General features: G+C 40.4%; 1 protein-coding gene across 10 annotated transcripts; it reads right to left on the bottom strand.

The window, feature by feature from the left end:
* Nucleotides 1–22,408: 22,408 nt before the first annotated feature.
* CSNK1G3 (casein kinase 1 gamma 3) lies at nucleotides 22,409–114,858 on the bottom strand. Of its 10 annotated transcripts, none has more exons than XM_075179026.1 (15): nucleotides 114,363–114,858; nucleotides 113,695–113,725; nucleotides 84,824–85,252; nucleotides 74,427–74,467; nucleotides 72,248–72,317; nucleotides 54,819–54,967; nucleotides 53,527–53,761; nucleotides 44,399–44,484; nucleotides 43,322–43,406; nucleotides 42,752–42,900; nucleotides 41,218–41,313; nucleotides 35,834–35,929; nucleotides 29,425–29,531; nucleotides 28,371–28,394; nucleotides 22,409–24,849 (listed from the first exon to the last, which is right to left on the bottom strand). In XM_075179026.1, the coding sequence occupies exons 3-15, from the start codon at nucleotides 84,996–84,998 to the stop codon at nucleotides 24,795–24,797; spliced, it is 1,368 nt and encodes a 455-aa protein (XP_075035127.1). In that variant the 5' UTR covers nucleotides 84,999–85,252; nucleotides 113,695–113,725; nucleotides 114,363–114,858; the 3' UTR covers nucleotides 22,409–24,794. The 10 variants fall into 10 exon arrangements, with proteins under 10 accessions (XP_075035127.1, XP_075035138.1, XP_075035154.1 ...); XM_075179037.1 differs by lacking the exon at nucleotides 114,363–114,858 and adding an exon at nucleotides 113,807–113,946; XM_075179053.1 differs by lacking the exon at nucleotides 113,695–113,725 and having other exon boundaries at nucleotides 114,417–114,858.
* Between the last annotated feature and the right edge of the window lie 29,321 nt (nucleotides 114,859–144,179).

Below are 144,179 nucleotides of genomic sequence, written 5' to 3' on the forward strand. Positions count from 1 at the left end.
TTTAATGAGTCTGTCCGCATGAAGACGGTTTCTTGGAATCCAGACACATTCTTCCAAACCACGGCCCTTCCACTGGACTACACAGTGAATTTGCCCCTGGGCTTTCTTGGAATTCAGTATTTTTTGTATCACAAATTCTCTGTGTCCTTCCACATTCACCGAATGAGGCCTCCAAGGGTTGACACGTCTGAAGTGACTAGAAAAAATTGAGTAAGGAGCAGTGGAACGTATTTGGAATCTTCAAGGAGCAAGAGAGTTTCAATCTAAAAGCCACCGGATTCACTTGCTTGATAATGGAAAAAGGACCGATAAACCTAGGACCCAGTTTATTACATGGTTGTCTGAGCCTGATATTCCGGGTAGAGAGCCACACCTTCTGCCCCACTTTGAAAGAGCAGCTCCTACGGTGTTGGTCCGCAAATTTTTTAGATCGAAATGAGGCTCATTTTAACGCAGCATGGACCTTCTTCCAGATGCTCTTCAGTACAGTAGCCGTAGAGTGTATGCCAGGGAGCCCAGAAGAATTAAGACTAGTCAAAGAATTAGATCTAGGATGGAAACCAAGATTGCAATAAAACGGTGACATACAAGTGGAGGAATGGCAGGAATTGTTGTATGCGAATTCCACCCAGGGTAAAAATACTGACCAGTTGTTGTGAAACTCGGAGGTATATAGACATAAAAATTGTTCCAGGGACTGACTGACCCTCCCAGTTTGTCCATTTGATTGTGGATGGTATGCTGAGGAGAGGCTGATATTTGCTCTAAGGAGAGAACAAAAGGATCTCCAGAATTGAATCACACACGGAGAACCACGGTCAGAAACATTATCTACCGGTAAATCATGGAGTCAGAAAATGTGTTAGACAAAAAGTGAGGCCAAGGTCTGAGCACTAGGGAGTCTGGTTAGAGGTATGAAATGGGCCATTTTACTAAAGCGGTCGACCACTACCCAATTAGTATTGTAGCCCACTGAGGCAGGGAGCTCCACAACGAAATCCATTGACAAGTGTGTCCATGGTCTAGAAGGAACAGACAAGGGCATAAGCTGACTGTAAGGACGGCTTCTAGGAGTCTTGTTCTTGGCACAGACTTCACAGGACATAACATAATCTTGATCATCAGAAGACATGGTTGGCCACCACACTTAACGTGAAAGGTTTTCAGTATTTTTAGAGATACCTGGGTGTCCACAAGATTTTTGATCATGGGCCTCGGTGAGGAGAGCCTTTCGGAGGTGAACCTAAATGAATAAGCGGTTCGCAGGTGCTCCGGTAGGGGCCAATTTTTGGAATCTGTGAAGGGTTGAAGTCAAATCCTGGGCTAAACCGGCGTGAATAATTGTATATGGTATAATTGGCAGTGGTTTCAGAGCTGGTGCATGATGAGAGGTAAAACTTCTAGACAAAGCATCCGCCGCAGCGTTCTTAGAACCTGGTCTGTAAGTGATCGTAAGACGGAAGCGAGTAAAGAACAATGACCTACAGGCTTGCCTTGGGTTCAGCTGTTTTGCCGATTCGATATATTGAAGGTTTTTATGTTCAGTAATGACTAAAATAACATGGATCGCTCCTTTAAGCCAATGACGCCATTCTTCAAAAGCCCATTTGATGGCTAAGAGTTCTTAATTACCAACATCATAGTTGGCCTCTGCAGAAGACAATTTCCGGGAGAAGAATGCGCAAAGGAAGAATCGCTGGTTAACAAGATCCTTTTGAAAGAGTACAGCGCCTGCACCAACGTCAGAGGCATCAACTTCTAGAACAAAAGGTAGGTCAGGATTAGGATGCCTTAAGAGAGAGGAGCGGAGATGAATGCCTGTTTTAAAGCCTCAAAGGAACTGATAGCTTCCGGAGACCAGTTGCCTGGATCTGCCCCTTTTCTATTGAGGGCAACAATGGGGGCTATCAAATCAGAGAAACTTTGAATACATCTTCGGTAATAATTAGCGAAGCCCAGGAACCACTGTACGGCTTTCAGATGAACAGGTCGCACCCAATCGAGGATAGCTTGTACTTTCTTGGGGTCCATAGAAAAACCAGTCAAGGATATGATATACCCAAGGAACGATACACTTTGGACTTCAAACTCGCATTTCTCCAGCTTGGCGAACAAGTGATGATCCCGTAATTTACGGAGTACTTGTTGAACATGTAGCTAATGTTGTGAGACGGACTGCGAGTATATCAGAATGTCATCCAACTATACCACCACAAACTGATCAAGGAACTCCCGAAGAACATCATTAATAAGATCCTGTAAGACTGCTGATGCGTTACAGAGATCAAATGGCATAACTAGGTACTCATAGTGGTCAGACTGAGTATTGAAGGTCGTTTTCCACTTATCCCCTTTTCTGATGCGGATGAGATTGTATGCCCCGCGAAGGTCGATTTTGGTAAAGACGGTAGCACCTCTGAGTTGGTCAAACAGGACCAAGATGAGGGGAAGTAGGTACATGTTTTTAACAGTGATCTTGTTAAGGCCTCTAAAAGTCTATGCAGGGACGGAGTCCACCATCCTTTTTGGAAACAAAAAAGCAACCAGCTCCCACTGAGGATTTTGAAGGCCTAATGAAGCCTTTCTGAAAGTTTTCTTTCACATAATCCTGCATGGCTTGCGTTTCAGGACTGGAGAGGAAATATAACCTTCCCTTGGGTAGCTTAGCGCCCGGAATTAATTTGATGGCACAATCGTATTCCCTATGAGGAGGCAAGGGGTCAACTGCTTTCTTAGAGAATACATCCCAGAATTCTTGGTATTGCGGCGGTAGAAATGGTGAAGCAGGCTGCAAGATCCGGAGAAGCAATTTCAAACAAGTCTGCGATCAAGGAGACCTCCACTGGGTAATCTCCCCTTGTGTCCAATCAATTACAGGGTTATGAAGTTGCAGCCAAGGATGTCCTAATATCACTGGTACAGATGGACAGTTAATCGCGTAGGAATTCTGAATGGAGGGTTCCCACTGTTAGATGTAATGGTGGGCAGCATGGTGGCTCAGTGGTTAGCACTTCTGCCTCACAGTACTGGGGTCATGAGTTCAATTCCCGACCATGTCCTTATCTGTGTGGAGTTTCTATCTTCTCCCTGTGTTTGCGTGGGTTTCCTCCCACACTCCAAAAAAACATACTGCCAGGTTAATTGGCTGCTATTAAAATTGACCCTAGTCTCTCCCTCTCTGTCTGTCTGTCTGTGTGAATGTGTGTCTATGTTTGGGAATTTAGACTGTAAGCTCCAATGGGGCAGGGACTGATGTGAATGAGTTCTCTGTACAGCGCTGCGGAATTAGTGGCGCTATATAAATAAATGATGATGATTCATACAGAACCTTGCCATCTGGAAGAAATTCCCCATCTAGACCACATACAGTGATAACTGTCTTAATACTGCGGAGAGGAATTCCAAAAGATTTAGCGAATCCCATGTCCAGAAAGTTCCCGGCTGCACCGCTATCGACAAAAGCTTAAATGTTAACAGAATGAGCCCCACAGGTGATGTGGGCGGGAATCAAAAAAAGCATTTTTAGAAGGAGATGGACCCCCTCTCTATCTCCTAGGCCAAATATTTTCCCAACTTAGCAGGGCAGGAACGAGAAAAATGTCCTTTAGTACCACAGTAGAGACACAAGCCATGAGTCCACCTTCTGGCTCTTTCCTTTGCCGAGAGGCGGTACGCTCCAAATTGCATAGGTTCCTCTGGATCCAATGGTGCAGAAATAAGTACCAACGGCGTCTCTCTCCGCCTTCCTCTCCCTGATTCACCTATCGATTTTAATGGCGAGTTGCACGAGGTCTTCCAATGACGTTGGCGAAGGATACTGTACCAATGCATCCTTGATCTGTTCTGACAGAACTAAGCGGAGTTGGCTACGTAATGCAGGATCATTCCATTCGCTGTTGGTGGACCAACACCTGAATTCGGCACAGAATTCCTCAGCAGAGTGCCTGCCCTGTTTTAGAGCCCGGAGGTGAGCCTCGGCTGAATCCACCCTATCTGGATCATCATACAGTAGGCCTAAAGCGTTAAAGAACGCATCAACGGAGAGTAGCGAAGGACTTGTAGGAGGAAGACTAAATGCCCAGGACTGAGGATCACCTTGGAGGAGGGATATAATACCGACCCGTTGCTGTTCTGACCCAGAAGAGCGAGGTCTTAGACAAAAATAAAGCTTGCAGCTTTCCTTGAAATTTCAGAACAGTGACCTTTCCCCAGAGAAACGGTCTTACAGATTCAATATAGGTTCCAGAACGGATGCCGAGGAACCCTGTTGGGCTTGCGAAGACCTTGTGGCTTCCTCTTGAGCAGATAGCCAGTGCGAAAGTCCTTGGACCATCTGGGACAGAGTTTGGATCTGTCCTGCAAGGACTTGAGCTGGAGAAGGGTTCGTCCCGTTACTTTCCATAAAGAGTCCTCCCCGAATTCACTGGCCGGTTATGTTAGGCTGCTAGTGGTCTGATAACTAACCTGCAGAACGGACTGGTGGAGGTCTTTGCCTATAGCAGCCGCCTTTCCTGTAGAGCTAGACGCGCTCACAGGTACTCGGATGCTCCCAGTACTTAACTCCAATGTAGTGTAGGTTCATTATACTAACTGCAGCGCAGGCCTGGAAAAAGTACAGATGGAAATGGATGGTCAGACGAAAGTCATGGTCAGGGGTCACTTGCCGAGAAGAATAGTCAGGAAACACGCCAAAGGGTCAGGGTCACGAGCAAATCAGCAGAATCCAAGGTACAGGCCAAAAGGTCAGGGTCACAGGCAAAAAGACAAGATCCAGTAAACATGCAAGAAAGTCACAACAGAAATCCAGCAGTATATGAGAGCAGGTCAGCACAAGTACACAACTAGGACGCTATAACCGGCAGGGAGGCTAAGCCCTCCCTGCCTTAAATATAAGAGACAGCCAATCAGAGCCTGCTCTGGAGCACTCACAGCCCCTGTTAATTACCCTACAGAATGTAATTAATTAGCCCGCAGGCTAGTGTATATGTTGCGCGCGTGCCCGGCTTCCTGCCTTGCCGGGACACGGCGCTGAAGTGATTCTAGCATTCGATTGTTGCCTTGGCAACGGTCGGGTCTTAACCGGAAATGACGTCCCGTCATCAAGGTGATGCCGGGACGCTGGAGGAGTTTGGAAGCGAGTCGCAGCGGTTGTGAGTACCGCCGCAGCTCGTAACATATTTGTACTAACGACACTGAAATCACAGCATCTGAAATTATGTGTGAATATTTGGTGACAGGAGATTCTGTTGAGAAAATGTTGAGTGATATGTAGACACAATGTGAGGTAGCTAATGAGAGTACTCTGATTTATGAGAGGAGCAGTGTTGCTTTTAAAATGGCTGAATGCTTAGAAAGTTTTCCGGGGACTGTTGGTGAATGAATGATTGTTTCTTCCTGGATTTCAATGGAGTCATTCAGGGGGCTGTACTAGGTTATGATGAGAATGGAGTGGCTTTGAACACTATCCCAGGTCACGTCACTTTGACATTCCCTGTTTGTGAGATTAGGGCCTGGCCCATTGAGGAAATCATATTTTTATGGCATAGCGTCACAGTTAAGTTACACAGAGAAACACATAAATAAGTGTCTTATTAGCAGCTGTCTGTTGAACAAAAATATTCACTGGTTACCTGATATTGACAAGCATGTTACATGCAACACACACTGATTGGGAAATGTGAATTAATGAGTTACTAATGAATAAATGTTAATCAGTATGCAAAAGTTTTTTTTTCTTCACAGAACGTCTCCAACTACAGAGAAAGACTTTTGAGGCAATCCAGATTGAATTTATCCAACTTACAATGAATAGAAGTTTGCAATATGTTTTGGTCCACAGCTAGAACCAACATAAGTAGAAACTAATGAACGATTTAAACAACGTAGACTCTGCTGAGTAAAGATTACTGTGTTTTGGAAAGAAATTAGACTTTATGGGCATAGCAAATGCATGAACGAGATGGTTTTTCTGTATGTCGTAGAAAGTCAGAAGGTATGACGAGAGAGAAAAGGATAAATGGACTAACATAGCGGAATATGAAATAATGTTTGAGTTTGTCTTTGTTTTTAACCAAATTTTACATTAGATGGTTTGAAAGAAAGTAATGAAATGTAATATCAATTTATGGTAGATAACAAAAGGTTTCTGTTTTTATCCTCATAATAGCTTTGAGTCAATCAGTGTTGTAAACACATTCACTGCCCTTATTTAGTGTGCTATAATCATCATATACTGCAAGTACTTCTTTGTATCGTGGGTATGGTAATGCATTGTTGGGAATTCAAAGTTTGTACATAAATGAAAAAAGAATTAAGATTTTATGAGCTATTATCCGTGCTCCTGCATTAGCACTTCTGGATGATAGTAAGCCATTTACACTCTCCGCTGAGCAGAACCAAATGTTTAACCAATTTTAAGCTAAAGTAACTTCAGCACCAGCACTGGCTTTGCCAAATTATGACAGAGCTACTCAAGCACATGAAGATGAAGGTTTCACTCGAGATAATGCCCAACATCACAGACTGTTTAAGACCAGATTCCTTAATGGCTTTTTTTGAAACATATCATCAACAATTGTTCCTTATAAGACCATAAGCAGCGACAATGGAAATGCAAACTATGCTCCAAGTCCTGGAAGGTATAGAAGACCAGGAAAAGGAGAAGCAGAGGAAAGTCAAAGAAAAGTCCCAAAAAGAAAATCAAGACTGGAAGGTTCAAACAGACACAAGAGGTGCACCTAACCAACAAATAAAGGAAAAAGGAATCATGAAAAGAGATTGCATTAGGCATAAGAAATGGCTTGAAGGAAGATATCAACAAGCTACAGACCAACAACCCGCATAGGAAATTGGCACTCCAACGTACCTCTGGCTCACAAATAACCAATCTCTGAAAGATAACTTGACTAAAGGCCTAGTGAATGTCATATTACCTAATGGTCAAGAATGTGAGTGTAATTGATACTGGAGCAAAAAGCACTGTATTAAGAAAACAGGAGGTACCTCAACAACTATTAACAGAAATTGATTTGCCTGCTACATGCCTAGCAGGAAAAGAAGCAAAATTAACAGAAAGCAAACCAGTCACACTTTTAGTAGGTGAAGAGAAAATTGAAGTACCAATACAATTTCTCACTTCCTCATCTTGTCCCTATAATCTGTGGGGAGCAGATGTACTTTCATTGATACAAGCCAGTATCAAATACACCCCAAATGGAGTAAAACTCACGAGTGAACGCTTATCTCCAGTCCATGAAGAGCTTACAGCAGCAATCTACATGCTAGAGCAGATTAGCTCATGTCAAAAGGATAAGATTGTTAATTTACCAGGCTATTGGCTGAACATAGTACCAGACAAGCTATGGTCCAAAGGAAAACAGGATGTGGGCACACTTAAAGTAAGTCCTGTAAAACTGACACTAAAACCAGGAACACATCTTGTCACAATTAAACAGTACCCACTTGCTGCAGCTCAAACCAAACCAATCTCAGAACAAATACAAAGATACCTACAAATAGGGGTGTTAAGAAATTGTCGCTCTCCTTATAGCACACCCCTATTCCCAGTAAAGAAACGAGATGTCGGACAAGGGGTGAAATACCGGATGGTTCATGACGTAAGAGAGGTAAACAAAAGATTACTGATCAACACTCCCATTGTGCCCAACTCCCACACTTTGCTTAATCAGATACCTCCAAATGCAAAATTGTTTCCAGTAAATGACTTGGCGAATGCTTTCTTCTCAGTCCCCATTACAGAAGATAGTCAACTTCTTCTAACCTTCACCCATGATGGAAACCAATACTGTTGTACAAGACTCCCCTCAAGGAGGAGCCACCAGCCCATTAGAATTTTCAGAGGCAATGGTACTAATTCTCCAAGGATAGAGGCCCATTTGGAAGAGTAGAGATTTCCAAGGATCAAATGGAAAACCCATCAAACACGCCAACTTAATTTATGAGCTATTTAAAGCATTGGGACTCCCTAAACAAATAGGAATTATAAAGGTTCAAGCTCACACTAAAGAACAAACTCCAGAAGCAAGAGGAAATAATTTTGTAGATCAGGCAGAAAAAAGGCAGCCCTCCAATAAAAGAATACTACATTTCTAGTAGACTCAACGGAAGGGGACGCAGACAAATTTCAATTTCCAAACCTACAAAGCCTTAAAGATTTTCAGAAACAAGCAAAGGAAGAAAACAAAAAGTGGGGGGGGAAAAAAAAGGTGCACAGCTTCATGAACAAGGAATATGGTCAAAGGAAAATAAATGGTGACGTTAAATTGAAACTACAGAAAATGATGCAATAAACCAAAAAGACTTCTAATGTTAAACAGCTCTATTGGTATACATTCTAAGTACACCTATATAGAGACACAGGTTTAACGCCATATGAGATTCTGTTTGGCACAGCACACAGAACAGGCTGTTACTTTCCACAGCAACTAAGGCATGTACATGGTGATTTGTTGAACTATGTTGCCTTATTACAGAAACAACTAACTGAAATACATGGTAAAGTGTTCTCTTCCATCCCAGACCTAACTTTGATACAGGTACCGACATACTGCAACCTGGGGACTGGATGGTCGTGAGAAAGCTTGTCAGAAGTCTTGACCCCAGATACAAGTGTCCTTATTAAATCCTGTTGACAACTCTCATGGCAGTGAATGTACAGGGAAAAAGACACCTGGATTCACGCATCACACTGCAAAGTCTTCAAATCAGGGAAGTCTTGTTCTGATAAATAGAAATGTACTGTCTTATGGTATTGATATGTCTTGCCAGAATAGTTGTGTCTGAAGTAGGGATCAAAGCCTCCATTACCCAGTGTGAAACAGACAGATAAGTGACACATTTTCTATGCCACTGTGAGAAGCAGAAAGGGAAGGAGTGCTCAACAATGTACACTCATAGGAGAGTAAACTCTGCAAATGCCTTTGCGTGGATGCATAACCTAATTGGCAAAGTTGTCAGTAATGATTCATTTTTGATACTGGGAATATTGGCATTAGTAGCAAAGGGTTTGGCAATCCTGTTGATCGTATATGTGGTAGTGAAAATTGTTATATGGCTGATTTAGAAATTACTGACACTTGATTGTTGTTCCTGCAGGAAAAATAATGAGCTTCCTGAACCAGTAATGATCACAGAAATTTCTAATGCCTGAATCAATGAACATTATATTATGAACAATGGTCAGCAATCAAACAAAAAAGTCTGCAATAAGAGATTGGCAGTGACCATCAAGAAACCAGAATGAAAATTTATATCCTTTTTGTGGTAGGATTGATGAGAACCCTAGGGCAGACGTGGACCCTGGGTCAGATACTAAGTCGGTTAAAAAAAGACCTATGAGCAGACAATTGTGGGATGGAATTGAAAAATGGATTGTCACATCATTAGTGGGACATATTTGTTAATGGATCTTATTCCATGAAGAAAGCAATGAATATCTTAATGCAAGAAGGATTAGTAACAATGTATGAATCAACTATAATGATTTAATGGAACTATTACCTAACATGTAATACAAGGAAAATTCTAAATAGATATCAGCAAAGTATTCCCAACAATATTGGTGGCAGAATGCCTGAGAAGATAAAAACATAAAGAAAGATGCAGAGCACGCATAATTAGCTTGTTTTTAATAATTTACTGTCTTCTGATTGGTTGTTAAGCTTCTATACCCTTAATATTCTACTGTATAAATAGTCTGAAGTAAGCTCTGGTTGAAACAAAATTCTTTTGTCCATATTCAATTCTTTTGTCCATATATATACTATATGGACCAAAGAATTTGGCCACACTTGAATTGAGGTGTTTCAATTAGACCCGTTGCCAGAGGTGTACACATTTAAGCACCTTGTCATGCAGTCTCCATTTGGAATACAAAATTCTGAAGAGCTCAGTGACTTTAAGCGTGGTACTGTGATAGGATGCTATTTTTGCAATAAAGACGGTTCGTGAAATTTCAACCCTGCTGGATATTCCACGACCAGCTGTAAGTGATATTATTATAAAGTGGAAGTGTTTAGGAACAACAGGAACTCAGCCACGAAGCGGAAGACCACGTAAAATCACAGAGCGGGGTCAACTACTGCTAAGGTGCATGGTGTGTAAAAGTCGCCAACGCTCTGCTAATTCCATAGCTGAAGAATTTCCAAATTCCATTGGCATTATTGTAAGCACAAAAACTTAGCTTAATGGAATGGGTTTCAATGGCTGAGCAGCTGCATGCAAGCCTCATATCACCAAGACCAATGCAAGCGTAGGATGGATTGGTGTAAAGCACAGACACTGGCCTGTAGAGCAGTGGAAACTTGTTCTTGGAGTGATGAATCACACTTCTCTATTTGGCAGTCAGATGGGCGAGTCTGGGTTTGGCATATGCTGGGAGGACGTTACCTGCCTGACTGCATTATGCCAACTGTGAAGTTTAGTGATTGTATGGGGCAGTTTTTCAGGATTTTGGGCTGGGCACCTTATCTCCAGTGAAGAGCAATCTTAACGACTTAGCATACAAAGTCATTTTGGACAATGCTATGCTTCCAACTTTATGACAACAGTTTGGGGAAGGCTCTTTACTATTCCAACATGACTGTGGCCCAATGCACAAAGCAAGGACAACAACTACAAGGTTTGATGAGCTTGGTGTGGAAGAACTTGACTGGCCAACACAGAGCCTTGACCTCAACCCCATCAAACATCTTTGGGATGAGCTGGAATGGAGATTGCAAGCCATGTGATCAGATGGAGGAAGAAGTTATTGTGGGACAAACTAAAACACCTACTGTGGCGTCCCAAAAGCTTAAGAATAAGGGCCTGATTCATTAAGGGACGTAAATGTCGATAAGTGCCATATTTCACTCTGCGCATGCCCTCTAACATACTATGTCAGAATGCAAGTGTATAAAATTCAGCTTCTAAAGCAAAGTACACTTACAACAGGCTATGATTTCATAGGCGGAACGGGAAAGGTAATGGACATATGCACATAGTCAATTTACATGCAACGTTACAGCACACACAGAAGTGCCCCATTCAAGAATGTATCATCTCTAAGGTACAAGTTTTTTTGTCATATCAGTTGCACCAGCAATAAGTCATGTGATAGTGCCGATTGATTGTGATGTCACTCACATATGCATGCAAGAACAAGTGGATGCAATCAAAAGTAACTGTAAACATGTATTTTATGTACAGTAGATATTAATAACATCCTGAGACATTTAGATTATGGAGAAAATTTTTTTTTTTTTATTGACTATTAACAGATGACAATGCTGAACTTTTTTCTTCTGTCAGGTTAGATGAGAACTTACATTGAACATATGCATTGTACGTATCCAGCAGTGTGTCGTGTCTGTCTCAATACGGAATTTGCCGTATATGCAGAGTGTACCTACACCCTTATTCAACAAGAGACATTTCTTCAGATCCACTTGCAGTTGTATATGGACGCGAGTATGCCTGAAGCATGTGCGTCTTTAAAATAATATACATTACGTTCATTTTTTTGTGTCATAATCAAGCCCTAAATGTTCGCCCACCTCTTACCAAAGCTTCCAGTATGCTATTAAAACTTGGGGCCATTGCATAGTGACTCATTCTGTTCTGAATTTTGAACTACCTTGATACCAAATTTGGATGTAAAAAGTGGATCATAGCTGGTATGTCGGCTGTGTGTGACATCTTTCTTTACTATTTGCTTCTTTTCAGATCTTGAAAAATGATATTTAACAAGAAACAATGTTTAAATCAATGTATCAATGTATAATTAGATACATTTATTAAAACCAATCCACCAAGAGACTATGGTTCTGTTTGTTGTTGGAGCTCTACAAATATTATAAAATTGTGTTTTAGATTAACAATTTTCATGGATTTCAGAAAGTTGCCAGACCAAAGAAATGGCATTGTACCAAACAACTGAAAATTAACAGCATAAAAAAAAATCCTTAACAGTGTAAACAGATTTATAAATGCGCAATGCAAAACCAAAATTTATACAATTTTTTTTTCTATTATTTACTTTACTTGTCAGTTGCACATTATTTGTATCTAGTCCAATTTGCAAACTATAAAGCGTGAAGGTATATAGCACATAATACTGTAGTATATTTCATTATAACATGTTTAATGCTAGTAACTCGCAAAAACTGGTCTGAAAATAAAACCTTTTGCTTCCAATGATTCCATAACCACTTGTGACGTTTAATGGAGTGATGTCAATGACCTCCACTCTTCTGAAAGGTAATAAAAAAAAACGTGTGAAATGCGTTTGCTGCTTTCAAAAGACTTTTGAACTTTATTTTTTAAACTTTAATTCAATGCAATCGTACATGGCCTAAGCTGGAGATTTGATTTTTGGATCAATGACATGTAATGAGGTCATGGATTTTCTCCTATATTTTACTGCAGAATGTTTTCTGGTAACAAATTTTATATTATTACTTCTAAACTTTATTGAATTGCATAGCAAGGGAAATTTGCATTTACAATATACAGTATATTATCAAAATTACGCACATTACAAGGCACGGTATATAACTTCAAAGTTTATACTTTATGTACTGTCCAGGCTCACTCACACCTGTACTTTTTTTTGCTCTTTTCCCATAATAAACATGAAAAGCACATAAAAATGGAATATGAGTCAATGATGCTGTCCCTGCCATAGCATTGGAAAATGTTAACGTTACTTTGAAGTTAAGGCACACTACCAGTAGAATATATAGTATTGGTAAAGCGCATTAACAACACAAGAGCAAGTTTTTTTGCAATTTGTTTTTTAAAAAAATTATTTCAATATTTTATATTGATATTTTGAGGGGAGAATACAGAAAGAAAGCAGGGACAGGACATACATAAATGAAAACAAAAATGTGGAGAGGCATAATCTATAACAGCATTTTATTCATAAAATATATAGGGTAGTATATTGATAAAGTGCTTGATAGATGCCCATTAAAATACATTAGATTTTTGTAAGGAGTGTGTACAGCCCATCTCACATATGTGAGTGTAAACTTTGAAGAAAATCCGTAACTAGTTACGGATTTCTTACCTGGAACAACAATATCCAAAATTTCTGAAAATAAGAAAATAACTAACTATAAATACCTTCTCCTACAGTCACTGTGACGAACACTGCCCAACAATTTCAAGAGGAATACAATTCATGGGGCTTGTGTGGAGAAAGACCAGGATAACTGGGGCCATTATGTTGAAAATTAGGGTTATTATAATAGGTAATTTAAATATAGTATTTAGTAACAAATACTGTATGTTATATGGATAGTAAAAAGAGCAAATAAAGTTCAATTTTTTCAAAACAGGAATATGTATAGCTATATAGCCACAATGTCTTAAAGGATGATTGTTAATAATTGGAAAAACCTTCAGTTTGAAATTGGAAGCCCACAGGGTGTGGGTGTGTGGAATAGTTTCAGGTGGAAATTATTGGAATTCGCGGTTCATGGCTGGAATTGTTTTACGACACTGCAGAATCAAATAATAAACACGTTTTCCTATACATGGTCGAATTCTAGCTCTACATAGCATAAGCAACGCAAAACAAAAGCAAACATCAACCAGATTTTAATGTTGAAATAAGGCAATTAATATAGTGACACTAATACAGGGTGTTTCCATTTACACTGCCCGCCACCTGTATATTTTCGATCCATACCAATAATCTATGAATAATGTTTTGATGTTATTAAGTAACAGAGACTTGGATATCTGTTTCTCAGTCTTGGACTATACCAGTGGTTCCCAAACTTTTGCAGTTCATGGCACCCTTAGAGTGTCCATAATTTTTCCAAGGGACCCCTCCAAAATAATTACTGAGCAGTCCTGTTTTAAAAGTAGTTGGGTCAAAAAAATGTAATAAGTATTTAGGTCAGGACAGAAATACTTATTTAGTTGTATGCAAAAATGCCCCTTCTGCCACGCTGGCCCCCCTCCTCTGCCCTCTCTCACGATGTCCCCCTCCTCTGCCCCGCGCCAGCCATAGAAAAAACAAACACAAACTTACCAATCCGCGCAGCGCCGGGACACAGCATCCTCCTCCTGCTGCGTGAGAGAGGATGATTGGTAAATTTGTGTTTGTTTTTTCTATGGCTGGCCCTGTGACAGCGCCGCGGCACCCCTGGGAGCCGCGGGACTATACAATGGTTTATTCAATTGTTTACAACATATCATACATGCAGTATAACTACCAACAATGCCATATTATGTGTTTAATGCTAATGAATTATTCTGCAAAATAATATGTTGGCTTTCCAACTCAGTCATCAAATAAAAAGATATGGGGAAACTTCATAAGAGTTTGTCGAACAGATTCTCCATTTACACAGTGGAACATAAAAATAAATAAAAAGTTTGTATGGAATAAAGAGTTGATCTTCAATTAATTGTTATACCCATGAAGCAATCTATAAAATCTGTGCATTTGTGGGTTGAGAACATCTGAAACTTGTCACCAAAATGTGCAAAAATGAAGAGAGTATTATGTTCTTAATGAATAGTTTACCATGTCCTTTTAGTTGGGAGAATGTCTATAGATTATCATTTGATTTATAAAATCACCACAGAATCCGAAACGTACAATCCACAAAATATAAACAAAACAATGTACTAATAAGGGGCAAGAGAAACAAAAGAATCAGTAAAATTAGTACAAGAAGTGAAAATAGAGAACACAACTATTTAAGACACAACAAGAACAAAGAAAACTTGACAAAGAGATAGATGAGTTAAGTTGATACTTCAGCCACAGTCAGACACTGTATGAGGAGATTGGGACAACAGCCAATTGTTAACTCTATTAAAGTCCTTTACATTTGGAACTTTAATACTTATATATCAATAAAAATAGTTTTAAATGGTAATATTCTGATACTTTCCTGTTATATGTGAGCTCTACAGCAAAATAACTTTTGTTTTGGAAAACTTGTCTTTATAGAATAGCATTTCAAATATGAGATCACTGTGATCTCTCTGATTTCTCCATTGCCCCCTTTCCACTCTCTGACCACCATCTCATCTCCTTCACTCTGTCCTCCTCCCCTGCTCCCCCACCACCGAAATCTACCCTCACCAGACGCGACCTTGAAGTGATCGACCCTATCTCTTTCTCCGCCTCTCTTGATTCTCTCCTTTCCCTCCTTCCCTCCCTGGCCTGTCCTAACCTAGCGGCCCCTCTCTATAACCACTCCCTCACTACTGCCTTGGACGCTGTCGCCCCTGCCTCTCCTATCCGCCAACGTCACCTCATCCCCCAACCTTGGCACTCCAAACTGACCCGCTTCCTCCAAAAGTGCTCTCGCACAGCGGAACGCCTCTGGAGAAAATCTCGCTCCCTGGCTGACTTCCTTCACTTTAAATGTATCCTCTCCTCATTTTGCTCTGCTCTAGCCCTTGCTAAACAAACCTTCTTCATTATTTCTTCTCAGTCCTCTAATCCCCGTTGCCTTTTTGCCACCTTCAACCCCCTCCTTTGTCCCTCCCGCTCCTGTCCCACTTTCCCTCTCCGCTGCAGACTTCGCCACTTTTTTCTCTTCCAAAATTGGGGCCATCAGACTCAACATCTCCTCCTCCAACCTCTCTCCAACTGCCCCCATCCCTCCAACAAACAACTCTGGTGCTCCTTCTGGCGAAAAAGTTCGCTGCCTCATTCTTTCCTCCTCACCCTCTACCTGTCCTCTCGATCCCATCCCCTCTAACCTCCTTCGCTCTCTCTCTCCCACTGCGTGCGCCTACCTTTTCAACCTATCACTCTCCTCTGGTGTAGTACCCTCCTCTTTTAAACACGCTCTTATTTCTCCTATCCTCAAAAAACCCAATCTTGACCCCACCTCCCTTGCCAATTATCGCCACATCTCACTTCTCCCCTACGCCTCCAAATAACTTGAGCGCATAGTCTGTTGTCGCCTCACCAGTTACCTCTCTGACCATTCCCTCCTCGACCCTCTCCAATCTGGTTACCGCCCCCTCCACTCCACTGAAACTGCCCTGGCCAATGTTACCAATGACCTCCTATTAGCCAAATCCAAGGGTCACTTCTCCATACTCATCCTCCTTGACCTCTCCGCAGCCTTTGATACCGTGGATCACCCCCTCCTTCTGCATACTCTTCTCTCTCTCGGCCTCTCTGGTTCAGTCCATGCCTGGTTCTGCTCTTACCTCGTTAACCGCACCTTCTCTGTCTCCATGTCTGGCTCCTCTTCTACCCCGTCCCCTCTCCCGGTTGGCGTACCCCAGGGCTCTGTTCTCGGCCCCCTTCTATTTTCGCTCTACACTTCCTCCCTCGGTGCTCCTATCACCTCCTTTGGTTTTCAGTACCACCTTTATACTGACGACATTCAACTGTACATCTCTTCTCCTGATCTCTCTTCCACTCTCCTCTCGTGTATCTGACTGCCTCTCCGCCATCTCCTCCTGGATGTCCTCAAGCTTTCTCAATATCAATATCTCTAAAACTGAACTTATTTTCTTCCCTCCCGCCAGACTCCCCTCCCATCACAACCTCTCTATCGTTGTCAATAACACTACCATCTCCTCTGTCAGCCAACTCCGATGCCTAGGTGTCACTCTTGACTCCTCTCTCTCCTTCGCCCATATCCAATCCCTTGCCCAAGCCTGTCGCTTCCAATTGTGTAACACCACCCGCATCCGACCCTTCCTCTCTCAAGATGCCACACCAAAACAATCATCCACTCTCTCATCATCTCTAGCCTCTATTACTGCAACCTTCTCCTCACTGGCCTCCCCCTCTCCCATCTTGCCCCCCTCCGCTCCGTTCTCAATGCGGCTGCTCAACCTCCCCTCTCTACCACGCCCTACACTGGCTCCCCTTCTCCTACAGGATCCTTTTCAAACTCCTCACCACCACTTATAAAGCTCTCTCCCAGGCTACAGCCCCTTATATCTCTAACCTCACCACTTACACTCCGGTACGCTCCCTGCGCTCAGCCAATGACCGTCGCCTCTCCTCCACTCTAGAATCCAGGACTTCTCCCGAGCTGCCCCCCTACACTGGAATGACCTCCCTCGCTCCATCAGTCTCTCTCCCAACCTGTGCTCCTTCAAACGGGCACTTAAAACCCACCTGTTCCTTACAGCCTATAAACCAGCCACCATTATCCACTCTTTTCTTTCTCCCTCACTCCCCTCTCTTCTCTCCCCCTGCTCCACTGGCTCCCTTTCGTGCCTGTTTGTGTTCCACCCTCCCTTAGGATGTAAGCTCTTATGAGCAGGGCCCCCCTCCCCTCCTGTCTCCATACCGGTTCTTCTGCTCTGTCTTTACTCCATATGTCTTCCTGGAGTTCCTGAAACATTGGTACTTTGTGTTTATTGTTCTATACTTTGTCACCCTGTTTTGTACTACTGTTTGTACTGTGTACGGCGCTGCGGAAACCTTGTGGCGCCCAACAAATAAAGGATAAGAATAATAATAATAAAAATAATAATAATGAAGCACATTCTTTTAAATAATCAGTTAATTTTCATCTCAGGCGATGTCAGTCACATTCATAGTTTAGGCCACATTTTTTTTTCCTAGCTCCCCTGCACATATTTCTACTTTGTACATTACAAAACACAATCTCTTTATGTAGGCACAGAAAATATACAGGGTAAGATATTCCATACTGTAACATTAAAATACGTCATGACCATACAATAGGTCATGGAAAGCCAAAGCACATTCTAACTGTAGTAATTTATCGTACTAGTATTAGAGTTATTAGTCAGACAATCATAATTTTAGAGCATCTTAAAATACACTCTTATTTGCATTTAGATTAAAATATTCATGACATTGCACAATTGGTTTAAACAATAGCTTTATTTGATTACAATACCTTAGTGGCAGAAAACCAGTTACAGATAGATATGACCAACTTGACTATTTTTATTACTCTAGATGCCATAGATCCTGAAATCTTTTATTCCTCGCTTGAACTACTCCTCTCCCCACCTTGACCTGCCCCAATTAATCCATCTCCCTCTACAACCACATCTTTGCCCTCCACTCTGCTGCCCCTGCCACCACTGTGAACCTTCAGCACCTCAAACTTGGCACTCCAAACAGACCCAGTCTCAAAATACAAATAAATTATATGTACAAAAAGCGCTCATGTATGTACAGATAAGTGTGTTGAGTGATCTCATAAATTTCATATACATACGATGACATGTAATGTAAAAACAAACAATAGAGTGTAATATGTAGAAACTATATATATTCTTGCGTAACTTGCAAATTTGTCTTCAGACCACAATGTAGATTGAAGGGATATCAGGATAAGACCACCATTCAGATATATGTGAAAAAAACCCATAAAAGCTCTATGGTGCATTACCATTTTATAATAGTAAAAAAATATAAAAACATTTAAATATGTGAAGTAGAAACAGAATACACATATGCATAAATGGATATAGAGAACACTCTAGTGAGGGAAAGTACCCCTACCAAAAACAGGACAATGACAGGCTCTCAGAGGAGATATGGATCGCATAGATGTTCCAACTGTCCCTTCTCCAATGGGTGCATCCGAGCTGATAGGGGTCCAACTAGATGTAAGCCGCAACGCGTTTCAACTCCTATCTGGAGTCTTTCTCAAGGCTGAAATCAATTCCTCTATGTCCGTACAGATAGCTTTTATATGGTCCTGATTGACACCTGTGAACCTGACTTGGCAACTGAGAAAGTAGTATATCACATCGAGGCTTGTATAAACGGAAGCAAGGCTTGGATTTTTGATATAGTAGTCCAACATATTGACGCTTGAATAGATCATTCTCCTATCGTACCACTGAAATCATAATGAGGCTTGATAGACAACCTGTCAAAGCCCAATAAACCCATCCTCAATTACAAATTTGTTTTTAAACATATAAACAGGTTAATCAGTGCACCTAATATTAGGTCCAACTAACATTTACAACCAAAATAACATGTATATTATAAATACAATTCATAATACAGACTGATTGAAATAAAAACAAACAACATCCAGGAGAGATATATTGAAATCCTAACAAAGAATCTACAGAACTGTCCTTATCATAAAAGACATATTCCAGTGGTTTCAGCGATGTTCCTTCTCTCCATTTCATGAAATGGAGCATTCAGCTCCAACATAAAAAGAACAGACACAATCAAAACTTCTTAAGTTCACTTTAGACATTACATTTCACAGAAATACATATTAACGAAACCATTTGAGTTCAATGTCCAAATTCGGGCCCCACGGACTCAAGGTGTTCAGTATAGATCCAGTGCATTTCTGCCTTGGGTAATCTAATATCCATATCTCTATTTCTCCAATGGGCGTCTATACGCTGGATGGCCTGATATGGTTCCTTTACAAGCGTGTACATTTTTAAAATTAAGGGACAGAGTGTGTATTAAGACCTTCCTTAATATTAGTGATATGCTCTCGAATACAGACCTTTAATGCACATGAAGTACATGCACCCTACATCACACCACAATCACATTCAATAATTTAAACTACGTGATTAGTGTGACAAGTAATGAATTAATCTGTTTTATAGATGCAATTCTTGACTTTAAACGCACTGATTTTACTTTTGACTGAAGCATAGGTCTTACATGCTGTACACATGCCACACAGATTAAAGCCTTTAGTTCTAATTGGTCTACTTACACTCTCTGGCATCATACTTCTAACTAGTTTATCTTTTCCATCCGGTGCCTTTCTGTAGATAAATAGAGGTTTATATGGTAGAGTCTGTCCAATTACTTCATCCCTTTTCAATAATCTCCAATGTTTGTGAACAATATTCTCCATCCTTTTATGGTCTTTACTGAACTGTGCAATGAAATGACATTTGAATTTATTCTTACCCTCCTCTTCTCTTTTCTCTTTCTGTGACAAGAGTATCTTTTAAGATACTGATCGGCATTATCAATGTGTGATTGAAACATGTTTTCAAGATAAGGGATATAAACAATTTCCTTAATCTGACAGTCCAACACCTTCTTTTCTGTACAATTTCTTTTAATCCTTTTTATCTGGCCTAATGGAATTCCCTTCAGCGATTTCTGGTGATGATGGCTGTCAAACTGTGTATAACTGTTAATGTTTGTGGGGTTTTTTGTGTTTTTTTACAGCGATATCCAAAAACATTAACATGGTCCTGGCTGTAATCAAACAAAAAGTAGAATGTTAAATTTGTTTGTATTTAGGTAGGAACAGAAGTGATCCAGATCCTCCCTACTTCCCTTTCATATGAAAAATATATAGTCAATGTAGCGATACCAAGAGACCAGGTTCGCCCGAAAGTCATGCCATTCTCAGACGTGGGACCCTTCCCACCCCGCCATGAACAGGTAGCCATAGCTCGGAGTGAACCTGGTCCCCATTGCAGTTACAACTTGTTGAATGAAATAAGATTATTTAAATCTAAAATAGTTGTGGGTCAAGATAAGTTTAATACCCTCAACTAAAAATTATTTAAAATTTTCTGAATAGTCAGTAGTAAGATATGTCTCACTGCCTCAATGCCCAGGTCATGTCTGATAATAGTATATAAAGACCCGACATCAGCCGTTACCAGAATATAGTCTGGTTGCCATGTAACCAATGATATTTTCCTTAAGAAATTCCCTGCATCTTTCAAATGGGATCTGGTGTCCTTAGGTATCGGTTGTAGGTGATATCAATAGATTCAGATCGATTATAGCTGGTAAACAAAGTGTTGCTACCAATCTGTCCTCCTGGAGGATTGATCAGATCCTTCTCCGTTCCTCTCTCCATGCTTTCTTACACCATGCACAATTCTTCAATTTTCCCCTCTTTCAAAAACGCTTCCGCCACGCCCACTCTCAAAAACTCCTCTTGACCTTGCCTCTCTACTGCACATTTTCTTCCCTCCAAAATACTCTAGCGGCCTTGTCTCTAGTTGCCTTACTACCTTCCTCTTCAACAGCTCCTTCCTTGACCATCTACAGTCTGGCTTCTGCCCTCTCCAGAGTAACTGGTTTGACCAAAGTCCCCAATGATCACCTTTCTGCCAAATCCAGGTTTCAATTCTCTGTGCTCATCCTTCTGGTACTCCATGGCCTTTGACACTGTGGATCACCCTCCCCCTACGGCACTCCCTTCATACCACTGTCTTCTACTAGTTAACCTCTCTCTCCATCCGCTCCTTCTCAGTTTCCACTAATGTGTTACGTTTAACCACATTATATCACGTTATGCTACTTATGTTATGCTAAACAACGTGGTTAGTTAATTTGTCATTCCTTTTAATTTTGTTAGTGGGAACATGGAAAGTTTATATTTTTAGTTCATCATATAAATGAGTGGTTGATAAGCTTTTTTTTTCATCTTTGTCAGTTTGTAAACTTATATTAAGTTCTCTTATATCCATGTGACGATTACGTAATACGCCTAATTATTGATCTTTATTTTTAGGTTGAATTTTCATGCAAGACCATGTGTATATTGTATGTAACATTGTAATGTAAAGTGTGCTTTGCTGACTGACACCAGTGACCTATGCAAGTGTCAAGAGTTTTTTTTTGACAGTAACAAGGCTAGACAGATAACATCTCTGAAAGCTCCAGAGTTGTGTACATAGTCCGGCCAGTCAAGCAGAGCAGAGGTGAGAATCCTGCCCTCTGAGATGCCAGACATATATTTCAGGGGTAGATAACTCACTTGGAAAGCCCTGTGTCATTCTGGAAAGCAACCTGCCCTGACATTGAAAGGGCTAAATTCCAAAGGGGGGGGTGTAAAGGGGGGGGGGGGGGTGAGAGCAGTGTAAGAAGTCAAATCCATTGCCTGACCTGGTAATATTGCAAATTTCTAAAGGGGAGACCTACAGTATCTAGGTTGAAGTGCACCATCCTTCTCAAAGTGTACTCCTCTCACGCTAAATTAGTGACACTGGTTTAATTTCCTATTTTATTTCTGAAGCTTATTTGTGCAATTTATTTGTATGTTGTTATTAATGTTTTGTAATTAAGCCTTGGAAACACTTTTCAGATTAAATACATTTAATCTAGCATATTCTCTGATTCTTTGGGAACTTACGAAGCCAAGTTAGGCTCATGCTACAGGTGTATGTGATTTAAATGTGTAATATTAATAAGTGGTTTTGGTGAACGTAAGGACTCCATAGTAAATCCTTAGTGGTGGCAGAAAAAGGTGTATTCATTGGTAAGTGACCAAGGTAACTCCAGTCACAGAGAGCTGTTTCAGATTGCTTTATCTAAGACAGGCTGAGCGTTCGTGACAATCCATGATTACATTTATTTAGAACTAGTATGTTTAGGAACTTAAAAAGCTATGTTTTTAATAAAGATATAACTAAAAAAAACATCAGTTTAGCTGGCGCAAGCATTGAAGTACAAAAAGAAAAGCAAGTTAAAAAAACTACCTTTATTTTTTATTTCTTCAGTTACATACTTTTAAACAGGGATGTATTTCATTATTTTAACATTCAGGCAATGTTGACTTCATTAGTATAGACAGAGAAAAAGCATATAAATGCAAAACATTGTTGGCTTAACCTGAACATACCTGCATTACCCATTATAGACCAGTTTGTGCTGCCAAAGAGAAATTCCCCTTTTCATGGCAGTAAATGGAGCACTTAAATATTGCTAAAAAGCAAAATGTCTACGTACTGGTCATTGCAGCAAATAAAGGGTTTTGTATTTTAAATATCTGACGTCCGCAATTGGATTAATATACACATTTCCTTGTTATGTGTGATGAGTTCAGATCATATAAACACTGTACAGGCCAAATAGCTTCTTCTCTCCACACAAAAGAAAGATCTACCAAGAAACAAAATAAACAGATGTATTATAAGAAACGAGTTGCTGCATGTATTTACAATATGGTGCAACAAAATTTGGTCAAATACTGTAGAGACAGAAGTGATTTCACATTAGAATGGCCACAACACTCATCTTTCATAACGAAAAAAAAAATATATATGTATATATATCATTCTTGAGATTAAGACAATAACAAACAAACAAGGCAGACTGAGACCTGCAGTATGAATATTGTAATTGATAGAGGGTTGAATTGATGTATTTGACCAATGTAATAAAAAAAGAAAAAAAAATGTACAGCAACAGTGAAAATAAACAACCATCAGCTCAGCAATTTTCAGCGTTTTATGTCAGCACATAAACCATCAAAAATAAGCACTGCACTCTTGGTTGTTAACCAAAATAAATTACAAATTACAATTAAAATCCCTGTAAATGCAATAATGAACTCAAAGATGTGAATTTATCTATTTGCAATACACATTGTTTTATGTTACCACAAACCAGACTTAAAAAATAAATAAGTTAGCCATAGGGCGTGCACTGAAAGACAAGAAAAAAAAAATACAAGTTCAATCTAGGAGACTTTTGGATTTTTTTCTTTGTACATAAATTAACCATAGTTTGGTCAAAATATTTGTTCTAGCCATTTCCCTTCAAAAATCTTGTGACAATGCAGGCCACATTACCAATGTAACAAAAACAATTAAAATGGCTTTGTTGCTCAGAAGCTTCAAGGTTTACTAATACACCTTGTAGCAATTGAGGTTAAATGAGGACATCCAAAAAATAAACAAAAAAAAACAAAACTCCCCCCTCCCACCCCCCAATATGCAGACATTTCATCCATAACGGAGGAAAATGAATGAATTATCTAGCTAATGCTTTCTACCATGCTCTACAACACGTGCAAAGTTGGGTAAGTGGAGAGAGCAATTCTGAAAGCACCAGCTAATTTTAGGCATACAGAAGGCAGAGAAGCACCCATCAGCGTTGCTGCTTCTTGCCAAAGAGCAGAAAGGTTTACAACACCAACTACATGATGTATTCAAAGATTTCTATTAACGGAGTAATATGCTTTTCTGCAAGCAGTATGCAAAGTGCTTTCCAGCTACCATATGCATATTTAATTAATTCCTAACCCCCACTCCTCCATGTAGTGTTTATTTGTGTATTTTCTAATATGTAATTCGTTTTTTTTTTGTTTTTTGAGGAAAAGTATAAATTTTGTTTAAACATTACCAAGATGCACAAGTTTACATCATGTACATTTAGGACTAATGTCCTTGCAGCTTCTACTTCTCTCCATCACTGTTAGAAGGTACAATGTAAAAACAATTTTTCTTTTCTTAGGAGTCTGCGGCTGACTGCTTTGTATATTGTTATCCCCAGTCACGTCCAGACAGGTTTGTCCTACGTACCTCTGGGCAGTGGTTGTACCATTAGACCAATGGAGAGAAAAGGTAATGCCAACTGTTGATTAATGCAGTACCATTTCAATAATACTGTAAATCTTTACCAATATCAAACTGCAAATCTCCAAAAGGTAAGACGTTTAGTGTGTTATTTTAAAGCTTTAGCAAATAATCCTCTTCCACTATTTGCATGTAAGAGAGCTTTTTGCAGAGTCATCCAACTATAAACAGCTTGCAGTTTCCAAGGGTGGTGCAACTGCATTTGGCTGAAGACAGTAATTTATGTCTGTACCACGTCATTGGTCCATTTAAATAATCCTATTTTGGACAAAAAACTTTAAAGCTTCTAAAGTTTGGACAAGAAAAATGTAAGACAAATCAAGCAGAAGCATGGGAACATGATAGTCTGTAGAAGGGGGGTGGAGGGGGGGGGGGGGGCAAAAGAAAAAAGTAACATGGTCGTTGTGGAGATGATTATTGGTTTGTTGTTATTACAGGACAGCAGATGAACAAGTGAGTAATTCCCCATGGTCTGCCCTTTTCCAGAGTCATTTGTGACGTTGAATGGTTTTCCTTTTCCTCCTCTTGAAAAAGCAACAGCACCTACAAAGACATTGAAAAGAAAAATTAGGAAAAGTCCCAAAGCAGAAGCATCACTTAAGGTATTCAACAGTGCTGTCTGGATCAAGTGGACTTGGCATGCACCACACGCATTTTGCACAGATGTGTATACACTGCAGTTCATGTAAGAAACATGTGCAATATTCATAGATGTGATTGGAGTAATAGTAGAACAGTAATGTTTACAAAAAATATGATGTGGTATATTCAATTCATTGACGTATCAAGCAAAACCCATGAGGTCGAAAAACCTTTACAGAAGTTCTGGCAAACTTTTTTTTTTATAAATATAAAAAATTAAAGTGTTTCATTGACACATTCTCAGTGAGCTTGTCCAGGCTGTCAGGCTCTGGACGAGTGCCCACTGCTAGCAGAGACAGGTGTTGCTCTAGAACTGCTGGGGTCATGGACACAGGATCTATGACTGTCACATGTTGGGGGAAGGGAGGGGATCAATAAAAAAATAAAATGGCAAGGACAGCAGTGGGCAAAGTTTTGCATGTGAAAAATGGGTAGAGAGGATGGGGGTTGGTTTAATGGACAGATCTCGAAGATGTACTGAGTTGAATAACTAAGAACAGTTTTAGATAGACACCCCTGCAACTTCAACTGGATCATAGTACAGATGTAACAAAAGGTTCAGGAGATCCAATGTAGTACAGTAACTACATGTTTCAAAGATAAAGATTTAAATTAGAAAATGGTTTTAGACTTAATTATGTCTCTCAATATCCAAGAGATTCTCACCCTACAGGAAGTGCTGCAGAGATAAAGATTAGTTTTGGGAATTGCTTCTGTTTTAAGTACAAAAATGATAACCCCACAGCTGCATCAACCATAGCAAACAATCTCCATTGTTGGATATTAAAGGCCATAACCAGCTACAGAATTAGTGATCCAACATTCTGACATTGGCCAAAATACATGGATAATCTAGGGTTAGTGGCGTGGATAATGTTATCATCTGGGTTCTGTACATTATCCAATGCACATGCAGTCTGGCTAAAACAGTGTATTATAACCTAGATTTTTTTTACCCACACACACAAAAAAGTATTGTTGCTTAAACGCTTGCAACATTGACTCAAAAACAGCATTGACATGGCTTACAATTAAGTAGGATCTGTAATAATTTCAGATTTAGACACAAATGTGCAGCATTAAAGTGGCAGTGGGCACTGAATGCTATGATGAAGTGAGTATCACTTAGCAAGTCTTAACTTAAGGGACACATCAATATTGTGTAGTTCTAGCACACAAGCTCCACCTCAAAATCAACAGATCATGTGTAAGTGAACACAATTCTGTCTTCATGCAGCAACAGATGCCAGAGGCTTAACAGACGTACCTAGCAACCAGTCTCAGCCTGTTTCTTTATGACCTAAATATGGCAACTGAAAGACCAGCCTTCAGTCCAGGTCACAAGAAAAAGTAGTGCCGACACTAATCAAACCCCTTTATTATTTCAGTTTTCATATATATACAGTTTACAGGTGGCTGCGTAATTGCCTTAAAGTATATTAATAAAATATATGCTTGCTGTTTAATCGCAGCTGTCTGGCGTGCAGAGATTTAAAAGTCATTACCATATTACTTTAAAAAAAAAAAAAAAAAAAAAGTTGAGAGCAATGCTATTGATTAGGACAAGAGGGAGTGAGAAGAAGCAGCCAAGCTAATGACAATTTGATCTGCTACACAAGTTAATAGTAGTTTAGTAATATGAAAAAGATAACTGGAATGGTCAGCACGTCAGGTTCTTACAGTCTGAACACAGATTTGGTCCCAAATATTCCATTACCCTCACAAGAATTAGCAGTACAAGTTTGTTAGGATTGGGTATTGAAGCTTGTACAAGTAAAAAGGGGAATTTAGTTTAGGACTGTTCCAAAAGATATTGTTAGCCAAGCAACATTATTCCAGCATAAGGCAGTACAGATCTGTGTTGGCATCACTATTCACACAGAACATTTTACATGCTGCTCCAAGTGATTGTTCATGTGCTTTTAAAATAAAATTAAACAATGTCTATTTTATGTGACAGGATATGTTACACAAATCAGAAGAGAACCTCCAAAATATCACCGATACAACTAAGACTGTAGCACGGCATTTGATAAAGCCATTTATTAACTATTACTTTCATTTGGTAATTATTACAAACAAGAATATATTTTATGACAAACTACAGGAGCAAAGTTCTCCAAATAAAAGAACCACTGGCATGCAACTCCTTCAAATAATTATATAAAGTATTAAAATGACCATTTAACTTTTTGTTTAATTCTATGTTTATTTTAAAATCAAAATACATAATGTAGGTGTCTTGACTAGAACATGTCTAATATCTGACACTGTTGCAGTAGCAACAGATTAAAAGAAAACAATAGGATTACTTGTGTTTACATACACAACATAAGGGTTAAAATACTGTAATTAAATCCATTGTGATTCTAATAAGGCATTTTAAAGGGGCTTTCTACTTTAAATAGGATTTACTAAATAGTAATACTTTGAAGCTCCCTCACCGTTCTCTGTATGTAGCAGTGTCCCGAAACTTCTGGATATGAAATTCTCCCTACACAGCATGGGGATACCGAAAGAGCAAAACATAGGCTTTCAAATACATCTCTCTACTGCTAGAGAGAGAACCGAGCACCAGCTACGTCCAAGTGCCCCAAAAAAGTAATATTGTTGGGAGTGGAAAATAATTCTTATTTTCACATTATGGAAAAGTTAAAAACTAGTGGAATGTGTTTATACTTTGAGTAAATTAACCAAGATAAAAAAAATAGGTGTGTTCAGAAATTAAGAAACAGACACTGAGCAGGTAAAAAAAAATTCTGCCCATTTATTTTTAGGTAATTAAATTGTATCAGACGCACACACACAGTGGAAGCAGCAGCAATTTTGTAAGTGGAACCAATAATCATGAGAATACAACCGCCAATCAAATTACTAGTAAGAGATACAAGCAGATATGAGGCATTCAAGCTGCCTCCACTGGTTGCGTGTTTGTTGCAGACAGGTTTACTTTAAAAAATGTATTACCAGTATAGAATGGCCACAGTATAGCTATAGATAAAAATTAGGTATATGGTTTGTTTAATACTATAAAGAATTAAGTGCATCAAAAAGCACCATTCAATTCTTCTAAATCATGTCAGGAATGGTTGGTCCAATAATTGACCAATAACATTTTGAACTAGATATTAACCTGAGCAGCAGATCGAGGGAGCAGAGAGAAATGGAGTTATAAAAGTACATTCTATGTAACAGGCATTTGTGCACAGAAGCTACTCCACTGAGACAAACTCTGGCAGGCAAAACTGCTCCTTATAGGCAAACAAAAGTGTCTTATTATACAATTAAATCCCAAAAATAATAATAAAAATAGATCTTATTATAATATAAATATAGCTAGATATGTTTTGAGAAGTATCAGATACACTAATGTTTTGTTTAATAGAGCTGGTTCTGCCTGCCTCTGCATATATACAACTCACCACATGTTCAACACTTTCTGGCAGCTATGCAGGGGGAGAACACAAGGGAAAAAGGAGAAAAATCAGACAGAGCCACAAAGCACCTTAACATTAAATTATCATGCGCTTCTATTTAGCACTAAAAAATTCTGTCACATCAATTCAAAGCTGAAAACAATTATTTTTTGTACTTTTTAAAGGCTCACGCAACAGAGCTGGATCGATCTGTACTTCTCCATGAACTCACAGCAGATTCCCCACCCACATGCACAATGACCTCACACTTCCCTTGACAATGTAATGCTCAGTGCAAGCAAAAAAACACACCTGGATATTAAGAGCACCACATACAATAAATACAATATTGTTGGAAACAATAAATAGCGAAACAATATACTGTGTGTTAAATGGACAGTTTGTTTCCTCTTTTTTTTTTTTTTAAACTTTATCAGTCTGTGCGTGAAAAAGTTTCTCATGATCACCAATGTATTGATATATCCAGTTCTGAAAAGCATCGGACGTGCGAGAATGTAGTTTGTTTATTTAGGTCTCTTACAACAGGGCACGTATATACACTTCCATCCCCAGGGATGTGGAACTTCAGAGTATTTATTCTTTATAAATACTCATGCTCTACTCGTGCCTAGAGTATTTGAAAAGGGCTGTGTCAGCAGAATGGTAATACATGACTTGATAATCACAGCACCCAATCAGTGTTGAGCACCTGTACTGCCTCCTTTCAAAATTATCAGAATAGAGAATACAATTTTGCAGCCAGAGATGATGATAGGTGCCCAATACCGCTAGTTGGATGGTGAAAGATTTTACAAAAACTCTTCACCCCTCAAACTTGGAAATATCACACATTTTGTTCAAAAGATGCCGCTAGGAATAACAAGGAAGATTTTGTTGCGACAGTGCTCTGTGTAATATATACCATAGCAAAAAAAGTTTACTTTAGCAAGTTTCTTCTACTCGTGCAACAAAATAAATAAAATCTAAATATATAAAACGAAGAGCAAAAAAATGTGTGTCGCTTTCACAGTCTGACCAACTACTGCAATGTTCAACCTACTTTGTTTCATCTAGGACTTCAACCTCTGCTGGGGCGGTGATTGGTGCATTTGAATGTCCAGCTGTTGGATCGTCTGTGTTCAGCTCCCCGTTTGTCGAACTTACAACCTGTGAAAAGAGATCACATATGTAGTGTTGTGTGGAAAGGATGGACATCCTTCACAATCACAAAAAGGTGTGAGCAGTGAGGCTCCAAAGATTCTGAGAGAGAATGATTATTTCACTGCACTAAAACATGTCATATTTTATTCCATTAAATGTATTTCTTAGATTGATGGGATTCACACACAAACAGAATTCCAAAGCCAAATGTTGCTTTTTGTAGCCTTAAAGCTTTCAAAGTTAATTACCAAGAACACAAAGCAGCAGAACAGATTGTAAGATAGTTTCAGACCAAATCTGTTTCAGCTCAGTCAGTGCATTATCCGTGGTTATGTCAGACAAATACATGTTGTATAATGATTTTTCACTTTTTGTAGATTGCCTACTTCACATGATCATAAAATGAATCAAGATCTATCAGGCACTACAAGCTATCTAAGACACAGTTGTAACATAAAACATAGGTACCGTATATACGAGTATAAGTCGACCCGAATATAAGCCGAGGCACCTAATTTTACCACAAAAAAACTGGGAAAACTTATTGACTCGAGTATAAGCCTAGGGTGGGAAATGCAGCAGCTACTGGTAATTTTTTTAGATTTATTCATTATTATGTTTTTTATTTACATCTGTATATGCATTTTTATTTTACAGATTTTTATATCATGTGCGTTTTTAATTGATTAGCTACTGAATGATTCATGTATTTTTAATCTGACTGGTTCTTTGGACATATGCACCTTTCTTTATTAAAAATTAATCCGTGGTATATTGCTATTTGTACAGATATACTGTTTGGCTTAAGTCGGAGGATAGGTGAACACTTTGAAATAAATACACTGGGCTGATGCAAAACCCAGGCCTTTTGTGGCGCACACTGAATGTGCTTCGAAAGTGACCTCAGCTGACTTTTAATGGATGGTAAAAATATGAATTGTGCTCTGGTTTTGTGCTCCTTCTACAGTGCAGCTGTAATATTGAAATTTCTCCAGGCTGTTATGGAGGTAGAAGCACCAGGTTTAGGCCCCAGTGGCAGGTTAGGTGAAGATTCATTCACATAAAACATTGTTTCCGCAAGTTCTCCTTTAAACAATACTAAAACTAAAGAAAAAAGATGTTCAATGTTGCTATATTAACATATTATACATAGAGAATATTTCTTGGTACACAGTATCAACTCTGTGTTTAAGGAATAATAGTTCTAGAATTTCTTCTAAGCTAAATCTTTTTGGCATGCTATCTGTCCCCTATCTTGCAGAAAGCAGGCATGGAAACAACCAGATTCGGGTGCATATCTAGTAAAAGCAGGACTGATTTTGAACGTGGTCTTGTAGGTGTGACACCCAGCATCAATTTAAAAAAAAAAAAAATACACAGACCATTCAAAGTAAGATATCCTGAATAATAATGTATTAGGAGAACCAGCTAATGCCATATCTGAAATTCACCCCCAAAGAATAGGGAAATGATCACGTTATGTTAATATTGGAGAGGGAGGGAGGGAGAGAGAACGAACTTACCTGGTCTCTGTTCCCTCAGCTCTTAAGTTCCGCAGTGGAACGCATGTGTGTTCCACTGACAGGAAGTTCGGGCATGTGTGCCGAACTTCCTGTCGGTGGAACGCACATGCGTTCCACTGCGGAACTTAAGAGCTGAGGGAACAGAGACCAGGTAAGTTCACCCGTGTACAAGCCGAGGGGGGCTTTTTCAGCATAAAAAAAATATGCTGAAAAACTTGGCTTATACACGAGTATATACGGTATATGTAAATTATCCAGATACTTGGTAATAAAATACAGAGTACAATTATTAAAGCCAAGCTAATGTGTCTCTTTCGTATCCATCCACTACAAATATTAAGCCATTGATGTATAAATTACATTTTTATAGCATTACTAGATTCTACAAAGGCATTGTGAGCTCTAGGAAAGCTTATTGTTTTTGTATGTATACCATAATCCCTGTACCTAATCCCAAAGCACTGCTGGCAATCATAATAAAGTGTGATAAACCTAATGTAACATTTTGGGGTTGTGGTTTACTGGCAGCACATAGGACTGATGTATGTGTGGGCTTAATCGTACCACAAAGGGTCCAGATGTGGCAGAGACAGACAAAATGGGGGTAGACAAAAGCATACCGTAAACTAGATATAATACATGCATCTTTTTTTATCTCAGTATATTACCCAGAAATATAGATACTACCAATGTGCATGCATTTTATGCATTAGAAAAGGGTCTTGCATGCCATTTGGTGCCTGGTATCCTGAAGTTATATTAGGCAGTTTATGGGATAAAACACTCCCTAATGTAAATGGTGTGCTATTTACAAGAATGTATAGGTTTATCGTGAATCACTTATAACTGTTATAAAGCTCCTTTTGTACAAAGATTCAATATTTTAAATTTAGTTGTACTGGATTACTCCTACAGTTTAGTCAATAAAATTATTTTCCAGTGATCCTCAGTTATAAGCCGCTTTCACCTTCAATAAGTTAGAATGATCGACTACAATGAGTTACAGCCCATTATCATAAGTGTACCAATTTTTATAAATGCCACCCATAAAAAAAAAAAAATGATTGTTACTTCTGTAATAAAAAGTCTGCGCAAGGTGTCTCGCGGCAATTCCGTAGGCACCTTGTGCAGATTTTTTCCTTTACAGAAGTAAGGCTCATTTTTGCTCACGCCCCATAGAGGTGCGAGTAAAAATTAGTTACTTAGAAACGGACTCTTTACAATTGAATTCCCTCCGTGGAGTCGAGAGAAGGGCACTTCGTAGCTTAACGCTGCCCAATATGTGTGTGTTGGTTGCAAAAAGAAGTCCATATTGCATTGGCACCCTATCACAGCATGATTTGTCCAGGTACAGATCTGTCCCCATTAGCTGTATGTGCTCCTAACACTAAGGTAAATAAGTTCCCTATTTGTTCATTACGAACACACATTCAGGTGAATAGAGCAATACATCATAACCAAAACTATGACGTGTAGGTGATAAATTAGGTCAATATACTGGTCATGTAAGAGGGAGGAAATAAAAAAACATTATGAAAGGTATATACGCGTGTGTGTGTGTGTGTGTAATATATTATATATATATAAATATATATTTACTTTAAGTAAAACAATGTATTTTACTTTTTGCAACATTTCTATTTACAGTTAATAGTAAAGGTGTTAATTTCCAAGTTATCACTAAACATTTATTTAATCCCAACACAATTGGATAGTTGTTTTAGCAGCATAGTCTGAATTTTATATCCTAGATTGGTAGAAATACAGACTATGAATGGTCACGTCAAAAACAAATATAAATCATCTGGTACTAAATAAAATATATGATTGATGGCAGTAATGAGAAAAGCAAAATCGGAAGTTACTTCAGTCTTTTTTTTTTTTTTAAAAACAAACAGCTACTGACCGTCATTAATGGAAGTTGCTGAAAGCGTAAAAAAGGAAAATTTCTGCACCACTGTTATAGTAAAACCAGATTAACCAAGAAATCTTGTTTGAATGAGAAAACGTATACATTTTGTTATATGTATAATTTTTGTACAAGTTATAGAGCGCAACCAGTATACTTCTCCACTGGCTCCTATATTCTACATCATCTAGCTAACCTATGTAAGATGATGTACACACCAGCGTTTACAAAGCTTTTTTTTGTGTAAAAATGCATATAAACCACATCTATGTACGCATTTACTCCACATTTGATATGCAATTAGGTGCACTCTGTTTTTCATCTCGCTGCATTTGTGACGTGTTCCAAGTAAGACAAATCTAAAATTTCAACTGTGGTTGATGCACATCAGGCATACGGTAATAGAACAAGTTAAACGCACATAATACCTAGTATGAACGGTATAAACTGTCTTATTGCATACAATGATTTTTATTTGAGTTTTCATGTGCTTAACTTGTGTTAGAAATGCATCTTAATTGCAGAATGTTATCACCAGTATGTTCATTGACTAAGATTAAATGAATGTCATAAATAGGCAAAGAAGAGAGTTTGATGTTCTACTTGCATAATAAATTGACAAGATACAAATAGTAAATGTCAAAATATAATACATATGCATACAACAGAACGTTGGAAATATAGTTTTTCATTTAATGTGCTTTAGGGTCTTCTCTTAGTACTGTGCACACAAATGTTAATGCAATCTTTGAGCTTCTTCTTAATCCCACCTCTTTTTACTTTCTGAAAGCTTCCATTTAAATTGTTGTGTTACTGCTCACATGACAGTCATCTAAAGTCTTCCAGTCTAACATTTTCTAATGGTAGCTATTGTCTGAATTAGTCTATTTTTCCTATGTCAAATGCAATGCCTCCCCCACACAAAGAAATATGTTGATGTCTGCTGAAGTAATGACGTTTGTATGGACAGGAAAGGACCAAGAGTATGAATTGCTAGTACAGTCAGCAGAGTTTTTCTACTTTAAAAATATGCTTAATCCTTAAATCCAGAAGGACATAAAAATACACTCTAATCACAAAAATGTGCTAGTAAATAAAGAAATTGTAGTTGTTTACTACACTGCAATTAAACAAAAAAAAAAAAAAAAAAGAATGTTGAGTAACAGGCCGCCCTAGGGCAGCATGCGGCCCTCCAAGCCTTCACCTGCGGCCCCCAGCTCCTTCCTGCTTTGTCAGATTTGTTTGGAATGACTTGTAACACTCGTTTAAAATGCCTGCTGATGTTATTACATAGCCGCCTCTTTCTTTGATTAAATGAATTAGGTTGCCCATCACGAAGATAAGCAGTGAACAGCCACAAAATGTAATGTTTGGACCAATAGAAACAAAACTTGGCTTCTCTGCTTGTAATACAACTACACTCAAAAGGAAGGTCCCAGGCTTCATACATTGCTCACATTTTTTATAAATTTCTCATTTTTTATAACGTTTTATGGCATCAGTTGCTTTTTGGTGATTGTGCCAGGAATAAAAAGAATTTTCATAGACATAAAATACAATATATTTATATTAAAAGTGAAAGGCATCAATTCTACCAATTGTCATTGGCTGCACCATCTCAACAATCTTAAGCTATGTACACTTTGGCAGTAAAATCCTGCATTTAAGATGCATTTTTAAAACACAGGTTAAGGTCGTGTAAACTGATTTGTAAAGGAAAACCATTGTAGTAAGCGAGTCTGTACAGATTTGCTTGTTGCAAGAGTGTAACGTGCATTGCACTTTAATTTATATCTTCTACACATTGTGTTCTATTTCTGTGCGTCGATGTAGTTGCTTCATTTGTAAACACATATGACACACCAAAACGCATATCAAACGCAATTCAATTTAGGACTTTTTTTTTTTTTTTACTTAAAAGTAAAAAATGCATTGCACATGCCAGTATGTACATAGTCTTTTACTGGGAACAGACAAGGAAAGAACGCAATCAATGTGGAGCCAACTGTAGAAGCAGCAGAAAATTTACCGTACTACATGCTTATTAGGCATTATATTTGCCCCAATTACTGTTTCAGAGTAAGCTTACATACCGCTATGTTGATGCATTCTGACATGCAGTGAGTGCACAAATCCTGCATAATCATGAAGTGAATCAAGGATCACGGACCCCTAGTACCACTGCACCACCCAGTTTAAATGGCAAAAGCATGCAAGTCCAATGCACCAAGAACATTATATGTAGTATTTTCAGATGTGTTGCCATGTTATCACAAATGGCACAGGGGCCATAGGGATCCCTATTCTACCCAATGGCAAGCATGTGGATTAGGTGCATCGTAATATGCAAGTTTTCAGTTCCCAAATTAAGAAAAGAACTTCCTGAGAAAACACAGCAAAGTAAGTTACAACAGAACAGTCATTTCTGTGTTAGAATGTCCCAGAAAGTATTTTTAATATAAGCTCAACTAAAAGCCAAGCTGGAAACATGTTTAAAATACTAGTTACACAAATGCAATGGACACTGATATTTCACACAGGTATGGACAGAAAGTATATTCCCTATGGCTTACACACGGTATGATATTAGAACATCACGTGTTCTTTTAAAACTCCATTCTAGATACCAAACTGATACTGTTCAATTTAGTGTAGAAAAAATAAAATAAAAAAAGGTGCAGAAGTGAATTGAAAGCGAACATTTATTCCAAGTGTAGCACCATTTACCTTAACCACAAAATGAACAGCAATGCAATCAGAACACAATAAAAAGCATCACATCAGCTAGAAACAGAAAGCATGCTACGGGAATCTGAGGGGCACGCGGGGGTCACGGGACGCGCAAGTAGTCAGTCATGCAAAGAAGCAGAAAATACCTGTACCGAGCCACCATGTCTGTCAGCTGCTAGGTGAGCTCTTAGGTGATGGGGGTTGGCCTGCTGGGAGTCCCAAGCTGCCCTGTGGTCTGCCGACTGCTCATTATATAATGCATAAAGCATGCATGGAAGAGGAGGGAGAAAAACCCAAAACATATTAAACACCTCATGCGTAATAACATGTGGAATTAAATAAAGACAGCAAGCAAATTATACAAATGTACAGATACAACTACAGCGCACACTACAATTTAAAAGCAAAAAAAAAAAAAGCATGCAAACTAGGCTCTAGGTAAGCAGAAAAGAAACAAATACTTAGTAGATTCTAGTGATGTTAGGCTTTACTTACGGCTATTAGATTGTGGCACAAACGTATTGAAAATATGTACGACTACATTCCAAACGTTTGTGTAATATAGTATGACTATATTAAGAAGCATAGATGCACATTCACATGTTTGACACACCCTCATATATATGTGCATATGAGAACTTCTATAAATATATGGCAATACATGCATATATTTATACTGACAGAAATGTGGTGCTAAATAGAAAACAGGGGAGAATATAGGAAAAAAACATTGCAGTTGCCCCTTTAAAGGATACAATTAAAGGCATATATTATGAAAAAAATGTGATTTAATGGTAAAAGTAATGAATTTCTAAAACATTAGTTTTCAGGAAGAAGCATGACAATTCCTGCCACAAAATGGTGTCTGACTTCAACCCAATCTGTACAATACATATTTCCCGTTTTCAGCTCTGCTGTATTATACGTGTATGTCCTACTACAGATTGCATATACAGCAGGTGAAATAAGTATTGAACACATCAACATTTTTCTCAGTAAATATATATTTAATGTGGCTATAGTAATGAAATTTACACCAAATGTCAGCAACAACCCTTGCAAGTCACACATAAAGAAAGCAAACCATAGATGTCAATAATTAGTTTTGTCAATAACAAGTTTTGTGTAACAATGTGAAATGACAAAGTATTCAACACATGAAGAAAGGGAGATGCAAAAAGGCATGGAAAGCCAAGACACCAGCTGAAATCCATCAGTAATTAGAAAGCAATCCTGCCAGCTGGTTCAGCCACAACTGAAGACCTATAAAAAGGTGCCACGCAAGAAATATCTTATGATGGGTAAAAGCAAAGAGCTCGCTCAAGATCTTCACTACCTTATTGTTGCAAAACATACTGATGGCATTGGTTACAGAAGGATCTCTAAACTGCTGAATGTAACAGTGAGCACTGTTGGGGCCATAATACCGGAAATGGAAAGAATATAATTTCACCATAAAACGGAGGAGTGAAAAAAAAACTATCAGAAGAGTTGTCCAAGAACCAAGGACCACTTGTGGAGAGCTACAGAAAGACCTGGAATTAGCAGGTACAATTGTTGCAAAGAAAACAATACGTAATGCACTCAACAGTCACGGCCTGTATGCACGCTCACCACGCAAGACTCCTTTACTGAAGAAAAACATGTTGAAGCTCGTTTAAAGTTTGCTGCACAACATTTGGACAAGGCTGTGAAATACTGGGAGAATATAGTGTGGTCAGATGAGAGCAAAGTTGAACTCTTTGGATGCCATAATACACACCATGTTTGAAGATAGGAACATTATGGTGTGGGGCTGTTTTTCTGCACACGGTACTGGTATACTGCATATAACTGAAGGAAGGAAAAAATGTACCAAGACATTCTTGATAAAAATCTGCTGCCATCTACCAGGAGGCTGAAGATGAAACGAGGGTGGACATTTCAGCAAGACAATGATCACAAACATACATCCAAGGACATGCTCAATTGGTTTCATAGAAAAAAAATAAAGCTGCTAGAATGGCCCCAGCCAATCACCTGACTTGAATCCAATTGAAAATCTACGGAAAGAAATAAAGATCAGATTTCATAGAAGAAGCTCACAGAACCTTCAAGATTTGAAGACCATTTGCGTTGAAGAATGGGGCAAAAATCACACCTGAGCATTGCATGCGGCTAGTTTCTCCATACAGAATGCGTCTTGAAGCCGTCATTACCAACAAAGGCTTTTGTACAAAGTATGAAATAAATTTCAGGAAGCGTATTTGTGAAGATACGTGGTTCCCAAGTCACTCAGACACGGTATTAGAGGAAAAATAGTAGGATGATTTATTCTGCAGAACAGGATTAAATACAGCACAGCCCCCTTAACGATAGCAGGTCTAACAAGTGAGGAATGCAGTCCCAATAAATCCAGTGAGATATGTACAGCACAACCCCACTAACAAGTTAGGAACTTAGTCCAAATAAATCCAGTGGGATATATTCTATAGCGAATCTCTGGCAGAGCATCACCTCTTGGCCAAAATCAGTCACACACATCCAGCTCCCAGGGTAGCCTCTTTTATCACCTCCTAATCCCACCTTTCGATCTGCCTGTCCAGGGGAGCTGCAAAAGGTCTCGATTGGTGGGCTGCTCACACTATCCAGCCCACTCCCCTACCTCCCCAGATGTCTTCCCTCAGGTGACCCCTGCTGGGACAGGCTCCTGGCAGCCTGTAGAGCTCACTAGTGGACAATAGGGAGCAAACAGAAACAACAATGGTAGCTTAATTCACTTAACTCCTGAGTGTTCCCTGTGGAGGTGGAATTTAACCCCTGAAGTACTTTACCATGGAGATGTTACATTTCTATACAATAACCTTTATATTGAGATAGTGTTCTGATTACAAACCAAATTTAAGTCACACCTTATAACAATGCACATTTGAGACAAATGGTAATTAATTACCTTAGCTAACACAAGCAAAATTACTTATGCTGTCCTGTTATTTTACACAATATGGCAATATTCTTTCTATTTCTAATACATACAATATTGCAGATAATAGCAAGGGCAAAATGTACCTAATAACACCAATGCTTTGTGTATATACTTAGACTTGGCCAAGGATTAAAAAGTACATTAAACTGTGAGAAACGGGTGAAGAATAAAAAGTTCTTAGTCCAGTAGCGCCCCATTCCCTCACAGTGTTCAATACGTTTTCCCTGTGTCATTTCACATTATTACACAAAACTTAAATTATAGACATCTATGGCTTGATTTCTTTGCATGTGTGGACTGCAAGGGTTGTTGCTGACATTTGGTGTAAATTTAATTACAATAGCCACATTAAATATGTATTTACTGAGAAAAAGGTTGATGGGTTTGATACTTATTTCACCCATTGTATGTATCTACTATCTTTCCTGTATCGTGTAACTCCTTTCTTCTGAACCCAATATGCAGAGTTGCCTTCTCCCCCAACCATATTACCACACTGAGTAATTAGATGTCAGTCCCAGCACTGATTGAGATGCCTAGGTGAAGCCAGACTGTGGCGCACATCAGATCCTGCTTTGTGGATGACGGAATTACTCACTGGTAAACAAACCACATGAGAAAAGGGAACAAGATGGAAGACTAATTATATAGCTTGGGGAATATATTTTGAAAAGAACATAAAAGAACATAAAATCGGGATAGACATGTCCTTTAACTTAATTTTTAGAGGGTCACACTAAATTTGTACTCTTAATATAAAGCAACAAATCACACTTAAATCACTTTTCCCTGTGGCTCTATAAGCATTCCTCATCATCTTACTGCATTGTTTGATACATAACCAATTCAATGCATATTTAGCTCAAATAATAAATACCAAAGTAGAATTTAGGGTGTACAATTTTCAAGGGAACCCACCCCTCTTGACTTGGTGCTATGGCTTCTTTAAATTGGAATTTAAATGAAATATATATTTGATTTGATGGTGAAAAGCCTCACTTCTATAATAAAACAGATTTCATAAGTAGATAAAGGTCATATCTGACAAGTCAGAAAACCATTAGCAAAAACGTATCAAAATAAAGCATTCTATCACAGAAACAACCTGTCCGAAAAGACTCAATGAAACAGCTACACCCCCATGAGGCAGCATGAAACATTTATAAATGAATAAAAGAAATACAAAACTCCTCTCAACACAAGTTTGACGCATAATGTTAAACACTTTTTTCTGAAAGTAATCTTGGGGGCGAATTGTTTTGTTAAGCATGTTTGGCATAAATTTGTTCCACATAGTATAAATGCTGGAAAAAGCCTTAAAACCACTCCGTAATGACACATTTTCAAGCTAAAGGTTTTGAACCAATTCATTTGGAAGTCACTATGGCATATAGGTCATATAAATTGGTCCATATTCTTCAGTCTTCAAATAAATACCTGCAGACCAGTAGAGAACAACAACAACTTTTACAGCTCTACTATAGAATAATTATCTCCCATTACATTGCATATTTGAAACAATTATCTTATACTATTTTTAAAAATTCACAATACATTTTTAGAGCGGTCTGAGCATGTGCTGCTCAGCGCCATTATTTTACTTCCTAATTTCTCTGGAAACTTATCTAAAGCTTTCTACATTCAAATCTTTCTAGTGTGGTGGGGCAAAAACCATGAAGGAGAACGAGAGTCAATGACTAGACACAGATTATAAACTATAGCAAAGAGATGGGGGAGAAACACCTAGACTGAGCAAGCACAACACAAAGGTTCTGGAGCATATTGAAAATAAATGTGCTAAAAAAATAAAATAAAAAAGGGCCTATATAGCCCAAAGCTACACTTCTTACTATGGTGATTAATTTGTTTTAATAAGGGTAAATATGACTGGACACACTATACAGGCATCAATCCCATTTACACAAGAACCCGTTACAATGTTCATATATTTAGATTGTATATGAGAAAGGTCTGAACAAGCCATCTAGAAGCCTGTAGGTCGGTGTCACTCGTGTTTCAGAGCATGTTTTTCCAGCCAATGGAATATGTAACCTCATGTAAAAGCCATCGAGCATTTCCCATTGTTGACCAAGCCGCTTTTGAAGAACGCAGCAGAAACATGCATTGCTCAGAATGGTAAGTGTCAGCCTAATTTATCATGTGTAACCACTTGGCATGAGTGGTATTACTAGCATGTGAGAAAGATGGGCAGTTGGGTAGAGCAATACAATCACAGGCTTCTGCCTTATCTCTCCCAATGCACCACTCATCTAAGTACCAACAGTCACAATCCATTTACAAGTACAAATGTTAGAATGCATAGAAGTAAATTACAAAACTAAATTACAAAACTAAACACAAAAGTGTAAACTTTGATAAAAATAAAACTCAAAGCTCAATGTAAAATATTAGAAAGTGGTGTAAAATGCATCTAAATACATATATGTCAGCAGGTCTAGAGTGTTATTTGTATTACCATACAACTTAGAATTGTTATTAAGTTATGGTGTCTAATGACATTAAGATTACCATAGGAACAGTGAGGCAATGGCTTTCAACATTTACCTGATTTTTGGCTTGTTGCATCTTATCTCTATGTTGATGTGCTTCTCTGTTTGATGAAAGAGCTGGATCGGCATGAATAGAGCCAACTGGTGTGGGCTAATGTTAAAGAAACAAAAGTTTACAGAAGCAAAGACCATGAGAACAATCTAACAAACCTACTGAACCACCAGGAGAAAAAAAATGGTTTGCATACAGTTATGGGAACTAATAACTGGAATGAATTGGGGTTTTCCAGGGTTTTTTTTCTGTCATTTGTAATGTCTAAACTAAAATTACAGTTCATTTACTATGCATGTAATTTCACCACACTGACCCTGCCATTCCCCATCTCATTACATTGCCTAATATTGCTTCTCAAATGTTTCATGTCTAAGATTATCTGTGGAAAAAACAAAAACAAATAAATGCTGCTTCTCTTTCTGGATTTTAGAACTTTCTTGATAATGGGTTCACAAAATAACAGATCCCACACCTGTATATTAAACTAGCACTGCAAAACTCCATTTACATTTGTGGCATCTTATAGAAGGAAACTTGGTAACTAATTCAAAGTAAAAAAAATACAGGTTGCCCAGTGACTCAGTCCAAGGTAGCCCACTATGGGACTGGCCCGGGCGCAGATGACCCCAGCCGAGCCTGCCCCTGCTAGCAGTTCAGTCTGTGCTGATGATTTCAAAAGGTATTCTAAGAGGACACGTAAGGACCCTCTACATAATGCACACTAATATTGACATAATCACATAAGTGACCTTACTACTTAACCCCCCACAGCAAAAGCAATATACCTCAGATATAGACATGAAAAGAGGAGACACATGAGCATCATTGAGGCCTTATACTTTTATAGCACAAATTAATCCAAATTGCAAATATATTTCCAAGTGGTATCTTTGGTCTCTCTTTTTATGACCAGCACTGTAATGTAGGAGAATGTAAAGTGCATAATAAGCAGCTGTAGTAACCACCCTAACACGCGTTAACACACCACCACATTATATGCGTCTGCAGGCTTCAGTATTAGTTTGAATCGGTCTTGGTGTTGGGAGTCAGCATTGAAACAAAAGGTTTCAGTTCTGAATTGATGATTAATTTTAAGCTTTGCGCACCCGAATGTCTATCGGTCTTCATTCCATATTCATTACTTTGACAGGTGAATGGACGGGAGACAGATTCCCAGCATTGTGCTCTATGGAGAGATCCAGATATCGCACACAAGGCCAATTTACCTAAGTGGATAACTTATTTAAGAACAGGTATGGGGAATAGTGAAAAATCCTCGACCCTGTTCTGTTGCCTTCTTTGGGGAATTATGTGCATTGTATGTTTCTCCAAAGATCAGTGCTGTATGAATGAGCATCTTTCCCCCTCTGCTCACCTGTCACAACAGAGGTAAAACAGAGTAAATGATGCTTGTCGGGAGGACGAGACCGTAGTTGGAAAAAAATACTAAAACACTTTTACGCCAATTATTTAAACCTTACTTAGCTAAGGGCAATAAATACAGAAAATATAAATTTTGAATTATAGCGCTTACCAGCTGCTTTCCAATCCAATCATATTCATAGTCAAACATATATCCCTTTCGATCAAACAAGTCTGTAAATAGTTTTCGTAAGTAGTCATAATCTGGTTTTTCAAAAAAATCTAGCCTTCTCACATAGCGCAAGTATGTGGCCATCTCTTCTACAATACAAACAAAATAAAAAAAGAGGGCAGAAGTGAAACAATTTAAATAAAGACATGTTATTTTAACTCTTTAAAAAGTTCATAATTTGTGTCTGTCTATAGCATCCCTGTTTGTGATCTAGGTTCCAGGTGTTAGAAAAGGGATACATTATTAGCAAATTCACTCTTATTTTGTTGGCAAGTTAGAAAGCATGAAAATGTTATCAGTTACTGCAAAACTGCCATTTAGAGCCAAAACAGATAGAACAGATTGCATGCTCCCCAGGTAGCCTCCATTTACATGCTTAATGAAAACAAAAAAGTGAATGTAAATGAGCCTGTAATGATTATTAAACAAACAGTGTTCATTCATCTGCAGCTGCTCTTCATATAAAGATGCACTTTCTAAAGAACTGGACAATAAAAAAGCAGTTTTTACCTGGGAAGTTCTCACAAAGTACTTCAATTGGGGTCGCTCGTTTTGTATCTCCAATTTTCTGATACCTCTCTTTTAATGTGTCAGCCTACACACATACAAAAAAAAACAAAAACAGAATATTACATTTGACAGTAATCTTGCATCTGTGTTATCAAAGTATTTTTTTAAAATATCTGAAAACGCCTTTCTGACAGTGACAAGATACCAGTAAGGGATTAAGTCTCTGCTGACTTTAGTTATCAACATCAAATGCCATAGATGAAATATTTTAAGATGGGACCTTTAAAAGCTGGCAATTCGATTTTTGATTAAAAGAAATTGTAAAAAAAAAAAAAAAGTCTAATACATGCGGGTGAAAAATGGTCAAAAGCACTTCAAATTTACCAAACAAATCATTCCATAGAGATTCATCATGTTGGATAACGGTCATAGGCAAACATTGGATTGGCATGTTTTAAATTCAAACGGAACAAAAAGAAATTGCATTTACATGGTAATTCTTTAGATGTCATTTCTATATCCACATGCGTTTTAGGCATATAAAGGCTAGAGCAGAGATAATTCCCACTTTAAGACCCAACTTTCACTGTTGCCAGGGCTCATCACTGGAAGACACAAATTTCTGCTCAGCACTAGTTGTGCTTCACACACAGCCTCACTTAAACAAAAGAATTTCTAAGCCACTTCCTATGCGTCATAAAGCAATAAGTCACTTCCATTCAGAACTGACTTTGCTCTTACTGGTCTTCACAGGAGCAGTCTGTCTGAAGGTACAAGTTCTGCCTCAGCAACAGCAAGTGTCATGCTCTAATTAAATGTGACTGAAATGGCTGCCATGTAAATGGCCTTTCCCAGATCTCCTGAATATCACGGCCTTAGCTGTATGTTGCCCATAGAGAGTAGCTTAGAAAGCAGACAAAAAAGAATTATACAAGAGATAAATATTTTAGCGTTTGAGCCATTAGCCAATTACTAAAATACAAATTAGAGATAAGAATCTAGAATGAAAGTGCCAAGAAGATTTCTATTTAGAGGTTTCTTTGCAAAAAAAAAAAAAAAGCCAAAAACACACTTTACCTTTAGTCCTTGCCAGGGTAGGCTTCCTCGTAGAAAATACATAAACATATGCCCTAATGCTTCTAAGTCATCTCTTCTACTTTGCTCTAAAAAATAAATAAAAAAGTTATTTTGGTCAGAAAAAGTTCTTTCCCAGTAGAGCTCATCAAATCATAGCAAATACGTTAATGAAAATTAAGTTACCTAATGGACACAAACATCAAAAGTATTGTGTGGCTTAATGGTTAGCACTTCTACATCACAGCACTGGGGTCATGAGTTCAATTCCCAACCATTGCCTTATCTGTGTGTATGTTCTCCCAGTGTTTGCGTGGGTTTCCTCCCAGTTCTAATGGACATAGTAAAATTTATGTTTTTAACATGGCAATGGCCGAACCCGCCGCCTGGATTACATTATACATGCGGCGTGTCCGACCATTGCCACTTAAAAACCGGCAATTTCACTCTTCCCGTTAGAGCGCACGTCATTTCTTTCAGGAGGCATTTCAGATAGTCGCGTTTTACATGCGACTGTAATTAAGCGTGGGGGAAACACTGCATGTCTGTTATATGGCAAGTCTATATTTGGTGCTTGCCGGCCTTATAGTCATCACTATTTTTACGTCATCACTATTTTTACGTCGCTCTAAGGTGTGTCGGCATTCTGGCAGGCGGAAAAAAAAACTACAACACCCGGTACTAAATACCCACTGATTTATATCATTCGGGACTGAGTCAGCAACACAAAAGTCTTATCTAGTGCTTGTTAGTAATGACACCTTTTATTTCTGAAAGATAGTGCTGGGACAATAGCAGAAATAACAATGAATAATGTCTCTGCAATCACAGCTGAAGGTTATTACCTAGTTTCGATAAAAATCTGGGAAACTTAATTAATTTTATTAAATAGTATATCACACTTGGAAACACTATCAAAGTGTTTTTAGGTGCCTCCTGTTTTTATGAATGACTGAACAGGTGAACATAAAAGTGTATAGTATTTATAGCTGGACAAACCATAGTGCCACGGTGGCTACAGGATAATTGTCTGGCATCAGTCGTTTTGGGGCCAACACGCTGTCATAATGAGGACAATCAACCAATATCACTTGCAATATCATGGTGTAATGCAGCCAGCTTTAGAAATCCTGGTGGTGGCTGGAGCTTGTTCTCCCTTTGTATGCTCTACTCTCCAACCAGAATCTCTCCACCTGCACTTGTAGCACTACCATGGTTGATCTGTGGTCTACTATATTTCACACATTCGGAGTGCTGGCATTCCATGCATGGTTGGGGTGGAAAGTAAATTTATAGGCACATGGCTCAGTTTATACTGGTAAAATTTGCCCATATAATATATAATTGACCAAAGATATATTGGTCATTGGTATGATCTACTTTTGCATGCTGTGCAAAGGGTGGATTTTGCTCACCGGACAACATTTCACATTGCAAAACTTTTGACTAACATTTGGCCCTAACTCAACTTTTAAGAGTAGAGTAATTTGCCCAGGCTTGATGAAGATCTATGTTATATCTAGTAGTGAAGAAGTAGATTTGTGTGGAAAAAATACTGCTGGTGCCCAAAATTAGTGCTAGACACAGTGTTTTTTGTTCTTTTTACCCATCATGTCAAAAATTGCAAAGGACAGAACATTGCAGACAGAATATGTTGTCAATTCAATTAAAGAAATTACGGATTAGGCAGACATACAGCCAAATGTTTTTCCCACACAACAAAAATATTTTCAAGCACTCTATTTAGAGTTTCTGAATCTTCCTATAATGTAATCCACATGAATGCTTTGCATTCTTTAGTGGGTGACAATACAATAGCATTTCTGTGCAAAGGGTACATAAATTTCAAGCAGTAATGCTCATACACAGGCGGAAGAAATACTTTAAGTCGTTTTTATGACACTACTGTTTGCTTCCTTGACTTCAAGTGTGAGATGGTGACACAGTAACTTTACTCAAATCACCTGAGTTTTTATATTGTAGAAACACTTCAAAAGGATTTTATCTTAGAACAATATATCAGGAACTTTTATTTCTCAGACAGCAGGTGGCAGCAACAAGCTACTTTGCGGATATTTTCAGTGAAAGGGGAAAAAAACAAGCCGATTCAGCAATGTGTGGTTAGCCTTTACAAGTTTACATACATTACTGCAAGGTGAACGTAAGAGGGCGGATGCTTGCAGCTTACATTTTCCAAACACGCCAAGCTATCTGTTAATGAATTTGGAAAACCTAAAAAGAGATCATCATTGAAACAGAAAAATGGATGCAAGAGACAGATCAATTTTTATCTGCTTTCAAAATCTAGATCTACTTAAGTGGTCAGGGATCCTTTAATTGAATTTCAAAGTAGTGACAAACAAGAAACGCTGCCAGCTATACAGGATGCAAAGGGGCGTTACAGTCCAGAAATGCATCTTAAGCATATCATAAAGAGAATCTCCTTCGTCAACCTTTGTTGTACTTGTTCTCTTTTTGTATGAGATTGTATTTTGCACGACTTTTAAACTGACTGTCTGGTGCTGCAGAGTTTTGTGGCGCCTTAAAAAATAAACGATAACAAAGAAGACCATAGCACATTTACCACCTGACACCCTAATGCACTGTACAAGATGCTTCACCATGAGACGCATTGTGCTTTAAGGCACTTCCGTTTCTGTGCAGTATATTATAGCAACAGAAGAGTGGTCTTGTATTTGCATCTGAAATAGAACGTTGTGTAGTACTGTACACGTACTGTAACGGATTAGACTTATTTTTTAGCGCCCTTGGGGTCAGGATGTAACAGTATAACTTGTTAACCCTGTGAAAAACATACATGTCGTAACAAGACGTTCAAATAAATAAAGTAGAACAGCTACAATTCAATTCAAACTCATATTTTATTACACAACGGACATTAACAGCTTATATGCATGTGTGGAAAATATATTGGTAGACAGTCGTCTCATACAACTCCACGGACACTTTCTACAATATAATGAACACTACAGGCATCATTGAAAAGGATGCAATGCAAACTGTGTGTATGGGTCCACTCATATTTGGTGGAGACGTTAAATGGGCTACAAGCACTTGCTTTTAACACTTGTGTGAATGAGGTGCTGGACAAATCCCAGAAGCCAGGTAGTAAATAAGCTTACTCTAACTTTTCAGATTCAATAATTGTGAGGTCAGTAGATGCACATTTCCCCTTGCTCCTAAATAGAACCTGCTGGCTCCTAGACTGACTGGCCATCTCCTGGTTATGCCTTGCAACAGGTAATGCAAATAAAGACTGGATAAACTCCAGTATCCAGATTGTAAAGGCATATAAATATGTATTGGTAGCTTTATTTTTAAGGCGATTGCAAAGGTGAGCGTAACTTGGGTCTGAGCACCTTACTATATTCATTTTTATCTTCGTCGTCTAAACCAGGATATCCATCCTTGGATCAGGATAAGTATTGAACTTTATGGTAGCCGAACAGCTTAGACCAGTGTTGGCTAACCTGCGACACTCCAGGTGTTGTGAAACTACAAGTCCCAGCATACCCTTCTAGCAATAAGCTGCTATATATTGGTGAAGCATGCCGGGACTTGTAGTTTCACAACACCTGGAGTGTCACAGGGTAGCCAACACTGGCTTAGACTGATCATCAAGATGTTCACAGCAGCACATGTTATTTCAGGAATGGAGTGTGTTGATCTTGTGGCAGGCAATGACCCATTATATCAGTAAGGACATGGCTTCATGTGTCAGGGGCAGGGACATAAGAGGAGGAGAATGGAGGCAATTAAGAAACCAGAGAGTCGGATAGATACCTCCATATGAAAAATGCATACATCCAATTATCTCACCTTAAAATAACAAAAGATATAATAAAAAAAAAAAAAAGAAAAATCTCTCACTAGCTACTAGCTTGCACTGAATTTAGTCTACCCCGTTTGTATATTCTAAGAAACAACATAGTCCTTACTATAGATTTGTTTGTATGTTTATGTTCACCACAGGTGGATATTTATGTTGTCACTAAGTCTTCAATCTTCTAATTTAGGGCATAGCAAACATTTTCCTGCAGCATGAGGCATTGCATGAATAGGATATGGTGCCAACTTCAGATGATGTGTCTATTCCTCCAAGTCAAGTTTCACAACTAGAAGTTCCGTCTCCTTCCAATAATTGTTTTCTTACACCAGAATTTCTTGGAAAAGATTCCACGTGGATGGTATTTGCCAGACTTAATGCGCTGGGATAAGCCTTCTCCTACTCTAATTATGTAGGCATTAACTTTAAGAAAGAAAGGTAGAGTGATATCTGAGTGTCTTAATATAAAAAAAAGAAGAAGCTTTTTCAGAGAAAAGAAGCATTACGCCAGGAACAGTCTTGAATAAACTTTAAAAATAGTAGCTAAAAAATTGCATAGCTTTCAGGCCAATGGATTGTGGCCAATAACACCAACATTTCTCATTCATTCCTTTTAAAGACCAGTTCAAAAGGAATCTATCCCTGGAATGTAACCTGCCACGGTTCAAAATACAGTTTAAAAGTTTATTGCACGGTACATTTTCTTGAATTGTTATTGAAAAGATTTAACATGTACGATGTAAGACAAGCTTGATTACTAAATCAATATATCATTAAGTAGACACACCTGTCCTGCAAAATGTTATAAACAAAAACAACTGCCAGAGCATTACATTGTCCAAAAAGCATTAACATATAGTCACAGGGCCTATCTTGTGTACCGGAAGCACTATATTGTCTCTTAATAGGCATGACATTGTATGAGCAGCGAACAATCTTTTTAAAAAAACAAAACACATTTTTACATCCAGCAACATAATTATTTTATTTTCATAATTGAAACCCCTGCAAAATAGTGTGACCGACCTTCACGGGTTTCTTTACAAGATGAAAGCAGTGGTTTTTGAAAACGTGGAGCCGAAACAGTGAGTCTGCATCTTCAAGGTTTATTCACTATCCTGATAATGTTCTCTAAAGCAGACATCATTTTCTTACAGAGTGTAATGAGCTCATCAAGAAATGCTGGAAAATTCCAGCTTGCCAACTCCGTCTCAATTTTATTTTAAAAGCCCTACCAGAAGGTGGCTACCAGAGATTATTTCACCATAGACGTGAATTCTGATCGCATACTCGCCTATGGTCACAGTACCTGGATGTAGATTTGCGGAGGAGACCTGACCAGGCTTATTGCAAATGTTCTGAAATATGGAAACAAAGGCAGAAGCACTGTTTAGCTTAGGATCAATGCTTTGAAAAAGGTTGAAACACAGACTACTTCCCGAAAGAAGAGAAATTACATAAGCACATCTAGAGATGAAGTTACCAGTCTGCAGCTCTAATTGTATCGCACGGTGAGTAAGTAAGCCCAAGAGACCTGAGGAAAGATACTAACAGGGTGGCGAGGGAATGGAAGCGACAGCAGCTGGCTGCACAGGTACAGGCATTGCAGAATAGAATTCACACTTAAAACCACAATGCTAATAGCAAAAGACACCTGAAGCCACTCAAGGCTGGTAGACAGATCTCAACGAAACTAGATAATGTAGTCTTGTGCTTGGCCTTCTATTTCTCAATTCACTCAGATATTTTGAATAGCTGAAATAGACAACAGAACCTGAGCGGTATTCATAGCCTATGCAAACTAATGGTTGCCAATGTCACAGGCTGCGGGAGTGACCCACTGTTTTAAAAGTAGTTGGTGGTGGTACACTTGATATGAAGTATAAATCAGTGTCTGGTTTCACCAGGAATCTCCACAATGATTTTATGGTGGGACAACCACAGGTTGTGATCCCTAGGTTGTCCCCAGCTTGTATCTGACACAAGGACCACGTACGACAAGAGACAAACAAAAATCAGAAAGATTTCCTGAAATGAACAGTAGGTCAGGATCACAAGCAGACAGGTATGGTCAGAAGACAAGGTAGTTCAGAAACAGGTAATCAAAGTAATTATACAGACTAGATCATAAAAACCAAAATAACTCCTTGCTTAGGGAGAGTGCTGTGCACTTCCTGAACTTTTGAACCTGGCGTCTGCTTAAGTAGCAAGCGTGAACATGTTGATTACTGAAGATAAAAGAAAGGGGAAGCGAATCTAACAAAGGTACTTGTTTATAGTGTGTAGAAAGTGGGTTTTCATATACAAGGTGTATAAATCGAGCATACAGCTTGGGTATGTGTGCATGTTGATTTCTTGCAGTGTGTTCAGTTCCTATTGTTTTATTCAGTTTTGTAGTAAACTCTACTTTCTACTGCCTGCTACAGGTCTGTAAATATTTTTTTTCTCTTAAAATTTTCTCCTGGAAAAAGTCAATCTGGAAGCTTTTTAAGTATTCATACATTTGACTTAAAACATAAATTTGGTTAGCTGAAGCCATAAGATTTTGAAATCTCTAAATTTTGAGAAAACTGGTTTTAGACTAAAAATCAAAAAATGTAAATAACGGAGACAACAGTCACTGATATAACATAGCACTGTAAGGATAAGACATAACAGTTCATCTCATCATACAGCACCAACAAAGGAAGAGCAATCTTCATCTTCACTCCAAGCCTGTTTACTCTGAAAGTAGGGGAGTATTCCAGACCGACACTGTGCCCACCCCATCCACAGCACGTGTGGTCACCCAATCATGTGATGAACACGACACTGATGTTATACTTCTGTTGTGTCATCTATGGGTCATTCTGGAATGGCGTTTGAGAGTTTTCATTGCCAACAACCAAGCTTCAGTTCAGTGATTGTCGTGCAGAATCCTCCAGCAAATTTACATATATCTCGGCAAACACACATGCTGGACTACACATGAACTCTTAAAATACTTGTCCCTTAGTGCCATACATATGTAACAAAAAGAGGAGGGGAAAAAAAAAAAAAAAAAAACACATTAGCAATGGGTTCCAGAGTTGTCCCTGCAATCGGCTTCTCTGTTGCTAGGGGCTGGAGCCAAAAACCAGAGAATTACTAAGGCTCCCAGACGGATATAAAAGCAACACCTTACATTGCATTATCCAATGGGCCAGGCTACAGGCCGCCACACGGGACGCAACAATTGTCCTATTCAGCGCCTCTGATGTCACCTGCAGAGCCAGGATAAGAGCCAGGCAAATAATTGCTGTGGGGCAAAATCTGATCATGCTGTATTCCCAGTACTGTAACACTGCCATCATTACGCTGACAGAATAGTGTCAAATTCACACAACCTTACATTTAGCCTCAGCAAACACTACGGTGCGTTTTGGCTGCAGAGTGCTACATAATTTGTGACGCACATGTGTCTGCAAAAAAGGACCAGTGTGTTCCAACAGCGAGATAGCAGTAGTCAAACATTTTACACACAGCAAAAGAAGAAAAATTCAATTAAAATTTAAACCAATGACGTCATTGGGAAATTATCCGCTTAAGGAAAAGCGCATTCACCTTCATCATCAAACACTTTCTGAGACGGAATCAGTGCCATCAGAAACACTTGTCACTGACAATACAGTTAAGAAAAAAACCAATGTATTTTTGAACTGATGGAGATCGATTTTGCAGATCACCATAAAATGATCATTTATATCAGAGCAATTATTAATGGAAATGCACAACTAAAATACACGTTTCTGGATTGATTTAGATATAACCAATGAGGGTTCAGCTAAAGATATTGCTGGAGTTGTGATCGCAATTTTGGAGAAAGAGGGGCATTTCTGTCATCATGGGGCAACTGTACCGATGTGAAGACACAATGATGTATATCTCTATACCTGTACCTTATTGTCCTCTTATATCTCTATATTTATGCCTGACTTTTCCATTATGTTCCTGTTTTATTTATATCCCTGAGCCTTACATGTCAATAATTTTTCTCTAGCTCTATCCCGTTATCTTACTTCACTGTTAATAGCACCACCATCTCTTCTGTCCCCCAACTCCGCTGCCTGGGGGTTACCCTTGACTCTTCCCTCTCTTTTGCCCCCCCCCCCCCCCCATTCAATCCCTTGCCCAATCCGATTGCTTCCAACTACGCATCACCACCTGCCTCTGGCCCTTCCCCCCTTCCCCTATGTTCTATACTCAATGCAGCGGCGAGACTTCACACTGCTCTCCTTCTGCCTCTCCTCTCCCCTTTCCTTACATTGGCTCCCTTTCCCCTACAGAATCCTTTTTAGATTCCTTACCCTCTCCTACAAGGCCCTCTTACACCTCACACCCTACTACTCCTTATATCTCCAATCTTCTCTCCATTTACACTCCCACTCAGTCCCTGCGATTGACAATGACCATCGCCTCTCCTCCACTCTGATCACCTCATCCCATTCCAGAATCAAAAACTTCTTCTGAGATACCCCCCCTACACTGGAATGACCTCCTGTGCTCCATCTGACTGTCTATTTGCCCTCTCTTTAGGATGTAAGCTCTTACAACCATAGAACAAAACAGAAAAAGGCACAAAGACATGAAAATATGGACTTCCGCCAATATAATGAGGTTGCCGTTTATCCTATTTTTTGGCTTCAATGGTCCTTAATATTCCCTTCTCTAATGCAACCATGGATTTTTACCGCAAAACAAAATAGAATAAAGTGGAAAAGATCAGCAGGTAAACATCTTGAAGATCTTTAAAAACAAATGAAGTTCCTTCCATAAAGTTTTTGTAACGTCGAAACCATACAATGCAGTTTGATCTCCCAGCAGCAGTTGCACTCTGAAAGAACTGAACAAGTAATTTCCTTTAGTGAGCAAATAAATCACTAATGTCTGATTTACTGTTCAAAGTCCTGCGATAATCTAATTAATATGATCTTAAGTCCATTTGCACTTCATTTGTCTCTATAGTTATAGACGGCTAAGGATCATTACTGCCCAGGGTCCTAACAGATTTCTTCTTTGAGTTTAGGCAATCTTTTATTGTATGTTCTTAAACATGTATTTGATATTACAATGCTGCCCTGCTTGAATGTTGAGTTTTGAACATCATGAACCCAATCTACCACTATGCAGAATTTTCGATACAATGTTACACCCCAGGAAAACACAAGTATCACAACCGCTGTGCAAGAAAGGTTTACAGCTTGTCAACAGTAGAATGACATTTACCAACAGATGAATCCTATGCATTAGTTCGTTGTTAACATACCTTTTCCTAAATGCGTGTTTATACTCATGTATCTAGCTGTTCCTGTAAGGCTCTTGTGTTCTCTGTAGGGTATGTGCTTTTTTGTTTCTGGGTCTATGTATTCTTTTGCCAATCCAAAATCTATAATGTGAATTATTTGCTGGTTCTTGTTTCCTGGACGACCTATCAAAAAATTTTCAGGCTTTACATCTCTATATATCAAGTTCTTTGAGTGAACATATTCCATGCGGGAAATCTGTTGGTGGAAAAAAACGTGATGTTAAAATTGAAATAAAAGCTCTTTAGCATGCACAATGTAAATGATGCGCACATGACATGATTCATCTGCACAACTTGTTTTCAGCTAGCATCTGTTTTCTGTAACACTGAAGCCTCCAATACATACATTTCAATCTGTGTTTGCACTGCATTTTGAAACAGTTTTTAACAACTTCCTGCATTGCTTCTTTTCCATCTTCACATACAGTAGCAGCAATAAATGCAGTTACAAAGCATGAAAAATATGTTGGGGGGGGGGGAAGAAGGGGTTGGGATACATATTTGAACCGTTTTGCATTCCATTTTGCTTTAACACTTTTGAAATGGCTGTGTGCACACCGAGTCCAAAGGTCAGAGTGTATTCAATGGTCTTTCTCTCCTGGCTGTTTACAATGGTTTCCATACAGAAAGCATTCCTGCCGCGTAACAACTTCCCTGTTCTGCCTCACATGCCCACGATGAAAGCCTATTACAAACAGCGAGGCGTTAGGAGTAGATTATTCTTTAATAGGAATTATTTAATGGTGATGTTCGCCTTTTATTATGTGCAATAAAAGGTGGACTAGTCTATGGAAGGTCATAGTATGTGTAAACTACAATAAATCTTTATCAAAGCAAAATGTAGCAGGATTTTACAGCCAATGGGAAAAGTCTCTATTTCATAGAGCAATCTTCTAATCACCACGTTAAATACCAATGATTAAAGCCATTACATGTCATCATAAGGGTTAAACTATCCCTAACATTGTCTTTACGCTTACTGAAAAAAAATATCACACCACAATCCTATAGAAGTGGAGTACTGCCACTTTCAACAGTTGTGAACTCATGTTCTTTAATGTATGTTAATTATATAAAGCAGCTAAACCACCATTGTGAAACACTCTTTAATTAGATGAAGGGTGCATTTTCCATTCACATGGATGAATCGCACAGTCTGAGTCCTGGTGTAGAATTCAACAGGAGTACAATATACATACAATGTGCAGTAATAGAACCAAGACAAACACGTGAGAACAGACACCCTTACTTACCAGCTGTATGGCTATCATAAGAACTGTTTTTAGGGAAAATGTTCTGTCACACAAGTCGAATAAGTCTTCCAAACTTGGGCCCAGTAGTTCTAGCACCATAGCATTGTATTTACCGCAAGGGCCAAAATAATAAACCTGAGGTACACCATCTAGTGGGGAAATAAAAAAAAATATATTTTAAATGGTTGTCCAATGAACATTCAGGTATTTTAAAGCACGTCTGTAAATTTATAGTAAGTTGTCAGTCTCTTTAATATTCTCAAAGTGCCAAAATCTTCTGTATTACTGCATAAAGTAAGCAGCTATCACGTATATAACGTTATATAGTTATAACGTTATATAGTTATAACGTTATATAGTTATAACATACAGGGTTATAACCACAACAGAAACAAAGAGCCAGTACAAAAGACAGATGTACCAATAAAACAGATGTACCAATAAAACAGTTGTAAAAACAAAAAAAAAAACTCTGCTGGTGTATAACAATCAGTGAGTTACTTTGTTCTAAGCAGGGACCAGCAAAACTAAACTAAGAATGTGCATTTTCACTAACTTTCTTTGGTTAACTCAGTGAAAAAGCATACATATAAAAGATAAAGTTGGCATATCACAAGAGGGAACTGTTCCATACAAAAACGTAGTTTTCATTGGTTAAAAAACAAACAAAAAAAAAAAAAAAAACCAGAAGAAAAGGCAATTTCCAAGTAATAGCACATAAATAGTAGTGCTGGTACAATGACTAAACTTTGTATCCGTTAGAAATACAAAGTGGAATGTTTGCTACATTTCAGATCTGTACACACAAACCAGGCTTAGCCAAGTATTCAGGCATACAGTTAAATATACTAGATTAACCAAGATTAAGAATATGGAGTATGAAAGAAAGGAATTATCTCCAACATACACCATAATAAAAGGTCACAATCCAGAGGAAGCATAACTACATGACAAGAGATGAATTTAAACTACTTAATTTAGGTTTTACACATTGACAATATGATTTATCAGCAAGTGCCAAGGGTGAATATTACTGCACATCCTATCATTTCTAGGACAATGAACACATGCATGATTTAATGGTACCCACACATTGATTGAATTTAAGCCGGGTGGTAAATCCTATCAGTAAATGATTGCATGAGCCTGGTGCAATCTACTGCCAACAGAAAATATTGTGTCCCTAATGATCCATTCACTTGGCCTGCCCACAGGCAATGAACTAGACAATAAATCTCTCCAATTTGGCCACTCGTTTCACTGACGTGCTGAATGACCTGACTACACAAATCGCTCCCTTGAATATTCCAATTATGGATAAATGTATATGGTGTACACATTTTGTAAGGTTTTTGGGTTAAATAAAATGTAAAATTTATTTGAACACTGCAAAAATTATATCTGCAATTTTCACATAATTAAAAAAAAAAAAAAAACAACAACTTCTAAATATAAGCAGTATCCCACATAGTATAAGGCTATATCTAAAATAAAAAACACGTACACTAGCATGGTCACCATTTCTCAAGATAAATGGGCTTTTGATATATACTGTTGTATGCCGTAGTTCTAATTTATGGGCAATAGTAAATATGCTCATTAAAAACAAACTAAGTATTTCAGGTTATGTATCTGGTCATAAAAAACACTTTAAGAACATAGAATTAACACCCAGTCTGTAATCTGTTGCATGGAAAAAGAACTTCTGAATAACTTGGTTTATTTTTTCTTCCAATAATTGAATGTACAAATCCCAAACATTTATTTTTATTTTCACACTGTCCTGTGAAACTACCATACAAATAACTGGAGAGGGGTTAGATCATGCAAAATGTACCAAATGATAACAAATAATCACACACTGCTTCTAACCATCTTATTTCATATTTTACTGCAGTCAAAAAATCTACCGTCACCCTTCGATTTTCAGTCACATTACTGGATTATGTATAGATTGTTGTAACACAACTACATTATGGGGCATATTCAATTGAGGGCGGGATCGCCGAAAATCCTGTGCTCAAAAAATATTACCGTTATTACGGTTATCCTGCGCGGGAAACCCGTTAATAAGGTAATTTACTCGCTGGTTTTCAGCTCGCAGCTCAGGGAGCTGTCGAGCTGAAATCCAGCGAGATATTACCGTATGAACAGTAATATTTTTTGAGCGCATGATTTTCGGCGATCCCGCCGTCAATTAAATATGCCCCTATATCTCCAATCAGGAACAGACAACTTCACAAAGGAACCAATAAAGTACAGACGGTAGTGTGACTGGATCACTGATAAATAACTTCTGGTATGAATTTATTTAAAGGAAATAGCGCAGGGTGCATATTTATATAATTGCATATGAACTTATTTTTTGTATTGTATATATTCTGAGATAGGAAATAGGATAGGATATGCCTTATTTCTGATGCATATATCTGATACAATAGGCCTTTGTGGATGGAGGTCTTGTGTGTATCGGGATGTATTTTGTATGGAAATGTCATTGTTTGGGATTTGTAAGGTTACTAGTGGAAACCTCCAATTAGGCATATGTGGAAGGGAGTCTGATAGCAGGAATTGCTAACAAAGTTTTGTGATGAAGTGTCATGCCTGCTCTGGCCAAAGGCCCAGAAGGGGGTCGTTACTGTTTGGCCTTTTGTCCAGAGTGAATTTCATAGATAAGCGCAAATTTTGTTAGCTTTGCAATACATGTAAATCCATGTTTGTGTAAATATGGTACATCCGGATGCTAAAAATAGCCTGTTTCTGAAATGTATAAAAGGCACTAGCTTGTATTTGAAACTTGTTCTTCCGATTTCAACATTTGGCCTGATCACTGGTACCACTAACCAGTGTGAGCAAATAAACATCTTGCTTCAAAGACCTGCTTGGAAACATCTTCAATATTGTGGTATTTATGTGACCTGCAGATTAGACCCTAAAACTAATCTGTTCTCCGGCTGTCTGAGGTTTGGACCAAAGCTTTTCCAGTACCACCACTCTGCCTGGTACCCAGCAGCCCAGGTCAGTGTGATAGGCCAGGGGGGATCCATCCACAGCAACCCTGATCTATCGCGAGAGGTCAGGAGTACCAGCCCAGGTACACCAGCAAAGATGTATGCTAGCAGCGTCCGCTACCCACAAGAAACCCAGTTCTGGATGCCGGTATAGGAGTCCAGTAGTGGCAGCCTCCGTAAGCCCTTCCTACTGCGGCAAGAGGGCGCATTTGGGATAACGAAAGGGAACGGTGGCAAAGTAAGCCCAGCCGGTTCCCAGCAACAACAAACAGGGTGGCATAGGCGGTCCATCCTGACACAGGTAGCAAATCTTAAAACTTGGTCAATTATCTGAATTTTCTTACCTACTAAAAATGTGCTTGCAGTAAGCTACAGTAGTACAGCATCACCGAATTGTTGGACCATGGGAAAGTTCTGTTTTACTATAAGAATGAAAAACCCCCGCTGTGTATGTAAACATGTTCGTTGGGTAGTGTTGTACAGAAACTTTGTTGCTGCAGATTTTTTTTCTCCCGAAATGTCTCTACAAATATTCTTATTGTAAGACTGTTATAAAGCTGCATACAGTGTTAAAAACGCTGCAGAACAGCTCAGGAAAAGAGGGGGGAAAAACGCTTCATTAGAAGTTTGATCGCTTCTGAGACAGGTGGAGAAAAACAAACAGCTGCTGGAAAACTGCTTGGATGCTATGTAGAGATTTTCAGGCAGCAGGATAACTGCACTGAAACCGCTTTCTGCAGCTGGTTTTTTTCTGTGTGAAAAACTTGTGTGACCCCACTCTTGGCCACATGGGTGATGATGTAACTATTCCACCGCATATTAAGTCACTGTTTATCGTTGATAGACGGAAAAAAAACAAAAACATAAGCAAATGGACCTTTACATACATATCTCCTTCCCATATTTCATGAATACTCTATTACAGGGGTAAGCCAGCCCCAGCATGCATGTCAGTCATGGCACGCAGACCACTTTTGTCTGGCAGGCCTACGCGTCGCAGCTGCTTCATTAAAGCAGCCGATGATGGCCGAAACAGAGTCGCTGCTCATGCGCAGCAGCTCAGCTTCGGCCATCATTGGCTGCTTTAGTGCAGCAGCTCTCAGCTGAGGAACAGAAGACTTCAAGTGAGTGAAGTGGTATTCAGTGAATCGGGGGCACTATTTGGGGGCACAATTATGAGCCATGGTATGAATTGGGGGCAGAACTATGTGACAATGTATTAATTGGGGCACTACTGTGTGACAATGTTTATTTCTTGGTCTCATTACGGTCAATATTATGATATTTGCATATTATATATGTCTTTTTTTATGATGCTCACAACTGGCACACCTGGGCTTGACTAGATTTTAGCCGGCACTCAGAGAAAAAGGTTGCCAACCCCTGCTCTATTATATAATGAGCGTGCTCATTAAGTAAATAGTATAGTATGCTGAAGGGAAGCCTTGAGACCGCTGCATATGTTCTGATAAAGGCAACAACAAAATGATTTTTTGTATGCTTTTAAACAGCCGTTGTTTTCAACGTGTGTATGAACCCGAACACTTCCAGCACACAACAAACCCACACTACCTCAGTCTAATTTAGACTCTACAGGTGAATGAGTTTGTTAACAAATATAATACCCATTGAATTGCGCAGTCATATGCCAAGATCCCCCCACTCCAGCCTTGCGCGCTGAAGACCCAACAAAGCAGCAGATAAATGGCCATCAGTACAGCTGGTGTAAGCAGCTGTCAATAAATCGGCTTAGATTTGTTTATCCTCAGATGTTTTTACTGTTGGAATAACAATTCTATTTTGTGTAATTTACACCCACTGAATGTGTCTTATTTCCTGTGTTAACAGTGTACAGAGAAGTATATACAGGTATGGATCCATTACATGTGAAGATTGGTATTTAATGTTTTGCAGAAAAGGGGTTTACATTTTAAAATTGCCCTAATGTTTGCCACAAATGCTGACTTTTCTAACCTTGATAATGTGTTAAGCAGAGCTCCTGACAGTGACTGCAAGAGGAGGCATTTGGTAAGTGTGTGTGTGTGTGTGTGTGTACCAAATTACATGGTGTAATTTGATGTCGTTCACACAACTTACCAGAAGCCTCCCCTACCAAATTCAATAATACAAAAAATGTACCTTAATATATTTTATGTTTTGTATGATGGATCTCAATGTAACACTACTATTGTCAAATCATATTGTGACATCACCGGATATACCCCTAACAAGGAAGGACACAACATCAGTTCTTCCTGCTCTTCTGCACCGATTGTTGGCTAACAAGCTCATTTTGGCACAAGTTCATGGGCTGCTGTTATTCTGTAGATGTGACCATGGGAATCCCCAACGAAATTTTATGTATTGCAGGTATATTCAACTAGCAAAACATATGACACATAGCATTATATTATCCTTTCCTAGCAACTAGGGTGAAAGAACACCCCCATCTTCATGTTACCTCAGACTGAAGATGTAATGACACTATCCATTACAATTTACCCTTACCTGAGGAATGCAATAGTTTCCTGCTGTAGGCGAATGTTGGAAACCTTACAGATACATAATCAATAAGGCAAATCAGAAGTTTTTGGAGGTGAATGTGGGCTGAGGTGAAAACCGTCACTGTTACAAAAAAGTACCACTGAAAGCTTCTAATAATTTACCCAATGAATTACTCCTTCTCCTATAGCATTATTATTAGAATTTTGTTTTTCTTGCAGACAAGCTATCCGCAGTCATGTTCTGTACCTGTCTAAAAGGAAGCATGGAGCCACCAACTGAGCCAAAAACTGGTAACTGATATAAGAGCATATAATACTCTGCTGCTGCCTGGTACTGTCTGAACTCAATGAAGTTACATGCTTCCTGGCAGCTATTTAATGCAGCTAGGAGCTGCCTGAAGGCTGTGATGCTATTTTGAGTTTCAGCTATGTTAGGCAGTTAGAGCTGTAATAAAAGCCAAAATGGTAAGCTAACTGTACGATACCAAGTATATATCGTATCGTCACAGCAAGTTGCAAAAAGGGAGGTTTCAAATACAAGCAGCTTATTAGCACCAGAGATGTATTTGGAACCATTTTATTATAGTCAGTTTGAATATTATACAGTCTTGACACAAACCAGTTGGCTGTCCAATGAATATCCGTGAGAAATCCAGAATTTTCACCATAGAACTCACAAATAATTACACTCTTTAATGCATTTCCACTGATGCAAACCAATCAAATCATCAATTTATATAGCTTCACCAATTCCGCAGCGCTGTACAGAGAATATTTTTGTCACTCGCATTAGTCCCTGCCCCATTGGAGCTTACAGTCTAAATATCCTAACACACAGACTAGGGCTAATTTTGTCAGCAGACAATTAACCTACAAGTATGTTTTTGGAGTGTGGGAATAAACCAGGGCACCCGGAGGAAACCCACGCAAACATGGGAAGAACATACAAACATTAATGACACACGCCACATCTTTTGTGTCTGTAAACATGTAAAGACATATGGTGTATGCTGATCACACAATGATAAGTAGGACACAACGGATACAATGCATAACATGCATGCTGGTGCACCACAGAAAAACGATGGGACATAACAGCTACTGCACTGGGAATGCAGCAATATGTACGTTTTGTTCTGTTAAACCAAGTACAAAATATACTCATAAGAATTCCGAAAAAAAGGTGGTTTGATAGAAAAGGGGCTACATGCCAAATTGTTCAAATACTTAAGCTGTGACACATGTAAGTCATGTAACTTAAGTAGCTCCGTATGGAGAATACACTGCCTTAATATTTGATCATGCCTGAAGTTCCCAGCAGTGGTACAATGTGCAGTATATGCAACACATTTAGTTACATCATTCCACAAATGTTGAATAAAAAGTTGATGACCTGTTTGTCACCATGCTAAATTAGTAATGTGATCTACCTCATATGTAGGCAACCCATAGCTCTTCAGCTATTGTGATACTACAAGTGCCAGAATGCCTGTCAGTTTTTGACCTATGGCTGGCAAGGCCTGCTGGGAATTTCAGTTTAATGAGCCTTTTCTGCTTTAATCCTGTTTCAATCAGGGCATAAAATAATATTAGTTGCTAATGCATAAATAAATTAAATGGTGATGATGATTAGTATGTATAATATAATGAATAGCCTTAAGATTTAAGAAGTGATCTACAGTCCAATGTTTCAGCATAATGCTAGTAGCACAGGCAGGAGCCATATTAGGATAGCTCACTTTTTAAAGAATACTCCAGGCATAACAGATTTATGGACATACTTCTGCATTCCTCTGGTAACAATGCTTATAAACATTTATTCAGTTGTAGTCTCATAAAAGACATTTACAATTATTCTGCAACTGAAGAGAATGAGAATTATTGCCAAGCATTTTAAACTCTGGAGTGGGACTGTTTATATCGCCTACATTATTTTTGATCAATCAGGAAATTCAGACTGTGGTACAGGAACGCCATAAATGTGGATAGGTCAAAGACGAAAACCTACAACCAGTTAAGCAACATCACCATATGACAAAGATACAAAATGGGGAGGCCTTTAACACAACTATATTTTCAGTACAGTCCTTGCAGTGAGGTGAATTTGTGTTTGCTCTGTAGGGTTTCTATTACTGCACTAAAGAATGCACGCTTTCAGCAGACAAGCTGGCTTTGGAACTTTACACAGCGTTCCAGTACTTAAGTATTGGGAAATTGTAGCACAATATACTTTGATTTACAAAATAAGTGAAACGCTGCTTAATGTGCGTTTTTTTGTTTTCAATAATGATTTTTATTAAAGCTTTTAATTGCAGGGTAAAAAAACAAAAAAAAAACAAATCCACCATAAAAATATAAAAAGGGATATGGTGGAAAGGAGAGGGAAGAGAAGGAAAAGAGGAGCTGTACATATCAATACAATCAAAACATACAAATCTGAAAATCTTAACAATCATTCAAGTTATAGCATGGGGAGCAATCTCAAGAAATTACTGCAACACATTTACAGGGGGACTCAAAGGATCTGGCCCGGCCAGAGTTTTGGAGACATATTGATTCCAGTCAAACCATTTGATGTGGGGAGAGGGAACAGAAGAGGTGTATGGCACTCCCATAGTTTCCATATCACAGCTTAAATGAACCTTAGAAATTATCTTGGCTATTGAAGGTAGTGTGGTAGATTTCCACACTTGGACCATCACCGCACGGGTAGCTATGAAAATGTGACCTATGACATACCGGTCTCCTAGTAGGACTTGTGGAGGAGAAAAGTGTAAAAGTGCCACTTCCGGAGTATTCGGGATCAGAGTTTCAGTGAACTTTGGAATTAAAGTATACATCTCAGCCCAGAGAACACGGACCACCAGACAGCTCCAGAAGACATGAAAGATGTCTATCTCCCCACACTCTCACCAGCAGGTCCTGGTCTGGGCCGGCCATATCTTATGCAGTCTGTCCGGGGTCATATAAAGTCTATGGAGTAGTTTATAGCGCATCTCGATGTGGTTCAGACACTTAGACATCCGATGAGCATTTTGGTAAATGTCCCATTGACTCGGGTCAAATACCCGGCCAAGATAACTATCCCAAGATAGTTGGGAGGCCTTCACCGGCTGATTACTTGCATTAAGGAGATGGCCGCCTTGTTAATTCCAGATGACAGTCTGGTAAAGAGGAAGGCTGGGGGGGAGTTGCAAGGAAAGGGGTTGTGTATGCAGGGAATTTAACAAATGTCGAACTTGGAGGTACTTATAGAAATCTTTGTTAGGGATTTGGATTTTTTCTCTTAGATATAAGGATAATAAAGAGGAGTCAGAATGAAGCGTTTTAATATTGGTAATACCCCTAGAGTACCAGAAGAAGAGGCTTAGATTAGGTATAAATTTAGCTAAAGCGAGGATGGATAGATTAGAAGTAGGGAGAGTGACCACATGTCTTTAGAAACTTATCCCAAATTATAAGAGCATCACATGTGAGATGTAGCAAGGCACCCTGAGGGGGGCCTCCAGGATTTGGGGATCCAGAGAATGTCAGCCAATGTGAATGTATAGTTAAGGCCTCTCTCCAGGTCAACCCAAGGTTTATGGGAACCTGGAAGAGACCAGTCTCGTAGCTGTGCTAAAATGGCCGCTTCCTGGTATTTAACTAGATCTAGTAAGGCAAGACCTCCTATCTTTTTTTGAATGGGACATAGTCGAGTGGGGGAGTTTAGGAGGCTTGCCCTTCCATACACAAGAGTATAAAACGTAACTTACCTATGCAGAACTTGGGCAGCGCAAAATGCAACGTCCTAAACAAGTACATTATTTTGGGTAGGAGACATTTTAAACGCAGCTATCCTGTCTAGCCAGGAGACCTTGTGATACTGCCACGGTTTTGCTAAAGTATTTAATTGAATCAATAAAGGGGTATAATTAGCCTCAAGCAAGGAGTCTTGATGGGGAGTAATCATAGTTCCTAGATAAAGCATGGAGAGGGATCTCCAAGAGTATGGAAAGGCGCACCAGGAGAGAAACCACTATATTAATAGGGAGAGCATCTGTTTTGGATGTGTTTAAATTTGTAGTAAGAAGCCCCTCCGAATTTCTGTAGACAACCATGTAAGGATGGTAGTGAGGTCTCCGGACTAGTCACATATAACAAAATGTCATCGGCAAAGAGACATCGTTTGTGGGTGGTTGCTGCTAAGGTAATGCCTGGGAGTTGAGGATGTTGCCTAATTCGTTCGGCTAGAGGTTCAATGGCTAAAGCAAAATGAGGGGCAAAAGGGGACATCCTTGTCGGTACTGTTGGAAAGTGTAAATTTATCTGAAGTCAAGCCATTGCTATAAACTGATGCTGAAGGGCCCCTATACGGAGCTAAAATGAAATTAAGTATTTCACCACTAAAACAAAACAAAGCAAGGACGCCAACTCATATAGCCCCAATGAAGTCTGTCAAAGGCCTTTTCCGCATCTAATGACATAATTAACAATTTGTGCTGGAATTTGTTAGCTTGCTCAATGAAATTGATCGTTCTACGTGCGTTATCGAATGCTTGTCGTTTGAGAACAAAGCCAACCTGATCCGGATGAATCAAGGCCGGAATGAGGGGGCTAGGTCTATTAGTGATCAGTTTGGCATAAATTTTTATGTCTGAATTAAGGAGAGCAATTGGTCTCTAATTCTGGCATTGGGTCAGGTCCTTACCCGGCTTAGAGATTGTGACAATACGGAGCTCTAGCATTTCAGAAGGAAAACTCCCCTGATGAGTACTAGTAGTAAATAACTGCTCTAAGAGTGGGGTAAGTTCAGTCCGAAACGTAGCATAAAAATTATTAATGAATCCATCAGGTCCCAGGGCTTTATCTTTGTGTATGGATTTAACAACATGCATAATTTCAGACTGTGTCCAAGGGGCATTTAAGGAGATTTTGGAGTCAGAGCCCAGGGATAGTAGATTTAGCTCACTTAAAAACTCGTCAATCAGGGCTGGGGTCTGTTAGGGAGAGGAATCACATCGCAGAGATTATACAATTTGGAATAATAAGCCGTAAATTAGCTATGTCCTGCGGATTAGATGTTCTAGCACCTGATTCATCAACCAAATACTTGATACGATTTTGGGCCCTCGGATCTCGCAACTTTCTAGAAAGCAGTCTCCCCGCTCCATTTCCCGATACATAATATTTCTGGCGAAGTCTACTTAACGCTTGTTGAGTACAGATAATATTTTTTTTATTTGACTTCTAGTTTGGGCTATACAGAACTTGAGATCTTCTGAGGGATGAGTCTTGTTTAGGGACTCAAAGGGGCGTATTCAATTGTTAGCGTTAACGCTGAAAAACGAGCGCTCAAAAATTATTACCGTTTATACAGTAATATTGCGCGTGAAAAGCGTTAATACGGTAGTTTACTCGCGAAATTTCAGCTCGCAGCTCAGGGAGCAGCGAGCTGAAATTCCGCGAGTAATTACCGTATTAACGCTAAGATTTTTTGAGCGCTCGTTTGTTAGCGTTAACGCTAACAATTGAATATGCCCCAAAAAAGGACAACTACGCCTCCAACCTCATTTGGTTGCTAAGATACGCCAGCTTGAGTCTGGCTCCAGTCTGAATGGCTGTGCCACGCATTACAGCTTTAAGCATACACCAGAAGTTAAACACAGACGTGTCCCCCGGTGAGTTGGTGGCAATAAACAAAATCAAGCGTTTCTTTAAGAGCGACCTTTGCTTCTAGTAGCTTTAGGAGATAAAGGGCCATTCGCCATGTACCAGGGGGAATTACCTGCTGAGGAAATTGCCAAATCCAGACTACGGGGCATGGTCAGACCACGATATCGGGAGGATCTTGATTGACCTGGTATTCTGTGAAGACCATTTATCTGACAGAATCAGGTCAATTCTAGAATAAGAGTTATGCACCAAGGAGTAGTACGTATAGTCTCGTTCCAGCAGGCCATGAGTCCTCCAGACATCGTAAAGTCCAAACTCTGCCAATAACCTGGCAAAGGCAGGTGAGGGACCAGTTATATTGTCTATTGTACGGAGAGAGGTCTGAAGATCTTTCTAATCTGGGATCAACTACATTTTTGAAATCTCCTATAAGATTTGGAGCTAAACAAAAGAGCCACCCCATTACTTTTAAAAATGGGATTTGCGGTGAAGCACAGCAGAAACCTATGATCTTTAAAGGCCTTTAGCCAAGAAATGCATTGCTTGCACTGCGACATCAACAGCTTTTTGCTTATGAAAAAATGATAACGCTAAACGTCTTTTAGCAAGGGACTCCAGCCCCATTACATTCAATGATAAGAACTTAACCATTTTAGCTTAAGAACTTTAATTTTAAGCATGAGAAACAGCTCCCACAGCACTTATAAATAGAATTTGCATAATTACTTGTATGAACATAAGCACCATGCTACAAACTTGTTACAGCTGTATTATGTTCAAAGGAAAGTAGGAATACTCTGTACTCCCAGAGTACTGCAGCAACAACAGACGTCCTTGTGAAGTCCTGGTTGACACAATAAAAATACAAGCACTGACTATCCTTGTGCACATATCTGATTTGCATATATCATTTTTCTACTTCTATTTCCTTAAAGCATACACAAAAGAAAAATGTCTTGTAGTGTTTCCAACACAGTACAATAAAACAAATTAAAAAAAACGCCAAATGCACTTTCAAGAGTTAGCTGTCTAGTGCAATTTCCTTTCTTAAAGTATGGTTTATCCTGCCAGCCCACATTTGTTGTATTATTCATGCAGATGCATCCCATGTAATGTAATTCTAATACAGCATTCAAAAGAAATGGAAATACAATTCCAGATAAGCAAGTCACTGGTAATCTGCTACACTGCAGGAGCCGCATGGGCGGATCTCTACCCTTCACAAGGGACACACATTACCCTAAATCTCCATAATAAAGTAATACAGCATATAAAACAGCGCACATACGGTTCACTGTATCCACTCATTCGCAAATCATTTCATGTACCAATCAACAGAAATTCTACAAATATTTAGAAATATTTTTTTCTTTCATTCTGAAACAACTATGATTTTCATAGATAATACACAATCTTTCAGAAATGCATTAAACAAGGAGTACATCCAAGATCACATGATTGGCAGATGTTGTCAAACTTTCTTTATGGAGCTATGAACCAGGCAAATAAATAAATCTAATAAAAGCATACAGAGAACAAGACAGCAGAGGTATGCAAACTGTGCATAAATCATTAATAGCAACTTGAAGAAACAAACCAAGGACAACTGGACATTAACAAGCGGCTTCTTCTATTCTGCCAGTGATTTAAGAAAACCTCTTGTTTTCATGGAGTTAGTGCTTTAAAGTATACTTTGCTTTAGCCCTCAGGTTTGATTTCATTTTTTAAATTATTCTTTAACTTTTTTTCTGTTCCAACATCTGTATAAAATGACAACCGGGTATGTGTATTATCTATACATATTTAAAGCCTTACAACTTTAAATTATTAATTTTAAATTAAAAACAAAACATATTGCAACATCAGAGACAGCAATTTCACTTTGCCCTGGCTACTGTAAGATGTATACAAAGTAAATACATGAAAGAATTGTCAGATTAGAAAACCAAATGCTCAATATTTAACGCAAGACAAAATGTACAAAAGAAACCATTTCAACAGACCTGTATGCCAATCAACCACCTCTATTTATATAGCCCTAGATAAGCAAACTCCCACTGAAATGTTCTACAACATATGTTTCTATTAAAATCAAGGCATTCAGTTGCAGAATGTATTAAATCTATGAAAAGTATAAGTGGAGTGTGCAGCCTGTGTCAAACATTTTATTCTATAAAATAGGTCTTTAAATCATACGGTCATTGGCCTTGCTAAAACATTCTATGGAATTTACAAAATGTTTATATCATTAAACAAAAACAAAGATAAGACAGTAAACAGGAAAATGCTTGATAAAAGCCAGATATTTGGTGACCCTCATGAAGAGATCAATATGAAAAGCAGCCACCACAAGTATTAAACCTATGCACTAGAAATGTCAGGAGATGTTTATACCGAGTGCTTATTGGTAGGATGCATCAATCATCATCATCAATTTATATAGCGCCACTAATTCCGCAGCGCTGTACAGAGAACTCATTCACATTAATCCCTGCCCCATTGGAGCTTACAGTCTAAATTCCCTACTATAGACACACACTCACACACAGACAGACAGAGAGGGAGAGACTAGGGTCAATTTTTGATTGCAGCCAATTAACCTTCCAGTATGTTTTTGGAGTGTGGGAGGAAACCGGAGCACCCGGAGGAAACCCACGCAAGCACAGGGAGAACATACAAACTCCACACAGATAAGGCCATGGTTGGGAATCGAACTCATGACCCCAGTGCTGTGAGGCAGATGTGCTAACCACTAGGCCACTGTGCTGCCACTATCAACACAACAGTTATTCATGCTCCAAACTGCTCCATAGCTCCATGCTCCATAGCTTTTGAAAAAGGACTGCCATTTTTATAGGAAGTTGCTGTTCAAGTTTCTGGACACTTTTGAGGAACTTTTGCAGCCGTGGCATTTATATATAATTAAAATGTTCATTTTTTTGCACAATGCATAATCTTTAGATCCAAATTCATCAGACATCTCTTCAAGCTAGTGGACGGCACTTCTTGTTCAATCAAATTCTATTAAAACCTCTTGAGTTGAAACAATTAAAAGACCAAGAAACATCAAAATGTAAGTTTTCACATAAGACATGAAAATCCTGATGAGTCTCATCTGACTTTCCACTGCAACTGGATCACATGTACAATAGTATACAGCAATCAGTCACTGTTAAGAGCTTTCAATTTTATTGAGCGACAATACTGGTCATATATCAAATGAAATGGACAATAATAAAATGAAGCAAATTTTAGCCGAGATTTGCTAAGACTATAAAACTGAAAGCTCAAAGTATGGTCATATTTTTGAACATAAGATAACAAGGATTCATTTTTTTTTATAACATGTGCTTTTTTCCTTCTTCCAATACTAAAGGAAGATTGATTCAATCAGTGACAGTTTAGTGTAGGAATGGAAATGTTATCAGCGGCCAATATAAAACAGGCAGATAGTAACCTGGAGACGATGGTGAGAATGGATGGAGGCAAGTAAATAATTACAAGCCAAAGTAGTAGCTCTGCATGCCACACCAGGGCCCCGCCCACATAGTGGGCTCTGCATGCCACACCAGGGCCCCGCCCACATAGTGGGCTCTGCATGCCACACCAGGGCCCCGCCCACATAGTGGGCTCTGCATGCCACACTGAAACACCCACACACACAGTGCTAGCTCTGCATTGTACACTAACCACCAAATAATGGACTCTTGAGATTCTTGTGAAAATATTTTAGCACTATTGGTTTCGTGTTCTCAGATAGATACACTATCACAAAATTGGAAGGCTAACAAAATTTTCTGAAGAGATTACTTATAAATAGAATATGAGAAGTAATGGAACAACTTTTAATGCTAGTAAGCTAGCCAATGACCACAGAACATTACAGTGCACTTCTTTTCTCTATACGGAACCAAGTATATGCGGGACTGAAGGAGATTTCAATAAGAACTTAAATTGATGTTATGCAAGCTCCTGGGATCTTAATATACAGTACACATTCCTATTAAAATGATCTTCTAAGAATTAAAATGGACATAGAAGGTATAAAATATTCATGTACACAATCTATAAATAATTTTAAAGACATTAAAAAAAAACCCACATTAAAAATAAGCTGGATGTATGATTTCGATCTCATATATAGTGCAGACGACAAGAATTTTCAGCACCGGCTTGACAGGATCCTCACAGCACTACTCAGTGTTGTAGCTGAAGTGTTTGTACACATTAAGTACACCACCTAGGGGGGGAAGCGGAGCATTATAGCTCTGGCCCATCCTTGGGTACCATGCTACATGCAGCCTTTTTCTCAATGGCTAGTCTCAGCTGCAGTTGAAAAGGGGTTGTGTGACATTATAGGGGTAATGATGATCTGACACACTCAACCCCATTGTGTAACCATTTTAAAGCGATGAACAAAAAACAGTCACCATTTTAAGCTGTAGTGCAACCTCAATATAACCTGCTCAACTAGTAGCAAACAGGGTCCTCGTCAGGAACTCGCCTATTATAAATATGTATGCTATGATCTTAAAATAAAAATATGTTCATGCTTTCCATTCTGTTTTCTTTATTTAAAATCTGTGTATGCTGAGCCACAAAGCCCACCAATCAGCCTAACTTGGCGATATCTCTTGCAGCATTTAAACGAAAGGTCTACCACCATCTCTGAGCTATAAACATGATCAGCTAAATAGCTATAATGTAGCTTACCTGCTGTTTTGCAGCACTGTAAACTGACTTATAAATGCCCTTATATGGTAGTTGCATGCTGTCATGTCTCATTCCCATCAAACTGTAGACTTTGTGTGGGGAAAAGCATCTGCATGGCTGCTTTTATTAATTGGCTCCTCTACTTGAAAATGTAATCATTTTGCAAATTCCACTCCCTTTCTAGACAGGTCTATTTTGATAGGTGACACTAGCTGTAATTACCATATAATCTTGGTGCAGACGCTGACCACTACCAGTGCAGGCTTTGTATTACTTCAGAGTCTGAAATCTAAGCTGTAATACTTATAGTCTATGATGGAATTCTCAGGCTCCAGCCTACTCCACCACCATTAACAAATTCTTATGTTCTATAAAATACCAGCACACTATAAAGTGCAATAAATGGTAGTTATTAACTCATTAGTGTACAATATCAAGATCTTCTAAACACTAAAATCTTCATCCTGCTAAATAAGGCATGTAGGGGTTTACTTCTTTTCAGGAAGATAATTAATAATTGTACATGGACCACAAAAGTCTTGGACATGCCACGTATCATTACACACAGAACATGTGGCAGTAGTTCAGTGTAAATTGATGGCTAGCCTACACATTCCAAGGCATTAAACCAGTCTGTCTCTTCTACGGAGAACATCTTAAGCTTAGTAGAAACACTACCATTTAGAAGATGGCATGTTAGACAACATCTGGTCTGATACTGAACGTCAAAAGTTAACATATAATCTGACTAAACAAATTAGAACTCAAAAATACAAATGTTATCCAAAAAAATCCCACTTAAATATTACATATGGCAAACTACAAGCCAACTTATGATTATGAGGACTTGGGAAAGGATTAGGTAATGAGTGCACATAAAAACTCTAGAATCCCGGAGCCATACATTTAATATAGGATATAACAAGAACTGCGAAAAAGTCAAGAGAGATATACAACTAATAAAAATGAAATAAATTACTGCATACATATGGTGGGGGGGGGGGAAGAACATCATCCGATGAGCAGTATAAAAGGTGCTTACTGTGCAACAACGATCATTACCCAATGAAAACCATGCGGTCATTGAATGCATCTCACCCCTGCACAATTCACTTAAAAAAAAACAAAAAAAACTCAGTTACGTTTTTACTTCCCTAAATCTTTTACTGCTGACAAACATACGGATGTAGCGTTAAGAAGGTGAACATGACAAGGCTTCCTGTGTACATGGTAAAGGTCTATACTTCATACACTTTTCACAAAGCCTTATGTAGTCCATCACTGGACTATTATCACGTGCCCTCTACATTTCACTGGACAGATACATTTCTGCCCATAATCCTGGAAGACCAACTGGGACCAAGTTGTGTTGAATTTTACAGGATTGTGTTCATTCTTCCACAATACACATGTATACACTACAAGTCTGACAACAGAATACATAATTCAGGTACATATTTTCCTAGGACAACATTAAATCATTAAGAGAAGTGTGTTTGTAGAGCTATAAACAGGATTTCTGTAGAATAGAAACTGGAAAACCTACCAACAGACCCTAACTGCTTGTAGAATCTGTATTCCAAATGCAGCTGCGGTGCTCTGGATTTCATAGGTTCCTGTTAAAGAATACAGTAACATGTTATTTAAGAGGAAATCCTACCACATGTGTATAAAAACAGACTGGGTGAGTACTTCAATTATATGACCGGACAAGAAACTCATTTATATTTGGCCCGTATCTACACTTCACTATTAATTTAAATGCTATAATATTTCAAAGACAAAAGTTGGTGAACTTATTTGTAGGCTACAGGTCAATTAAATGTAATTATAGCATAACATAAGTAATCAATTAGTTACAAGACCATATAATGCCCAAGGCAGCAGGCAGGAATCTGGTGTACAGGATATGAATGTTTAAGTGCTCGTTCACACTTTGGGTGTTTCATCCATGATGCATTCATATGAGTTTAATGGATGTACTACACAACCGTACTGTAACCTGCTTAAGAAAATGTGTGTGGTCCACTTGCCTATGATGCAACCACTAAACATGATAAACTGCATTTTTGGTGTAGATCACATGAGCCCAGAATGGTCAACACAGAGATCAATGAACCCTATTGACCACTAAAACTCCCAGGAGGCATTTCACACGTTCACCATGCATGGATGTAAAAGTACTATGCATAGGTCTTAGGTGACTCAATAGTCTTCACCCCTATAGTAGGGGGTTTGTTTTCATGAAAGCCTCGTACACTCTGGAGACATCATATGCATATGTATGTATAAAACATATAACTTAACTATATGCATTTAAAAGCACTGAAATGCAATGAAATGTGTCTTATAATCAGTTCTATAAAGATCCAAGCATCCAGTTTCACTGTCTGACCTGAATCAAAGACATTGGAAAAACAGTTTAAAAAATGTTCTCCTACGATTCAATTGGACAAAAAATGTTGTGCTGCATTCTTTTAGTGCATTTAGTTTTACAACTAAAAACCAAAAAACACATTTGGTGTGTGTAGTGTTAACAGCCACAAAAATAAATGAACATTTTTGCCTTAGTGTTTACATGCACTTAGACTGTTTTGACTGCACTTAAGCTTAAACAATGTCTCCAGGATGTATGAGGCCATAAGCACCATAATATACAGCAATCAGTCAAAATGTTGAAAGGTTTTATTTTAGGATTTTTTATTTTATTAAAGACTTTTTTTTTGATCACATTACTAAAAAAGGAAATTCATCTCAGATGCCCCTGAATATCAAAAAGTTATTATTCTGGGTAGCACTGCATGAACATTGTGAACAGAATGCAAGCCATCAATACAGGGTGCTTTACTTCAATAATACATCTCTAAAGGATAAATAAGTCCTTCCATCCAGGTAAAAGTCTTATACACTACTCAAAATTCCTTAGGAGTCAATGCTTGGGAACTACAATATTTAGGTAGTGCTAATCCCACCGGTACAGCACCTGTTTCTTTCCAGCCTCTCACAAGTGAGATGTGATGTCCACTCATACATTCTAATTATCCCAATTACATACAATATAATCTGCACTGGTGAGGTGGATGCCCATTCACACCTCTACTTCTAACTGCCTCCCCAATTCCATCTAGCGTCCAGCAACAGTGAGTGCTTAGTGCTTTTCTTTCTTGGTAAAACTTAATTTTCCACTTATCAATGACAAGGGCTGCAGCAGCAAGGTATCCATGACCCACCTCCATTGCTATGTGACTCATTGGTCTGCTGGATATCATTTATCTCACCACTTTGCTAAACCCTTGGTTTCTTTCTGTTAATACCTTAAGTGTGCTGCTAAACCTACAATCCAGAGTTCCCACTTTTACTCCACTATAGCAAAATAACCAACAGGTATACTCAGTCTGAAATCTCTCACAGGAGATGTTCTCAAGACAGTGTATTAGAAGGGAGAGAAAAAAAAAAAAGGATATTGTATTATGAGGCGCTAGTTAGGTATAGGATGACAGGATTATTCTGAGAAATACTTAAGTCTTGCTCTATTTTTAACATAATGCAACATGTCTTGAGCCTCACATATACATACACAAATACAACATGGAATACTCCATGCTTAAAACGTTGCACTCATGAGCGCACACACATGCAATGTCACAGAGAGCAGAACAATGAAAGACTAACTGTATGCAAAAAGACACTTTGTAGAACAGGTCCAAACGGGGGTCGGGACTTACCAGTTTAATTGCCACATATTCATTTGTGTACAGATTTTTTCCTTGAAGAGAAGAACAAAAAGAAAAAAATGTTAAACGTTGCCAGGGCTGGGTTTACAGCACAGCATTAAGAAACAAGTGAGCAATATGCCACAATACAGTGTCCACATAAAACATTAATGAAGCCACAACTAATGACTTTCACTTAAGACCATTGTCAAAAAGTGACCATGAAAAAAGTACCTGATCGCTTTCTGCTTTTTTCACGCATTAGTCTTGCTCAGGGATTTAAACTGATATTTTATTACTTGTCAAAGCCCTCTCAGAAACAAAAAAGAAACATTAACTGCATCCAAAACGGTAAGGGATGGTTAGGGTTTTCTTCTTTACATTTCCTTACAGGTATTCTGATACCTATCAAATTATCTAAATCCTTGAAGAAGGAATCCACCCAAAAGTGAAACTAGATATAGTTTATTATGTGAAGGTGACATCTTGCATATTACTTGTGATCCGTCATTAGCGCAATCCTCTGGGATCTACGCTTCTCTCCTGTAGACTATCGCTCACCTGATTCAGGAAAGATAAGTTATCAATGTCTCTCCCCCAACGACTGAACCTCCTGGGACCAAGCGCATAGGGCGAATGGTGGAACACAGGTAATACCAATATGTAATTTTCACTTACATGGGGAATTCTTTCTTCAGCGACATTTTTGTGACATGCAATTGAACCAAAGGGGTAGCTTCTTTAGTAGAATACTTCAGTAAAACAAGGTTTTTATTTAAAAAGGAAAATTTACACACAAACACAAAACCCTACATTCACCAGTATGAACCATTACCGGTTTAAATTTAATGAAAAGATTAAAGTTTTGGAGGTTTTTCAATGTTATTTTATTTGACCACAACAGGCAGAAGCACCCTGGAGCTGGTGGTCCATCTGCCAAGTATGGCTAATGTTTAGGAGCTCAGGTGTGCGGACAGTGGTTTCAGGACTCTGCACGCAGGGATCGATACAGTGGGTACAGATTTCCAGACAGACTTTTTAATATAATATGTAGGGATGTGCACCGGCGACTTTTGAGGTCTCGTGTTTTGGATCCGGATTTTCGCGATGTTTTGGGTTCAGATTTGTTTCGCAAAACACCAGCCGAAAGGTTTTGGTTCGGATTTAAGGTTTTGGATTTTTTTTGAAAAAAAACCTAAGTGTAAAAATCAAGTTTTTTGGGCTTATTTTCACTCCTACGCTATTATTAACCTCAATAACATTCAATAACAATCATTTCCACTAATTTAAAGGCTATTCTGAAAACCTCACAATATTTTTTTTTTTTTTTTTTAAAGTACAAAACGTTGCAACGAGGTATCTTTCTGGACTGCGTAGAGGAGTGTTCCCCACAATATAATTAAAAACCCATCAACTGGTCTGAATTACACCCAAAAATAGTATCTGGACTGCGTAGAGGACTGGCCAATGGCCACCACAATATAATTTATAGAAAACCTTCAACAGGTCTGCATTACACCCAAAAGTAGTATCTGGACTGCGTAAAGTAGTGGGCACTGGCCACCACAATAAAATATATAAAAAACCTTCAACAGGTCTGCAGTACACTGCACATACGGCTGCTCCTCCATCCTCTCCATCATATACATGTTGGAGTTTCAGCGTGTGAAAACCTCTTGTTTTTGATCATGTCAGTGCATTTTGAATATTTTTCAATTTGCCCCACAACACTGATACGCATCTATCTTTCTTGACTGCGTAGTGTGGTGGCCCCGGTACACAATTTGGTACCGAGGCCACAATATAATTAAAAAACCCTCCACGGGTCAGAATTCCACCAAAAAAAGGGTATGGACTGCGTAGTGTGGTGTGCCCGGAATACAATTTTTTACAGCGCCAACAATATAATTAAAAAATTGGGCATCAACTGTCACGGTTGTTTAATATCTGATACACCTAAATATGGACTGCACAGTGGAGTGGCCCCGGTAGTAAATTTGGTGCCGGGGCCACAATACCTCCTCCAACTTCCAAGTGTAGTGTTTATAAAATATAAACAATACAGTAGTTTTAGAGCACGTCAATACCTCTTGTTTCAAATTATGACACGGCATTTTACTTTTGGTTTAATTTCTTGAATTTTTTTAAATTTGGTTTTACTTTTTGAACATGGCAAACGACTGTTGATTGGTCATATAATGCAAAAAAAAAAGTTCCAGGATGGAATTGTCCTTGGGCCCTCACACCCACCCTTATGTTGTTGAAATAGGACATGCACACTTTAACAAACCAATCATTTCAGCGACAGGGCCTACCGAACAACTTTGGCTGAAATGATTGGTTTGTTTGGGCCCCCACACCAAAAAAGCTATTCATCTCTCCCTGTACAGACTAAACAGGCTCTACTGAGGCAAGATGTCGTCCTCATCCTCAACCTCTGATTCCTCTCCCCCTACAGTGTGTACTTCCTCCTCATCACACATTATCAATTCGTCCCTGCTGGACTCCACAACCACAGGTCCCTCTGTACTATCTGGAGGGCAGTGCTGTACTTCATTGAGGAATTGATTATTCATTTTTATAAACATCATTTTTTCAACGTTGTGAGGAAGCAACCTCCTTCGCCGCTCACTGACCAGGTTCCCCGCAGCACTAAAAACTCTTTCCGAGTACACACTGGAGGGGGGACAACTCAGGTAAAATAGAGCCAGTTTGTACAGGGGCTTCCAAACTGCCTTTTTTTCCTGCCAGTAACAATATGGACTGTCTGACATGTCTACTTGGATGGTGTCAGCAAAGTTATCCTCCACAATTTTTTCTATTGTGACAGCATCCAATGCAGCGAGAGTAGACATGTCTGCAATGGTTGGCAGGTCCTTCAGTCCGGACCAGATGTTATCAGCATCCCCGCCAGCGCCTCTTTTAGGAAAACTGAGCTTTTTCCTCGCAGCCATAGATGTGGAAGAAAATGAGGGTGGAGCTGTTGGCATGTCACGGTCCTCTTCAGAGGACAATCTCCTGACCAGCAGGTCTTTGCACCGCTGTAGACTTGTGTCCGCCGGAAACAGAGACACAACATACGCTTTAAACAGAGGATCGAGCACAGTGGCCAGAATGCATTCCTCTGACTTTAAAAGAATGACCACCCTCGGATCCTGGCAAAGCGTACGAAGGGCTACATCCACAAGAACTACATGCTTGGTGTAATTGCAATGGCTTACCAGCTCCTCCCTCACTTTCTCCAGCTGCTTCTGCAACAGCCTGATCAGGGGAATGACCCGACTCAAGCTGGCAGTGTCGGAACTGACTTCTCGTGTGGCAAGTTCAAATGGCTGCAGAACCTTGCACAACACTGAAATCAGTCTCCACTGCGCTTGACTCAGGCGCATCCCCACTCCTTTGCCTATGTCGTAGGTGGCTGTGTAGGCCTGAATGGCCTTTTGCTGCTCCTCCATCCTCTGCAGAATATAGAGGGTGGAGTTCCAGCGCGTCACAACCTCTTGTTTGAGGTGATGGCAGGGCAGGTTCATGCTTTTTTGATGTGCCTCTAGTCTGCGGTAGGCACTGGCTGAATGCCGAAAGTGTCCAGCAATTTTGCGCGCCACCGCAAGCATCTCCTGCACACCCCTGTCACTCTTGAGGTAATGCTGCACCACCAAATTAATGGTGTGGGCAAAACATGGGACATGCTGGAAATTGCCCATATTTAATGCCCGCACAATGTTACTGGTATTGTCTGACACCACAAATACCCATGAGAGTCTAAGTGGGGTAAGCCATTGGGAGATAATTTCCCTCAGTTTCTCTAATATGTTGTCAGCGTTGTGCCTCTTATTAAAGCCTGTAATACACAATGTTGCCTGCCTTTGCACAAGCAGCCATTTTGTAGATGCTGCTACTGATGCAGCTGTTGCTGCGAAGGGGATGCATCTACCCAGTGGGCTGTCACAGTCATATAGTCCTTCGTTTGCCCAGAACCACTTGTCCACATGTCAGTGGTAAAGTGGACAGTGGGTACAACCGCATTTTTTAGAGCACTGAGGACACTTGATCGTACTTCTCTGGTATCGCCTGCCTAGTGAAGTGGAATCTCGACGGGATTTGGTACCGGGGACACAATACCTCCATCAACCCTCTAAATCCCACTCCACTGATGGCGGACACCGGGCGCATGTCTAACACCAACATTGCAGTTACAGCCGCAGTTATACGCTTTGCAATAGGGTGACTACTATCGTATTTTGTGGTCATGGCAAACGACTGTTGGACGGTCAATTGTTTGGTGAAAGACTTAGCGGTCTTACGACTTCCCCTCTGGGAAGATGACCGACTAACAGCAGCAACAGCAGCAGTGGCAGTAGTAGGCGTACCGCTGCAGGATTCCTCGGATGAATCCCGTATGGAGGACTCAGTCTGGCTGCTGACTTGGGCTGCAGGACTGAATCTGATGGAGATCGTGGAGGAAGTTGACGAGGAGGGTGTTGCTGGTGTGTATCCAACTGGACCACGGGATTTGGGTGTCCCTGTACCGATGAGGGTCCTAGCCCCAGTTCCTGAACTAACCACTGAACTATGAAGGTTATTCAGGTGACGTATAAGGGAGGATGTCCCTAGGTGGGCAAGATCCTTACCCCTGCTTATTTGAGCTTTACATAAGCTACATATGGCCATACATTGGTTGTCTGGATTTGGATAAAAATAACTCCAGACCGAAGAGGTGCATTTTTTGGTCTTCTGACCAGGCATGACGATGGGCTTTTTCATCCCATGGACATCAGCTGTTTCCCCCCCTGGTGCCTCATTTACAATAACCACATCACCATCCTCATCATCAAGTTCCTCCACAGCGCCAGCTACATCATCAATAGGCTCCTCCCGAGCCACCTCTTCCCGTACAGTGATGGGAAGGTCAGGCTTGACAACCACCAACACCCTTGGACTCGCCTTGGGGATTTGTGATAATTTCTCTTTAGAAGGCAGAGTTGTTTGCTGTTTTGTTGCTGACAGCCTAACTCTCTTCAATTTTTTGTAGGGGGGGGGGGGGGGGGGGGGAGGAGGAGGAGGAGGGCTAAGATCCGTGGGTGAAGCTGAACCACTAGTCATGAACACGGGCCAGGGCCTAAGCCGTTCTTTGCCACTCCATGTCGTAAATGGCATATTGGCAACTTTACGTTTCTCCGCAGATGATTTTAAGTTTCTCTTTTTGCTACTTTTTCTTAACTTGGGCTTTTTGGATTTTACATGCCCGGTACTACGAGATTGGGCATCGGGCTTGGAAGACAACATTGATGGCATTTCATCGTCTATGTCATGACTAGTGGCAGCAGCTTCAGCATTAGGAGGAAGTGAGTCTTGATCTTTCCCTACTTTATCCTCCAAATTTTTGGTCTCCATTATATGTAGCACAAGATACTGCAGAATGTGTGAACTTGGTAATATTGCAGTACCAATGGACTTATACTGCAGGATTGGTTTTTGCAAATTTGGTTATAATTACTTTTTTAAAAAAAACATTTTTTTTTTTATTTTTTTTATTACTTTATTATTTTTTAAAAACTTGGGAATAATGGGGAAATAACTATGCCCTCAGAAGGACAGAGCACAGGACCCAGCAGCACCACTGACCTCAGAAGGACAGAGCACAGGACCCAGCAGCACCACTGACCTCAGAAGGACAGAGCACAGGACCCAGCAGCACCACTGACCTCAGAAGGACAGAGCACAGGACCCAGCAGCACCACTGACCTCAGAAGGACAGAGCACAGGACCCAGCAGCACCACTGACCTCAGAAGGACAGAGCACAGGACCCAGCAGCACCACTGACCTCAGAAGGACAGAGCACAGGACCCAGCAGCACCACTGGACTGAGCACAGCACAGCACTGAACTGAACGAGATATAGCAGGACAGAGGACCAGCTAACACACCCTCCCTCTACCCTGATCAATGCCCGAGTGAAGATGGCGGCGACTAGCGGGGAATTTATAGGATCAGAGTATCGCGAGATCCGACAACGGGATTATGAGTCAGAGCCTCAGTTTCAGATTTGAATTTGGCGCCAATACCCGGATCTGTCTCGGATCCGACTCGGATCGGCAACGTTCGGGTGGGCTCGGATTTCAGAAATCCGAGTGCGCTCATGTCTAATAATATGCCTATTTCATACTGTGCCTAAAAACAGTCCAGGCAGAGAATATAGAATGCCTGGATTGTACACTTTTACCTGTAAAACACACACACATACATATATATATATACATATATATACATATATATATATATATATATATATATATATATATATATATATATATATATATATATATATATATATATATACATACATATATATATATATATACATACACACACACACACACACACATATATATACACATATATACATACACACATATACATAGCAATACAAGAACAGCCAAGTCTCACAAACATATAATAAATATATCTGAAGCATAATTATCCAAGCAGCAGCTAAGTTAAGTCACCAGGCAACAGAAAGCTCCAGAGCCGGACAATTACTTCTATGAGCCCTAGCAGTCAGAAATACCAGTACTGTCTTGGGAAATGCTGGAAAATTTTGGATCAATTCCACAAAGCTGTTTACATATGCAAACTAACTAGGGGGGAAGGAACTGGCAGCTGAACACCAAGCAAACATGTCTGTTACCTAAATGATAATAAAAAAAAAGCGCCGTATAAGGATAATATAAATTAAAAACAATAACACTAAACACAGCTGACATAAGCATTACTGCCCACATAAACATAGCATTTTGCAAAGGTCATGAATTTGCAACATAAATGCATAAATATAATAAGATCACCTACACATAAAAGGTAATCACTAAATTCGAACTGATCGGATAAATGGGCCACTAAATCACAAATTCACAGGCGTTACTGCCGAAAGCAACGTGCCCTGCACACTATTACCGCAATATCGGTATCTGTAACTATAGTTTTTGCTCGCAGCTCAGGGAGCCACAAACAGAAATCAGGGTTAAAATTACTGAAATAAAAAGGTAATAAATATAGCGCCGCGTTACTCGCGGCAGAGTTGATTTCCCCCCATAGTGTATTAGCGGCTACATAGTGTTCCAAAAGTAATTTAGCTACCTAAATGACAAAATGTGTTTAAGAATCTTAAAAAAAAAAAAAACTGAATTTCACAGCACCACGCTAATATGTACTTTTGGATTATTTTTAAAGAAATCTTAACAGACTGAAGGGTACATGTTCAATTTTGAAGAGCTCTGTCAATCAATAGAGAATGACAATATATGTCTACCCTTGATTATAGCATTTTTATTCGGTAAAGTCTATTGAGATTTCAGCCTGAATTTGTAAAGTAATTACCAGCCAAATAGAAATTGCAATCAGTAAATTCGAAGACTAGAGATGTCACCATTTAGACTGTACTGTTATTAAGCAAGGGTCTGGGATATCATTGCTGGGCAAAAAACCTCAGCAGACTTTAGCGATTAGTCCCCACTCCACATAAGTGTGGTCCACAGAGTGCTTACCACACTGCGGCTGCTTACATCTGATAACATCTACGAGGACAACTAGTAAAAGATTCTGCGCAAGATCCTATATAAAAAGAGCTCTCTTATAAATGAATGGCCTTGTCATCAATATGAACGTCCAGTATATATTTATTTTTGGCCATGATCTATTTGATACCACTGAAAAGATATATGGATGCATATGACACTCCAGGCATGTTTCGATATAACTGACCTCAAAACACAGCAGATGCCTATCGGGAAGGAAACTAAATCCATTTGGACAAAGACTAGATCTGACCACGAATGCGAATTATGACCTGTCAGATCCAGACTGTGGCTGGATCACTTATAAATAACTCATTGTACACATTTATTTAAATGAAACAGCGCAGGGCGCTTATTTATATCATTGCAACTGTACTGATTTCATTATGACGGCACTTTGTATAGGAAACGTATTAATTTCCAAGGTATTGATTTGTAACTTCTGAGTTAGGATGTCATTAGTGGATTTGTATAACTTTTCGAAAGAAAGTCCATCGTGTTAATCAGACCTTTTAATCTCAGTGGCCAACATGTCTGTTCGGCCTGTATACACAGCAGGGCAGGGGGGGAGCGCTGCCTGTGTGGCTTGTATCTGGCATCTCAGACCCTGCCAAAATAATGCATACAGAAGGTTTAGTGTAAATTTTGTTAACTTTGCATTGCATTTAAATCCATGTTTTGGGAAACAAATTGCATCCGGATAATAAAAATATGTCAGACTTCTTGGGGCCAGCAAAGAGTTCAGGGGGCTGGCTTACCCCTGCTAGGCTGTGTCCAAAATTATATAAAACAGAACTGGTTTGTACTGAAATGTATCATTTTCCATCTGACTTTCTGCTCACTGGTACCTTAAACCAGTGTGAACTGTCCTTATCAAGACACTTGAGCAAATAAACATCACTTGCTTGAAGACCCTACTTTGACTTCTTCCCTGCTGTATTTCCTGTGACCTACAGATTAGGCCCAAATCTAACCAATTTCCAGCTGTTCTAAAGTTTGGACCCAGCTTTCCGGTACCACCGCTTTGCTGTTACCTGCAGCTCTGGTCAGTGCGATAGTCCAGGGGGGATCCATCCACAGCAACCCTGATCTATAGGAAGAGGTCAGGGGTAGCAACCCAGGTACACCAGCAAAGTGGTACACACTAGCAGCAACAGTTACCCAGAAGGAACGCAGTTCTGGCTGCCGTTAAGGAGTCCAGGGGGTGGCAGCATTGTAAGCCCCTTCCACTAGGGCGAGGGCGCAATTGGGATAAAGAAAGAACGGTGGCAAAGTAAGCCCAGCAACAACAGACAGGGTGGCATAGGCGGTCTACCCTGTCACACAGACATTCAGATCTTTCAGGCTTTTAGATTGTCAAATCTGACATTGTTCCAGCCAAATATCACAGCATGGGGTGGGCCTGCTCTGTTTTATATCGTGCACACACACGACATTTCACAAGTAAAAACAGTACAAAATGTATACTTCCTAAAAGGCACTTACATGTTTAGCACATTTGTTTACTGATTCTTAACAGATTTGATTACAATAGGCACATTTAAAAGCAAACTCTAAATTCACTTGCAGAGAGGTTCTTTCACAAATTTGAAACACATTTTTTCAATGCCAGATGACCCAAACCTGCTGAACAGGCACCACTTCCCCCGATAGCCACCACTACCAGCGCTCCAGACAGTAAAGAGGGCGGAGAGTAGTAACAGAGATGGGTGACAGTGGTTCTGGTTGCTGCCAACTTACACTCATCTAGATGAGGTTATAAATAAAAAAATAATCTAACATTAGCAATGTAATCAATCACGTATTAATGATAGAGACAGTTATCTACATTACCTAAATGAAAAAAGGTGCCTTTATTTACACTATACATAATCTAAATATTCTATTGCAAATAATTATGCATTTAAAACACACACAAATACACCATGCAAAGCAATATTTAATATACCACAATATGACAAGAAAATGCATGTAATAGGGAACTTGTAATACAATTCAACTGCTGAATGACAGTACGGCTCTAATACATGACAATAGCTCTATACAATTATGTATTTTTCAAAACAGTGATAAGACCCTTTAAAAACAGCTCATCTAAAGCAAACTACATTTCAATCTTAATTCTATGCATTTAAGAAAGGTTGTTGCCTATTCAACCATCTAAATCAGATTTTATTAATTTGTAAGGCAGAAATAGTGGATTATCAGGCCATTTAAGACGGGTCACGGCTCCCCTCCAAGTTCCTGTATCTAAAGCACCAATGGAGCAAAGAGAACTCCCGCAACAGTATTTCTCCCCAGCGCCTATTACCCGGGTGCTCCACCCCGCTGTTTTTACTTGCCACCCAGCTCTTGGACCCCAACATAGTCTTATTATAATAGAAGAAACCATTGTTTCTCCTATTAGAACAGGCACTATGTGAGCGCTACAGCCAGCAAGGGGTGTTAGACCACTGACCACCAGTCCTGGAAGGTGTGGGCAATAGCCTTATTGTTTTTTTTTATATTATTGCAAAGTATTACAACTACCCCCACCCGGATGGCAACATTTTCTGGGGAGAACACTACACCACATCAACCTAATACTGCCTATCCACCACTTTCACTATCAGTGGCTCTACTACCTGTATGTATATAGCAACAATAAGAAGGTACCCTCTTCTGAGATAATAATACTATAAAATTATATGTTCAGCATTAAGACATCAATAAGCACACAAGAACATTGTCCAGCATCTTCAATTTGAATTTTGGAGTTTTTTATATAATCTAGTGGATGATTGAGTTCTCCACTCCCTCATACCAACTTATCTTGGTAGAAGAAAAAAGTCTTACCTAATCGGAGCTCTCCAAAGTTGCCACATCCAATCTTTTTCCCCACTCTAAAATTAGGCCCAACCATCAACACTCCAGAGTTCGAAGAACCAGTACGTGCGTTGTGACCCGACCGGCCACTAGGTCGGGCCATTCTCTCATCAGGTTTGTCCTTGTCTTTCTTTTTGCCATCCATATCAAGTTTACGGTACTCCACTTTGAATTCTTTTTTAAAGACAAGCAAACTCAAATGGGGTGTTGTAAAAATGGAAACATAACTAGTGAAGCTCCCCTGCTGGATAATCTTATTCTCTGAGCTGAAGATGATGAGGGCTCAGAAAAGGCGGATTCATCCCATTCGCAAATTGTTTCCACTGAGGTCTTCAGTGCAGCAACGTTAATCCTCCACAATAATCCCTCCCCCCAAATGTCCTGGGTTTAACGAAGAACCTAAAGAATGAAAAAAAAAAATTGTAGACATTAAAAAGTACATCAGTTAAAAGTTAAAATAACTATTGGTATGAAAAGATTAGACACGTTATAAAAGTACAGAAAAAGTAAAGAAAAACTTGAAATGAGAATACTATTAAAACAAACAATTATCCATATTACTTTTCAATACAGCTACAGCTCTACAAGCACCAGCATGCCAAACACTTAATGGCTGCAGGGACTTGCCGAGTCCAGTGATGCCACATCCTAACATACTAGATTTTTACTATTTTGACATTAAATTACCCCAACCTCCGATTTCCCTAGTGAATGTAGTCCTGTGCTGAGCAGGCTGCACAGGATTACCACTTATAATGGGATAGGCATAGTCTGGCAGATTGCTGCTGGCGGTGGGTTTTGAGGGAGAAGCCCATGCAATTCATCACCCAATAAAACAGACCAAGCAATGAGTGCTGGAGCTGGGTGGGAGGTCAGTGTGTGCACAGAGTTTTGTTTTCTAAAAAAAAATATGAACAGTGAACAATTCAATTAGATTTTAAAAGATAAATAAAATACATGTTTCTAAAGGGAAAAGGATTCATACGTCCATTATGAGGTCTAAATGGCAACGTCCTTTTCCCTGTTTTCACAAGTGCTCCTTTTCTCCTTTCTGCTGAGAAACTAACATTCCTGTTTAGCTCTGGGAAATGGGTGGCACACTCCCAATTCTCTCTCCCTTCAAATAAGAGCTAAATAAGTACTTGCACTTTCCTCTCCTGAAAGCTTACAAGCTATTCCTCCACATGTGGCAAATCGCATCTAAAGCTTTTAACTTCAGTTAGGCTTCACCAAGACAGTCAAAGGCCCTTTGTTACAGACTAATTATACCTTTTATACCTGTATTAGAGCTTAGCTTTGACTATTCCACAACCAAAGCCCAATGTGCAAAAGGTGTGCCTGATGGACAGAATAACTAACTCTCCAACCTCCACTCACTAGTATCTCTTCACACTTGTAAAGTTCAGATTATTTCAGACCATGCTAAAGCTCACATGAACACCTTTCTTCATCACCCACAATAGCCAGAACTTGCCAGTTCGTGCGCAGAATTTGGACTCAAGAATTGTGGAAGATGAAGACTCATTCCCATTGACTCAGTGCCCCTATGCTTTAATTACTCGCACACCACTCCACAAGGACCTCCTCAAGAACAAACAGGAACAGGTTAAAGACATTCTGCAAACAGTACCGAATTTTTTTGAGCACATTCAATTTGGTTCTTCAAGCTTCAATATCACAGACTAATAGTTCAGCCATATCCTTTATTTTCCTTAAAGTTAGCCTCTCTAGATAATTAACCCAATTACTACTGTAATAAACACATCAAGACCAAATTAGATGATCATAAACTATAAACCTTATACAAGGAACATATTTACATATAACAGATTCAATGCAAACTGGATCTATTCAAAATTATAACAACTATTAGATGATGTCAGAATGGATCTCACAGTAATGCCTTGCATGGAGGTGGGGCACGACAGTTGAACATACTGGCACACAGAATATTTTTTAGGAAGGCATGTACTTTGTACAGCCGGCGGCTCCTTGCATTGCTCACTTAACAGCAGAAAAGTGTCGCCCGTCAAAGTGCCGTACCTCTGTGTGCAGATATGTTGATTGATCGCAATTGTAACCTGCCAGTTTTTGAAGGATTCTGTATTTACAGTATGTCGGCAATGACAGTATTCACCATTAGCATGTCGGTGTAAGTGTTGGGAATTTGTTATTCACTATAGTGACTAAGACTGTTGTATGGGACAGCTGACTCAGCAATCACAAGAAAGGATTGAGACCTACCAACCTGGAAGAAAATCCCAGTAATCAAACCAAAGGTCCCTGGCCCTATTAACGCACCCAAAAGCCATCACTGACAGCCACTGTCAGGATATGGGAAAAGTCATCTCATTTCCATTGTAAAAAAAATAAATAAAAAATAATTCAAAAAATAAAGCCAGTATGGCACCAGTAAATTTGACAATTCTATATTTAAATTTGAGCTTTCCCCACTCTAAAATTAGGCCCTTGATACAAGGAATTACTCAATGGCAGATATGCAAGTATGGTGCCACATACTGTCATGTCTGCCTCTTACCGCTTTAGCACACTACATCAGACCAGCAACAGTAAAAATTCCAGCAACAATAGTTACCACACTGCTGTGAGAACGTGACAAACAGCAGGCCTTACAACCCTATGCTGCTGTCTACTTACACATCAGGACCTCTGCTCATTATTACCAGGGACCCCAAAAGCACAAATAAATTCATCAGAGGAGGATAAGGGATAGAGTAGGAAAAAGAGTGTAATCACCCTTTCATTTTTAAGTCCCTATTGTTATGTGCAAAATACCCATATGTATAGAAAATTATCCACAAATCATCCAACCACATAAGGTTATTTACCAGGAGTTATACTTTCTATTGCTCCCCAGTTCTGTTTTTCCCAAGTTAAAAGATTGTCTATAAGACTACACAGATAAGAAGATGCATATTACTTCTCACGGATAAAAAATATGAATGAGGGAAAAAAAATAAACCAATTTCACAAGTATTCTATTAACAATAGTCATCTAATAATGCAGGTGAAAGTTGGTGATTAAGCAACAGAAGTGTTGCAGTATCTTCATAACCACAATACTCACCGTGAAAGACTTTATAGCCGATTGGCCACATGCTACCACGCACACAATACAATGTCCCGAAAACACAGTGTCAGCACAAGTTAGAACATTAATGGCAAGATGGGACTGCCTAAATCAACAGTCTCCAAATATTATTCATAGTCTGCTGCCTAGCACGAATTTCTTCAGAGATCTCTCAGCCAATTGTCTTTTAAATTTATGGCAGCTGCATGTGTTCGTTCTTAGGTTATACAGAAACATTACACTAATATTATAAAACCAAAAGAATAAATTGATAAACAGCTCAAAAACTGAGATTACTAGACAAAATAGTTTAAATGTTTATATTTCTAACATACAACCAACCACTGTTTCAGGTTGTGAACACCAAATTGATTTTCAAACTTACAACATAAAAAAAAAGGATTTGTTTTCTTTAGCTATATAAATTTAGAGGGCATTTTCAGTGGAAGCATATTGTAATACAAAAAAAATAAAAATTAAGTACGTTTGTTGTAGTATACACAACACATGCAAATAAGAAAGAAAGAAAAAAGTTTGATTAATGCAATTAGTGTGATCTCTTATTTGCCCCCAGCAAATAATCAGAAATATAAGAACATAAGTCGTGTGTTACCAACAGCCTAAAACAGACTAAAGTTGGCTTTATAGCAAGGGTGGCATCATAAAGTGACAAATAGTAATTTTCAATGCACTTTTGGATAGAGATCTGATGGTTAGCAAGAGGAGTGATAATAAGGAGTTGGTATAAAGTGGGTGTACTATAATTTAAAGGTTCAAAAATGAGAGAATTATTACTGTTCATGTCACTTTCTTGAAAGGCTATGGCACCCATATCAAATGGGTTAACCCCCTATAACAAGTATATTTAATCTTTCCTTCTCATTGGTAGTTGGTTGTGTGCAGAGATGGAAGCATGAGCTCCTCAGTTATATGAAAAGTGGAAACAATAGGTAGGATTAGCTCATAATACCACTTTGTCCATATAGAAATTCAGAAACTGCTCCTTACACCATTGGATATGTAATTCTCCCACTCGTTGGGCAAACATGATTGGGATCCAGGATGGGGAGGTCACATGTTGCTTCTGACGCAGATGGTGATACTTCTTCCATGTTTCCTCACTTCTTGGACCATAGTGCTGGTAGGCAGTTGCTAGCTGAAGTCACCAAACAGACAGGTACAGCTCTGCACTTTAGAGTAGGCTGCCATGAAGCCCAATCAGAGAGGTGGAAGTCGAACTGATTGCAGTATCCGAATCCAAGGCTATTCTTTGATTACTTCCTGAACAATTGCAAACCACGGACAACAAGCTTTTGCGTCACGCTTTTTTGCCATAAAACTCATTCAGGGACACCCAAACCTCTAGGTGGGAATTTAACTTACTTGTGCAATGACCATTCCTCTGGATGGATCTGGGGTATACTGAGATAATTTGCCATGCTGTCTTTGCCTATCACAATGCTTTCATCTCCAAAATGTTTGTGCACAGCTGTTTTTTACTCTGCAATCATGTGAGCAGACACAGCTGTATGTGTCCCATATGCCACCTTGTCCATGAGCCAGAGAGAGAGAGACTCCTCTTTTCCCCCCCGAGAGCAGCCATGCAACTACTAGCTCCTTGATGAAGGTCCTTGGAGATGTAGACAAGGTGAAGGAAAGGGTTCTATAGATTAACGGAAACAAGTCTTGCTTCTTCATCACATGGAAAATGGACAAACAAAATAACTAGATACAGAACCATCAAGTTTAGACACTGACCACCAGGGCTGCCAAGAGGAATTCAGGGCCCGGGTACAACAAACTCATGGGGCCCCCCCATAGTTGAGTAAGCCCTAAAAATTTTTTGCGCCGCCTAACGGCGGCGCAAAAAACACGACGCGGGTTTGGTCATACATTCAGGGGCGTGTCAATGCGCCATTGGGGCGTGGCTAGCCTAACGACGGTGCAAAAATTTTCGGGAATGTGGTCATACATTTGGGGCCGTGGCAATGCACCGTTGGGCGCATAGCTAGCACATCAAAATCACTAGGTCCTGAATTCACCACAGCGTCACATATGTCCAAGCACTCCTGACTTTTAAGACATCCAGCACCACAGTGTAGTATACAAAGAATGCAGTGTGTACACAAACAGTTCAGTCTTGGCCTGCGCCCAGTGGGCTCACCAAACATTGGCATTGTCCCTACTAGAATCACAACATTTCACACACTATGCTGCTCTGTCCTACCTGTTCTTCTCACTTTCTCCACCCGAGGCTGCTGGTTTCTTTAGTTGTGGCTTGCCTGGATCTTGGAATGTAGAAGGACCTATTTGGGAAAAAAATGGCTACATTTAGAAAATTTCAGTCAGACGCAGCGTTAAATCAATAGCACCCACGATTAATAATTAGGCCTTCCTCCAGCCCCAACATTAAAATAATAGAATTCACATGTAATAAATAAACCTATTTCCCGTCATGCAAACAGCCTAGCAATACCTATTTCCCGCAACCATCACTGCCATTAAATAATTCATAGTCACATTTAATAAATAGACCTCATCCTCCCCAAACTCACCTCCACATTCAATAGGCCCCAAATCACCCCATCTTAAATTAATAATCCCCACTATTAAATTGCCTCACCATCACCCTACAAACAAAATAGCGCCCATTAATTAGCCACCACCTACCGCACACACACTACATTGCAACAAGCCCCATCACAACTACACTGCGCCCTCCATGCTGCTTTCCCCCCTTTTTATTCACTCTGTGCCTCTTTGCCCCTTTTTTTTTATAACTCTGTGCCTCTCTGCCGCTGTTTTCCTCCTCTGTGCCTCTCTGCCCCTCTTTTCCTCCTCTGTGCCTCTCTGCCCCTCTTTTCCTCCTCTGTGCCTCTCTGCCCCTCTTTTCCTCCTCTGTGCCTCTCTGCCCCTCTTTTCCTCCTCTGTGCCTCTCTGCCCCTCTTTTCCTCCTCTGTGCCTCTCTGCCCCTCTTTTCCTCCTCTGTGCCTCTCTGCCCCTCTTTTCCTCCTCTGTGCCTCTCTGCCCCTCTTTTCCTCCTCTGTGCCTCTCTGCCCCTCTTTTCCTCCTCTGTGCCTCTCTTTTCCTCCTCTGTGCCCCTCTTTTCCTCCTCTGTGCCCCTCTTTTCCTCCTCTGTGCCCCTCTTTTCCTCCTCTGTGCCCCTCTTTTCCTCCTCTGTGCCCCTCTTTTCCTCCTCTGTGCCCCTCTTTTCCTCCTCTGTGCCTCTCTTTTCCTCCTCTGTGTCTCTCTTTTCCTCCTCTGTGCCTCTCTTTTCCTCCTCTGTGCCCCCTTTTCCTCCTCTGTGCCCCTCTTTTCCTCCTCTGTGCCCCTCTTTTCCTCCTCTGTGCCCCTCTTTTCCTCCTCTGTGCCCCTCTTTTCCTCCTCTGTGCCCCTCTTTTCCTCCTCTGTGCCCCTCTTTTCCTCCTCTGTGCCTCTCTTTTCCTCCCCTGTGCCTCTCTTTTCCTCCTCTGTGCCTCTCTTTTCCTCCTCTGTGCCTCTCTTTTCCTCCTCTGTGCCTCTCTTTTCCTCCTCTGTGCCTCTCTTTTCCTCCTCTGTGCCTCTCTTTTCCTCCTCTGTGCCTCTCTTTTCCTCCTCTGTCCCTCTCTTTTCCTCCTCTGTGCCTCTCAGTTTCTTTCCTTACCTTTTGTCAGCTTCTTTCTTTTCTTCTCTTCTCTTCTGTCTTCTCTTCTTTCTTCTTCTTTGGTCTTGTCAGGCTGCGGCGCTCCTCACTGACTGACTGCCGGGCGTGACTTGATGACGTCACGCCCGACAGTCAGTGTGAATGGAGAAGACAGGAGAGGAGGGACGCGGCGGTCACGTGAGTATTGATTTTTTTATTTTTTTTTTATTTCTTATAGCTCCCCCCACCAACGCCCCCCCCCCCCTCCCCCTACCCCGCGGGAATTTTTTTTTAAAAAAAATAAAAATACGCAAAATACAAAACAATAAAATAAAAAAAAAAAATGACAAAAAATAGCAGCAAGGGCCCGGCCCGGGCCCCCTGGCATGGCCGGGCCCGGGTAAAATGTACCCGCTCCCCCCCCCCTCTCGGCGGCCCTGCTGACCACCACCATGATGAATGTTTTATCTCTCTGGATTAGGCCGACATCTGTCAGACTGTTTCAAGTGCACAGGGTTTTTAAGGATCTCTTCTAATAAGCAGTGGAAACACTCTACCTTTATGCTGATGGCCCTCAAAAAAAAGGGAATCTTGGGGAGATGAAGGAGCTGGATATCATTCATCCCCATGGTTCTATTAATATGATTGAGGTGGACATGCATAAGTTTAGGATTAAATGACCTAGGATTGTCTCAGATGTTCCAACTCCATATCAAATGACCCCGAGATCACCCATTGTACCAAAGCAGACGTTCCAGACCTAACATCCATCAGATCCACATGCATGGCATATAAATTCTCATTTGATACAAAAGTGTCCTTCATTGCTCTCATCATTCCAGAAATTATATTCATAAACTGTTCAGGATGCTGAACAGTGGGCTGAGTAATGGTATTTACACAGAAAGCCCCCTTCATAATTTTCAGACATAAGTCTCGCATGCTCCGCAAACACATTGATGATACTTGCTGCTTCTCTTTATGTCTACAGGCTCTGAAATAGTATGCAGAAGGAATAATTGAGTTGCTGAGTAAAAAAAAAAAAAAAAAAAAAAAAAAAAAAAAAAAACATAGAAAGCACTGTTAAATAAGGGGCTTACATGGTATGGGTGCTCTTCAGCTTTTTGGGGGTGGGCTCAGGCTCCAAAATGGAAGAATATTCCACAGACTGTACTCGTGAACGGCGTAGGGAACAGTAAGAAGTTCTGAGGTTTTCCTAATGCTCTTTTATGCATTAGGCTAGTCTATGAACTCTGAACCGGAAGTGATGTCACATACCAAGGGAGAAGGTCCAGAAGCCAGGCCTCATGTACACAATTGTAGCAACTAGCCCCCCAGGGGAGTCATCCCTGCTTGTACTCCCAGAGCCCCCATTCCACCCTGAAAACACTGGAGAAAAAAAAAAATTTAAAACAAAAAAACACCACTAGCACTACTTCCCTGTACTTACACACTATGACAAGAAGTGGAAAAAAATGTGTTTTCTCTCCCTATACTAACTTTCTAGCAGTTACCACAATTGTAGAAGTTTAAAATTGCCAGTTTGTAAAATAGTTGTTCAAAATCCCTTCTCGTTTCAAAAAAAATAAAAATAAAATATAAATATGTTTTCAGATACGGCGAGTTTAACAAGGCCAGAATAATGAACATAAAATATTTCACAGAGAATACCCCAGACACAAATTAAAATGAGATTGTACAGAGTGCATGTATAAATAACCTTCCGAATGTTCTTAGTGCATACTGCTTACTCTGCTCTAATATAAGTTATGTACTGGGAGGGGCAGAACAAGCAACAACAAAAGGTTTAATACATTAAAATGAGGAGATTGAAGAGAAGCAAAAATATCTACAGTGACCATAAAGTGCCATTTCTTTATACCACACCGTTCTCTTACCACCAAGTATAGTCACTGTATAAGCTTACAGTAATCTCACTGTCGCCCACTATATAATTCCACCCTCACTATTCAGTCTGTGTTTCAAATGGCCATCATAAAGAAAGCCAGGTGAAGAGAAAGACTAAACTGGTATTGCAGCGATACATATACAGCGAGTGATATATAATGCTATATGTACTTTTAATGCACTTTTGAGACCATACTACACCTGGTGGTAGGTGGTGGTTATAAAGAGGTAGCAATATACAAACAGAAAACATAATTATGCAAAACAGACATGTCACATAAAATGGGAAACTTATTTTGCAGAAGTTGATTGACCACATCATAAGAACAGATATCTTGGTGAATAAAAAGTGAAATGTGATCACAGTCACGCTGCTAAATGTACTAATGCTACTTGAAACGCAACCTCAACCTGTATTGTTTCACATTTCCAAGAACCCATGAAAGCCCACACACAATATAATGCATCATATGAGACATCAGCGTAAACTGCACATATCATGCTCAGTATTCCAGGCAGCTGTCCTTACTTCCAGACTCCATATTATTATACATGCTGCACTTTATTGTTCCCTCTAAGGTTATATATAGACAATGGCAGGAATTCCAGAGGTGCAATGGCAAAGATGTTGCTTTCTTTAGACCACAAACACAAATTAGCAACACAACAAAGCTTCACTTTTTTCACATCTTTATTACTCAGACCTGCAGTTGCATTGACACAAGTCATGTGCACATACATAGATACATACACACATAGATAACTACTACATACTAAAATGAAGGAGTCTTGCTTCCTTATCAGAGCATGCATAAGGAGAGAAGCCTTCTGTTTCATTATTATTTCATATCCCCCACCTAATACCGCTTTTGTGATAGGCGCATAACAAGAGTCAGGCTCTCACAAACCTCAAAGTGTACTATCTATTAAGGCACAATTCTGCTATAAAACTGTTAGTCCAAAAGTCACAGGTATTTTTTTAATCATTAGTACCCTCTCTCCTGATAAGCAGCTGATTGTAAGATGCTCACATCCACCAGCACCAGGTGAATCTGCAGGCAAGAAAGCATGTGAGAATTTTAATACTGCATAAACAGCATTGTAGCATTTCTGCCTTGTAGCGCTGGGGAATCAAGAAAGGTGATGATCTCAATTAAGTGCCCATCAAAAGTTTTAGACCTATCACTATTGTTCACAACTATCAATGCGCTTTGCAAAGACATTTATGCGACTGGCACAGACTAGCCATTTGTGAAAAATAATTTTGTTAAATAATACAACTTATCAAAGAGGGAAAATCATGTTGTAAACTCTTTGGAATGCAAAAACATGTGGCACACCCTAATATCAGTTATGACGAGTGTGACAAATTTTATCCTGCCAAGCAGGAAACACAGATGTGTTCCAGCGACAGATCAGCTTACTGGTTCATTATGTCACCAATGTTAAATGTAAGCATAAAGAAAACCTCAGTCATATGAAAGGGGAGGGGAAAAGAGGGAGATTTAGTCTGCACACCCAAATTTGTCAGATTTATGGAAAGGTGCATCACCTGTAACTGACTTTACAGAACACAGGACAAGTATGCAGAACACTTTAGATACGAAAGACATACCAACCACAAGAAGAAACACTTTATTCAGCTCATTTTGTCTGTAATTCAAACAGTATTGCTACACAATACCTGAAATACACATATCATCATCATTTATTTATATAGCGCCGGCAGATTCCGTAGCGCTTTACATTTCAGATCAAACTGTGAAACATCAGTCTACATCAGGAGTCAGGGAACTTTTTTACCTTTTACCCCAAAATATATTTAGATACGCCAACGTTACCCCCCTTGACTGAAAGGAAGGAAATCATATATTATTAATTATTGGAATTCCAAATTTTATTGAATCTATTCAAAATTTCTTTGAAAGCTTCAACTTCAAATTTTGGAGAATTGATGTTTCTTCATTTTTCATACAAGAGCATCAATATTGGGGGATTTTTATATCAGAACAATTTGGATGCAGTTTTCAGCGTCCAATTGATTTCTCAGCTTTGTTTTTATATTCGTTAGAGTGGAAAATCCTTGTTTGCAAAGGTAGGTTGTTGCAAAAGGCAACAACTTTTTGACTGCCTCCTCGTGTGCAATTTTGATGCAATACGTGCTTCATTATTGCATCGAAGCTCAAGAAGTGCCTCTGCCAACCCTTGAGGCTGTTCTGGTACAACAGCAATTTCACATTTAAAGGGGTCTACAATCCAACTGACAGCATGTGAACCGGCAGCATTACCCCCAGGAATTTCATTTTTACCCCATTTGGGGTAATTTACCCCTGTTCCCAGATCACTGGTCTACATCTACAAGGTGACCTCATTCAGAAGGGAACCTACACTAACAATCTATTCCCACCCATCTGAATGAGATCACATAAATAAACAATTACACCAATGTTTTTGTTTAGATATTATTACATCTAGTTATCTACTGGCTTGAACTGTAATCATTCTATGAGAAAGACCTTTATGCAATGGGAAGGATGGCAATGCAGAATCGGTAGGATGTGAATATTCTGACGTGTTTGATGGCTTGAAAAAACTCGATTTGTGTTTTAAATAGAACTGGTTATCTATAATTTATGTCCTACTAAAGCTAATGGGGTAGTAGTTTTCCTTCAGTGCTATTATAATAAGCTACTCACCAGTGCCTGCCAATAGCATTATCTTGGCATAACTCAGCCACTACTAACCATGTTAGTTTTTGTACAGCCTTATTGATTTCAGTTAAGCTGCACAATGATTCTTGCTAACTTGACATGTATCAAGTTGTTAGAGTCAGAGACCAATTGTTTGTATCCATTTTTTTACCCTAATTATTCTGTCTGTAAATCAAACTGTATTAGTTAGAATCAGGGCTTGGGGACAATAGCAACATTTCTGTGTGCTTCAATAACAGTCAATAATTCCTAATGAAATGAAAGGCTGCATGCAATGAGATCTTGCTGGTCCTGATTTGGGGGTTTATCACCCACTTACCCATCACCATGCACTTAACTGTACAGGTGTAACGCATGGGGACACACTATATAATGAACGTACTGATGGCACGAGCTAGCATGAATAAAAACAACAATTACTGTTGGGGGAACAGTCATAAACAGGTAGATAATTCATTTATCTATGGTACCAGCCATAAAATTATGGATTTTGTATTTGTTTTTCAAACAGCCTAAAGAAAAATAGAAAAAAACCCTAAGGATTTACCAGCTAGATATGTCGGTCTCAAGTTATTATGTTCTAAATAAAGTTAATGGTTTGCAAAACAAGATGCGAGATTCCTCTTCACATCTTTGATAACTATACATTTAAGAGGTCAGATTACCCTCCAAAATCAATTTCAATTTCAGATATACCATACATCTTCATTACAACACAACCCAAACTATGTGCATGTAGGATACAAGCAGAGCTTTTGTGGAAACAAAACAATTTCCAACTGTTAGCACAAATCAGCATTTCTGGTACATCCGTCACATCCATGTGTTGTAGCAAAAAAAACCAAACCCAACTACCTTGCAATGTTTAATAAGGGGATCAGGCAAACCGGACCACAAGCTTCATCTGGTAAAGGAAATACGCCATGTTTATAGTGATGGGACAGTAATGATTAGCATTTAGGCGTGCCTGTTTACTCTTAATAAAGGAAAATATGTATATTACATCTTATTTAGATAGGATTTCTTCTTAGCAACAAAACTAGACTGAATAATACCATAAAATGATGTAATGGTTAGTATACCATAACAAAACTGCACAGATCCACTACAAGTGAGAATTTTAGTTTTGTTTACCATCAGGGCATTTGGAACAGGCGGAAAACCTTGTACGATTAAAAAAAAATATTTTTTTTTTTTTTTGTATATATTTATTTCAATGGCATGACTAAATAATGGCACAAAATAGCTATAATGTGCCACAAGCAGCACATAAAAATATAATAGTCAAACACTTGGTACTCCCTGCAGCAAAATGGAATGATCATCAACTACAGATTCTCCATGCATCAGCCGAACCTGTACAGATGGCAACTGCTACAACCTAGAAAACTGAGTGGGTGTTAACTATGAGTGCTCTCCTGTTCCTGCCTTCAATCTCAAAACAGGTCCATTACTAGTTAAGGTGAAGAGCACAGATGTTAAGACTTTTTTTTCTTTTCTTTTACTTTAATATTTTTTCCCCAGACTATTTGTTTACTGCTTTGTCTATACTTGCTGGACAGACCAAAAAACAGAACACGTGGTGTGCTGGTCCGTCCAGTGTGCAATGAGCCTAGACATAGGGTCCTTCTGTACACTCAATAAATCACTTTTGTAAGATCCTGCCTAAATATTTCACATTTGTGATTTTTTGCATTTTTTGTCAATAAAAATCACAGCTGCAATATGTTCCATTAGATGTCCATTAACTGGGAGTATATCACATGAATGATTTACCCATAGCAATCTGCAGGCAGTCACTGCTGACAGTGGTTTAGCACAGTCGATAAACCTACTGGAATATTGAGCTCTTTTGAAGCCAATGAGAGTTACCTGACATATAGCAGTGAGTTAGTTACCTGCCGTTTATGCAGGGATTTTTAGCGGTTCCCCCTCTGCATGTCAGACCTATACATTTTCCCCACTTATTTCGCTCATGAAACTAGACTTGTTGTATTACACTGTGGAAAATTGCAGCTTTAAAAAAACAAAACAAAAACAAAACACAACTCGCTGTTGTGCCTCCTGATATTGCATTCGCCACTTGAACCTGTGAGGGTAGGCCACCATGATGAATGGGGAATGTGTAATGCAGTTTTACAGCAGCAGAGCTGTGTAGGACAATTAAAACCAAATTCAACTGGTGAAACACTAAGTTCTGCGCCCAAATTGGGCAAAGAGCCAAGTATCCTGATAAGCAGCTGCTTTGATCACTCTTAGGTAAGAGGTGACAGAGCAGCAAACCCGTCGTGGGTGCCCCTGGTGGATGGGGAGTGTACCTTAATTTTAAACATTGTTGACACACTTTTATTATGGGAACTGCAAGAGAGATGCACTGACTTTGTGTACTTAAATTTGGCAGTACCTCCTCAACAGTCGTCAACAAGGAGAGATTTAGTACAACATCTACATGCCCAAAGGGTATCGGCACAACATCTACAAATAGTAGAAAAGGATTTGCATTTGAAGTAACATTTATTTTCATGCTCTCTCACAAAAGATACTGCACTCAAGTCATTAAAAAAAGCAACCAGTAATCCAGTATACAGGTAAGTGTTCAGAAAATACACAGCAGATCACTACTTTGCAAATATTCAATTGAGATCATCTGTAGAAACCTGCATAAAACACAATATAGGCTACAGCTAGGTACAGTTCATATATAACCACTCTCCACAAACAGTGTAAACCAATTAGATTGAATATTCTGGTCAGCAACATTTATTTCCCTGCCTTTGCAATGAAAGGGGGGGGGGGGGGATAGACAACACTGCATACATGTGTTTGTAGGGTGGTAAATTTTCACTAAATACAAAACAGGAATTATAATATGCTCATCAACTCGTAGTCTGCCCACAGTTTTCAAGATTATCTTCACAGCAACCCCTAGTTGGACATACAAGGTAATAAACTAAAATCAGGATGCCTGGAATTTGAATGTTAGTGTGCAGTTGCCATTAAAGTTATCGAATACCAGACTCTTTGAATATTTAAAGTTATGCAAAGTAACTATATATGTAACATGAGAGATGAGACGAGGTGGCCAGCGCTTGCAAGACTCCACTTAAACGAATGGAGGTGTCCAATGCATCAAAACTATATGGTCGCTGTGCATGCATAGTTCAAAACACCTTAAACTATCACTAATGTGCCCAGATGAAGAAAAAATAAAAAATTAAAATTAAAATTACTGCCCTGTATTATAAGGAATAATGCACTCCCTAAAATGAAGCATAGTGCTATTAGAAGCCACCTCCAAGTTCCTCTCCTTATGTAAAAGCTATCAGCCTACGGCCTTGTGCTTTTATATGGTCACAGAACGTCTCCATTTACAGATATAGGAGACAGGATGGACCACCTCTATGCCACCCTGTCTACTGTTGCTGGGAACTGGTTGAGCTTACTTTGCCACCGTTCCCTTTTGTTATCCAAAATGCGCCCTCTTGTCACAGTAGGAGGGGCTTACACGTTGCTACACCCCCAGTGCTGCAGTGCGCATTTAAAGTACATTTTTTTCATTTATTTTTAAACCATTTTTAGTAACATTTCACGCAGCGCCTAGCGTCAGTGATTTAACCCCTCCGGCGCCTGAGTCAATTTCAAGATGGCCACCGCACTCGTGCGACAGCCGGTACTCGGGGACCCGACCACAGATATTCTTATATTTCACAACAGGGAGTGTATTATCCCATAGATGACAAATTCACTATATTTAGAAGATCCCCCACTACTTAACCCTTGCCACAAAACGACAAATCTGGCAGGAAATGCATAAATGTCTACTTTTATTCTCTTAAGAAAACTACAAAATATTGCTGAAAAGGCTCTAGTGGAATACAGCAAAGTTATGTCCCTTTTTATGCCGGCTGCAATGGGAAAGAATGCAATATAAAAGCAAGTAGGATAAGTTGTCGTCACGCTACAAATACAAGGTATGCTAGAACATTTTAAATAAAAGCAGTGCAATCTTCATATAAAAAAAGAGACCAACAGGGATATTCACCCTTTTCTATTCAAATATACAATAATGTGTAATATTCATATACATGTAAATTGATTTTCTGAAAGTGTTCCAGCTATCCGTGTGTTGAAATATGCCCCGACTTGTTTGAGAAGAAAACATTGATTTAGAAATACTTGCACAGAAAGCTGGAGAGAGGAATTAAGCAGAGCTGCAGCACCACACAAATCCTAAACGGAGAGATAATGAGGGTCACAACGACTTAATGAAGGTCAAAAGAAAAGCTAAAGCAGCTAAAGGAGGAAGAGCTATACAAAGAACATCAAAAGAAAACAAAACAAAAAAAAAACAAAAACTAAAAAGAGCAGAGTACAAGTCATTAAAATGAATAGAAAAAAAATAGAAAACATTTTGCAAAGGATTTCTTAAACAAGTTTGACAACTAGAAAATTATGTTCATAGACTGTATAGCAAATATCTGACACCCTTGAGAACACTGAAGGTTACTGAATCAGACCTGCAAACAACTCGATATCCTCTTTGCTTTCATTCCAGTTGCCAACAGTACAGTAAAAGAACAGCATCAAATTTGGCATTTTCAAGATAGACAGGAAAATACCTCAGACTCCATTGAGGTTTAAGATAAATGCAGGGGGCAAAGAAAATTACATAGAACAGACAGCAGTAAATAGCAGAGTTGTAAACAGAATTGTGTAAAAGTCTGATTTTATTATAATACATCTCTTTAGGAGTATCAAGCAATTACAGTATAGTTAAATTATAATTGAATTAAAAGCTAAATGAAGAGTACAAGAGATAAAGCCCAGGAATATAAAGGCTTCATATTCCAAGGGGCATTTATTTTTTCAGGGGACATCCATGTCATCACCTTATTATTCAGATAGTAAAATACAGTAAGTGACATAGTGTTTGTGATGACATGTGTTAACAAAAGTGAAGTCACACACAAGTAGACAAACCAGATTTGTTTAAATCAAGGGTGGAAAAGAAACTTAAAATAATAATAAAAAAAACTAGACCCAACATAAAACAGATCATTTCTCCGGTTCTGTGTGTCAGTACCTCCCTGGTGATGCAGGTAGGTGGCACGGTCTGCTCAGGGAGAGAATATCCCTGTTACAAGGCTTTGATGCATTCTATGAGTGTATATGGTAATCCGACTGTCATAGAAACCATCTGGGGGATGGGAGAGCAGCAGGGACATCACTGCACCCACATTTAACACTGACAAATTAGGTTCATGTTGGAGAAGAGAGACAGGGACTGGCCACTATGACCTGTCCCAGTCAATATATAGATATTGGGGGGGGGGTTATGGTTTCATGTGGAGAGCCCCCTTAAGTACAAAATTTCACAATATGTGTATGGCAATAAATATACATTATTCGAGAACATTGCTCTAGATTTAAAAAAAAAAAAAAAGACCAATACAATAATCAGCAAAATACACTGTCAATATAAACAGTAGTAAAGTCCTTTACATTAGAAATGTGTATGGTTACATACTGCATATACTACAGTTTATTACTAGATAAGAACAAAATTGCTTGTTATGAGGTGATCAATCCTTGTATCTAAGTGGGTTTTACCTTCATTGTCAGTTATCTATTATATTGTAACACTTTCCCAATGAGTCATGCGACACGTAAAAGGAATAGTAAGCTTAACATACAAACTGCCTTATGCATGTAAAAGAGCTACAAATAACATTTACTAGTACATATATTTCATTGTTGCAATTGTTTATTACAGTGCGTGACATTTGAAGTAAGGACTTGTTTACGTCTGAGTTTTCATGTAACATGCCATTACATAAAGTTGTCAGACAAATCCATGGTGGAGTTTACATGTGCTGTAACAGTAGTTGGATGATCTGGGTCTAACTATAATATATATGAATGAAAAAGATGAAAGTATGGTTGGGTATGTGTCCTTGGTAAATGAGTCTTAAAATAGAACCCATTTTTACGAACGTTAAAAATGATGGTTAAATACATGAAGTTGATGCTAGTCAATAAGAGGCCTTATGAACAGAAAATAAATCGTAAGTAAATGATGCATGATCAGGATAGAGAACAGCAGAACCTAATAGCTATAGGTTGGCAATGACTGGCATGTTAGTAACTGTAAGTTCCAGATTACAGTGACTTAACCAATGCTGACAACAATGGAGACCCAAGAGAGTCCGCCATGGTTACGACACTAGAATTGCATTGTGCCTTACATAATATGTACACATTTCACATTCCTATACTCAAAACTAGCCAATTATTTTTGGGGGATAACTTCTTAGTGTTACACTAATTAGGTAATTACAATATGCTGTCAAAAGAAGTCGCTGTCCCCAAAATAAAAGTAAAAACTCGACAAGGATACGCAGATTAATTAGAAAAATATTCTGATAACCGACACATAGCAAATTTATGAAAGATGCCCAAGTCATAAATGGGCTAATGTTAACATGCATGAATATATTCCTGTGTTAGATAAAACTCTGCTGCCTTTTCAAAAACAGTTTGCATCATAGCACCAAATGAGACACACACACAAAAGAAAAAACAAATGTCAGAGTTGCCACATGGGTTGTAACTAAGGCTACACACTGCGACTACACTATCTCTGGGGAAACCGAACACATTCATTTCTAGATCAGCTGCAGTAATGTTAGTTGATACACTGAACCACTATTGAGTTGCCAAAATGCATGAAACGTGTTCAACAGTCTGTTGAATAAGAACTGTTATATAACAGTTATATAAACATACATGGATGCTATGTGGATCCTGAGCTGCATAGTCCATTTACCTGTGGGAACATTCTACCATCCTTATGGCCAGCTAATCCCTCAGTGAAGATGACATGCATTCATGCAATGAGAACACATGTATCTGCACTGCACCAAAACTCTAAAAAAGGTACAGTTGTGGCCAAAGATAGACAGATACCTGTGACGTTATTTTCTAATGAACACTATTACCTCAGAATATATATATATATTTTTTTATTTTTTTTAATTAAAACATGTGGCATCCACTTATGTATTTCTTTGGTTTGCAATGGAATAAAACACAAAAAGCAGAAGTTGTAGCTTATTCAACCCAGGAATTGTTAAATGGGTCAGACAAAGTTATTAGCACCTTTTGGAAGCAATTAGAAATAATTAGATTTTAAACAGGCGATTCTCTCACTGTGGAACTGAACTCACCTATGGCAAGTAGCAGGTGTCTGCTCTATAAGTATCATTACTTAAACAAGCTTGAACAGAGAAAAGGACTGGTTTTAGTCACTGTGTGTACTGCAATGAAGAGGAGTAAGAAAGCCAGAGAATTGTCTGAGGAGGTCAGACAGAAGATTGTAGACAAGCATGGACAATATCAAGGCTACAAATAATAAGTCTCCAGAGACCTTGATGTTCCAGCTTACACCATACTTAATGTTATTAGGGAGTTTATGACCCATGGCACTGTAGCCAAGTCGCTGAAAGAGAAAACATGGTCAAGGATTGCAGCATAGGATGGTTCAAATGGTGGACAAAGCACCTCAATCAACTGCCAGATTCAAGCTGACCTTCAGACACAAGGAACAACAGGTTCCACTTGCACCATCTGTCATCAACTGCTGCTCCATTGCTGAAAGAGACACACAAGAAATCCCAAATGGAGTTTGCCAAGACAACAAAACAAGCCAAAATCTTTAAGGGAGAACACATCCCTAGGTTTACAGAAAGCAAAATTAATCTTTCAAAGAAAAGAACACCTTCCCTGCAGTCAATCATGGAAGGGGTTCACTGATGTTTTGGAAATGCTGTGCTGCATCTACAACTGGGTGCCTTCAACGTGTGCATGACATCAAGAAATCTGGAGATTACCAAGCAGTTTTGGAGCAATTTTGGAGCACAATGTTGAACCCAGTGTCAGAAAACAAGGACTACTTCAAAGGTCACGGATCTTCCAAGAGTACCAAACTGCAAGTAAAGAGGTGCAGGAAGCGGGGTTATTGTGACCAAAGGGTGTGCTACCAAATATCAAGTTTAGGATGTCAATTCTGTGTTCATTTTGTGTCAATTAAAATGTATACAGTAAATTATATTAAAAGTGTAACATTAATCAGAGAGAGTTGTCCACTGTTGGTAACTTAAGTTTAGAGGAAATTGAGTTATTTGAAAAAAAAGAGCAAAGATGCCAATAAACATATAGCTATAAAAAGGTTCCGCTATTTGGAAACCTGTTGTCCAGGCAGTTCTAAAAACCAAGAGAAAATACTAAATAACTGCTGCTTGTCTGTAATGATGTCAAACAGACATTTCTCAGGATAAAATACATATTCATCAAGTATGTATGGTATTCATTGCCAAAACCAGCAATTATTTACTCTTTTGTCTTTCCGATTTTCTAAATATCAGGTTTCAAGATAATGGATCCCATGCCTATATCTCAAATAAAATATACTACATATTACACAGCGCTTTACAGAGAATATTCACAGTCAAATAGTGCCTGCCTCATTGCAGTTTACAATCTATATACCCTACCACATGGCCACACTAGGGTTAAATTTGTCAGAAGCTAATTAACCTACCACTATGTCTAAGCAGTGTAGGAGGAAACCGGATCACCTGGAGGAAATACATGCAAACTCCCATGACCCTAGCACCGCGAGACCACAATGCTTGATGATAAGCAAAACCGTATCTTCACTTTAAGAACTGATGCATCCCTACATTGAGATAAAATTTAGATCTCAAAAAATCTAAAGATGCAGCGTTTGTGTTGGGGAGAGAAAACTTTAGCGAATTATCTGAGATATATATATCTCAGACACACACACATCTGTGGTCTATACTGTAGCAGCAGTGCACAGAATGGAACCTTTGATCATGCTGCAAAGTACTTTTAGAAATTAGGCCGAGTAATCTTGGCAGTAGGTGTGACATTTAGAAAACAGTCCGCTCTATGTAGACTACAATGAATGAAAGGTCTCCAAAATAAGTTGCATAACTTTTCAAATCACGCTCAAATTCAAAAAGCCTTTTTTCCCCAAAACAACTGCTTTTTATGGGACAACCATGTACCCTTCAAAATGACAAAGTTTAAAACTAAGAGTCTGTATAACTTTTCTGTATAGGACTTACATAAGGTTTTCCTAAAGAGTTAGCTTATATTTATTTTAACAGTAAATAGCTTATGCATTGTGATATTAAATACATACATTGAAATTAGATAGGAGATCATTAAATCTTATCAACAGCACCATTCGCAAACAAGTTTAATCTTAAAGCACCACTTAAAATAAACTAAAAATTGCTTTGTGGAAACAAACACATATTGTTGTGATACTATATTCTAGTAAGACACACAAACAAATCTGCAAACAATTCTGAGACATGCTAGAACAAAACAAGGATATGAGAGATTATTTTCTCTAAACAGCCCCAACTGTAGTGTCAATATTGCACAAGCTAATTTGATCAGCCAGGACCATCAATCAGGTTGGCAGGTGAGTACCCTGCTTTGTGTATGAAATCATCAGGTAGCCAAAACACAAGAGGCTCACTGAAATCTGATCATTCCTCAGATTGCCAAAACTACCATATATGTGCAGTTGGTTTTCTATATGTATTGCCAAACTAGCCCCAGAGACATATAGCAAGCATATTAAAATAACCATTTAGGGGACTACTTAAAGCAGAAATCCCATAAAAATGAAGTGTTTGTTTTTTTTACCCTAAATCACTGTGGTAGACTATAAGAAGCAGCTTAGCAATAAACAATTTCCCTTGGTTTGTTCTTCAGCCCGATTATTAATAATTTATAATTCTGCACAGTGTCATGTGACTACCATGGCAACTATAGCCACATGATGTAGAGAGCAGAGGCTTTGAAACACCTCCAACACATGCAGTTTAGTCTGCACGTGTACTGTAAAATCCCCCCCCCCACATAGTATTATATACTATGTAGAAAGACTAAGCATGGAAACAGCAGGAATGGAAGCTATAGAAAACAATTGATACGGTTAACTGTATGCTTTTAAATGTGATTCTAGCAACTAAACTTACAGTTATAACTATACTTGTTCTAGCAGCCATACTTGCCTGCCCTCCAGAGAGATTTTGAAAAGGACAAAATGATTTGTAAGAGGACAACTAAGAAAAAATTACTCTGATGCATGGTACTTTACTTGCTAGAAGAAGAAAAAAGTGGAATTGCAGCTTTAATGACTTTAAAATAAAAACTACGCATTGCAATAGGTTGCACTCAGCTACATGTTACAATATCAACTTTTTGCCATGTTATGGGATCACTACATATTCTGTATATGCCCTCTTTACTAAGGGAATACTCTGGATTTTGAGTTTAGCTACCCTTTAACGCAAACTCGCAGTTTAGCATCTTTGTCGTGATAAATTATTTTTGTGGAAGAGTTACCACAGAAGTTCCCGTACAGAAACAAAAGCAGTTTCATTCTAGGCCAGAATGGGATTCATATTAAATGTATTTTTAGAGATCTAGACAGCAAGCTCTTATATGCAAAGCTTTCTCCGTAGTGGAGGCTGATGATCTATTAGCAATTCACTAATCTGAAATGTTAAAAAATTGTTGCAATCAAGATGCACTTAAACTAAACCAGTATTTCATCTGGAAAGCAGGTCTAATATGGCATCTAGCAAGATACAGGCACTCGTGTATTCCTAGGCCTTGCAGAGCCCTCAATGTTCTGCACAAGAAACCGTGACAAATTAAAGCTAAACAAATTCAGAACAAAAAAAGTGTGCTTATCTTTAGCAGTCTGATACAACCCATTTTTCAGCAGAAAAAAATAGCTTCGTTCAAGAACATGACAGAATTAGGAATGGGCCCATAATAATTCCCACAAGATCATTGGGTTTTCTAATATCAAGTAAAACAGTTACTATATAAAAATCATCACTTCACATTACACACCAAGGATATTAAGAAAGGCATAACATATTACACTGCAGATGCTAATGCAACATTTACAGTGGTCGTCCTCTTAAGAAATGGTTGGATGTCCATCATGGATCTGCACCCAAGCACAGTGTGCTGAATGCTGGCTTGCTAGCACCATTTGGAGATCAAGTATTATGTCACCAGTACTAGGGGGGGTAGATTTACACAAACCACCAATGCACCACTGCAATGATCTACTAGAGCTTACCCAAATCATCATCCACTTGCATTGCAACAAAAGAAATGAGGGGGATGTGGGGGATAAATGTTTTACTGATCAGAGTAGCACACAAAGAATGTGTTCTACTGTTCAGGAAAAGCTCACAACTTGAATTCCATCATGCTCAACCTGAAGTTTTCAACTAATCACGTGTCAACCATCAGAATATGCAGTCATTAATATTTAGGGGCAGATACAATTAAGCGAGAGGCGAGACTCCACGTGAGGCTAGGGTACTAAGACAATGCTTATAGAGGTGAAAGCAAAAATAAGCAATGTTTTATATAACGAAATACCCAGAAAAGTGTGCAGATGCAACCCAATGTGGCAGGGATGAGTTTCTGGTTAAGAGCAGGTCTCAGTAATGGTGCCCCCATGTTGCTGGTAAGGGGACTGAGAAGAGTTTACTAAACAAAAACATTCTGATCGAGGGCCTCTTTTGGTTTTGAGAGAACGACTATCACTTAGATTTTTATTTTCTAAACATATTAACTGCTGGATGAACCATGAACCTCCATCAGTGTTCTCCCCAGAAAATTTTGCCAGCCGGGTGGCATTAAGTAGCCGGGTGGGGGCAGTTGTAATATTTACAATAACATGGAAAAATCTTGGAGGTTATTGCCCACACCTGCCATGACTGGTCAGACTGGTGGTAAGTGGTCTAACACACACTGCTGGCTGTAGTGCTCACATAGTGCCTGTTCTAATAGGAGAAACAATGGTTTATTCTATTATAATTAGACTATGTTGGGCTCCAAGAGCTGGGTGGCAGGTGGAGCACTCGGGAAGTAGGTGGTGGGGAGAACACTGTCCATAATATCGAAACTCTTATGAGGACCGGCCAATGCCAACAATTGTACCCGAATGACACGCACCATTAGTGCATATTGCAGAGGGAGACAGGAAAAGACCAGGATGTACAGCAAAAAGAATAGCCAGTGCTGGAAGGCCCTCCTGACCTGCAAGAAGGAACATATATAAATTAAAAAAATATATATTTTAATGCTCAGGAGTCTTGTGCAGAAATAAATATCCCAAGGGGAAAGATCTCTTTATATGAAGTGATGCTAAATATGTGTATGGACAACATTCAAGTATATTTTGAAAAAGTGATGAAACATTTAATGGCACGCTGAAGCAGCAATTTTTTTTTTTATTTTTTTTAGTTCATTTGGAAGAAACCAACTCTCTCATCTTCTTTTGTAGACACCCAGAAATTACTCTTCCATGAAAAGGTCAGTAATTCTGCAGAAATGTATACTTGACTGTTGCAGGGTAAACGTACATTAATCACAGAAGTTAATGTTGCTAGAGTCAAAACTTTTCTCAAGACTAACATTTCAGGTTAGTCACAACCTACACATTATTAATACACTTTTCAGTCTCGAATGACTGAAAAGTGCATTGAAAATAGTGTGAATGGTTTCTTATGGACCAACTCCCACCACTGCATTCTAAAGTTTTAAGGGGTATATTTACTAAACTGTGGATTTGAAAAAGTGGAGATGTTGCATTTAGCAACCAATCCGATTCTAACTGTCATTTTGTAGAATGTGCTAAAGAAATAACTAGAACCTGGTTTCTATAGGCAGCATCTCCCCTTTTTCAAACCGGCAGTTTAGTAAATATACCCTAAGCCTGCATTTAAAAATGTTACAATACGGCATGACCTACTTCACATGTGTTAACATGCGCTACCAATACAATAGGTTGCATTGGGAACAGCCCATGACTAAAACACATCAATAGGCATTTTACTATCCCATGCAATCTGCAAAATGTGTTCACATCACATTTAAACACAAAAAAATAAAACATACTATTCATCCAGACATTTCTACATTATTGTCTCCACCTTCCAGCGTCTCTCGCCTCATTCAATGTCACCAATGGCTTATAAATCCAAATAGAAATACTATAGTTTATTTTATAAAATATTTAAAAAAAAAAAAAAAAATTTTTAATCCAAAATACAACACTGACTGCAGCAGAAGTCCAGTCATGTAAATCTGTACGCACATTTTATTGGAGGAAAAATTATGTTGGCAGAGTAGGATTTTAGATGTGTACTGACTATGTGTATAAGGATTACAGAGTACCAACATCTGTTTAAATGAATTATAGCATATTGGTCAATACATGTAATCTTTTTTTCTTTCATAGGCTATTATATGTAATTTATAACAAATCAATGTTTTGTATTGAAAACAAGGAGACAAAGAAATACTACATGTCTATAAGGGACCTCTCGAATTACTGCGAGAATTACTTTCTGCCTCTATTCATCCAATTTTGCACCAAACAGCTTTATTCTTAGAGTCGCCAATGGATGCTTAAATATCGGTGCCTAATGATGCTTCTGTCTTACATTACCTACACTTTTCTCACCACCTGCTACAATGGTTATTCCACTACCTAATGCATTACTGTTCCCCACACATTTTAAATTGTAAGCCCATTTGGTCAGAGCCATCTTTCTATTTCATGTCATTAGTGTATGTAATTTATTTGTATCATAACATATTAGTGCTTTATAAAAGATAAACAATGATACTAAAAAGGAGCATCACTTTCTTACTACACTCATCTACTTCATGACAAAACAGACTGACAAGTTCTCTAGCATGGACTCCAACGTACAACTAAACTAAATGGGAAAAATATCTACATTGTAAACATCATAAAAGGAATAACATTCAACAGCCTGCCTCTGACACATCTGTCTGTTAAAGTGCATGTACCAGTCATGGTAGGACATGTACACTACAGGTATTTCATGCGATTCCCGTGCCAATCACACGACAAATGACTGTTAGGTCCGACATTGCATTAGTGTGCACACTCCTACGCAGGGCCGGCAGAACACTGTAAGCAGGGTTGGGGGGGGGGGGCACCAAAACCTGTATGCGGCGCAGCATCTTTCTCCCTCTGCCCTGTTCAGAAGAAGAGGAGGGAGAGGGCAGCAGTGGCGACGGTGGAGGGAGAGGGCAGCAGTGGCGACGGTGGAGGGAGAGGGCAGCAGTGGCGACGGTGGAGGGAGAGGGCAGCAGTGGCGACGGTGGAGGGAGAGGGCAGCAGTGGCGACGGTGGAGGGAGAGGGCAGCAGTGGCGACGGTGGAGGGAGAGGGCAGCAGTGGCGACGGTGGAGGGAGAGGGCAGCAGTGGCGACGGTGGAGGGAGAGGGCAGCAGTGGCGACGGTGGAGGGAGAGGGCAGCAGTGGCGACGGTGGAGGGAGAGGGCAGCAGTGGCGACGGTGGAGGGAGAGGGCAGCAGTGGCGACGGTGGAGGGAGAGGGCAGCAGTGGCGACGGTGGAGGGAGAGGGCAGCAGTGGCGACGGTGGAGGGAGAGGGCAGCAGTGGCGACGGTGGAGGGAGAGGGCAGCAGTGGCGACGGTGGAGGGAGAGGGCAGCAGTGGCGACGGTGGAGGGAGAGGGCAGCAGTGACTTTCAGTTGTTTGTAAAATCATTAACGATATCACATCGGGAGACATTTTCTGTAATGTGTACCCAGCCTTACTGTGTAGATTTTTTAAGTTCTAAGCTTCATTTGACGTAATTTAGCATTTCTTTATAAACCACCCCCTCCTGTGACATATTTATGCAGATTTTCCCAGAAAATCACTGACATGAGCTGAAGACTGCCAGAACGAGAGGGAGCGACAGGTGTATTTTGACTTATGTAAGAAGCACAGAGCTTAGGCGTTCACCTCGCTGTGTATGAATGCGATAACCTCATGTTGGTTCAAGACTAATTCTCATATTAATAATACGGGGGTCTGACTCCTAATATATAGAGGAAGAGGTATATATTTAGTCTGATAACAAGAACTTTATATTGCCTCTATGTCCGCTAATGAAGCCTGTTAGAGATTGCTGCATACAATAATGACAGGTTCTCTAACACTACCAGCATTAGCTGTTTATATTTATACAATTTAATTAATTTTAATCAGAACTAATGCCTCATTTAGCGCTACTACTGACAACGCTTAGGTGAGAATCTGTTCACCATAGATTGTAAGGTTAACAATGATCAGACATTAGCATAACCTGATACTATTACATCTTTTAGGAGTATGTACCTTTAAACAATTATTTTTGACATTCTCCATATGTGATTATTGTATCGAGTAAAGAATTGACAAGACAAAACAGGTGGATATTATATCTTTGAGAATTAATGAGGATCACAATTTAAGAACTAATTGATAAACTGAAACTAACAAGTCACACATTGGTATCTATACAAATCAATATATTGTGTGAATATATACACAGCGAGGCCTGGTGGCATTGCTACCATTTTATGATAATTACTTAATTCAGTCTATCATTTTCATCCCTTTGGTTTTAATATTTCGCTACTAGTAATACTCAGGACAACAATGGGAACACTTTTTATATTTATTTTAAGAGAATAAATAAAGACAATGTTTTAATATTATTGTGAAACAACACTACCCACTGAGTGCCCCATCAGTACATGTTTCTTTCTTTTGCCTTTTTGGTAAGCACAGAGCTTACTGTAGAGACGTTCCATTACCAGTGAAATACAAATAATCTCCCTAAGCTACTGGAGGGCAGGACTAGTTAGCCTGAAAGCACTAAATCAGGGGGTGACCTGCACCCATGTGTAATGCATAACTGGTGAATGAATATCCATTTACTATGTTAATGCACCCAAGATGACTACCAATTGGTTTTACCTTACATTGTAATTTAGCATAGTGTAATAAAGACTGGACGTGCTGGTAGGTGGTCTTTTGGGCTTGTTCACAGATATGAACTGTTCAAATGGGAAAAAAAAAAACACAATAATGCACTTATTAGGGGTGGGTTTACAAATGAGCATTTCCGAAACTGCACATTAAAAGTATAATAAATTGTATTGATTATCCCATTAACGCATGAAAAATAGGTCAAGCTGTAGCTGTATTATAAAGTTTTAAATGTAGTATTAAAATTTCCGAAAGCAGTAGCGGAAACAGCACTACCGATTCTTATTGGTCCTGTTTTTAATGTGATTTTTATGCAATGGATATGGGAAAAGCACGAAAACAAAACGTGGATCGTTGTGAATGATCCCTTAATGTTCAAACACCACCCTTTTGCCTCTGCCCTCCCCTTTAGCGACATGCATAGATGTTTTTGCTCGTCAACTATTAAACATCTGACAGGTTGTCAGCAAATCATAACCAACTAGGTAAAATTTTCAACAGAACACAGCGAGCAGTTCAGCCAATCCAAGACAAGTCTCCATGGCAACTTCCATCCAATGCTTTAAATTAGACATGCCAGTCAGAAAAGTAAAGGCCTGGAGAAATTAACAATCATTTGCCAGATTCACTAAACATAATCACAATATAGCTGGATTTGAATTCAAAATTGAGACCAGCCCATTTTTTGTGTCATCAAACCGTCAGTTTACAAAAGTAAATCCAGAGGAGAGAAAATAACTTCAGATTGCACCTGCATTTCAAGATGAACTAAACTACAAATGTTTAGAAGTTTGCATATCAATAGCAAATTGCAATCCACATAAAAATGTTTAAGCCATTTTGTTTGCTATAAATGAGTTTTACATCTGTGAGAACAGTAATATCTGGTAATAAATGTAGATGGATATAAAAAGTACACTAAAATGCAAAGAGACATTTCTAGCCTTTTTGGATTTTATTAGACTGCAACATTTTGCTTAAGTCTACTCATTGTTTCCTAAACAAAAAGTCCAGTCACAATAACATTTCATGAAATTATGTGAATCTGAAAGGAAAGATCATTAACAATTTATTACTTACAAATCAAATTACCCTGTACACAAAGGGATGACAAGTAAAGTGCACAGGCATCAACTGTCTATTGACCACCTGACTAAAACCTTCTGAAAGGGAACAATCAATAATAACATAAATAAATGGAGAAACCTGGTACCTTGAGGGAAATGTTCCCTTCATATTACCAGAAGTGTTCTTATTTGGCCCAATACAGAATACATAATCTCAATATTAAGCAAGAAGATACTATTTTTTATTTTATATATATATATATATATATATATATATATATATATATATTATATATATATATATATATAAATAGATTTGAAGAATGGCAGATTCCCCCAATACTGTCTTATGACAATCAGTATAAGTGATTTTCCCAAATGACTTACCAACTATAAGAAAACATAAAGCAAGTTCACTAGTAAGTGGAAAAATAAGTTGTTGGTCCATGCGTAATAATGCACATTATTCTTCTTTACTCAAATTAAGCAAAAAAATTACATGTCAACATACCTTGAAACTTTATCATGGGAACAAGCTTGACCTAAAAAAATACACCTAAGCGTTAGCCATGCCTCTGGTACGATATACTTATTAACAACAAAAGGAGGACACCACCACCTACCTGACCTGACATTAACCACTACATCCAGATAAGAGCACAAGGGGGGGTGACAGTATGATGTAAGTTACATGTTTGTCAGCAGCATAGATCCTTAATCAGCCAGGACCGCATGCCGAGCTGGTGGATAATAACAAAGGTACGTGACGTCATATTACTCATGAGGTCACAATGATCCACGGTTTGAAAACAAAACGAAGTAATTAGGGTGGATGACAGAAAGTGACATACAAGGACATGCAGACACTGTGACCTGACAGTGAACCCACAAGCTATAAAGTGAAAACAAGCAACTCTCATACACTTCCTAAGCCTCTGCCACAGCTCTCCCCAGACCTACTAATACACCACATCCATGTGCCCAACCCCCAGCTGGCCTGGCTGCAAGGGAATAAGTCACAACAGGAAGCCAGCCCAGGATCGTCCCTTTGGGGATACTGCAGGGATACAGGAGGAGTCCCCGCTTCCTGCCGCCCCCACCCCATTACAGGGTAATGTGGGGTATCCCCTCGGCCATAGAAGGATCCAGTGACGGGCTGACAGGAGATCAGCTACCCACCTAGGAGCCAGTGGCTGATATAACAGGTCCTGGCTGGGGCAGTAGATCATGTACCGGGGTTCAGATGACGTGGTGTCCTGTAACCGTATCCCGAAGCCGCCGCGTCTCCCGCAGGCAGCGGTGGCTCCGGTCAGTGTGGATGATGCGTGCTCTCCCGGGCAGGGTGTCGGTAGAGGCAGGGCCGGCTCGCTCTTCTCTTGCGGTAATGAATGTAATAAAGATGGCCAGAGGAGGAGGGATCTCACACACACATACTGGAGGGAAATGTTCCGTGTCAGAGGGGAACGCGCAGCGGAAGCCGCCCCCCTTACACCTGGCCCGCCTCTTCCGTTACAGCACAGGGCCACAGTGGACGAGGGTGACCGCACTCAGCCCATTCCCCCCGTATCCCAGGCTGGACGAATTGGCAACGACAGTGATCGCAACCCCTCCCTTTACCGCGACGCCACCAGGCGGCGACAGAAGGTGTGAGAGACGGTGAGCCGAGAAGTCCAGCCCACTTCCCATAGAAATGTCACCAATCATATGAGAAGTTTTGAGTGGCGTCACTAGCCTTAGCCCGTCAGAAAACGAGGATGATAGAATAGGGGCGTGGTCAACTGAAAGCATGAAACAGTGATAGAAGAGATAGCTGTGTATTTTTATTCACTTCTCCATCCCTAGGTGACGTTTATATAAAGGGCGGGATTTAGTCATCTACTAGTTTTAGGATTGGCCATATGAGTCTGTCAATCAGGGGGATTCCCCAGGGAGGGCGGGATAGTTTTAGACAGCTGGAGCTGTCCAATAGGGACAGAGCTAAAGCAGTCACCTCATAGGGGATGGCTCCGCGTGTCATTGCTTGTGAGCTCATCGTGTCCGTGACAGAGCTGTGACGTTTCATCAGCCTCCTCTATATAATACATTGTGTTTCGTTTCGTGTTACCTAATAAAAGTCTAGTTTCTGTTTTCGCAGCTCTTTTTCTCTCTTTGTGGAATATTATTTTAATAAACTGCGTGAAAAAATACACATTTAAAACCTCCTCACTCTTATCATACACATAGGCATTTTTACATAGCACTAGCAAAGTATGACATAAACCCGTCCTCGTGTTCCAATGTACACACAGCACACTCACAATGGCATAATCATTATCACCATTTAGTATATATATATAAATATATATATATATATAGAGTGTCACCAATTCCACAGCACTGTACAGAAAATATTTTTGTTAACCATTTCAGTCACTGCCCCCAACTGAAGCCAGTGCTCCTGAGTTATATGTGGCTGTCTGTAATGCATATCAGGATTTACACCATACCCCACTTACATGTTTGTAACGCGCCTGCGGGGAACAGGACAGACGCAACACAGAAGAACTTACTTTGTAAACGATGGTCACCTCCAGTCTACTTCTGATATCCCAGCTGCGATTCGATCCCAGCAGATCAGCAACCGCAACCCTTGTCACCTCCAACCACGTCCAACTAAGAAAGAGACAGAGATTACGGCCGTGCCTACCAGGAAAGGGCTGTCCGAGAACACGGCAATGAACAAGGACACTCTCAGTCCAAGCTCACTTGCCGCCTCCTCACTTTGCTCTCGCCAAGGCACGGGGGACAACAGGCACTTGAGACCAGGAACAGCCCCGCCTCAAGTACCTCGCACAGCACTCGGTGAGGGCCTAACCGAAAGGGGGAATCGAGTGTGATACTCACCGGGACACTCCCGCTTCCGATCCTGTTCTCCTGCACCTCCCCGACACCTGCGGATGACAAGGAACACACAGCCTCCCTCTGCGCTCTCGGTGAGACTAAGATGTGCACCCACAACGCTAAACTAACTACAACAGCGACCCGACCCTAACAACGCTCTAATGGTCGGCAACGCAACTAAGTCAAACAACTATGACTAACTAGGTGTGGTGCACTAACAGAACTACTCACTAAGCACTACGGAGAACACCAGCCGGTGTTCACGGACTATACCAGAGGGTGGTTCCTAACCCCCTCACCCAGGTCTAACCAAAGAGACTGTCTCCTTACTATTGGGTCACCCACGGACCCTAAGGACCGGCTGCACCAGGCCCGACTGAGGCTCAATAGAATAGCCCACTAACCCGGGGGCCGAATGCCGCACAGAACAGCCGATCGAAACTGAACCGCCCGACTGCCTGTACCCGGGTATCGAACATGTGTCCTTACACCCGGAACCACAAGATAACCTGCACGGAACTGGGGCTTGGGGGACCTAAACCAGAACCACAGGCCGCCCCTGGAACTGCGGTGAGCTGTGCTGCACTGCCATTGACTCACTCAGTCACCCCCTCTGGAAAGCAGTGTGACCCCAGGGACCTACGGGACGGGAAAACTATGTGTGTTCTTCCCTGACTATGTGTAAGCTGGTGACTACACTTGTCCCCACAGTACGGGTTAGTACAGAACAACACAGGAAACAAGAGCCTACCTTTAATGGGGGCCTGACGTCTTGCACCTGGAAACAATTATGTAGCACACCCAAAAATACAGTAATACAGACAATACTCGCCGCACAGACAAAATAAATACAGTAATACAGTACTTTGCACGCTACTCACCAGAGCACACAGCTGTTAGCCAACCGGCCGGTTGCTACAGCACCAACAGGAGCCTCCGCTCTACTGTTCCTTCTAGCGTTAGTGTCCTCACCTCACACAGGACCGCGCCTACACTCACAAGGCTCTCACGCCTCTGTCACACCACCAGGGCCTTATGCCCTACACACCATGGGCCTCTGCCCAGCTACATACAGAGCCTTGTGCTGTATTTATGGGCCTTAGCCCCCTCTCTAACTCAGGGCTCTGAGCCCGCTGCCTAGGGCCTTGTGCCCTGCTACCTAGGGGCACTAGCCCCTGCCTACTTAGGCCTTGTGGCCTCCCTAGCTATCTACTAGGGCAGTGGTTCCCAAACTTTCTCAGCTCGAGGCACCCTTAGGGTCACCATAATTTTTCCAAGGCACCCCTAAGCAAAAATAATTACCGGGCAGTCCCGTTTTTTAAGTAGTTGGGTCAAAATGACGTAAGATGTATTTAGAACCCTTCACCATCACATTGTGCCCCTTTATCATATCACTCTGTGTCCCCCTCTTCGCCATCTCACACCCTGTGTCCCCCTCTTCGCCATCTCACTCTGAACCCCCTTCAGCGTCTCTCTCGGTCCCCCTCCTTCAGCGTCTCTCTCTGTCCCCCTCCTTTAGTGTCTCTCTGCCCTCCTCCTTCAGCGTCTCTGTCCCCCTCCTTCAGCGTCTCTCTCTGCCCTCCTTCTTCAGCGTCTCTCTGTCCCCCTCCTTCAGCGTCTCTCTGCCCTCCTCCTTCAGTGTCTCTCTCTGTCCCCCTCCTTCAGTGTCTCTCTCTGTCCCCCTCCTTTAGTGTCTCTCTATCCCCCCTCCTTCAGCGTCTCTCTGCCCTCCTCCTTCAGTGTCTCTCTCTGCCCTCCTCCTTCAGTGTCTCTCTCTGTCCCCCTCCTTCAGTGTCTCTCTCTGTCCCCCTCCTTCAGTGTCTCTCTGTCCCCCTCCTTCAGCGTCTCTGTCCCCCTCCTTCAGCCTGTCGCTCTGTGCCCCGTTCAGCCTCTGTGTCCCCCTTTAGTGTCTCTCTGTCCCCTTCAGCCTCTCTGTGTCCCCCTTCAGCGTCTCTTTCTGTCCCCCTTCAGTGTCTCTCTGTCCCCTTCAGCCTGTGTCCCCCTTTCATCCTCTCTCTGTCCTCCTTCAGCCTCTCTGTGTCTCCCTTCAGCCTCTCTCTGTCCCCCTTCAGCCTCTCTGTGTCTCCCTTCAGCCTCTCTCTGTCTCCTTCAGCCTCTCTCTGTCCCCTTCAGCCTCTCTCTGTCCCCTTCAGCCCCTCTGTGTCCCCCTTCAGCCTCTCTCTGTCCCCTTCAGCCTCTCTCTGTCCCCTTCAGCGTCTCTCTGTCCCCTTCAGCGTCTATCTGTCCCCTTCAGCGTCTCTCTGTCCCCTTCAGCCTCTCTCTGTGCCCTTCAGCATCTTTCTGTCCCCTTCAGCATCTATTTGTCCCCTTCAGCGTCTATCTGTCCCCTTCAGTGTGTCTCTCAGTGCCCCCCTTCACTTACCTTCTTCCCTGACGTCTTTTCTGCTGCTGCTCACTGAGACTGCCGGACATGATGAGGTCACGCCCCCGGCAGTCAGTGAGGAGGAGGATCCGGCGCTGGATGATGGGTAAGTTGTTTTTTTTTTTTTTTTTTTTTCTATTTTCTTTTTTTTTTCTAGGCGATCGCGGCACCCCTGTGACAGCGCCGCGGCGCACAGTTTGGGAACCGCCGTACTAGGGCCTTGTGCCCTTCCACAGCCTATGGCCTATCAGTCCCTACTTAGGCCCTGTGGCCTTCCTACGGCCTCTAGGCCACTACCTACCTAAGGGCCTTGTGCCCTTGTACACCTGGGGCTCTGAGCCCCCCTACCTAACTAGCTAACAGGGCCTTGTGCCCTTTTACCATTATTATGGCCTACTGGCCCACTACTCAACAAGGGCCTATTGCCAAGTTCCCTGGGCCTTGTGCCCCTAATTCACTGTCCCCACGGGCCTTGTGCCTGACCGTGGCCACGGGCCTAGTGCCCGACCTAACACTGAGGCTACTTACCTGCTCCGCGCAGGAAACTCAGCTTGCCACGCCGTTTTCCTCTTCTTTTCCGGTTCTTCTCCACTTCGGCGCGGGTCTTCTTGCTGCTCTGGAGGCGGGGGCGCTCTCAGCCCTTACAAGGGCTCCCCACTGACGCCTCCGCGGTGAGTGATTATCAGTGGCAGGGTCGCTCCTAGCCCTTATAAGGACTCCCTGCCGGCGCTCTGTTGATGGATGCTCTCTTCTGTTCTTGGTCCGCCGCTCCGGACGTCCCATGACGTCCTTCCCTCTCTGCCACCGACTAACTTCTGGCAAGATGGCGCCGGCCGGCGGTTTATATACTCGCCGGTGCGGCGTCATCACTAGGCGCCGCCGCGAGCACTGATTGGCTCGCCGCGGCGCCAATCTTTCAAACGGCCGGGCGCGAGCCGCGATTGGCTCGTGTATCCGGTCGCTGATTAGCTAGCGGAGAAAGGTGAGCCCTGATTGGCTCATCCTTCCTCCGCTGACAGGAGCTGGAGGAAAGAAGATATACTCACCGCCGCTGGAGCGCTGGACGGGTAAGTGACTTCTTCCTTCACCCGCTTGTGGGGCTCAGCCATCCGGGAACTCTTCATCCCCACCAGGGGAACAGCGATGGCGGAAGTCTTTGCCCTCTTCACGGGCACTGGGCACATCTCTACATGTTAAAAAATGAAAAAAGATATCATTAACAGCATACTTGCCAACTCTCCCGCAATGTCCGGGAGACTCGCATTTTGCGAGAGTCTTACGGACTCCCGGGAGAGTGTGGCAATATCCCGGATCTGCCCACTTCCTAGTGAAGTGGGCAGAATTAGCTCCCAAACGCCTTGAATCGCGGCATTTGGCCCCCCCGCTGTCAAATAAAGCGTTTGCGTCATTACATCACGGGGGTGGGCCCAAAATGAGGCGCATTTTGGAGCCCCACCCTCATCACGTCTACCTCTCCCGGAAACCAACTTTGTCAAGTTGGTAAGTATGATTAACAGGCACTAAACAAAAAATCTTATACCTTCTACAGCAATGTAAACCAAAAGAAGATTTTTGTACTTACGTTTAATCTCTTTCTCCGATTCCATCTGGGGGACACTACTACCATGAGGTTGTATGAGGGCACATGGAGTTGGCACTTAAATAGTTAACAAGTTTTCCGCTGACTCCTCCCCTCTGCAATCCCACAGACCTCAGTAATACTAAAGTCCCAAGAAACACAACACAACTAACTGTAGAACAGCAAAAGGGAGGGAACACAGTGTCCCCCAGATGGAATCGGAGAAAGAGATTTAACGTAAGTACAAAAATCTTTTTCTCCTTTATCCACTCTGAGGGACACTGCTACCATGGGGACCTTCTAAAGTGGTCCCTAAGGGAGGGAATTCTCTGGTCTACTAGCTCGCAAAACACTGCGGCTGAAACTGGCGTCCGCAGACACAAAAATGTTGAACTGGCAAAAACTTGTAAAGGTATGAACTGAGGACCAGGTTGCCACCCTACCCAGCTGCTCTGCAGATGCTCCATGGCAAGCAGACCAGGAAGCCCCCACCGCACAGGTAGATTGCACCGTAAGAACCTGAGGCACAGGTAGATTTCTACACACATAAGCAAGCTTAATCATAGATCTGATCCAACGAGCAATGGTCTGCTTGTTGGACGCCCAACCTCTCCTATGAAATTCGTAAAAGAACAAAAAGAGTCAGTCCTGCAACCAGCAGAAGTCCTGTCCACATAAACCCGTAAAGCCCGGACCACGTCCAGACTAACAGAGGAAGAAGGCCCAGAAGGAGCAATCCTTTTTCTAAAGGCCGGAACCACTATCTCATGATTTAAATAAAAACCAGGAACCACACAGTAGGTACAGCCCTATGAACCGTCCTTTTCTCATGGAACACCAGATAAAGACCCCTACGGGACAACGCTCCAAGCTTCGACACACATTGAGTAGATGCAATGGCCAGCAAAAACATCACCTTCCACGTCAAGAAACGCAGATCAGCCGACTTCAGGGGTTCGAAGGCCGATGAACAATCTCAATGACGAAAGTCAAATCCCACGGGGCCAACGGAGGAACGTTGGGAGGCTGAACACGAATAACCCCTTGAAGAAAAGTACAAACGTCAGGGAGGAAAGCCAACTGGCGCTGAAAGAAAATAGAAATTGCAGAGACCTGAACCTTCAAAGAACTCAGTCTTCGTCCCATCTCTATCCCATCCTGAAGAAAGACCAGAAAACGTCCTCACCTACACTCATACCAATAATCTAATAAAAATAATAAAATCTAAACCTAAGCAGCAAGTACTGCTAAGCAGTGCTAAACACAGCCCAACTCCTTGGGCACTTAAACAAAAACTTGGGTCTGTGGGATTGCAGAGGGGAGGAGTCAGCAGCAAACTTGTTAACTATTTAAGTCCCAACTCCATGCGCCCCATGGTAGCAGTGTCCCCCAGAGTGGATGAAGAAGAAATGCTTAAACGCAGTCCTTTACAGATAGTCCAATGATTTCTGTCAGTTCATAAACAATTCAGTGGATGGTAGTCCTCTGATGATATTATCAGTTGTGTATAGAATATGTACGGTAAAGAAACAAAATAACATACATAGGGGCCAATTCAGCCGCGTTATTACCGTATCTACGGTAAAAGTGCGCAGTATTACCATTAATATGGTAATTTTAACACTGATGTTTGCTCACAGACCTCGGGGCCGCAAGCAAAAATCCAAGTTAAAATTACCATATTAACGGCAATACAATTAGCGCTGCTTTATTCCTAGACTAACATGGCCAAATTGAATCCTTTCTATGCTAATGAGCGTAATATAAGAAATAGCCAGTCACCTTCAAAACAAAGGAGTAAATTTATCAAGCTGCAGGTTTGAAAAAGTGGAGATATTGCCTATAACAACCAATCAGATTGTAGCTATCATTTGTTTAGTACATTCTACAAAATGACAGCTAGAATCTGATTGGTTGCTATAGGCAACATCTCCACGTTTTCAAACCCGTAGCTTGATGAATTTACCACAAAGTGACTAATAAGGTGAACACAATTTCCAGCACGGTGGCTAAGTGGTTAGCACTTCTGCCTCACAGCGCTGGGGTTATGAGTTCAATTCCCAACCGTGGCCTTATCTGTGTGGAGTTGGTATGTTCTCCACGTGTTTGTGTGGGTTTCCTCCGGGTGCTCTGGTTTCCTCCCACAGTCCAAAAACATACTAGTAGGTTAATTGGCTCTCTCTGTCTGTCTGTGTGTGTGTATGTTAGGGAATTTAGACTGTAAGCTCCAATGGGGCAGGGACTGATGTGACTGAGTTCTCTGTATAACGCTGCGGAATCAGTGGCGCTATATAAATAAATGATGATGATATCACCACTGTTACAAGTTTTGGGATATAATTCCCATTTGTAAATGCACTTACTTTAATTTAAATGGTTCTCTTGCATATCAATGTTGGTAGTTCTTCATATTCATAAGATTACTTTGACATGGTTCTGTAGTTTTCATATGCACATGACAAAAAAAGGTAACAATAATGTATTACCTCAAAAAATTTGGCAAAAACAAAAATCAACTATAAAATCAGCAGATATGATGTCTCCAATTATAAAGCTATACAGACTGTCCGTCTACCATAGTTTGCGGATAACAGAGTCTTCGGCAAGTTCTTTTTAAGGTGTACACCCAGTGCAGCTGTGGAGCAAACGCCAGCAGGAAGGGGCAGTCCAGGGAAGTAAAAGAGATTCTAGTCAACGCGTTTCAACCACCTTGGGTCTTTCTCAAGCCATATCATATCTGTGGTCCATGGCGCACTTTTATTGTGTCATAATCAATTAATAATATTTATCCAAAAATGCTTAAATTCCATGCATATTAAAATTGATTACATCTTTTGGTCTCAAAAATAAACATATAGTTTACAATTGAAAAAAATCAACATTACAATACCAAACATAGAACATCCTAAAAATGTAAACAAAGAGATACCGGTCATGTGATCTTACTTCTCTAATACAATATATAGTTACATTTAATGTTGCTGGGCGGCTTCATTATATGTTGATGCAAAATATATACTCATTCAAGTATAAAGGATCCGGATAGAAAATGAAAAAATTTAAAATGATTAAAATACCCAAAAAACGAACAGTCCTATAAATATCGGCAAACAGGTCCTGATCATGTGACCTTAACTATCCAATATGATGCAGCACGTAGTTACACATCACGTTGCTGTATAACTTAATCACACATTAGTGAAAAATAGATCGTCATAGGAATATCTAGTTACAAAAATATATAGATAAAAAATCCAATTGAAGATCAACATACAAGTAAACGCATGATCCCACAAATGTCAACAAAGAGGTCCCTACATTCCACATAATTATTAGAGATGCTCAGGCTCGGTTCCCAGAGAACCGAACACACCTGAACTTAGCAGATCCGAGTACCGAGCCGACTCAGGCTCTGTACTTTTGCGCGCTTTCGGAATTGAAAACGAGGCAAAATGTCATTGTTACGTCATCAGATCTCAGAGTTTTGGATTCTATAAGTACCGCCCTCCACGACGATTCAGTGCCATTTCACAGAGGGACACAGAAGGGGTAGCACAGTCTGTAGAGCAGTTGGGCAGCGTCATAGGTAGAATAGAAAGAGGAGGGGGTAGCAGTCTTCTTCAAAGTCTACAGTGACAGTCAGGAGAGCTCTATTGCTCCATTGCGAATTGTCATTGCTGAAATATAATTAATAATAGGTCTGGCAGGCTTGATCTTCTAAATCTGCAGTCCCATAATGTACAGTGTTATATAGGTAATACACAAAGAGGAGAGCTCCATTGCTCCATTGCTAATTGTCATTGCTGAAATACAAATACTAGGGCTGGGAGGCTTGGTATAAATCTGCAGTCACATTCTATGGTGTTATATAGGTAACACACAAAGAGGAAAGCTCCATTGCTAATTGTCATTGCTGAAATACAAATACTAGGGCTGGCAGGCTTGGTGTAAATCCGCAGTGAAATTGTACGGTGTTATATAGGTAACACACAAAGAGAAGAGCTCCATTGCTAATTGTCATTACTGAAATAGAAATAATAGGGCTGGCAGTCTTGGTATAAATCTGCAGTTACATTTTACTATACTATGGCTCACTAAGAAACAGGAGAGGTGGCAGGGTTCAGTGCTGAAACAGAAATTGTAATAATAGGGCTGTCAGTGTTCTTAAAAGTCTCCAGTGACATTCTACTGTGCCATAGCTCATACAAAAACAAGAGGGGTGGCATTATTCTTGTCACTCTCCAGTCTCAGTCATGATGATACTAATCCCTCTACCTCATGTGCTAAAGTCTATGTTAAAGTGCATAGTGGTTTTAAGTCAGGGAAACAAAAATGTAAATATACTTGTAGCTTTTTAAAGAAAAAAACACCTTTCTAAAAAGGTGAAAGTTTACTGTACAAAAACATTAAATTGACAATGTGCCATTCTACTCAAAGCATATCAGCATCATCTAGCTCCCTTCTCTCAGCTATATCTCAGCACCTGCAATCTACACTGTCATCATATTCACCCTCATCAGTGTGTACATCATCCTCAAACAATACTAATTCATCCCCGCTGGAATCCACCATCACAGAAGTCTATGTACTTTGATGTAATTGCCGATAATGGCCTTCCTCATGGAATTTGTAGTTCATTTTATGGAAGAGTTGTCATAATTTTTGGGCAATTCTTTAAGACCAGACCAAGGGGTAAATGTATGAAAGTCCGATTTCTGCAAGTCACCAGGAATCGTCGACTTTGCAGTAAAAATTTAAAGGGAAGATGACTTGTAAAGGCAACTTGCAGAAATCGGACTTTCATACATTTACCCCCAAATGTCAAAATGTTGTGCAGACTCATCTGCATCACCACTGGGTGTCTTGGGATAGCTAAGTTTTTTTCTAGCAGCAATTTCCAGAGAATCTGAAGGAGGAGATGTCATTGTGTCATGTACCACTTGAGCTGTCAGCTTGCTGACCAGGAGCTCATTACATCTCTTGAGATCTGGGTCGGTTGGAAAGAAATAAAAAACATAGCTCTTAAACCTAGGATCAAGCACTGTTACCAAAATGTAATGATCTGATTTCAAGATATTAAAGTTATTTCATCGTTTTCAAATAACCATTGTCTATGCGATTTGTGTGGTTCCAAAGCACAAGCAATTAATTTAGCAAAATCAAAAAGAATAACAGTTCAATCAATAAGTACAGCCGATATATACGCTGCGCGGTGCTGCACTCTGCTGGATCCAGCTATACCAGTGTTGGCTAACCTGTGACACTCCAGGTGTTGTGAAACTACAAGTCCCAGCGTGCTTTGCCTATATATAGCAGCTTATTGCTGGAACGGTATGCTGGGACTTGTAGTTTCACAACACCTGGAGTGTCACAGGTTAGCCAACACTGAGCTATACAGTCCTTCAGTCCTGAATACTGTGCTCAGAGTGACTGCAAGCTGATTCTAGGAAGCTATATATATACATTTGGTGTTACTGTAAATACAAAACAGATGACTTGGCAAGTTTCCATAGGTTCCAAAGGATGAATTCTAATCTTCCCACCTAGAACTAGTTTAAACTGGTCTATTAGCATTATCGTGCGTTAGCACCATGACACGCGGCGTACTGATCGCAATTGCAGAGTAAAACAATATTAATCAATATACTTTCTTTCGTCCAATTATTTGACTTTGACAAAGATGTTGATAACTCTTGGATCCTGGTGAAGCGAATAAAGTACTTAATCTACAAGTCCAACTGTCATGAGTCATAGCGATGCCTCAAGCTGCCGTGACTCACTATGCCCGCAGGACACGTCCTGGCCATCTCCATGATGACCGGGACGTCACATCCTGTTTTCGCCCCGGTTGGGACGCTGTAGTTGCAAGCGCCGCATCATGGCATTAGGGGCTGCCAGGCACGTGCGCAACTTGTTAATTTAATTATATTTATTAAGCAGCCCCTGAGGCCGATTACTCATGCTGGGCCTCCTTTGCTGCAATTGGCCAGTCTCTGTATATAAAGTAGGGAGGGCTTAACCTCCCTGCTGGTTATAGTGCTCAGTATCCTGTCTGCTTGCCTGCTCCTGTGCTGTTTGCTAAAACTTTTGGATTGACTTCTGTGTTTGACCTTCTGCCTGGAACCTGAACCTTGATTGTTTGCTCGTTGCCCTGACCTTTGCTTTGTTACCCGGACCTCCTTTGATCGCTGCCAGCCCTGACTATCTGCCTGTACCTGGCCACGTATCATGCTTCAGACCCTAGACCTTTGGCCTGTCCCTTACTCCGCTTGTACCATCTCCCCCTATCTCGGGCGGCAGTACATTCATAAGCTTTTACTACTTTGAGTGTAAGTCCTGGGGGCATCTGAGTACCTGTGAGCATAGCCAGCTCTACGGGAAAGGCGGCTGCTATAGGTGAAGACCTCTTCTACCGGTTCTACAAGCTCATGATAACACTGTTAGCCGTAACACCAACATAATTAATGGAATTGCTTTGTTTAATTTCATCCTTCAATTTCTCTTGCTGCTTTTCAAATCACTTGACCCAAGCTAACAGTGTCTGCACTCTCTTCACAAGCAACTACTTTGAGTGGTTTCAGCACCTTGCACAACACAGAAAGAATTCTCCACTGCGTTGGACTAAAGTACATTCCCCCTAAATTCTATTTTTCTTGCAACGGCTGCATTCTCCTCCATGCTGTTGCAGAATCCCGAAAATGACCCTAAGTATTTCGGGACACAGACAGCATCGCCTGCATGTCATTGTCATTTTTTTAAAAAGTTCAGTACCACAAAGTTGATTGTGTGAGCAAAACAGGGAATGTGATGGAATTCCCCCTGCTGTAATGCTCTAACAATATTGGTGGCGTTATAAGAAATCACATATCCTCAGGATAGTCCAAGCAGGACAAACCATGTTACAATGCAATCCCTTAGTTTTTCAAACAGGTTGTCAGCGGTATTACCTCTGACCTGTGCCTTGTCTCGTCTCTGATAACCACATCTCTCTCCCGCCTTCAAGACTTCTCCCATGCTGCTCCCCACTTATGGAATTCCCTACCATGCTCAATCAGACTTTCCCACAGCCTTCAAATCTTTAAATGCTCTTTGAAAACCCATCTCTTTTTTAGAGATGACCTTATCCTCGATAACACTATTCACACTAATGCACCCTCACAATTATCCCAATCTCCACTCTGAGCCACACTTGCTCCTCTTGTTTCAGCTGTGCCCTCTTCCCTTTAGAATGTAAGCTCTCTAATGAGCAGGGTCCTCCATACCCTTTGTTTTCATGTCTCTATTTTGTCTGCCTTGTCTGTTCCTGTTTTACGTATGTCTTGTTTTATGTATGACCTTATCTTCCCTACTGTACGGCACTGTGAAGCACTGTGGTGCCTTACAAATCTACGATAATAATAATACTAATAATAATAAATAATAATAATAATATGCCTCTTAGTGAAGCAGATGATACACAGAGTAGCCTGCCTCTGAAAAATGTGACGTACTTGAGTACATGCTGCTGCTGTTCCTGCTGGTAAAGGTGAATCACCAACCCAGTGGGCTGTCACAGTCATATAAGCTTTAGTTTGCCCAGTTCCGCTTGTCCACATATATGTGGTTAAGTGTACAGTGGGTAGAATGGCATTTTGTAGCCCAATAATTACATTTTTATGAACCTTTTGGTAGAGGTGAGGAATAGCTTTTCTAGTAAAATGGTGTCGTGATGGAATTTGGTAACGGGGCCACAAGACCTCAAATAATTGTCTAAAACCAGCTGCACTAATAGTGAATATTAGACACAGATCTAATACTAGTATAGTCGCCATGGCGTCTGTGATCCACTTTGTAACTGGGTGACAGTTTTCATACTTGCTAAGGATTGTTTAACAGTCAATTGTTGTAAACTACTAGTAGTCTTCTTCTTCGTCTGTTTCTGGGTTGAAGATCCACCCCCAGCAGCAGCAGGAGCAGCAGCAGTGGGCCTAACGGTTAATGATTCTTCTGAGAAGTCCTGGATAGGGGAGGCGTCACCTCGCATTAGGAACTTGGATGCAGGACTAACTCCGATCACTTGTGAGGATATTGATGATGAAGGTGTTGGGGGTTTAGATTGTAGGTGCTGGGAACTAGATGAGAGAAGGGAGGTAGATGATGCTGGACTGCTTGTTGTTATTTTTTTTAGCATAAGTTTCTGATTTTCCCAAGAGCTTTCCATAAACTCGCTTCAAATGGTGTAACATGGATGAGGAACCTAGATGGTTAAGGTCCCTACCTCTACTAACTGTGGCTTTACAATGCTACAAATGGCTAGACAACTCTGTTGTCAGATTTTGGGTAAAAATAATTCCACACATAAGAGGTGGATTTTCTGGTCATATGCCCAGGCATGACAATGGCCTTCTTATCACTGGCAAGAACTGCTGCAGTCTTTGTTTGAAAGTGTTTGAAAATAATATTGTGACCTGTGAGGTGGTCAAAATTGACTGCAAATGACTTGAAATTAGTGTTATTAAGGTTAATAATAATGTAGGAACAAAAAACGAGCAAATTATGTGCTTTTAGCATATTTTAGCTATTTTTCTAAAAATACAGATCCAAAACCAAAACCAAAACACACGAGGGCGGTTTTGCCAAAACCAAAACCAAAATACGAAGTTAATCCAGATCCAAAACCAAAACCAGAACACGTGGGTCAGTGAACATCTCTAATAATTATCTTCTCACAAATATAGGACAGTTATGAATTTGTGAAGGTAGTGGGAAATTAGAATGTGGTGCTGAGGTGTGTCATCACCACCATTTAGCTGTTGGATCCAAAGAGTTAATTTGCTGTTGCCATCTCTGTTCCTCATTTTTATCTCTACAGCCTCCTTGGTGGCTGCAGCTGCCACCTCACCTTCTGCGAACATGAAGAACAAGTGTCCTAGCTCTGTGTCCAATAGTAAGCATGATGCCAAAGAAAAATATTTTAAACTCAGCTACTCTGAGCTGGCGGATGATCACAAGTGCCCATGTAACAGAAGAGCGAAAGCTGTGGGCTCCAGCTGTGAAGTTAGGTGTATGGAGGTCTGAGGGAAGATGTGACGAGGTCTGTGGGGAGATAAATACATGGCAAAAAAGCAAAGAAAGAAGCAAGCTAAATATAGTAAAAGTCACAAAAGAAAATATACAAGCCAATAAATTAAAGTTAAACAAAAGTGGGTAAAGTTCCTTAAATCAACTTCCATAGAAAGGACCAGACTTGAGACAAAACCCTACATACAGTATTTATATTTAGAGAGATAATATATATATAAAGTGCCATAGAGAAATATGATATATTTTTATGTACCTTTGTTATATCAGGCCATTTGATCACTGTATCTATATTTTTGTTATATCATTCCATATGTACATAACTCACACAAGACACTGCAAAACTTTAATTCATGCACTCATTATCTACTGCATTGACTATTGCAATTCCCTCCTTACTGGTTTTCCCAAAATCAGATTCAAACCCCTACAATCTATTTTGCATGCAACGGCTAGATTGATTTTCCTTGCAAATTGTTCTTCCTCTACTGAGCCATTCTGTCAGTCTCTACATTGGTTGCCTGTTTTTCAACGGATCCAATATAAAATTCTTCTACTAACATACAAGGCCATCAACAAAATTGCATTGACATACATCTCTTCACTTGTCTCAAAATATCTCTAACTCAACACCTCTGTTCTGCACAAGATCTGGGTCTCTCTTCCAGTCTCATCACATGCTCCCATTCCCGGCTACAGAACTTCTTTCGGGCTGCACCCACTTAGTGAAATTCCGTCCCTTGCACAATAAGACTTTCCTCTAGTCTTCAAACCTTCAAGCGTTCTCTGAAAACCCACCTCTTCAGACAAGCTTATAATATTCCTCAACCACCATCGTAATATCCCTAGGATACCCTATTACCACTCTCTACACAGCTAACACAAGAGAACAAACCTCTGACCAATATTGTTGTGTGACTGATCATACAGCCCACTCAATACTTTTTACCTTTGCATTCTAGCTGAAAAATATGCAATAAGATGTAGCACTTACCCTTGTATATCAAACTCCCATTGTCCCATAGATTGTAAGCTTGTGAGCAGGGCCCTTTTACTTCTTTGTCTGTATGTATTACCCAGTATTGTTTTATTACTGTTTGTTCTTAATTGTAAAGTGCAACGGAATTTGCTGGCACTATATAAATAACTGTTGATGATGATGATTCCATCACCGTATCTATGTGTCTCATATATTATGTAATTTCATTGGTGTATCTATGTCTCTCTATAATATCAAAGCATTTCATCAGTGTATCTATATTGCTCTGTTATATCAATATTTAATCATTGTATCTATGTCCCTCTGTTATATCCGGTATGTATCTCTTGTCACGAACCAAGGTGTGAAATGGAAGCTGTTTGCCAGTAGCTAGTGCAACTGGACAAATAGGTGCAATGTCTTAACACACACCCCTGGTGTTCACCAAGGACCCCAGCAAGGAGGTATGGGCTTCACTGCATGGGACGTGCAAGTCGCAGTTCTCGGAGTCAATCACTGGCAAAGCAAGTTGGTGAAATAGAAAGGTCAGACAGTCCGAGGTCAAAAGCCAAACAGGAGCATAGTGCTAGATCGATATCCAAAGAGAAGTCAGGAAAAGCCAAAGGTTAGAGCCAGACAAGTACAGCAGCCAAAATCAGGATCCAAGGAGAATAGTCAAATACAGAAGCCAAACTCACAAGCCGAGGTCAGGAAAAGGGAGTCAGGAACAAGTAAGTGGGACAACATTGGAGCAAGGTAAGACTTAATACTCTGGCACCCTAGGGCTGTCAGAGTCTCTTTTAAATAGGGGAGCTCATTAGGGCCTCGATGGTCAGTGACTTCACTGTCCGCCGCCACAAAGAGAGAGATCGTGTCATGTTGCCAACGGTGTGACACTGCGCAGAAGCCGCATGAATATGGCTGGAGGAAATCACGGCCCTTTGTTAGGCAACGGGACACACCTGAATTGTCCGTCCCTGCGCAGGAGAGAAGATGCAGGGAAGGCATCTGACATCTCTGTTATTTCTATCCTCTATCTCACATCTACACCTTTCAATCAACCTGATATGTTATTGTTCTGTTTTTATATATGATTTGTTTTTTGTATAAATTATACTGTAGATATTCATAGCTCTTTACAGAAAAACAATGATCATGATATAGTAGACATCCTGATAGTTTTAGAGAAAGTAATGAACATAAAATGACAGAAAACACATGTCTGTTTTTAGCACACAGTTGGTTACACAACTTTATGTGATGCTGGTATGCTAATATAATAGTTAGGTGTTGTTTTTTATGGTTTCGATTGGGCCCTTCATTCCAGTGAAGGGAAATCTTAATGCTACTGCATAAAATGACATTCTAGAGTTTGGAGAAGGCCCTTTCCTGCTTCAGCATGCCCCCTGCACAAAGTGAGGTCCATCAAAAAATGGTTTCTCAAGTTGGAAGAACTTGACTGGCCTGCACAGAGCAGTGACCTTGCTGACAGTGAGCCAGGCCTTATCGCTCTACATCAGTACCCTTCCTCACTAATGCTCTTGTGACTGAATGGATGTGAATTCCCACAGCCATGTTCCAAATTCTAGGGGGACCAACTCCATATTAATATTAACTGTGGAATGATATACGGTACTCAAAAAGCACATATGAATGTTGTGTTTGGCTGTCCACATACTTTTGACTTTGTAGTGTCAGAAAGTGTCTAAAAAGAACTAGAAAGAGGTGTTAAATATTAGAATCATAGCCATACATTTATGTACGTGGTGTCATACCTGAGGTTTTCTCTGTACCCAAACAGGGTTGTATCTCTAGAATTGGTGGCTATTTGCAGAAAGCGGAGCGGCTTGATTAGGTTCCTTCGCATGGGAGAGAAAGAACTGTTACAGATGGTGGTTGCTGAGAGTTCAGAACATTACTAAATATGAATGACATTGGGGACTGGCAAGAAGTCAAGAATAGCAAGACGGTGATTAGATTCAGCAGGGCACACCAGACTGGATCCAGATTACTGGACCGGACTGGAACCACATTGCTGGAACTGACTGGAACTGGGTTGCTGACTGCTTTGTCTTGGCAGAATTAACCGAATAGACTGCAGACTGTTAGCAACCGGGTTGGCATCTGAGGAATCATTGTTGCACTGGCAATGGGTTAGAGCTCCAGGAAATCCTGTTATAGGAATTGCTATCCCCTGATTGGAGGCTGTGGTCAGCTGAGCTGAAGCAGCGCTCTGACTGGCTGAGAGGGAACAGGTGCCAGAATCCAAGATGGCGGCACCCAGACACTGGTTTTGGAGACATCTCTATAGTGGAGACAGCCTGGACAGCACCCTGCAGGGAGGCCTTAGGCCAGCAGAGCCTGCAGACCGCAGGAATAGCCGAGAAGCACAGCGGAGGGACAAGTAACAGGACCTGAGAGTCTGATACGTGACACATAGCCATTTACACTTTCCATTGCCACATTGATTAGGTGTCACGGGCACTAGGAGTCTTTGCCCAGGATATCACCAGATGTAGTCTTACCAGAGTAGTGTATACACACAGTGGTCTTCTGATAGCAGGGTGACTAGCGGAACAGGAGAATCAGCAGATGGTGAGAGGATGCTAGAGGAAAGTCTATGACTAGCAGCAACAGGTTATGGGTTAAACAATATGAACACGAGGATCTTGATGGACGTGAAGACGTGAGGAAAGTCAGTGGTCTGCGTACAGCAAGTTGTACCACTGCTATAGTGAGAGTAATGTCCAGGGATAGATAGGAGGTAGTGAAGTCAGTGGTCTGCGTACAGCAAGTTGTACCACTGCTTGTAGTGATGGGACTGGTTCCAGGTGCAAGTAGGTAACGGGGAAGTCAGTGGTCTGCGTGTAGCAAGTTGTACCACTGCTTATAGTGAGGAAACTTGTAACTGGTGCCAATAGGAAACAGGGAGTCAGTGGTCTGCGTTCAGCAAGTTGTACCACTGCATATATAGGTGAGGATAGGCACTAGGGTAGATGAGTGGAGCATCAAAGGTAACACGGAGAGCACAAGGAACTTGATTCCAATGGTATATATATAATACAATAGCAAATGACTAGCGCTGCTTGAAGATACAAAGTCACTACTGATTATCCAGGTCATATGAGACAAAGTCAATAGCATCTATAACTTCGTGAGATAGAGGACTCCGTAGATGAGCAGAACACAGTCCAAGCGGATATGCAATAAACTGGTAAAGTCAATAAAAGATAAGCATACCGCGATTCAGTTGAGCAGGCTGTCACGAAAGAAACACAGGGATAGCTGAGCGGCTGAACGCCGACACGAGTGGAGGCCACAGGAGAGTGGTAGCGGTAATCCGTGTCTGTGAAACACACAGACAGAGAACATAACACGAGTGGAGCAATGATGATTCTTGCGGAGGTCAGCAGGAATAGTAGACACAAAGAAACATTGGAGAGTTGAAGCGGTCTGGGAACCGGCAATGCAGTAGTCAGGAATCAGCTAGGACTGAAGACACGATGAACACAGGAGAATTGAAGCGGTCTGGAAACCGGCAGTGCAGTAGCGAGGAATCAGCTGGGACTGAAGACACGATGAAACACAGGAGAGTTGAAGCGGTCTGGAAACCGGCAATGCAGTAGCGAGGAATCAGCTGGGACTGATGACACGGTGAAACACAGGAGAGTTGAAGCGGTCTGGAAACCGGCAGTGCAGTAGCGAGGAATCAGCTGGGACTGAAGACAAGATGAAACACAGGAGAGTTGAAGCGGTCTGGAAACCGGCAGTGCAGTAGTGAGGAATCAGCTGGAGCTGAAGACACGATGAAACACAGGAGAGTTGAAGTGGTCTGGAAACCGGCAGTGCAGTAGCGAGGAATCAGCTGGAGCTGAAGACACGATGAAACACAGAACACCTTCAGAGACTCACAGGGAATGAGACTCCAAGATCAGGCAACGAGGTAATGACCACAGGTGCTTTAAATAGGGAGTGCTGCCTGATCAGCCAATTAACTAAAAGCAACAGGTCTGAAGGGTTCATAGAGGCTGCGCATGTGCAGACCATCAGGATGGCGGGTGGCCACGGTTCCTAACAACGGGAGAAGAGGCACTCACAGTCCGGTGAGTGACAGTACCCCCCCTTTTAAAGGTGGGCACAGAACACATGGAACCGGGTTTGCCCGGAAATTTGGAATAGAACTTTTTTAGAAGAGCTGGGGCGTTGAGATCCTCAGCCCTAATCCATGAACGCTCTTCAGGGTTAAAGCCCTTCCAATGAACGAGGAAACGAAGAACACCTCACGAAATTTTTGCATCCAATATATGTGTGATTTCAAAGTCCTCCTCTTGAAGAGCTTGAACTGGCCGAGGTGCTGAAGGAGGAGCAGAGAAACGGTTGATGATGAGAGGTTTGAGCAATGACACATGGAAGGCATTGGAAATACGAAGGTTCTTAGGAAGTAGAAGTTTGAAACAAACTGGGTTTATCACTTGAATGATCCTATATGGACCAATAAAATGAGGAGCGAACTTCATAGATGGGACCTTCAAATGAATATTTTTGGTTGATAACCATACACGATCTCCAATTTTAAGTGGTGGAATAGCCCGTCTCTTTTTATCTGCAAAGGACTTATATCTGGCAGATGTCTTCTTTAAACAGGTTTTGACCTGAGACCAAATATTTTTGAAGGTCTGACAAACAGTCTCTACAGCAGGAACTTGGGTGGGAGGGAGGGCAGGAAATTCCGGAAAAGACGGATGGTGACCGTAAACCACAAAAAACTGAGTTTTAGAAGATGACTCATGATACATGTTGTTATGGGCGAATTCAGCCCATGGAAGCAAATCGACCCAGTTATCTTGGTTGGCTGAAGAGAACATCCTTATGAAAGTCTCAAGATCTTGATTGACCCTCTCGGTCTGTCCGTTTGATTGAGGATGGTAGGAGGATGAGAGTGATAATCGAATACCCAAGGTCTTACAAAGGGCTCGCCAGAATCTGGAAACGAACTGCACCCCTCTATCTGAAACGATCTCTGAAGGACATCCATGAATACGGAAAATCTCTTTAATGAAATGATCAGCCAGGGTAGATGAAGAAGGTAAACCGGTCAAAGGAACAAAATGTGCCATCTTCGAAAATCTATCTACCACTACCCAAACTGTATTACACTTTTTACTAGGAGGAAGATCAGTAACAAAGTCCATACTAATATGGGTCCAAGGCTTGGAAGGAATGGGTAGTGGTTGAAGTAGACCCGCCGGTGTTCTGCGGGAGGTCTTGAACTGGGAAGACAATTCACAGGCAGCCACAAAATCTTTGACATCTTTCCTCATGGAAGGCCACCAGTAACTACGAGAAAGAATTTCGAAAGTCTTGCGTTCTCCAGCATGTCCAGAAAAACATGAAGAATGAAACCACGACAGGATTTTCTTCCTAAGGGATGGAGGCACGAGAGTTCTCCCAAACGGTAGCACCTTAGTGGATGAAGCGGCCAGAGAAACACATTTGGGATCTAATATTGAGTGGTTAGGACCATCTTCAACGTCTGAGGACGTCATGAATGCCCGAGATAGGGCGTCTGCTTTTATATTTTTAGCAGCTGGTTTGAAGGTTATAATAAGTTCAAAACGAGAAAAGAAAAGAGACCATCTTGCTTGACGAGGATTCAAACATTGAGCAGACTGTAAATATGACAAATTTTTATGATCTGTAAAAATTGTCACAGAATGGCGAGCTCCCTCCAGCAAATATCTCCACTCCTCTAATGCTGCTTTTATAGCCAGCAACTCCTTGTCCCCGATGGTATAATTTTTCTCTGCAGGTAGAAGACCCCGAGAATAAAAGGCACAAGGATGGAATTTTTGTTGCTCCGATCTTTGGGATAGAATTGCTTCTAAGCCAACATTAGAGGCGTCTACCTCTAGGAAGAAGGGAAGCGTCACATCAGGCTGTCGAAGAACAGGAGCGGAGGAGAAGGACTCTTTGAGAATCTGGAAAGCTTGAAGAGCCTCGGAGGACCATTGTTTCGTCTTAGCCCCTTTACGGGTTAGGGCCACAAAAGGAGATGCAATCGAGGAAAAATCTTGGATGAAGCATCTGTAACAATTAGCAAAACCTAAAAAACGCTGAATTGCACGAAGAGTAGTTGGCTGGGGCCAATGTAATACAGCATTCACCTTGTCTGGATCCATCTGAAGGCCGACTCCGGAGACAATATATCCCAGAAATGGAATCTGGGGCAACTCAAATGAACATTTTTCTAACTTGCAGAATAACGAATTTTTTCGGAGTCTGGAAAGGACTTCTGCCACGTGTTGATGATGAGAAGGCAGGTCCTGGGAAAAGATTAATATGTCGTCCAGATAGACGACGACACAAACATATAACAAGTCCCGGAAGATCTCATTAACGAAACCCTGGAAAACAGCGGGGGCGTTACACAACCCGTAGGGCATACCTAAATACTCATAGTGCCCATCTCTGGTGTTGAAATCTGTCTTCCATTCGTCACCGGACCTGATTCGAATTAAATTATAAGCACCATGGAGATCCAACTTGGTAAAGATCCGGGCTCCCTTGATGCGATCAAAAAGCTCAGTAATTAATGGAATGGGATACCGATATTTGATGGTAATGGCGTTGAGTCCACGATAATCTATACAAGGGCGTAATGACCCATCCTTCTTTTTCACGAAGAAGAATCCTGCTCCAGCGGGAGAGGAAGAAGGTCGAATAAATCCTCGCTGGAGATTCTCTTTGATATACTCAGATGTAGCTTGAGTCTCCGGTAAAGAAAGTGGATACACACGACCCCTAGGAGGAGTCTTGCCAGGTTGAAGATCAATCGGACAGTCCCAAGAACAGTGAGGAGGAAGACGTTCAGACTGAAGCTTATCAAATACATCGGCAAAGGAAGCATACTGAGGAGGAAGACCCGGTGGACACGGTGAAATGGAGGATTGCTGCATCTTGAGTGGAACAACTTGAGTAAGGCAACGATGATGACATTCAGGCCCCCAAGACGTAACTTGAGGAGTGTTCCATTCAATCTGAGGAGAATGCAGTTGAAGCCATGGAAGGCCTAGAACAATAGGACTGATAGTAACAGGAAGAATTAGAAATTAAATTTTTTCCTGGTGTAAGGCTCCAATTTGAAGAGTTACTGGAGACGTACTCTGAGTAATGAGACCATTAATAATACGTGATCCATCGATTGCAGTAACGGTAATAGGTACCTTTAAAGAAACCACTGGTAGGGACCATTGATTCACGAGGGATTTAGAAATAAAGTTTCCTGCAGCTCCAGAATCAATAAGTGCTTGGGACACAAAGGATTTGGTAGCAAAGGAAATGGTAACATCAAAAGCACAAACTTTTAATTTCGTGGAACTTGGAGAGGACTCCAGAGACCCTAACTTCACCTCTCCAGAACTGGTTAGGGTCTGGCATTTCCCGACTTTTTAGGACATGAGTTGAGCATGTGAGTAGAATCAGCACAATAGATACAGAGTCTATTTTTTACTCTTCGGTCTCTTTCCTCTAAAGTTAATTTGGAGCGACCTATCTCCATAGGTATTACTGGAGATGGAGCTTGACGAACTTGAGGTCCTGAGCGAAGAGGGGCTTTATGGGAAGCTGTTTTTTCTGAATCTCTCTCACGAAATCTCATGTCCACACGATGGCAAAGAGAAATCAAATCCTCCAAGGAAGAGGATAATTCTTGTGAGGTCAGTGCATCTTTACTTTTATCAGAAAGCCCCTGCCAGAAGGCGGCAATCAAAGCTTCAGTGTTCCACTGAAGTTCAGAGGCTAGTATCCGAAATTGGATGATGTACTGAGCTACAGTGCGAGATCCTTGGCGTAGATGGAGGATGCTGGATGCAGCAGAGATAACACGACCAGGTTCATCAAATACACTTCGAAATGTGGAAATAAATTTGGCACTATCTTGTAGCAATGGATCATTTCTTTCCCATAGAAGGGAAGCCCATGCAAGAGCCTGTCCAGAAAACAAGGAGATGAGATAGGCCACTCTGGAACGATGAGTAGGGAAATTGTGAGGTTGAAGCTCAAAATGGACAGAGCATTGATTCAAAAAAAACCCACATGTTTTGGGGTCTCCATCATATTTCGAAGGAGTAGGCAGGTGTATCGTGGAAGCAGTAGACACCTGGGATGGCACTGGGGAAACAGGTGATGACACAGGAGTATCAACAGTGGCTGCGGTATTTTGCACAGAAGTTCCTTGGGAGACTAAAGTCTGATAACATTGCAGCAACTGTTGTTGGCGAACATCCTGTTGTTCAATACGGGTAACCAGATACTGCAGCATCTCTTTAGCTGAGGGTTCCGATCCTGGGTCTGTCATGGCCTGATCTTACTGTCACGGGCACTAGGAGTCTTTGCCCAGGATATCACCAGATGTAGTCTTACCAGAGTAGTGTATACACACAGTGGTCTTCTGGTAGCAGGGTGACTAGCGGAACAGGAGAATCAGCAGATGGTGAGAGGATGCTAGAGGAAAGTCTATGACTAGCAGCAACAGGTTACGGGTTAAACAATATGAACACGAGGATCTTGATGGACGTGAAGACGTGAGGAAAGTCAGTGGTCTGCGTACAGCAAGTTGTACCACTGCTATAGTGAGAGGAATGTCCAGGGATAGATAGGAGGTAGTGAAGTCAGTGGTCTGCGTACAGCAAGTTGTACCACTGCTTGTAGTGATGGGACTGGTTCCAGGTGCAAGTAGGTAATGGGGAAGTCAGTGGTCTGCGTGTAGCAAGTTGTACCACTGCTTATAAAGAGGAAACTTGTAACTGGTGCCAATAGGAAACAGGGAGTCAGTGGTCTGCGTTCAGGAAGTTGTACCACTGCATATATAGGTGAGGATAGGCACTAGGGTAGATGAGTGGAGCATCAAAGGTAACACGTAGAGCACAAGGAACTTGATTCCAATGGTATATATATAATACAATAGCAAATGACTAGCGCTGCTTGAAGATACAAAGTCACTACTGATTATCCAGGTCATATGAGACAAAGTCAATAGCATCTATAACTTCGTGAGATAGAGGAGGTAATGACCACAGGTGCTTTAAATAGGGAGTGCTGCCTGATCAGCCAATTAACTAAAAAGCAACAGGTCTGAAGGGTTCATAGAGGCTGCGCATGCGCAGACCATCAGGATGGCGGGCGGCCACGGTTCCTAACAACGGGAGAAGAGGCACTCACAGTCCGGTGAGTGACATTAGGAAGAAGTCACAATAATCCTATAGACCTATTTTGGAAAAGAGATATGTTTGTTGACAAATGACATATAATCAGCTTTAAATTTAGGCAACTGTTAGTTAAGCACAGCTGAAGTACTAATGGGTTTGTCATTAACCACTTATTAGCGTTAACCTTCTCATGCACCATTAACAAGCTGAAATAAGTACATAACACTCTGAAAATAGATTGTAAATCGAGTAGTACCTGTGTTAGGCAGAACGCCTGATGACATTTCAAAGTTCCCTGCTAGCAATAAGTGCTCAAGTATTTTACCACTTGCTGAAACTGAAATGACATGCAGGATAAAATTGATTCGACAGAACTCTAAGGGAGGCTTGCAGACTGTTTTGGAATAAGTGCACATTATTTAAAGGGTTAAGAACTCTTTTTGTCTGTATACACATAGTCGATTCTAGCACATTTAATTTTTAATTGTGTCTTGTCCTGTTTGTTTATAATTGTTTTGCATTTATGTTGGGAAGGTCACTACTATTAAAGTTTATCAGTGTATGCCAGGCTCTGTCCAGTGAGCACTTCTATTAGAAAGCGACACAGCAGTTTGAATTTAAACTGCTTCTGATTGTCAATTCTGGAAGCATTGTAGCATTAGAGCAGCTGCAGGATTCCCTGTCATGAAATCCCTGAGGGTTGTCTAGTTGGGAGAATGGTGTAGGTTTGGAAAATTATCTGTACCTGCTGTTCCATGCATTTTATATGCCTTTTTCTCATGCTTTGGATATGTCTTAAGTGTTGCAATTTGGCGATGCCGAATATAATGATAAATCACATTAACATGGCTTAGTGTCTTGATTTTATTAAATTTTACATCTGTATATTAATCAGTTTTCAGTTTGCACTATTTGCTACATTTTTCAGTGTAAAGTGCACTGGACCTGAATCCACCTTGTCGCTATAGAAATCACTGACTTTTTAGAAGAAAACAGAAAAAATTAAAAGAAAAAATTAGTCATTAGACACTGCACCCAAAGTCGGCCAGTGCTAATTACTATCTTGACAGTTGGTCCAATGCCTATGTTCTTACATCTTTTCAATGGTGTGGTCACCAGGCATTGATAAACTAGGCAGAAGACATATTTGCCTTATGTCCCAAACTTCAGAGGCAATCAAGATAACACTGTTAGGAAAACCTTATAGTCTAGCAGTCCATCCTAGACCTGTATGCTGTTGCCCTAAGGTCTTAAAGAAAGCCACAGATGTTGTTTAGTGACACCAAGCAAGAAAATGATGATATCTTATAGGAAGGAGAAAGCACAAGGTCACACAGTCTGTGTCGGCTAGTCAGGCACAGAATTATCCAACAGATAGACTGTTCAATAACAACAGTATCAAGTCACAGCAGTCAGGTACTGAATGTTAGGAACCCCTCCAGCCAGCACAACACAACCCGGAGTCTACTCTGCCAGTCAGGTGTTCACTGGAGCCCCTGATGGTGGGGACAGACTGGGCTGCAGACTGACAGAGGGTCGTGAAGTGTGTACCGGCTGGGGAGAACCCAGGCAAGAAGAGTCAGGTCCACGCAGAGGTCAAAGGCCGGCAGCAGGTAACAGTAACAACGAACAAGCTGAGGTCAGAGGTCACAGGCAAAGTAGCAGAACGGGTAAACGAGCCAAGGATCAGGGTCACAGGAAACACAAGCGAAGTCAAATACGAAGCCAAGGGTCATACACGGGAAGTCAAAACGTAGATACAGGAAACAGGAACTGGAACAAGCAGGTCAGCAGACTGGAGCACAGAAGCCAGAGCCGTAACGACGGCGGTGCGGGCGGTGCAACCGCCCCGGGCACAAGCCCAAGGGGGCGAAGCCCCCGTTACCTGCCTCTGTGCCCGCCCGCTCGCTCCGTCTCCCGCAAGCTAGCTCCGTCTCCCGCTCGCTCGCTCCGTCTTGTGTTCTTATACTAACATAAAATCTACCTTTGTTTAAGCTGAGCTGCTTTTCTCCTAAAAATCATTGCATTGTCCTTTCATCCACGTACAATATAATAGTCCATTCAGAGATGTATGGCATTGAACTCCCGAGACAGTTAAACGGCCATCTCCCCTCGCTGCCCTACAAGATGGCAATGTTCAGGTATTGTCCTTGCATCCTTCTGCGATGTAGCTTCTTGCCCTGTCCCTCTCCCTCTGGCTCAGTAGAGATTGTACATCTAGATTCAAGACAGACCAGTATAATAACATGTTTCTTGAAACATAATTGCAAAGCTCTACAAGCTGACTGTGCTGAATTCTAATAGAGAAACACAAATAGTTGCCGTTGGAGTTCTAGCGCAGAAGCCTCGGTCAGATTTTGGTTGCAGAGAATGTAAATGCTCTCCATCCACAACCAATCAGTCCCTTAGGTCTATATTTTATTTTCCCTGTTTTTCAAAATGTGTCCAAATTGAATTGCTAGGCTGATGGGAGGGACACATTTCTATAAAATATAGTGGATTACATCAATTCTGTGTTCTCCCTCAGCAACTGGCCGCTTGGCTAAATGCTGTATAAATTCCAAGTCTCATAGTAATAGCACCACGAGATTTCCAGCAGACTGTTACATTTTTTGGAGTTTTCTATTCTTTCAATAGTTGCACTTCCCTTTCTACTAACCAGACAGTCTGACCCTATCACCCAAATAATGATTTCTCCCAACCTGGAAGGTGTTAAACCTCTACAATGGATGTGGTTTTATGTGACAACATCCCACCTTCAGACGCACTGTGTTACTTTGTGGGGAGTAAGCTGTAGAGTAAGATTTTTCTATTCGCTATGTAAATGGTATCCTCAAGGGCTGAAACACACTAGCATAGTAAGCCTAATGATATTTTTAGAGCAGAAGAGAATTTTGTAAAACCAAAGCCGGACTATTCCCATTACAGTATTCAAGGCTGTATCTTGTATCTTGAGTGTGACCCCAAAATGAGCTTGATTTCCCAGTCAATCTGCTCATTGTGTACATGTTAGTTCTTTGCTCGGCTAGTACCACATGGAGAGGTTTTAGGCTGCCTGAATGTCTAACTTACTAAACTAAAGCTAACATTTGATTTGATGCCAAAAGCACTAGTTAAAGAGAGGTGAATGTTGTGACTTCCCCAAAAGTTGACTATCCTTTAACATTTGCTGCACTAACTTACCTAGGTTCAAAGTACTATCCCTAATTTACAGAGACAATTCCAGATCTTGAAAAAGTTTGTCCCTTAAGGAGCAAACATTGGCCAAATTTACAGTACAATTGCTGTTATTCTGCAATGCTAACCATTGTGCCGCCCAGTAATGATAGTCTCTCTCTCTCTCTGTAAAGTGCTAGCCACACCCACACATTAGGTTGGCCACACCCACTTGTCAAATGCCACTCCCACTTAGATGGGGGGCGCCGGTGCCCTGTCTCGCCCAGGGCACCAAAATGTCTAGTTACGGCACTGACAGAAGCTATAACCGGCAATGAGGCAGCAGACCTCATTGCCCTAAATACCAGTGGCCACCAATCAGAGCCTAGCTCTGAATTAGACACAGCCCCCAGCATAATTAATAAGTTGCATTAATTAGCCCACAGGCTAGAGAATATGGTGAGCGCTGCGCCCGGCTTCCTCTCATTGCCGGGACGCAGCGCTGAAGCGTCTTCTCGTTGCCCCGGCAACGGCCGGGTCAGGGCCGGAAGTGACGTCCCGGTCGCCATAGCGACGGCCGGGACGCAGGTGAGTGAGTCGCGGCGGCTGGGCACCGCCGCGGCTCGTAACACTGAAATGGTAGTTTTTCATCTTAAATCTATCATATTGAACTTTTATTCACCTAGAAGTTGGGCTTAAGTTATGGGGGCAAATTTAATGTTTCATTATATTGTTATAATTCCCACATAAGTTAATTGTAAATTATTTGTGCCTTCTTAATAAATAAGTAATGATTGTCCCCCATAATAAATAAGTAAGTGGTGACACCTTTTATGTTCTGAATAGCAAGATGGCTCAAACAGCATCTCGTTTTAGCTATCTAGCCTATCGGAAGCAGTTCTGCCTTTTTTTCTGGCGTTTTTGATTAACCTCCAACAGTTAAGTTGTTCTGAAACCGTAACACATTGCCGATGCTTTGGCATTTCAGCCTGAAAAGTCCCTATAGGAAATGCAATGGTGTGCAGCAAAAAAAAAAAAAACACAAAAACATCAGCATTTTGTGGTGGTTTAAAACTGCCCAAAAGACTACCCCTTATCTAGCACAAGGTACATCTAGGCTAGCTCAGTCTCTTTATACTCTTGGTCTCTGTGGGTTGGTGTGTGGAAAGTAGGGATGTGCACCGGCGACTTTTGAGGTCTCGTGTTTTGTGTTTTGGATCCGGATTTTCATTATTTTTGGGGTTCGGATTTGTCTCGCAAAACACTTGACGAAAGGTCTCGGTTCGGATTTAAGGTTTTGGATTCGGATTTTTTTTGGAAAAAACATAAAAAGTTTAAAAATCAAGTTTTTGGGCTTATTTTCACTCCTATGCTATTAGTAACCTCAATAACATTCAATAACAAGCATTTCCACTAATTAACAGTGTATTCTGAACACCTCACAATATAGTTATTAGTCCAAAACGTTGCAACGAGGTATCTTTCTGGACTGCGTAGAGGAGTGGGTCACCACAATATATATAATAAGAAAACCATCAACTTGTATGATTCGCACCAATAAATGTACCTGGACTGCGTAGAGGAGTGGGTCACCACAATATATATTAAAAACCCTGAACTTGTATGATTCGCACCAATAAATGTACCTGGACTGCGTAGAGGAGTGGGTCACCACAATATATATTAAAAACCCTGAACTTTTATGATTCGCACCAATAAATGTATCTGGACTGCGTAGAGGAGTGGGTCACCA

Source organism: Mixophyes fleayi, chromosome 1 (assembly GCF_038048845.1).
Source record: "Mixophyes fleayi isolate aMixFle1 chromosome 1, aMixFle1.hap1, whole genome shotgun sequence".
Classification (NCBI taxonomy): domain Eukaryota; kingdom Metazoa; phylum Chordata; class Amphibia; order Anura; family Limnodynastidae; genus Mixophyes; species Mixophyes fleayi.

Bases quoted from the DNA above. Each gene is read 5' to 3' on its own strand.
- CSNK1G3 (XM_075179053.1), bottom strand. From the start codon at position 84,998: ATGGATGGCAAAAAGAAAGACAAGGACAAACCTGATGAGAGAATGGCC. The intron at 74,468-84,823 runs GTAAGACTTTTT...CTTCTCTTCAAG, and splicing joins CTTTGGAGAGCTCCGATTAG to GAAAAAATCTGTACACAAAT. The intron at 53,762-54,818 runs GTAAGTAAGGGT...TTCCACCAACAG, and splicing joins TTATGATAGCCATACAGCTG to ATTTCCCGCATGGAATATGT.